Raw genomic sequence first — 144,179 nt, forward strand, 5'->3', positions numbered from 1 at the left:
GATTTGCAAAAGTGCATGATGGTCATTTTGGCCATTTCATCCGTCTTTCATTATCGTTTAAGCTCTATATGGATACCAGATCCAGCCTTTAGCTACACAGACAGGGCGTTATTGCAAAGAGATTCTGCAGTGGATACAACACTGCATGTTTAACATTCAGCACAGCTAGCCTTCTCAGAAAGCTTTGCAACTGTTATACAGGTTTCTTTTTCAAGAAAAGGAGTCTCCCAAAATGAGATCAAATGACCTTTCTCCCAACAAGATCTGAGACAGTAAGCAGAGAGCAGGCAGGGGGAGATCTGTCCTGTAACCCCCCCACCTTTGTGTGACTATGCAATAAGCTGCATATAACAGGTATGGTGGTAGTATAACAGAGATGTGTTTGTTTACGTCCAGATGAGCTGGCAGCTCTTGACCACCTTCCATCCGGACACCAAATATTCAAGTTTTTTCGCTTTTTTTTTCATTTTCGTCATATTGTTTTTTTGCATTTAAATAATCATCTGCACTGAGAAAACAAAAAAACATCAACAGGAACAACAAAAATAATAACAATAGTGATAACCATAAAATAAAAGCACACAAAATTCAGGATGGCCTTTCGCAAAAGTGCTTTTGTTACAATCGCAGAAGCTGAAAAAAAGGCAGTTGGATAGCGGAACACCGGGGGCCTTTTGGACTGTCTGTCTGCGTGTCTGTCTGTCACACAGTAGCGGGATAGTGAGGCTAGACAGACTGACTGAAACAGCCAACTGCAAAATGTTGACTATTTCCTCCTGCCGTCTCCAGCTCACATCCTTAACAACTGCCAAAAACTCCAAAGTGGGAATCACAGTACGAAGCTATGGAATGTATCCTAAATTGGTTAAGGTGACTGAAAACTGAAACTGTCTCTTCCTCCATACCTCATCCTCTCCCCTCTCTCTCTCTCTCTCTCCTGTCGATTCCACTGCTGAGGGTGTGTGATCTTTGATCAAAGGCCAGTCTGCAGCAAAGATGTAGACTGTGAGTCCAGAGAGAGGGGGAGCGATGGGAGAAGAAAGTAGAAGAATACCCCCCCCCCCCCCCCCCCCATGATTTTCTAACCCCATCTCCTTTAAAAAAAAATGTTACTGTCTGACTAATAAGAGTGAATCTCCAGTGGCTTCCTTCCCTCCAACAAACAATTCACCGGATCAATATTAGATGGAGAAACAGGCCAGTCACAGCCACTTTACAATGAGGGAACTGTTCCTGCTTTTATCTTTCTGGGAACTATTATGTTAAATATTGGGATGAACAAGAAAGGCAAAGACAGAGAAGTAACTTGGAGGGTGATTAGACCTACCATAAACATAGCAGACAATGAAACCCAATGCATAGCAGTGTATTTTCCACCTGAGTAGTACTTACATAGAGACAAAAGAGCTCAGCAACATTCTCCTTGTTGCAGTTTCCCAATGTGAAATCTGTGGTGACCTCCTTTGTAATACAATTCTTATCATATCGTGGCCACGCAATTCCTACCAGCTTAGAGGACCGACAATGAACCATTGCTCAGCAAATAAGTCTGTCACCTGGGCTTTCTAACCTCATCCCTGAAAACACCATCCAGCCTTCCCCTACCACCCGTATTTAATCCTCCTCCCTGTAAGCCAACCTTTGCATCCCCAGAGACTGAGAAAGACTCCAAGTGCAAACTGTCCCCACTTGGCTGAGAGCAGCCAACAGACAGCAGCCTGCCTCTCTGAAGGACCCAGGGCTGTCTGTGTAAGTGCCAGAGCCACGCTGCGCATAGTGCCGTACTGCATATGCTGCGCTCAGCTTGCTGTGCATCAAGAGCCTGATGGAAAACACGAAAAAAAAAAATCAGGTGTGCAGGAAAATGACGAAGCAAAGCAAATAGCCCCCCTTCTGCCGCCACGAATCTCAATATTAACAGTCACCCTGTCCTGCTTCGTTTGATTATTTGCAGTTACAATTGTTATCATAGTTGTTGGTCGTCTTTGTTTTATGGCCTTCTCAGATAGATTCACCAAAAATCTTTGATAACAGTATAAGAAAAAAAAAAACATATCAAGGTCAATTTGGAAAAACACTCGCAAGTGTTCTGAGACTGTCTCAGTGTAGCCTGTGTCAGAGTAACCTTGGTCTGGGGCTGAGGCTGGGGACACACCGGTTATGAATCTATACTGTAGAGGCTGACAGAGACACAGCTCTGAAGTAATGGCTAGTACAGAGACATTATAATTAACTCGTTCAAGTAAAGCTTTAACTGCTAAATGATCAATTGCAGTACCAAGCCAACAAGCTTTTGTAATTTGGTTTCAAAATTCAGTGTTTACAGATAAAAAATAAAATAAGAAAGAAGTTGGGAGTTTTGTCAGTCCACATAAGGCACACTGTGGCCCTTGATGTTTGCACTGTCCACCCGGTGGGAGCGAGCCTCAGCCCCACACTGCACAATACCACCGTCTGGAAACATAAAAACAAACTTAGTGCTGCTCAGACAAGGCCACACGGTCCCGATCTGCTTCAACCTTTTCAGAAAAATAAACTGAAATCATCCAATTCACCAATGACCAGAATCACAGCGTTTGACAGTAACAGTATTTTTCATTATCAATTCATATCATTATTCATCAGCCGACTGAATATGAGACAAACGTTGATGAAATCATCCATCTCAGAAATTTGACGAGAATCAGATTCAGTATCTCTGGCACCTGCACACAGTACATCTCAGCTGTCAGATCAGGACAAACTCAAACGATCCAAATGTTTTAGGAGTCTTTTCTAAGTGCCTAAGTGTTCTATATTTGGAATATTTCTTATAATGAAGAGCAAATATCATTTGCTATTATCACACCATTTCTAGTTTCCATTACAAGTTACATCCAGAATCTCTTTTCAAGAGCCTTCAGATTGAACAATAAAACTCTATTGATCCAACATTAGATTGGTAGCTTAAAATGTCCAGTGACTTGAACGCAAGCCATTTTTTTCTCCTTTGGTATTTGTTGATGTTGGACGTCTGTATATGTCTTAATACACTGTACATGATTATTTCTATGGAGGGGTTGGATGGACTCTTAATGAGACCATTGAGTATTAACCACACTGCTCTGTGCTCATGGAAACTCGCAGGCCTTTCTGAGGTCTCCTGCCCTTCTCCCATAAGCAGGACAAGGACATTTAACGTTAGTGCAAACTTTTGCTCTCTCAGCTAAAGCACCATTTCCAGTGCTATCAGGCTTTATATCCATAACCCCACCCAAGCACCCATTTACCCCACCCTCCTGGCACAGCAACCCAAAACCATGACCCCCCCACCCCCTTACACACACACGCACGCATACACACGCACAGCCATGTACGATTGTTAAAAAAAAAAATAGCTGAAGCACAACACGTTATTTTAAGAAAAACAAGGGTAGACAGAAAAAAAAAGAACTATACATCCTTAAACCTCTGATTCTATTGTCCACAAGGATACAAAGAGCGAGAGAAAGCGAACTCAAGTAAATATCTGTATGACTCCACACGCGTTTCTGCATATGTATTCAAGAGGAGGGCATCTGTGTGTGGTTTAGTCAGGGGGACCGGTGTGGATAAATTACAGACATACTTTCAATATCTCTAATCTACAATAGACTTAAGATTGAGGGCAAAAAGCTTTGGTTAATCAACAAACAATGTAAGACTTTTGGAGAAATATTAAGGTCCATATGTTTAACATGGCTCACGGTTTTCACATCTGCCTCATCTAGACAAAACGGGTTCAGGAAGTCCATACCAAGTACCACTACATAAAGACCAGAAAGCAGGTAGACATACTCAGCTTGCATTGGTCTGCCTGTGGGAGTCAAACTGTGCGTTAATAAACCCCATCGTTCTCATAACAGAGGAGCAAAAATAGAAACTAAAACCCTCAAGACCCAGCCAACCCCTGACAATGACCAACAAGGGTAAACAAAGAGTTATGCAAATCTGCACCAAGAGAGCCGTGAAGTAAACAAGCAACTGTCCAATGAGTTGTTTTACAATATGGTATTTTTGCGTCTGTGGTACCGTGGACTTATTATCACTATGGTTCCTCAGAGAACACGTGTAGTTATGAGAGTAGCTGGTGAACAGATGGGGTAGACACGAAGTTTGTTTATCCAAGCTTGTCCTGAGACCCTCCAGCCTGCCAGCCAGCAAAACATGCTTGTGCACATGCACGAAAGAAATGCACGCATACATATACACACACACACACACACACGCGCGCGCGCGTGTGCGCACACTCAGTGCCCTTTCTTCTTTGTCTGCCTCCACCGTCAATCCCCTTCCTTTCCATTAAGACAACTCGCTAGATTTCTTTTAGCAACTAACTTCAAGTGCAATCCGTAACATGGATTAATTTTGTCTCTTTTTTTTAAGGTCACAATAAGAAACCTGTTTGTATCTGTCTGTTTTAGAGAAAGCGTATTACTGTTGTTTTTTTTAATTTGGCAGCTTGTCGTCAAAACCTGAACAAGGAAACTCAACTTCACCACCTTGGACAGACGAAAGGACTGATCTCATTTGCAACTGGTTTGTTTCAAAGTACCCGTTTCGTTGACAAAAGTGCCCTCCTCAGTAACAAAGTGCATTCGTAACCTGCCTCTTTCCAATTAAGGTGCAAAGGACTGATAGTTGAGTTGTAGCACTACTGCAGTAATTATAGGGTGAGGTGGTGATGGGGGGGTGGGGGTCTAAACCACACGCATGTTGTCTTCTTGACTCAAAGGCTCAATGTGTTGGTTTGGAAAATAACATTGGATTTGGAGTACAATAACACAACATGGATATTTTAAGACTAACAAAACCAGATGTAAGGAGTCACTGACAAATTTCAAACAAATATGTCGGCTCTGGTTTTTTCCCCTTCTCTACAGGATACCTGGACCCAATGAGTGTGTGTGTGTGTGTGTGTGTGTGTGTAAGAGAGAGAGAGAGAGAGAGAGAGAGAGAGCATGTGTGTGAGAGACAGAGAAAGTGCATTGGGGCTGGCAGCTCAGGGTGCATGTTTGAACAGGCTGTGGCTGACTCACACAGTGATGATGTGGCCAGAGCGACCCCGGCTGCCACGCACACACATGTACACAAACACACGTACATGTAAACACACTCACACACTAAACTGCCAGCACCAGGCGTCCTACCCACAGTAACACCAGGCCCTAATATAATAATATCCCCTCCAGGCTGGTTCGGGGGCATTAGAGGACTACAGAGGGAGAGAGAGGGAGAGAAAAGGCCTGATTTGATCCCCTCCTGCCTGGAAACGTGGCTGAGCTGGGGGAGATTATTTTTTGGAATGCAACAGACATTGTGAGATCCCCCTCCCCTTCCCTTGTTCCCCTCCCCCATCAACCAGCTGCAGCTGCGCTCCTATTTGGCCTCCCAACTTGGACAGGTATTTATTGCTCTCTTCATCATACAGGTTGCCTCACGGTTGTGTGGTCCCTAGGGCAAAAAGATTGGAATAAGCATGATACATAAACCTCCTCTCACTCCCTTCCCAACACCAGCCCACTTCCTTTAAATATACCTCTCTCTCTCGCTCTGTTGGATATCTTTAGTAAAGCTGTGCAAACATAGAAAAAAAGGTGCTCATCTATCTCTTCTTCGTACTCTTTGTCACTCTCTCACTCAGGCTCCCTGCCATTCCTTTAACCTGCGGTTGGTTAAATGCTACCCGCGCCTTGTCACACAAGGACAGATTCCGAAAAACTGCACAAAGTTAAGCACATTCATTCATTCAACCTCCTCATCCTTTGGGCAGGAACTATACATGTCAAGTGTTAAGTTTAGGACAAATGGGTGTTCGTTTTTTTTTCATCAAACATTCATACAGTTTGTTTCGTTCACCCACAAGCTTCACTCTGTGAGAAATATGACATCAAGCCTAGGAGGAAAAACCCGATAAGTACACCTCAGCATTAAGAGGGGACCAATGTCATCACCACCTGCTGTATATACATGTATACATTTATAAAGTGTCAAGTACCCGAAGCAGTCAACAAAAAGGAACGACAAAAAAATTAAGACAAAATCAAAAGGGAAAACAGAAACGCTGAAATTGCAGGGGTTGTGAGGGAAACGAGGCAACGTAGTCAAGCCAACAGATACATTGATGATGGTAGTGCTTTAAAAACACAGACCCTCCACCCCTCATATTCCCTAGTCCTGCAAATGACGAGCCCCCATTAAAGTGGATTTGACTCAACATCAATTTGTTTCTCAATAAGACAAACCATAGATTCTTAAAATGCATTTTTATAGAGAAAGCAACACTTCAATCAAACCCTCGTCTGATTCTTTCTGGAACATTTTTGAGAGAAAAACTGTTGCATCAAAATTGTGGTGAGTTTTCCTTGCATATGCCATATTGTGGCAATGTTGTTTCTATGGTAACTGTACATTTCAGACCTGCAAAAGAATAGAAAAAGAGTTGTTTTCACTGGGAGGATTTGTCCTCGCTTCACCCGTACAGCAGCCAGAAGGTGCTTGATAGACACCTTGCTTAGAGCTTGAAGGCTGTGAGGACAAAACCAATAAAAATCTAAATCAACTGCATAGTTGCTCAGAATTTCTTTGTATCTATCATACATTTGCCTAAGCACATATGCCAATGTATAAAACCCCTAATATTATAAAGAAAGAAATGGCCCAGAAAGTGGACGTCATGGGTGCATGATTTGAAGCGTTCTTTGCTCTTTAACAGAATAACCGACTCAAGTGCTTGCAAGTCTACTCCATTTCCTAAAGTAAAAGGAAAAAGAAATATAAAGATTAGATTTTTTGTGACACCCTGATTTGGTTTATAGAGGAATAGTTAGTTGTTTTGTTTTTTGTTTTTTTAAGTTTGCCTTTGCATGTTTTTCTCTCCTCTCTGTTCACTGGCCTGTCTCACAGGCGTTGCAGAGTGACTATGGTGTCCAGCAGTGTCCTTGTCGCCCCTGCAGTCTCAGGGCCCTGCCTCCCCTGCCAACTCCTGCAGCTGAGGACTGTGTGCATGGGCTCCAGCAGCCCCCTCCACCTCTGCTGCTGAAGATGCCTCGGAGCGCCGCCGTCCCCTGATGGTGCGAGGCCCAGGGCCTGTGTCGGAGCTGGGGCTCAGCAAGCCCAGGGGGGCATCAAGGAGCCCTGGCTCTCGGACTCGAGGCTTTCTGCCACGACGCGAGGGGATGCCGTTGCAGCCGTCCTTCTTAAGGTGACGGTGCAGGTGATCCGAGCGCACAAAAGTCTTAAAGCAGCTTGAGCACTGATAGGGGCGAAGGCCGGTGTGTACGCGCATGTGGTTCTTCAGGTCGTAGTTGTGAGCAAAGGCAGCTCCACATTGCGTACACAGGTAAGGCTTCTCTCCTGTATGCTTCCGCATATGAACCTTGAGCTTGTCCTGCCTGTGCGTCAGAAAAGAAAAACAAGATCACATCAGAATACACAGACAAGAAATTCAAATGCTCACACCCATTTGAAAATACTCAGTGCACACAGCCAGCTTACTAATCAAGCTTGTAATGTCATGTACAAATACATAATTATCTCAATATATAGTATCAATTCTCACATGTCCAGTGCTCAGCTTAATGCGCTTTGGATGGTTTTATTTCCTCTTAAACAGCCATCTTTTGGATCTCTTCCAATGGGATCATTATGTGACGGCAGCCAGGCCAAATGAGGAGAAGCCATAAACTTTACATCTTTATCTGTGTAATGGTACACAAGAGCAACTGACGAGAAAGCTCAACGTTCATTGTGTCAGTTTGCACTTTTACGATTTCTGTTAACATTTCTTTGATGACACTGTAACAATCACCAGACCACAGATATACATGAAGACTTCAATGTCCTCTGCAGCAGAACAATTCCAAAATCATTTTGAAAACTTGACTTTTATCATCGAGCAGTACTAAATCATAGATGAGTGTAAAATGTCATCAGTTTTGCAGCCTAGTATCCCCACAAGCTGTAATCAAATGATATAGAGGAGGATGTGGAAGACTAACTTTCCAATAATTTGCAAGTTCTACAGCAATCACTCTCAAAACAAGACCAAACTATGACTTGACTTCTCTAACTCTAACGTCATCTTATTACATCCTGGAACATTTTTTACTTTGCGATGATATACCGCCCACTAAACTTTATCAGGCTGCCTTGGCCTTCATCTGACTCATGTCCCTCCCTTCCCCCCTTTAGCCCTTACTATCTCTCTAGCTCTCGAGCTCTTTAATCGTCTAACTCTTCTGCACCCGGGGCAGAGGGCTCCTAAACAAACAAGTGTAGTTAAGACAACTCTATTTGAACACACGTACACACGTACACACACACACACACACACACACACACACACGCACACACACACACACACACACACGCACACACGCACACACGCACACACGCACACACGCACACACACATGCCATGTAAGTGGATTAGCTGTCATACGAGCAAACAAATAAACCCACTGCAACCCTTACAGGCCTGTACAAACTGTGCCCCAAATATAAAAATTAACTAAGAAACATGAACATAGGTGAGGAGAAACACACACATGGGCTCGCACACACGGGCCAAAGCCTCGGAACAAAGTGGCACACTGGCAGAGGTGAATTATTTAAAGGACAGAGTGATTTATTACCGTGCAAGGCACACTCTTAACCCTGATCAAACAGGATTAAGATTACAATACCCCCTTCCCACTGCCGGTCGAATTTAGCTAGAAGGCAAATTCAGATTGGTCTTCCCTACCTGCCATGCCAGCAGAGGTTCTGGGTATTTCTAGCATACTGCATCTATTTCCAGCACAAGTCCACTGATTAATTAATTAAAGGAATGATTTCAAGGAAAAGGCAGGACTCCTAAATACAAGAAAACCATGTGCACTCAAGTCCCTTGCTGTAGAGTCGCCACATTTATCAGAGCAGCACATGGCAGATTTCATTAGAGAGGTAAAGGAGTGACAGAGAGAGAGGAGTGGGGTGGTGTAACTGCCCTGCCGTGGGCAATAATCAACACGATCACAGATCAAAAGTTCAAATTACTGCATTGGAGCGCATAGAGCACCATCGAGGGCCTGTAATCCCCCTCTGTATCAGAACACTTTATAGCAGCCCTCCACTAGATAACACTACCATGGCACAGCCTTCTTTTATAGGACCCCTATGCTAAAATCCCAGGACTTTGCTATGAAGGCTGTCACAATAAAACAGACCTTTATAACCACCTGACCCCCAGGAATATTCTACGTGACATTTTGATTAGCATTTGGCTCCAATATGACAATGGAAAAAAAACCTGGTTAGGGATACTCAGTAAGTCCATGATCAATGTAAACGTTTAGATTCACAAACTGCGCTGCCTCCTTAATGCAAAGCTAAGTTGGTTAGTGCTAATACGCCTGCTCTTGGCTTTGTGGTGTTTCCCACTGCTAGGCGATTTGTGTACAGTGCCAAGTCCAAGACTATTAGTACATGTGACATGGGGTAGTCACTTCATTAATTGGGCTTACCTGGTAAAGCGCACTTTGCAGATGGCGCATTCATAGGGTTTCTCTCCCGTGTGCGTTCGGATGTGGCGGGGTAGCTTGCCTGCTCCTTGAATGACCTTGGAGCATATGGGGCATTTCTGGAAGGCCTTAGAGCGCATCTTCCTCTCCCCTCCACTTCCTCCTCCTCCACCCCCACTGCCTCTCTCTCCAACCCCTCTCTCTCCTCCTCCTCCTGCTGCTCTCTCTTGGCCTGTTCTGCCCCGTGATAGCCAGAGCGGCGGCACTCCCTGTGTCACAGCAGCAGAAGCTGTATCTTCATGCTGCGAGCTGTTAAAATAATTCAAGTAAAATTCCATGTCAGGGTCGTCCCCATCTCCCTGTTCCTCTCCGGTTGTTGCACGCTCCTTCTGCCTCTCGATGGAGTCCATCATCTGCTGCAGGAGGGCACTGGCAGATCCCCTATCCCTCGCCATCACCTCCCTGCCCCCATCCTCCACCTCTGTCTCCTGCCCCAGCCTAGACTCAGGGGGGAGGTAGAAGTGCCCATTTTGGGATGGAGGGTAGAAAGATGACCCCAGGCTTGATCCGTTCCCCTGCACCGCTTCCCCGTCCTCGTCTTCCTCTTCATCCTCATCCTCTTCCTCTGGCTCCTGTGTGGGGGCCTGGGCCAAGGCGATGGCCAGGGGGGAGTAGTACTCACCAGGACCAGCAGGAGCCCCGTTGCTGTGGGCCCCCCCATTCCCGTGGTTAAAGTGCAGGTGTGTGGGCGGGTCCCTGAGCTCTGGCGTGCTGCAGCTGCTGCTCCAGTGCGCCCCTCTCTGGAAGTACTCCAGGTACTCCCGGGCCCGCACCCGGTTCCCCTGCTCCCTGCCTCCTCTGCCCTTCCCCTCCTCATCTTCATCTCCATCTCTTTGCTCACTGCCCGCCTAGTGAAACATGACAGAGAACAGAGAGTGAGTCAAGGGGAAATTTTAAGTCAGTGAAAGTTTGCACAACAAAGAGATAAAGAGGAGTAGAGAAGCAAAGTAGAAAAGAAAAAAACGAAAGAAAAAAAACCACATTTTGAAATACATCAGCTATAGCGTGGGCTGACTAAGATGACCTAAATCTACAACTGTAAGGCCTGTTAGTATGGGCAGATGACTATCTTGGCAAAACAAAAATTGCCAAATTGCTAATTGCTACATTGCTACTGGTGTCGCTATGAACAACAATGAAGCAGCACAACACCCTATAGAGGGCTTGGCATATTCTGCATTTCTTAGAAAGTGTCAGTGTTGAAGTCTTCATGGATTGTGAAGAGACAATATGTGTCTGCCATAAACTGTAGTGTTACAGGTTAGGATCCATTTAAAAGAAACAACCAGCCAGGAGCACATGAAGGTCTCTGACATGCCAGGCATGATGTGATTATCACAGTGAAGCATAGCTGTGATTATCACATGATGTAAAGCATTATGTATTCAGACACAGCATATCACAGCTACACTTGATCGTGCTGAAGAGTAGCTGCGATATGCTGTGTCTGTCCTTCCACACATGCTATTGGCTCAGAATGAGTAAGTGTTGAACTAGCCCAAAGGCTGTGGGCGTGTGCTTGGCATAGTGAGAGAGACTGATAAAGGCCATGATGTAAGCTTGACTGTGCTGACTATTCAATGAAGGGGACAGTATGATGACCAGATACGCTGTCCCCTATGTGGCTGAACCAGGAAAACTAGATTTTGAATGAGCTACTCCAGTTCAAACACATCTCAGGATCAACTCTTCTGCATCTTAGATGGTCTGTGCTTCGCTTTAATTCAATCAACACTTACAATGGGTTATTTATCGTGTCACTAAATTTCATCTCAAAACTTAAATCCAACTTTAACTACTAGTATTTAGACTTTCACTTCTAGCTCTATAATAGTCTTGTACCGGCGGGGAGAGCACTTTGGTGTCCAGCAGGTGTGTACAGACGTCCTGGACGGGTGGGATTTCCAGGAGGCGTGCAGCGGCAAGAATGTCAGCCACACTGCTGTGACTGACTGTCAATGTGGCTGTGTAGGCAAAGTCTAGCAACGCTCCAAGAGCCTCCACCGCCACAAAGTCGATGTTGTAGACGTTCTGTTGGTCAGCAGTGGCCCCTGAAGTGAAGAGCTTGTGGAAGTAGGAGCTGCAGGACGCCAGGACGGAGCGGTGAGCTGGGAACTCCCGGTCCTGTGCAACCAGGAGCACGTCACACAGCAGGCCGCTGAGTCGCTGCTTGTTCAGGCTGCCCAGGATGTCTGCGCTGTGCTCAGGGAAAGGGATCCCCACAGGGCCTTCCTCTGCTTCTCCTGCCCCTCCTCGCCCTCCTCCACCACCGCTGCTTGCTGTCCCCCTGAGCCGCCTTCCGCCCCTCCCACCGGCTCCTGACGACATTTTCCACCAGCCTGCCGCCGAGCCGCCTAGCACAGCCCCCACCCGTGTATCCGTCCTGCCGTCTGTCCGTCTGCCTGTCTGAGGGGAGAAGATTTGGACAGAGGGATGGAATGGAAGGAAAAGACAAAAAGGAAAATAATAGATCAGTTCATGACATTCTTCCTTAAAGAAAGACAGAGCAATATTGATTAGTTGATTCACCATAGTCACAAATACACACCAGAAGGCTTCAAAACACAACCCAGTGCACACAAAATGATCACAGAGGTCATGGTTGAAATTTAAAAGTAAAAGGCATTAGTGCACAATTCATACCATACAGGGGGTAGATAAAATACAGACTCTAAAGTATCTTAGCACAATAGGCAAAATTGAGCATATCAGATAGTCCAACTTTAAAACTGGTTTGGTAATCGGCATTTTGATATATGAGCTGTCAGATCCAGATGTGACCATTCAGCAAAAAAAAAAATAAAAATCAGTCTTAGAAATCATGACAACATCTGACAAAAACAGAAAAACTGCAATGACAACAAGAAATGATTATAACAAGTTGCCATCGCTGTATAAAAGTACACTGTATGTGGGTGGTTGATAAATACTGATAACTACAGATGACTTTTTGAGTCTCTAAACAAAATCTGAAATTATCATCTCTAAGAAGACATCTTTATTCATTAATATCTTGACAATGCAAAACCTTTTTTTCCACCATTTTTCACACCAACACATTGATAGTTTCATGTAAATGTGTGTTTTTATACCCGAGCCATCCATATGAAAGTCCTTCACTGTGATGATCATTACACCCTAAAACGGCTGGGTGCCTTGTATACATGCCTGCATCTACGGGGGTGTGTGTGCGTGCGTGCACTCGTACAAGAAACCAAGTAAGAGGTTGTGGAGGACAGATAGGCAGAGGGCAGTGGGGATCGGAGTGCATGCTGGGAGCTGGGCTGTGCAGCTTGTGCACTCTATGTCAGTCGAGAGCTGGGGAGGAGAGCGAGGGAGGTGGAGGAAAGGGGGCGGGGTGGGAGGGGGGCTGCCAGAGCAGACCCTGTGGAAAAACTCCACAGGAGGAGGAAGAGGACACGCAACAAGCTGCGAGGGAACAGTATTAAAAAGGGAGGTTGTCAATCCGGTCTGAGCTGGTTACCCCACCCTGTACTGTGTGCCAAGTTTCAGGAAAGGCTGTCCCCTCGCTCACGTGTGGGGGGAGATTAAAATGATCGACTGAAGCCTGCGCAGTGGGAGGGGGGTTTCAGCAGAACAAGCCATCCTCGATTTCTCTATTAACACACTCACACACAGTGCAGGCAAATACTGTAACATCAGAGACACATCAATAACGCACAAAACACGCACACACACATAAACACACTTATAGACGTATAGAGCGTGCAACCCCTACAACCCGCCCCTGCCACCCCTCCCTCCCTGTTCTCCATCTGCCAGGGAGACCCAGCAGGGGGTGAGGCCGGAGGGGGGGGGGGGGTGTTTGGAGGATGCGTTGAGAGTGTTGCTCGCTACAAGCGTGAGGCATTCAAATGACATTCCTTCAGATTAGCCCTCCTGGTATGTTTGTTCGCTACACCCCACTACCAAACCTGCCTAACCTGGCTGCCTCTCCTCTTTTTCTACCGGTGTTCAAGTTCTCCCCTGTTAAAAAAAACGACTATCTGTCACCACACCTTGACATGACAGCTCTGCCAACAGGTCAGAGTCGGGTAAAGCCTTTAAAAAAACTCTCTGGAGAGGCACGCAGGAGAGGAGAGCAGATGTTTGCTCATACTTATCAGGATCCTCTAAGTGGGTCAATAATTGTTTTCATTTAGGCAAAACACTATGATTAAGAGAACATTCAAATCAAAATTTGTAAATTCAGATAACACAACACAGCTCAAACTTTAGAGCACTGTTTTGTTTGATTAATGGTAAAATGTCTCATGTATCTCGTGTTCTTGCTTCCTTAAATCAATTTAGTTTTGATAGGCAGCTGACCACAAAGCCCCCTCGAACACTGCCAATGGCTTTCACAAAGCTCTGATGAAAAAAAACGACCATCAGACATGGCATGAGCAAATTTTATTATCCAACCCCTCATCTGAATACGCTGAGTGAGGGGAGGGAGGGCAAAGACAAAGAGAGATGGCACAGGAGGGAGGGAGGAGGAGAGAACAGAGTAAGATGGGGATGCAAGACAGAGCAAGAGAAAGGGCAACCACATGGCTACCGGTCACGTCCTTCACAGGTGGAAATAGATCTCTGTGAGCCCATCCAGACCCCAGACAACCTCCTTTTCTCTAACAAAGACAAACAGCACCTGCACTAGACCAGGCTTTGCTGCAAGCTTGCGTAGTGCGTTATCCCCCGCACATACACTGCTGACCCCGGGTCACGGCTTTGTGGGGTAAAGACGCTGAGCTGAGAGGAGATAAAACACACACACACACACACGCAATGCCAACAAAGCATGAAGAGACTACTCTGCATGCAGGAGCCACCTGTCCCCGAATAACCTGTAAAGAGCACTAAGAAAGAGGAAACACAGTGCAACAAACCTGATCCTGACACCTCCTCATGGCTTGAAACATTCCTTATCACTAATTCATGCCTGTGGGTGACAAGGCCTGCACAAAAGCAGTGCAGCAACTGTCCGTCTCCATAGTGCTCCGCTTCCACGGAAGAGCCTCCTCTCAGTGCCCGCTCTGTGAGCACCTAGTCCTGCTTTGCAAGTCAAACAACCGCTTTAATGCAAGGCCCACCCATTCCATACCCGCCCTCATCATCTCCATCTCATCCGTAACGTCTCATATATCTACACACAGCAAGGGCAGATATCAAAATTAGGCTTCAGGGAGGAAAGAACCAACAACGGCCTCCTGTGAAACAGTTTCCGATTTGCCGTTGCTCCAGCTGACTGTGCTGTGTGTGTTCTTAATATCTATGCCAAGGCAGTCACACCCAATTTGCTTGTCATTCACTGACAAACATGTTGACATCACACTGTGGTTGCATTTGGTAAAAGGGCTTTTATTTTGCCTGATATGTATCATCTAAGGAAGGACCACATAATTTCCACTCTCCAACTATCTCCGTCTTTGGCTGACACATACCAGTCATTCCTAAATACAAAGGAACAAACTGTTAACCCTGTGCAACCTCAGATGTTTCTTCGATAGGCGAGGGAATAAATAGCTAACTGGCCCTTTTCACGGGCAGTACCCAACAACATCTTTAAGATTTTACTGAACTCGAGAAAAGGATAAAGTACAGATCATTTCTATTAGACTATCAAATATATATTGCAGTGGGTACTGCACTTAATATTTTCATTGGGTTTGACTCAATTTTAAAGCCTTGGGCTCTCTTTTATTCAAACTTTCACTTACTACCTAACTAACTAACTAACTAACTAACTAACTAACTTTGGCATGCAAAACGTGATTGGCTCATAAAGATTATGCACAGTTGAAAACTATTGAGCAACCCTATTTTAAGATAGAGCAATCAGAGCAAATATAACTAAATCATTGATCCCTTAAACCATAAATGTTAATGGAGCACAGATGGGCCACCTTTAAGTAGCCAACTGAAATGCAGAGCAGTTGCTGATTTTACAACAAACACCTTGTGAAGTGTTATTAGCGTTTTGCTTTTACAAGAGAACACTTCCATCAGGTTACTCCCAATTTTACTCCGGTGAAGATTTTTTATGGATTCAGTAGCTCACTTGCTGCTATCAGAATAATTCATCGGCTATATTTCAACCACCACAAGTGTTTGTATTAAGATTAGAGAGCAACAGGAATACAACAGCAAGGCCAGGGCTGGGAACAACTGAAAAACCTGAATACTGAACATCAAGTTGAAGAATTTGGTTGGCCCTTTTTCTCTCGTCTATGCTTCCGTGACCTGTTCTTTATCATTTCTCCTTCCTCCCCTGTCCTCATTTCACGGATCTCAGCTGGCCCTTTGTGGCCGCAGCCCTGCCAACCCGCCCTACTGCGAGGGAATCACTTCACTCAGGTCAAGAGGGTTCAAGGTTAGACCAAGATAATCAGAATGGGGAGGGGGTGGCAGTTCCTTGGAAAACTGGATTTTGAGCGAAGGCTGCAGCCAAGTGACTCACTGCTGCCAGTGGTGGAAGGAAACCTGATTGGTCATTTTGGGAGTGAAGCAGGAAGAGGACAAGTGACTGATAAAACTGAAGTTGCAAGGGTTGGTCTAGGTCTTTGCGGTTTTAGCTAGAAACTAACCAGGAAGCGCTGCCCATAGACACAAAGCCAGTGAAAAGGTAGTGGGCGAGGCAGGGCGTTAAACTCACAAGTTCACTCATAACTCCTGAGCGTATGGTTGCCTAGGAATCCAGCTCAGATGTCAATGATAAACTCAGATCTCATTGAGTTACCTGGTATAACCTGCTCCAATAAGAGGAAAGGTAACCACCCACAAGTTGGGCAAAGTTTAATGTGGGGAAGCTAGCCGGGGGGTTTATGGTATCCTCATAAAATGTCTGTGTCTTTTGCTTTCACATAGAAAAGGAACTGAAAAAGTGAAATCTGCAGCTGTTGCTAACTTGCTGTCGCTCTCACACAGTTCTAAATTTATCTGTATTTTGTTTTCTTGCTTGTTTGTATCAGTCAGACCCACGGTATGGCCACAGGCTAGTAAATACAAGAGTGCCCAGAAGCATAAAAAAACCCCCATTGTAATTCAATCCAGGATGACTGTTGTGAATTATTACTTTTACAAAACTTACACTTTTTAAATAGTTACTTTTAACACAATAACAAATAGATGGTGATTATTATTATTATACATTTTGAGTCTGTAGTTTGAGGTGTTGGATTCCATTATGGTTCTACTACTTTCTCACATTTGCTCCTCCATATGTAATGCAGCAGACAAAATAATAGAAACATCATAATTATGATTCACTTCAATGCCACTCTGCTAAAAAGTCCAACATTGAAAACCGCAAAAGAGTTGAGACAACAAACAACCGACTAAGACAGTGGTCTGTGTGCTTTCTATTATCAGTCCATACAGGGAAACACAACGTTGTAGTGACTGTACAGAATTAATTAATTCATGTCTTGGTGTTTTTGAAGATTATAACACCAATATTAACTAAACTATTAACTGCGACACTCTTTGTTTTTATGCCAGTTAAAATATTGCCTTTTGGTGGATATTTAATTGTGAAGTCATGAGTCCTGCAACACACGTCTTGGCACAGTAGCCTTTCACAAGCTGCGCTGAAATAAAACCACATCCACGCTCAGAGTTCCTTTCAGACTGAGTAACATGCTCTGACACTGCCATGCTGCCAACCAGGAAGTGTAACTAAATCTAACACATGGCTTCAGCAAAAGCACTACACCCCAACGCAGTGTTGACCAGCAGAACTCAAGCTGGCCGGTTGGTCTGTCCGCAGGCCCGACGTGCCCTGGCTGCGCCACTTTGTGCATGCGCAGCCTAACAGGGAAAGAGGACTTCCTGTGAGTCTGTGGCAGGCGTGTAACAGAACCCGCTCTGTTATCAGATGACCAGCTCTCTGCTTGCTTGCTCTCTCTGTCCCTACTGTCTGACCCTATCTCTCTCTCTCTCTCTCTCTCTCCCCCTCATCTGTCGCTCTCATCTCATCATTGCTCCATCTCTGTCTCAGACTCTGCACTGCATGTACCCACCACATCACCCACTTCCCCTTTCCACTGCTGAGGAGGCAAAGCAGCGCAGACCCACCCACCATCCTGTCTCTCGCTGTCCTTTAATGCAACCCACCCATCTTCTCTCTTGTTTCATCCCAAACCAATTCACTAAATCAACAAGCAGACAGTGTCGGACTGGTCACATATCCCCTTCCCGATCAGTTGGCCTCTCTGCTTAATTAAAACGAGGTTCTGGTATATCTGTAATGGAATATCTCTGTACTGCAGTGTTTAATATAAATATATCAATGAATTATACTGTGGACAAAAGCCTACCACCTTAAACTAATTTATGTTTTTTACAGCATATTGAAAAAAAACTGTCAAATCACAAAAAGACATCATCCAACTCCAAAAGCGTGAAAATACAAGCTGAGTTTTACCCCCACCCTGAAATACATCCCAGCCTCTTCCTCTCCCACTCTAATTTGATCAGGTTGTGTTGGGCTCTCCATAATAAATGTCCCAGAAGAGAACAGAAGAAGCCCCTTTACTCCCCCTAGACTTCAGCACAACAACAGAAAAACAACAGAGAGGGGTCTGTCTATCTGCCTTGCCAGGCTGGAAGCTGTGGTATACTGAGCAGCTGACCAGGGGAACCAAACATTAGGGGGAAGTGAAGCTACATTCACCAAGGAAGAGGCAGATTAAAGAATAGATAAAAGTAAATGTAGAAAAATGTTTCAACTCACCAAAACAAACACATACAGAGAGAACAGCAGCACAGAGATGATGCTGTTTGCTACAAAAGAACTCAGGTTTTGATGTCATTAAATTGGCCACAATACATCATTTGACCACATAAACAAAACTTTGAACAAACATAATGACTGTTACATGTAGTGCATTGTATACAGCCAGCATTTCACTCTAAAATGAAGCCTCAAACTGCCACGGCGACATCACGCAACCTGTCTTCTCAGTCTGTCTGAACCTGCTAGTTTCAGGCCATAGTGGTGTAGGCACAAACATACAGGAATATCAAACTGTATTCAGCCTCACCGCCAAATTGATGGGTGGTGTCTTGGACCTGCCCACAGCCACTGAAGTCCCCTGCAATTCCCCTGGAGTCTATTGTTGGTAACACAGACGCACACGCTCACACACAAAAACACATATGGCGTCCTAGTTTAACCTCTTGCTGGAATTCTCTTGAACTAACTATACTTCTCCTCTGTGATGGTACCTTGGAAGTGGCAAAGAGAGTTGCATCAGGACAATAACTACTGTAACTAATGTTGTCTGTGACATTGAACTGGATAAAAAAAATGCCATCAACCTTGTCTGCTGCTACCTTCATAGAAGCATTCCAAACACTTTCCCAGCACTGGGCGTCTTCATGTACTGTGCTCTCCTTGTACCCTCTCCGTGCCCACACGTTTAAAAAACGGGTTCAACAAGTATGCAAAGCCAAAAAAATATGCATCTGGTTATCGAGCAAGGCAGTCAGGGTTCCTGTGAAGCCTTTAAGCCACGAGCCACAAGCAAGCAAGACATGACAGGCGAGATTAGAATCTGATTTTAACAAGACGCTGGTGAGGAAGCAGGGTGAGTGGACTGGGAGAAAAAACGAGCATGGTGTGAGTAGCTGAAAAAAACATAAATCAATCAGAAAGTACACATGTTCTCCAGCATAGTGCACAAAGTTACCCAGAGCTTAAGTTTTACTTTAATATTGCATGGACCTAGCTGAGACAGCTTACCCTATCAATGAAATGCAGTTGTCACAAGATGTCTCACATATTTCCCCCCATCAGCAAGAGATGTCACCTACTGAGGTTTCTCAAATAAACTATTACTCAACACCCCACCTGTACCCTGTCATCTATCGTCGTGGTCGCTCTGCCACTGTCTAGCGAACATTTGATGCAGTGGTTTTTGTGGAGTTACGTTATCACCACTAAAGAAGCAGCCTTACAGGAGGTACAACTGTCTTCATCTTTTCACTCTACTAATAATAGCAGCAGTGCCATTCAGTCACAACAGTAGGGAACCTTAAAGGATTTTTGGGCCTTAATAAGACGACAACAACACTGATACACAGTGAGCTTGCATGCCCGTAGTTAAAAAGTTAGCCTGATGTGAATGAAAACTTCATGACAGAAGCTACTTCACTGCAGCACCTTACACTCGGCACTGACCTATTTGCCATTCCCTCCTTTATCTGCAAGTGGGTCAAGAACTCTGAACTCTATCAAGCCCCATCTCTCTCACTCTCCCTCACACACAACACGCTATGGTATTTATTTCCTCTGCTCGCCTCTCCTCTCCTCTCAGTCACAGTCTCACACAGTGTGTGTATGTGTGTGTGTCAGTGTAGATGTCTTTAGAGTGCTTACCAAATTGGCAGAAAATGTTTCCCGGGCCCTATCTGGCTCCCCTGCCTGCCGGCCAGCTCTGCTGCCTCCGTCTCTGGGCAGGGCTAGAGCTTTACCAGACAGGAAACTTGCGAGTGGCCCTAGTCATACAGGCAAGCCCTTGCCTGATCCCACACAAACAGACACCTAACCCCCCCCACCCAACCACCACCACCACTACCACCACCACTACCACCACCCCACCCCCATCTGTTTTCAGCCCACAACTCAGCTCCGCATCCCCTGCTCTCATTGGCTTGACAGCTGCTCACTCACCACACCTCCTTGTCGGGATAGGCTGGCGGCTGTTTCCTTTCCTGGATGGCCGAGGGCAAGGCACTCTGGGATACAGAGTTCTAATACCCCATTCAACCGGCTTTACAGCTCCTGCTGTGGACTACGAGCCCCAGCTATATCTACCCTCACCACCCCCACTATCTCCAAGCCTGCTCTAACGTAAGCACTCAGGGCTGAATTATACACTACAGTATGTTGCTAGCAGGCTGCCAGGTATTAAAGTACAGACCAGCCATCAAACAGGGCCGAGCTTCGTATGAAAAAAAAAATAAAATCATTGGAGCCTCAACTGTCAGAGCAGTAACCAAACATCAGAGGCGGATTCTTTCATCAGCTCGCACTCTAGTGACATTTCAGACACACTTAAAACTCCTGACCTAAATTATGACTTATTCCTGGTTCCACACAGTCTAATGCCACTACAACATGCCCTGCGCACACAGCACACAACTTGCCCCACACTGAGCATTTCAATCGCTACTGTCCTGAAAAGTTGTTGCTATTGCTTATACCTTGACCAATAGAATTATTTTTGGTTCCTCCTTCCCCTCGTTCAGTTACCCCCCACCCTCTCTCAGGAGCCCCCCCCTCCCCTTCTCCTCCTCCACCTCCTCCTCCTCCTTCTCTAAGTGCTTCCACCTGCCTGAAAAGTTAATGCTTTGAACACATCCTATAAACTTTATCTCAAGATTCCCCAGAGGTAAATAGCAGTACAGAGGAAGTACTTTAGGAGGATTAAAAAAAGAGGAACCTTGACTAGGGACTACTGCTGCGACCCACCTCTCCTCTCCGGCCAACCCCCCCACCCTGCTCTCCTTTCTGTCCCCCTCCCTCATTCCTCCCTCTCTCCTCTCCTCCTCTGCCCTGCTCCCCTCTGGTCGACAGGCCCAGGGCAGATAGCGGGGGGATGGCAGGGTGCTTTTAGCTCACCTGCGATGGCCGTGGTGAAGCTTGTTGTGGGTTAGCTCAGCCCTCTCCTCTCCTCTCCTCTCCCTCTCACTGTTGTGCAGCTTAAAGCCCCGTATGCGCTAACCAAGCAGCAGCAGATCAACTCAATTCCCTTCCTGGTTTCTGGAGGGCAAAGAGGTCCCTCCCTTTCTCTCTCTCTCTCTCTCTCTCACTCACTCTCTCTCCCTCTCTCTTAAAGAAACAGCATTCCCCCTCCGTCTCCTCTCCCTCCTCCCTCTGCAAAGCAAAAGTAAAGTGGAAATTTCTTCGCGCTCAAAAGTGGACAGTCGTCAAAGTCATAAACTCAATCAGAAATGACACAAATGATTAACCCATGCTGTCCCACTCTGTGGTTTCACGATGGATGTCAGCCACTGCGTCCCTCTATGGACACTCAAATGTGTGATTTAAGGGTAAATGAGCTGTAACTCTTGACAATTCTCACCCGCCTCATCTCTCAATACTCCTTTCCTTTTCGATGTGAGTAGAGTCGCACCCACCCATCCCATTGCCTGAGGTCATGGTGTCCCACCCCAAAAGCAAGCTATGGCACATTCCAGCACATACAGTAGGGGCTGCCAGCAAACCCCTTGATACACTTTCTGGCTCGGACCAGTCTCTGTACATAATACCTTCCAAGCTCCAACAGGTGAGGCATCAGAGGAGACATTACTAACTTGAAAAGTGTCTCATCCACTGTGGGGAATGGCAAGCTCCCGTGTGTAAATTTACAGCTATTGCAGTTGATGTTGCGCCACTTCCAACCGCCCACCTATACGCCCCCTCAGTGAGTGCAAGCCAGCTATTGTACCACGGAGTGGGATGGAGCACAAGATGTATTGAATATTCTGTTGCACTATAAACCATCCCAACACACCTCTAAAAACACTTCTAAGTCATATATTTCATGCACACACTTGACAGGACGTACTTTTCATAATGTTGCTGCCTGTAAACATTTGCCTTTTGGCTCCAGTCTCACAGGAGCCGCGTCCCACAGTGCAGCAAGACTTGACACCAGCTTGGCACTGCACAGATAACCATGCAGGGAAATGAAGGGGGGTATTTGGCTGGGAGAAGTAGTGACACACCCTCTACCTAGAGGGCACTGTTCAGCACTGTCTCTGCAAAAGCACAGGGGATTTTACAGTTTTCAAACATGAATTGCAGTACTTGAACGTTTGGTGTCATCACTTGCTATAATCCACAATGCTAAGTGAAGAGGATGCAGGTGGATAAGGTGCACCCTAACAGCAGGATATACTCTTTCGCATAACTACATCATACTTACATGAGTTGCCCTCTATTTAGTTGTGCCCTGATTACCCACAGGCAGACTTAGTTGTTCTCAGCACATGGCAGTCTGAGATGATGTCAGACATTTTTATGGCAATGTCGCCTCTCAGTCCAATATAAACTGGTCCACTCAGAGTCCAGACACCCCACATCAAATCTGTGTTTGCCATTACTGCCTGAATGATGGTTTTGATTAAATCTATCCAAAAGAAAAGGAAGCATTTTACATAAATACAGATCGCCGCTTGACCTACTAACAAAATGCGTCTGTGGTTATTGGCCTGTGCTTCAGTCCAGGGGTCAAAAACAGCTAATATTCACCACATCTGTTTGAGTGGTGATTGTAATGTCGAGGTCAAGGTTCAAAGTAACCCCGAAGTTGGACTTGTTTTATTGGCGGGGCACTGAGACTCTTTTCTCATAAACTTATAATAAGCTAACGTAGCTTACAGTACCAATACCGCTGCTCAGTGCTGAACTACGATGGCACTAAAGCAAAAACCAGATGTATTTTTAGAAATTTCAAACATGTAATAAACAAAGAAGTGGTAATAAAACAATACTACTTACCATTTTAAAGTTATAAGTAGTCTGCACCCATCTCTCACACTGTGTATTCAGTTAATTAAGTTAAGCTAACTAATAACAGGAAGCATGGGCAGGTATCGTCGCTACGGTTACCTGCACTTTACGCACTGATGACGTAACACCTGCCAGCCAATCAGAAGCGAGTACCTCCACATCCGAGGAACAACGCGTGGGAAGGTAGTTGGGAAAAATTCAAAGCTGTCCAGTTATGCACGGAAGTGAACCTGAATGCAAAATGTTGGGAAACCGCAACGAGAAACACACACTACAACCAGGCCCGGTAATAGCCCCCAAATACATATACAAGTGAATTTCTGGTAAATGTGTACTTCCATACTTGGTCTGTTAAAGACAAAGACACACAGTAGTTACATGACAGATATCAATAACTGTCATAAATGAGTAAATGCTCACAATACATTCACAAATAAGTTTTATTTTAATCTTTTTATACATTATAACCATATCCAACACAGTTTTATATTATAATAAAATGACTCTTCTCCCTTGTCATTTACATAAATCAAAAATTTGTATATTAAGACTGCAAAATAGTACTCCTGTAATTTTTGTATATAGCTTTGTACACATACAAGTGACAATGCATTCATTTTGCTCTGAACGAATGCACATTTTGAGGGGGATAAGAAAGGGCAGCCATAAGCAGAGAGAATACAAGAGCTCTAGCAAGACGGCAGGCTAGCAAGTAACACCACCTCCACCACCACCACCATGTGACCGACGCTGACCTGGGTTAAAATGTTCAGTCAAACCCTTTTCACTTTACTACAGTTAATTAGTTTGACTCAAAGGGAAATGGTTTTCAAATGTATTTCAACCCAAGTCTTTTCCAAAAGCACACCTCTAGGCTGGTTGTGTCCCAAGAGAACGCTTGGATTGCCACAAGTAGCGGTACAGTGAAAACATAACCAAATACACTTCAGGGGAAAGTACAGACCAACAACGAAGACAAAAAAAAGTTAAGTTAGTCAACGTGATTGAAATTTCATACTGACATTGCAGAGATTCAGGCTTTTGATAAAAACACCAGCTAATCATCCCCATCATGATCTTGGGAAACAAAATACACATACAGTATTAGAAAGATAATAAACCATGCTATATCATCCCATGAATACATTTTGATCATTGTTTTCTCACTGTCAATAAAGACATTCTGGCATATATCAGGCCTCCACAGCATATGCCTCGTCCCATGTCAGAGACACAGTGTGGGATGTGAATTGAAATGTATGCTGAGGAGACAATGTCAACACAATAAGAGTGTAGATCAGTGAATGAATAAATCAAAACATTCAAAGTACACTGATATACTGCTCATGAATGTGCACACAATAAGAAAAAAAAACCAAACTGATCAGGCATCAAAAACCTTTAGTAGTCACGAGTCCCCTCTTTGGTTTGTGACATTGTTCACAAAGTGATCTTTAGAGTGATCGCTCCCAAAAAGTGAAAATGACTCCTTATGCGCCCATTTGTCCTGAACTCTCTACTTCCAAATTTGGTTATTATATTGGAGGTAATTGCAAGGTCTCTCCAGACAGCATTTTAGCACGAAAAAGTTTGTCAAAAGGTTTTTTTTTTTCTTTTTTTTTGGAATCAAAATATCTGCATTCACCTTCAATAAAACCAATTTTGAATTTGTAAGTAAATAATATGTTTGGATCTTTCTCTGGTTGGAAATTTCTACAGCAGGTAATTTTTTCTTTTTTTTTTTCTTTTTTTTTTTTAAATACAGTCCCACAAGCCATCAAGTGGTGTTGCCATAGAAAAGATTAATACAGAATATTCAGCAATACAAAAGAAGTTTGTCAATCAATGCAAATTCAGCTGACACACTGGCAGCCCTTCAGTGCTTTACATCCTCTGTAGCCGTGTGGAAAAATGAGCTGTGGCTAGTCTTGACACGGTCATGGTGAAGCTGTGGTCTTACAGTGCAATGACTCAACGGGCCCTGCTGCTGGTGAAGAAATAAATGAGGGGGAGGCCAAAACCGTTTTACCCAAGAGCAGATGAAAAAAGTGCCAAGGTGTGTGATGGCTTGTGTGTGTGTGTGTGTGTATGTGCAGTATATTTGTGTGTATGCAAGCAAGCCCCAGAGGTGTGTCAGGGCAGTGGGGGCCTGTTCACTCAGTGCTGCGGGTGGGAGTGCTGGGCTGGTTGAGGCCCATGGTTTTGCATAACCAGCCGGCAAAGTCCACCTCCTCCACCTCTGATCGCTTGATGAACGTGTGACTCTGGAAGAAAACAAAAAGGAAACCATTTTTGGTTTGCTAGGTTTTTGGTTTTGGTCTGCTAGCCTCATCAAAACAAACAAATAATAAAAAAAAAAAGATCCTGGTAAGTTAAGTTCAGGTACCCACCATCAGCATCTTCAGATCTGCTCTCTCGGCTGGGTTTTTGATCAAACTGCAGACACAAATTACGACAAAAAGGTTACCTACATGAGCGACTATACAGCTGCTTCTGTCAGTGAAGGATTAAGTAGGATTTTATTTTTCCAAACAACTATCTCAGATCTCACTAAGCTAGTTCTTGCAACGATCTCATACAAAACACAACTTGCGCATTTCAGTCAACGCCAGCTGCCGTCTTCATGCCCCGCAACATTATATACACAATGAGGCAGGTGTGGAAATTCAAGTTGTCAGTACTCAACATTATCTACTTCTCTTGATATGTTTGTGCATTGGACCAGGTAAGCGTAGCACTGTTTTGTTTTGTAGCTCATCGTCTTTGCCAGTGCTCACCATTTTGTCACAAAGTCCTGGAAATCACTGGTGAAGACCCCGAGTGGCAGTTTAGGGGGCGGCTGAGGAGGAACCAAGAATCAAAGATCAAAAACGGAACGTCTGATGCAAACATACACCGTTTTGTGTGTGTGAAGATGGATGGAAATGTGTGCGAGTTTAAGGGTTCGGGGAAATCAGCACTTTCTCTGACCTCATTCACAATGTAGTCCAAAAGTTCAAAGATGGCCATGGCAGGTCTGCTGTCCATCCCATGTCCTGTGGAGACATCAGATATCACGGACACAATTAGAAATCTGAAAGCCCATTTCTTGAAAACATGAATGTAAAACAGCTGTCTAAGCCAAATCTGCATGCATGCATTTGTAAATGTTTTTGCGTACCGCTCACGGGCCTGCCTGGTGGTCTGGGCCTCTGCATGTTGGTGTGAGGCTCTCCCTCAGCCCCGTCCATAACGGCCCGTCCAAAGATGCCTTCCAGCTCTTTGGAGTCTGGTGGGGGGATGGGGTAGCGGCCAATCGCCAGCTCCACCAGGGACAGACCCATGCTCCACACGTCAGACTGCACAGAGTAGTGGGTGCCCTGCAGTCTCTCCGGCTGTTGAGAAACACACGATCTACGTCAGAGGGAGCAGGTAGAGCCAAGACGCCAGGCAGGAGAGAGGGTTGGGCTGGGTGGGTTCGGCACAGGAAGAGGATAATGGGAGGGGAAGAGGAGGAGGGTGTTATGGCAAGGAGAGCTGGGGGTGTGGTGAGCTCAAGAGGACAGAGGATGGGAGGGTTTGGCAGGAAGTGAAGAGTAGCCTTGGACTGTTTTTGTTTAAAGGGTGAGCAAGGACAGGTGTGTGTATGTGTACGTGTGTGTGTGTGAGTGTGTGCGCGCGCGCTGGGACTCTGATGAAAAGGTGTCTGTATAACACCGGTGCTTCGTGGGTACGGATCGGGAATGGGGTGGGACAGACAAGCAGCTTTCGACACTGCACCCACCTGGTGCCTAAGAGTGAGGGGGAAGAAGGACGAGAAAGAGCGAGCACAGTTGCCTCACTCCTTGCCAAAGAGCCCTTTCCTGGGCACAGCCCTCGGTTCTTGGCAGGGGAGTGAGGGAGGGCCAGAGGAAGGGAAGGCGGAGGGCGGGGCCAGTGAACAAGAGCAATGTGAGAAAAGAGGAGAAGGAAAGTGGGGATAGGGCCAGAGGAAAAGGGGTGGGGGCGCAGGCGTGCAGAGCTGACTCACCGACATGTAGGAGCGCGTTCCAACAAAGGAGTTGGCCATGGAATCTATGAGCTGGCCGCTGACACCAAAGTCGCACAGCTTGATCTCCCCGCGAGAGTTGACCAGGATATTAGAGGGCTTGACGTCTATGTGGCAATGGGGGACGTGGACAAACAAACAAATGTACATTATGTTTCAGAGAAATTCATCTTTGTACTGTATATCTCATCTGTCATCCATACACTACACCTTACTATTGAGAAATTTGAGCTATACAACTTTTGTAGACATCAGGGTGAGACGCGACTGCTAACAATATCATGACAAATAGCAAATAGGAACACTGCTACACTAAGGTGTTAATATATATATGGAGATATGTGCAGGGGCATGACTGTGCATGTTTATTAATTACTATGTCCACCATATGTACTGCTTGATTTTCATGGGAGACCAACGGGTGCAGGCCTTGAAAACAAATCTCCCTCCTTGGGACAGTATCTATCTATCTATCAAAGCTTTCTGATGAAAACAAAATATTTTTGCAACACAGACAATTTACCGACAAATAGTCAGTCTGCCTGTAGAGCGGTGGGTGGCACCCACAGCAGCCCCAACTTTGTCTGTGGTGCTGCATTAATTGAGCAAGGGAGAAAATAGCTCCAACTCATACTGAGCCCCTGCTATAAACAAGCCCGGTCCTCCAGGTTTCCCACTCATCACTGACAGCATCCTGCAAAATAATGGGGTAGGATTGAGCCCTACAATCTGTCCTCTGTGGTGTGTGACCCCCTCCCACAAACCAAGGACACTTGAGGAGTCGCTGAGAAAGAGGTGGCACGAAAGAGCGGGAGGATGATGGAGGGAGACACAGAGGGAGGGGTCAACAAGGCGCGGCTGCTGTATAATCACATCTGAGAGACTGTAATTACCGCCTGAGCTCAGACAACTGTCCTACAGTACCACCGACCCTGCAGCACTGTGAGACTGCACTACACTGCAGGTCTGACTGCTGCCTTCACCAGTACTTTTCATAACAACACACCAACGGCTCCTCATTGCCGTGTGCTCTGGAAAACTTGTCTGCGTCAGACTTTTCTTTGGTACGATTTTGCTTGAATTCGAAAGATATTTTCAATTCAAAATAATAGCTTGCTTTGTGGCGAGCATGCTAGAGTGCTTAAAATGTTGATGCAGTGCATATGGAGGGGAAAAAGCATGAACACAATTAATAAAAATGTGAATGAAAAAGTACAGGCACGACTGGAGTCGGTCTACTTAATGTGGTGCATTTAAAGTGGTTTCACTGACAAAAAAAAAAGTTCAGACATTTGGAAATAGTAATCATACCTACATGCTTTTTGTCAGTGTGTCTGAGCCTGTTTCAGAGCAGCAAGGATAATGTCAGTGGAAAATGAAAGGATAATCCTGCATTTTTTTTAATGTGATGTTTAGACTGTAACATTTGCATGGTCTGAATCTCTGCTGTTTGCCTCACAAGCATCAGCAAACTGTAGCCACCACTAATACTGAAGGGATGGGAATCATTATACTACCCACAACAAACATCCATGAAAAAAAGACACTTTTATTTCTAAATGAGGATGACTGTCCTGTAATCTGAAACATGACAGATTTGCCCTAATGGGCCATGCGGTATGTCTATACATTTTAATTGTCAGAAAAAACAACCAAAATACACCTCATATTATTTCTTTAACCACACTGTGGCCAAGAGACTGTAAAATAAATAAGTATTATTGATTATGAGACGTGGTGATATGGTTTAGACTAACACTCTAAATAGGAGTTTAGCCAATAAATAACCTGTATGATGAACACAGAGCTACGACAACATCAATGTTCACACACATACACCCTGATCACCATCATCATTATCATTATTACACAGTAATAATTCTTTTAGTCATCTGTCATTTGATTCTACAAACTCACTTGTGCTGCAGTAATCTGAAAATGTTGCAGGAGGGATTTTGAGCGCACTGTCATTTATTGCGGCTCACCCTTACCTCTGTGCATGATCTGGTGCTTCTCCCGCAGGTAGGCTAATCCCCTCAAAACCTGCAAATAAGAGAGGACAACAATGAACAAACATGTAACATTACACACATATATACAAATTTAAGTCACGAGTCTGTACACATGCATGCATACAAATAAACTACCTGTGTACACATTAATTACAAAATACATTACTTTGGTAATTCCATTATGACACCTTATATCATGAAGTACAACAGGCCCCACTGTTTGTGACTGTGAGTGCATAGGCAAAAACATAGATTAAACAAACTTTGAGAATCTTCTGCCAAATTTAAACCACATTTGATTTTAAAATGACAAATATATCAGATCTGATAAGCTGCTCTCAGGTCAAAAATCACACATGAAAGTCAGTCCTATATTCTAAATGTGAATTGAATGAGTGAACTACTTACAGCTATGCTAACTTTCCCCAGGATTTCTTCTGGGATTCTTCTGGCTTCCTTCAGGACCTGGTCCAAGGATCCACCATCCTATTAGAGACCAAGTTGCACAATTAAAATGACACATCAATTAAAAAAAAAACTGATACTTCATGTGGAGCAAGTACTAATATACTATTATAATACTAATATTTGCAAGAGTAAAATACGCATAAACGTTGACATTTAAAAAGATGACATACTGTGATTCAACAACATGAATCCTATGTTCGTTGGTAGTGCCAACAGTCTTTGTCTCTTACCATGTGCTCCATACAGATGCTGATCTCCCCGTCGCTGTAAAAGGCCCCATAGAAGCCCACAATGTAGGGGGAGTTGCATTCATGCAGCACCTGCAGCTCTCTGATAATCTGGTTTCTGATGGCAGGCTTGATTTCCAGGTGGATCAACTGAGGAGGGAAAGGATGAGACCATTAACAGGTGTAGGCACATCGTTCACTGACCTCCTTTCGTCTCAAGATAACACAACATGTGTTATTTTGTGTTGTGTAGCAATCTCAACATGTACCATATGGGATTACACATTTCAAATAGTTTCAACCACCAACACAAATGTTTACATAGACACCGAAGGTCTTAATAGTTACACCTTGTTTTTAAAATAGTCATGAATCAGAATAACAAAGGCAAGTTTCTATATTTCCAAAGTCTCTCTCATCTCATTTGTAGAACTTTTAGGGGAAATTCAATTGGCGTGTCGACACACACACTTACTTGCTCAACAGCCTGCAAGCTTGTGCTTGCTTGTGTTGCTGCTACAGTGTTTCTATGGAGGGCGGAAAATTGTCGAAAGCATTTAACACTATACAAGGAAAGATTTTAGTGCCAAGCCAATACTGGAATTTTGAGAAAAGATACATTTATCTATATTTCAGAGATGACAAAAAAAGGCACATATTGGTTTACTTCACATACTTGTGATGAGTTTCACAGGTTTTGTTAAAATAATTGTGACAAAGATTTGTGCAGAGTCAGACATATTACAGCAGACATCTGACTGAGGAAGTGCTTGTACAAACTGCCAGTGATTTATCTGTAAGCTAATATTGGACAATATGATTGCGATGATTTAACTAACGGTAATTCTCATTTTCTATTTTGTGTTGGACTCACTGAACCATTTGCAGCTCACATTTTAAAAGGTCTTAATTCTAAAAATTGCAGCCACCCGTCTACAATGAGGACATATTCACATCCAAGTATATATGATGAGGAAAATCACCTTCAAACTTCTTACTTATGTTAAGAATAAGCCTGTGCAAACTTTTGTACACTGATGCTTTTGTTATTGTTGCCTTCAAATCATGGTGCATGATGTGCTTTACAGTCAGTGTGGAGCGCTGCAGACCAAGCCAGCACCACTGCAATGGTGCAATGATAAAATCTAAACTGCATTTGAATTCCTGAAAACACGTCAGGAATGTGTTTTCATTCAGCTCCCTCTGCCTTTCACACTTCACCTGCAACATAATATTAAACAAACGTTAATTCATACCTTCCGGGCCATGACCAAACCCGAGGGTTTGTGGCGGACCTTGTTGACCACTCCTCCGTTTCCAGCGCCCAGCTCACATATGGGGTCAAAATCCTCATCCTTCAGCTCCCCGACCTGAGCTTTCTGGGTAAGAAAGGCTTCCAGCCGTTTCCTCTGTTGCTCATCCAGGTCCAACTCACCCAGTTTCTTTTGTAAGGCCTCGAGGTTGGCTCTGTGAGGAGGAGACAGTGGGTTCAGCAGGGTTTAACACACACAGACAGGGAGAGAAATGGTAACACAGCTACTCAACTTGGCTCATAAAAACAATGTTATACAGAGTCTATAGATGATCACAACTGAGCTACAGGCACAGAGCAATTATACACACACACACACACTGGTACTATTGGTGTTAAGTCATGTTAGGGCTACTCACTCAGATGCAGCATCAATGGTATTGGAGGTGGCCTGTCCCTCCCCAATAGGCGTTATGTTCAGGGGAACGGGTTTTCTTTTGGGACCCATCTCAGTAACTACCGCAAACGACTTTCTCAGATGATCACTAACCTGCAGCGGGCTGGGAGGCTGCTAAACTGGCCTTTAACTTGCTCAAAACTCAGTCTGAAAAAAAAAGCAACAGGATCAGCTCTAGGTGGCTAGTGACTTGGCTAGCTAACGTTAGCTAAGTTAGTACACTCTCCGTAGCATGTCAGTCAGATATTTCGCTCAAATTGTGTCATGCCGGGGTGCTTTTTAAAAGTCAGGTCGTTTTCCTGCACATTTACAGCTTTTGAAGGAAAACCATTTCTATTTTTCGGCTTCTTCTGGGTTAAATCTACCTGCTGCTACTAGCCGCTACTAGCTAGCACCAGCTCCTGGAAAAAACAAATCGTGCCCTGCGTCTCTCGGTCCTAATGTGCAGCCGCTCGCTTCTGTTGTGCCGCCGCGGGTTTACCGGCAGCTACACCGGGACACGGACTCCGCTTCCCTCCTCTGGGGTCCGGGCAACAAAGTCCTCCGTGTTTCAGCTCGGGGCGTGGGGCTGTGAAGCGAGAAGAGGCTCTGGCTCGGGCTGGTGGTGGCGGTGCTGCTTCCTCAATACAGGAAGCAGCAGCTGCAGCATCAGACCTGTGTGACACCCACAGGGAGACAGCCCCGCATAAATAGCGCGAGACCGAGGCCGTCTGACGAGTTGGTGCGAGGAATGCAGAAATGTCACGGGAGATGTACGACATGTGCAGTCAGTGATGAGACCTGCGGTGCGCTGCTTTTAATAAGGTAAAAGTCCGGTTTGGCCGCGTCTTATCCTGCAGCTTTCTGATGTGTTTAATGGCTGCTGGTAAACAAGCTGAGAAGAACATTACTGCCACCCAGCGGGAACAACAGGGAACTGCACACTTACTGTTCATTTTAGTTGATTGTTGTTAAAATGTAATATAAACAAAATGTCCGGTACATTTTCACATTAAAAAAGACACCACACATGATATGGTGTAAAACGTCTGCATATTTATTCATTCTAATCCTGAGAAACTCTGTTGAGATGTGGTAGGCCTGTTGTTTCCCTCCTAAATAATGAGAAATAAATGATAAACACTCACTTTGCATCATTGATGCTTGGTGCTCAAACTCAGTCAAAAATGTTTCACAGAACTTTTAATGTGAAGATGATTACCATATTGACCACTAATTACTATGTTCCTGCTGTTTACATTGCTCCAGGCACAAGCTCAAAAATGCATGAAGATAAATAATGCTAAATAAATAAATAACATGTTACATGGATGTGTAGCCTGTAGTGGCTTTTCAGATTTCAGAGATTGAATGTAAAACTAGCAATAAAAAGAAACAATTCTCTTCACTAATCCTGTTAACGAAGCCAGATAAATATCATAATTACCTGAAAACCTTCAGCAATGCCACTGTTATAATGGCATGTATCATGGCATGTAAGTGTCACCATCTTTATTCACTAGCTCTTTCCTTCCTCTTCTGTGCACACAAGCAATGTGATATATGCAAGAGGTTTCTTTAACCAAACATGTATTAAACTGCTTCACTCTCTTTCTCTGAACTCTTCAGCATTTCCCCACATTTAACTTTGCTACTGACACTGAGGATTTTCAGCGCAGTGTCAACGTCTTACTCGTATTATCGTCTATTTACCAACAGGTCAAATAATAATAAGGAACCTTGGTACAAACTCACACATCATGCTTTTCTAACACAAGCGTGACCCGGTGACCTTTCCTGAAGTCAGCTTCTCCAGCACCAAACACCCCATGCTGTTTGACAAATAAATAAAAGGAATTAATTAAATATAAATGATTCTTCTACTTTTTTAAATCTCCTGTTGCTTGTTAATTGTGGCAGTCGTACAATCTCTTAATCTTCATGACACTCTGATCAAATCATAGATTAGCAAATGTAATAAATAGATAATAAACAGATAATAAGAATACAGTCGACCTGTATAAAAGATTTGTTATTAAGACAAAAGTGAAATCAATAAAACTTTTAAAATATTCTAGAGAAGGTAAAAAGCAGAACTGAGTACTTTGTAAGGATTGTGGGACAGTTAAGGCCAGAGGAGACTGGAGGGTATCTACAGAATATGTTGATGAAGGGACGTTTCAAGGATTTAAGGACACTGGGGGACTTTTTAATATATATATATATATATATATATATATATATATATATATATATATAAGCAAGCTGCATTTTGGTGCTTTTTTATGCACTTTTTTGTGTTCCTCAAAAACTGTTGCTGACTTTTTAGATTAATTAAAAAAAAATATTAGCAGTTGTTATATATGATAATAAGTATTAGTATTGAGTAGAAACAGAATATTTCACAGCTGCATTCATTAAACATTTATTGACTAGTTGTACATTCAGATACAGTTTGGGCCGTGCACTGCAGACTAAGTTTGTCATTCTCATCAGTAGTTGCTAGGCTCCCAGTTTGGAGGAAAAAATTCACATTAAAAGATAGAGGATTTGTTTTTCAAATGATCCAGATTACATCTGAGTAAACAGCTGTTTCTTATTTTATATTTAGTCAAACACTTTGTGTCCAGTTACAGCCACTTACACTAAAAAACTTTTTCTGAGAGCAGGGGCTATTAGTGAAACATCAGGGGCGGTAGCCTCGGACCGAACAACGGCACTGTGTTCATGTTGGGTTAAAGGCCTTATTCATGGAGGATATTTGGACATGTCCTGCTAATAAGAGCACAGCTGCTTCAAGTGCAGGGTCCTGGTGTTGACTCACTGTCATGTCTTACTGGGACACTTAAATATGAGAGTCATTGATAATGTTAATAACACCTGTGCTTCTGTGGCTATGACAAGACGAACTGTCCGCAGTGAAAAAGGCCTGTGTGAAGAGCCACACTCATGTCCTCTAACTTCACTCTTAGCATTTTGCAAACGTGTTGCAACATATGATATAAAAAAAAATACTTTTCCCTACTTAATGTACAAAAAAACAAAAAGCAAAAAATGTAACATTTCCCATCAGAGACAGCTCAGGCTTGACCATAGAAGTCTTGGTTTGGATGATTTCAGTGTCTGGTTTAATTCATTCCCACTTTAAGCTTCAGGCCTTCACTACTACTGTATTCCACAAGACACTAAAATGAAAACTGAGGACCGACACGGTCATTATTTAATGCTACCAAATAACAAATAGGATTGACTTTGAGATAAGACGTGGATTACAACTTGACATGGTTCTTACTACCCTTCTCTAAAACTACATAAATATGGCTATTCCAAGGAAGTTTAAGAGTTGCAGTGACTCAATTTCACAGAAGCATGAATTTCTACAACTCAGACTTGTTTGCTTCACCTGAGGTCGATCCTATGGTTTGTAGGAGCGCCTGCAGACGTCAGTGCTGGACGTCAGACGCGATGCATTAGTCCCTGTGGATCAGTAACGCTGGCTGGCTGGCTAAATAGATGCAGACAGTTTTCAAAATAAAACGACGGCAGACATGTTTTTAAGAACTGATTTTAATTAATTCCACACGTCAATAACAGCTGTTAGAATACGATCATTTTAAATTTTACAGTTTTATCCTCAGCAGGCATCAAATGTGTCCCCAGGTCTGAGCATTTGGTACAGGACATAACAATCTCCACCTTAACCAGTCCTCTGTGGCATCAGCTTCAGGTGCTGCTGCTGCTGCCCTCCACAGCTTCTTATTGTCTGTTTGCCTATAGGAACAACTGGAGGCGATTCAAGGCTTAATAAAATATTATTTAAATTTTATTGTCTTTTAATATGAACATATAAAAAAAACACAACAAAACATTTACATCATGGATTGTAAGCCTCTGCCCATGCTACCTTATGCATTATTATAAGAAGAAGAGATGCCACTAAAAAAAAAAAAAAAAAAAAAAAAAAACCCAGACCAGACCCTCAGCTCTCTCCAGATCCCAAACAACCTGCAAACAAATCTGGCTCAGTTCCACAGAAGCAACCTGCACCACTTCTCATCTTTAACCATAAGGCAAAGAAACGTTTAGGAGATCTGTTCAAATAAATGACTTCTATACCTATCAACAAATGAACTATGTCATTTTTATATGTATAGCAGTTACTTACAAATACAAATTGCCTAGTTCAAGACAGGTATTAGAGTTCTTTACATGGTTTTGCTTCAGAGCACCTTCTATAGAAGATCCGTTTCAGAGACAGTCTCTGATGTTTTACAGGCAAAGTGCCATCAATCAACTTTGTGTGAATCACCAAACATTTTTTCCATCACTAAATTGATTTTGTACGCTATATCCAAGTGTCAAAAGAAGGAGAAAAATGGAAGACCAGATTTGACTCGACCTACTTTTTCCAATCATCAGCCCTACCAGAGGATGCATTGGCAACAGTGAGGCCCTGGATCACTGTCATTTCTCTGTGCATTTGAGCAGGGGAAAAGAAAACCAGGTTCTGTGCTGAGAAAACTGCAACAAAAAGGGATGATGAGAGAGAGAAATGTGCTATGCACAAACTAATCTGAGTCACTGTGTTAGCTGCCCTCTTACAGTGAAGTGGGACCGCCGCTTTTCTAGTTTCACATTTTCTGACTCCCATGCATGAGATGGCTGAAGGGAACTGATCACAACGGTCAGTGCCCCTTGATTAATACTCACTACATGATTGCTTTAAAATAAACAGGCCACAATCTTGGGGTGAAGTGTCAGATGAAAGTGCAAACAGCTCTAGCAACACCTTTTCTCATCTTCAGACGTGACCTTGCAGACAAACCTGCACATGTAGCCTGAGTATCCTTATCTGAGGAGCAGCCGCCACATACCGACAACACTAGTGCAGGTGCAGAGGAATATTAGTTGTAAGCCTACAGCATGTAGCAATTAAAGTCCAATTCTATTCCAGCAAATAGATGTGACCTTATCTACATTGAAAGGAGGCCGAGGGGGATTGTTGGTTGGAGCAGTTCCACTTGTTCCAGACAGGACCATTTGTAATCCAATCAATGACTTTAAGCTTGGCGCGGTTGCACTTATTGACACTTCATTAACTTTCGGTGTGTCAGACATGTTGAACCCAGCGCAGCAAAGTACTCTGAATGGTGCTTTGACCCAGGTTGGATTCACTCAGAGACAAAGAAAAGGAGCGTTCATCAACAGCACAGCCATGAGTCCACACCAATTATAACTCAACACTCAAACCACAGCAGCAGAGCTGTCCCGCTTTCTGCGACTAATAGCTCCCGTCTGTACAGAACTTCAGCCAAATATTATGTCGATTTATTACAAACAACCGTTAAGAGGATGTGAAGACATTAAATAAATATGATCATTTCCGAGGACACCAAAATTTGGGGGGAAAAAAGGTTGACAGCACTTCTGAATCCTGTTCCATAACTGTCCCGTACCACAGATTATCATTTTCTGCTTCTCTGTCCGTGTCTCCTACTGGAAAACATCTAAATCTAAATGAAATAAAACACCTTCTCTCAGACTGGAGTCTCATCCGCTGGCCAGCTCTGCTAGCCTTAAAACATCGGGCTCCAATCTTCACCACTCAACGAAAAAAAAAAAGGCACCAAAATCTTATAACCACTTCCTGTCAGTGAATTCTTAAAATACATCTGCTTTGGCACAGCTGCCGTACAGTAATTTTGATGAGTTACTTCCATATGCAAAGCTGACATATAACCCCTAATAAATCCTGTTACAGCAAGATAACCACCCACAACGTTTTGCGTCACAGACACCTTCAGTTAGCTTTGTTACCCACAAACTAACTCAGCCTTCAACAAAAGGTTTTGTTGCTGCAGAGGGAGCAGAGCTGCATGGAACGATGGAATTTAATAAAATGAAGCAAACAAAAGAAAAACTGTAGGAAAACAAAATCTCCAGTGTAAAATTGGCTTCAGAAAGACTCATCGATTCTTGTGTCCTCCGCTTCTTTCTAAGCTAGTCTCTGGTCAGTCTGCTAAGTTTTTATGACTGAGGTAGGTTCTCTTTATCTAAGGACAAAATAAAAATGGAAAGCATCACACATTGAGGCCAGTATTGTGTTCTGCCCTTTCATAATAAAAATGGATAAATTCCTGAAAAAAAAACCAAAAAAAAAAACAACCTTTCAAGCTTTGAATCCATTCTCTGAACAAAGAAATATTAACACAATGGGAGAGATTTAACTTTGCATCACGCTCCAGATATCTCTGCCTTGTCCTCCCCCAAAATTCACGCTCTTTACATTCCTTGTTTTTGACCTTTTACCAAAAACTACTGAGGAGCCTCCATTTTCAACTTGCCTGTTCATCACGAATGTGACAAAAGTCAGAGACGCAAACATTGAACGCCCATGGCTAAAAGAGCCTGTAATTCCAAGTCAAATACAAAGAGAGATGCGGTGGTAGAGCGGGAACGATCTGGAGAGAGAGGAGCGAGGGGGCGGTGGTGGGGTGCTCGATCCATTCGGTCTCTTTAGTAGAGGTGGGACGGTACAGATATTCACTGCAAGGTTGGCCAAAAAGAGTTAGAGTTGCTTCCAGTGGTGTGCAGTACAAAGAGGAATCCTAATCGCCCTAGATTGAAGATTCATTAACAGTGCATGTTTGAGTGTGTGTCTGTTTTCGTCTGGGTATAAATCAGAGCTGCTAAAAGGCTCTGACGTTTGGGCATAAGGGAGGGTCGTTGCATCTAGTGGATTACCGTGTTCCTGTCCTCGGATTTTAGCCCCCTGCCTCTCTGTCTCTGTGTGTGTGTGTCAGTCTATGAGGGGACAGAGCTGTGGGGTCAGTAGGCAGTGACCAGGTCCTTGTCGTAGTTGTATCGGCCTCTCTTCGGGGCAGGACTGTCGGCGCTGTCCTCAGTGTCCTCACTGTCTCCTCCTGCCCCACCCCCTTCTTCCTCAGAGGAGGAGTCAAGAGTCAGATCTACCACTGCACCTCCTCCCGGTGCCACAGCAGGTCCCCCTGTGACTCCTGCCACCCCCACAGAACTGCTTCCAGATTTGCCCGTCAGGCTGGTGCTGCTGTGGGCTGGTGAGTGGCCGTTTGCCTCAGGAATGCCTGCAGACATTAAGGCCATTTTAAAAGTGATTCTAAAAAAATACTTACAGCACTAATGAACTGAAAAGAAAAAAAAAGTCCAAACATTAGCACAAGAGGTTTGATTTAACAATAGTGTCAGACACTTACATATATCAACAACAGGATACTCCGGTGTGTTGCTTCGTTCTCTTTCCCTGTCCCTCTCCTTGTCATCTCTGATGGGTCGCCATGAGCCGTCGGTTAAGTACTCGATCTCCTCAATGTCCTCACTCGTTTCTTTCAGAATCTCAGATAGCAGCCTGAAATACACGCTGCTAGTTAAAGTCTCCTCACAAAACAGATTTCACACCAGAAAAGGAACAGAATACTAAACTAAGCTGCAGGAGCCTAGCAGAAGTATGCACGGGTTGAAATAGTTTTAGTCCATGTCTGTCATTCTGCACCTTCACACTGCTTTGTGACCGTGTTGACCATTTACATTAAATAGTACAGAGTTAAACTTTAATTAAAACAAAATGAGCTTGCATCCTTGGCTGGTCTTAATTATGTGAATATTGCATTCATTCTGTAAATTTCACTTCCTCAAAACACCATACTATAATCATTTAGTAGTTAGGCTGTTGACACTGAAGCCTAGAGATCAGTTAGCGAAGGGACACATGTTTAATTTGAGGAACGCAAATATACCTCAAAGGCAAACTGACATGTCAAATGTTTTCAGTCTTCAATCAATCAATCAATCAATCTTTATTTATATAGCGCCAATTCACAACAGCGTTATCTCAAGACGCTTTACATGAAGAGCTGGTCTAGGCCAAACTCTTTAATTAGAGAGAGACCCAACGATTCATGAATTCAAAATTAAGGATTCAAGAATTCCCACATGAGCAAGCATTAGATATTATATTATACTGAGCAACAGTGGCAGGAAAAATTCCCCTTTAACGGGAAGAAACCTCGAACAGACCCAGGCTCAATGTGGGCGGCTTCTGTAGGGGTCCGCGTTGGGTGGAGGTTGGACAGAGAGAGAGAGAGAGAGACAGAGAGACAGAGAGAGACAGAGACAGAGAGAGAGAGACAACACAAACAGCAACCAACGTACTAGCAGTGACTATAGCACTAACAATAGGAATGAGTTGAATGTGCAGGAAACTACACACCCAAATGGTTGTAAATTAAAATGTTTTCTTATGAGTTTCTCTGTTAAAATAGACTGCAGGCTCATCTGTGTTTTTCCAACGGCAAAAAGAATTGGCTATTCTGTTGGTGATGAACTACCACATGGAAAATACAAAATGTATAAAAATGCTGTCCTCATAACTAGAAAGACTGCAGACTGAATGTAAATATACTTTTTACACCTACAGCCTAATAGAGCACTTTTTACTACTACTCTTGAGAGTGACTTGTAGCAGTGAGTAAAAAGAAAAAAAAAGAAAAGTGTTGAGCCCTATTGAGTCCAACGATTACATGGTTCACCGAATTACAGGCTTGTTGCATCCAGTAAATGAAGGAGTCAACAAAAAAGCCACTTTGTAGGATCACAAACTTTTGAACAGGTGTAGAATACAAAACACAATGGATAACCCTCTCATACCATGAAAAACATTCAAAGCTTTTACAATGAAAACAAAGTAGGTTTGTGCATGGTTCAACTTGCAGCAAGAGTCCTTAAATTGCCCAAACATCTGTGCTGCTTGAATAATTTCCCCCAAGCTGGTTTCAAAACACAGATGGCTCAAATTACACAAAAGTGTGAATTTTCTGAATGTATTAAAAAGGGAGATGGTGCTGCAAGGGTGGGACAAGTTAGAGCATGCTTCTGCCACCTTACCCATCAATAGTGAGCAGCTCAAAGGGAGCGGGCTTGTCACAGACGGGGCAAGTCCATGTGGGTTTCTTCTCATTCATCTGCAGGAAGAAGACTGCGTCGAAACACTGAAGATGGGCACAAGTTAAAACTCGACATGGCACACCGAGCCGCATCTTCACCAGCTGCGAAGTGGGAGAGGGAGAGGAAGCATGTTTAAGTAATCAAGCTTCATAGAAGGACAAACATGTATGAAACTGACAGTGAAACATATCAGGTATCATCACGAGGGTATACTTACTGGACAGATGAGAGAAACCCGAAGGCCTGTGGTCGCAATTTCACTTTCTGGATCAAAACGTAGTTTGTCTTGGACTGTGGATAAATAGCAGACAAAACATAATTTTGTGTCGTAACAGTTTCAGACAATATATTGAGATGTGAAATGAAACGCACAATCCAGTCCTACCCAAACAGTGTTAACAAAAAGTTCATGTCAATGGCTTCTAGAGGTAAATCTGAAGTGTGTAGTTTTCATTCCATTGTCAGGACTTCAATGTCACTTTTGCAGAAAATATGTGAACAATATAGAGTATATTGGCAACACTTACTGCGTTCACGACAGCGTTCTGCACTCTCGACAGAGCAGAGTTTGAGTTGGCTGAAGAGATCTGCTGCAGTGAAAACCCTCACTAAGTACACTGCTACCGAGTACCGCTGAAAACACAGATTCAGAGGAATTGAGCAATAGAGTAAAAGCTAAATGAATCTCAGAGGCACTCAGAACATACACAAGAGCTATCATGGAAAGAGAAATCAGCTTTGATTCAACATCCTCAGCTTGTGCTAGAAGAATAATTTAAGGTAAATCTACCCTCTGCAACCATCTTGATTATATAACCGTGTCGAATACAAGATATCCTCTTACATTACATGGACCGATTCCAAAATTCACATGTTAGGAAAACCCTACACAGCAGTTTCTTTCTACTAAAGAATATTCACAATCTCCTGGATCTGTGTTATAATCCCCTTAACATTTACATTTGAGCGTTAGAAAAATGTTTTAAGTTTTGGTATATATGTGCTTATATGATTTTGGCAAACTCAGAAATCTATTTCAAGGTTAAAGACTTACATTGATTAATTATGCTGAGTAGTCAGTTTGTTTAAACCTTCTTGCCAGAATAGATCTGAAACGACATCCCTCTCTTTCTCTCTATAGACATTATAATAAACTCTATAAAATATTGTGCAAAATATTATACAAACCAATTAAAGCAAAGTTGTGCCATGTAATCTTAATGCAGATATACTCAACTGTCAAGCAAGTTGAATGCAGGCTTACTGTGAGCTATCATGACTGAGACATCCCAAAAACTCTGGGATAGAAGAAATTCTGCATACAACAACTGGTTCTTAATGTGCTTACTTCAAACTTTCACGTTGCTAATCCCTAATTGGTTTACAGAAGAGCTCTAAAGAGGAGAGGCCAGCAGGACTGAGGCTGTTTTCATCAGCCTTCCAGCTGCTTATCTGGATCTGAATCATGGAGACTATGGTCAAGAAGCTAGCTGGAGTAATTCAGATCTTGGCCCTTGGGAGCTCTTTTTTTCCAGTTATACCATGCACAGCTCTGTGGGAGTCATGAAACACTCAATGAACTACATGTCCCAGCTTGCACTGGTGCACTGTGGAATCTGCCAGGAGGAGCTGGGCTGAGTGAAACACATCTGTGCTGCCACCACACCCCCCTGCTAAGCCAAAACCTGAGACTTAGCATCAGACTCTGACCTTGCCAAAGTTTCCCCAGGTGACGGTGACTCTGTTGGTGACATTGGAGAGATGCAACCACGGAGTGATGTTTACAGGACGACAGGGACGACGGGGTTCGACACCAGGCTTATTAGAGGGGTAATAGCCCTGTAAACACACACAAATGCCAAAGAAATATGTAAATGATCTAACATATCTAAATCAAATTGTTTTTGAGTGATCTGTTGAAATGACATGCATCAGAATTACCTCTGAAGAGCTTAGTTACAGTTTAAAAGACTAATTAGCTGTTGGGCTCCTGATTGTGATAGTGTTTACTTTTTAAACTGTGAGGCACAGAATTAGAGAATTACAACGGGCTGTTTGCAAGCCAAGAGTTAAAATGGAAGAGCTCAGTTTTTATCCTTGAGCACAAGTTAAAGGAAGAACAATGGGCTCAGAGCAAGTTGTGTGTGGATGTTGGATAACAGTCATACCATTTGTGGTCTGTATTCTGCTCTGTATGTGCTTTTGTATATTTATCTATCTTTGACTCTTAGTTTCAGGTTATTATACACTACTGAAAACATAATTATGAATGGTATTTTTAATTTCTGCCAATAGAGCCCCTGAAATCCTACAACCTGCACCTTTAAAGCATAAATAATAACAGCCAGATCCAATATTAACACTTGATTATACACATCTGTTATTGCCTAACAAATTTCATATGTTTGATCAGAGCAGGTGTGGTGGTGTCTATGGTTTTATTCAGCACAGTTACACAGCTAACATATGAAAATGGGGGGAATAAGGTGGTTGTCTTCATAGTTTCATTTCTACAAACAACATATTTGGTCTCTGTGAATTTTCCCACCGTGGAACTAATAAAGGAATATCTCATCTTAACAAATGTAAATCTTAACGTAAAAATACATTTCATGCGGCATTCAATTTTCATTTTCAGACTGGAAATATCTATAACCATGCTTATAATTGGAAAAGAACCTAAAAGGGAGAAGAGCAAGAAAGACAAAGAGGAGGAGAGGTAGGAGAGCCGATGCATTGCCTCCAAATATCTATCCTCCTACTTTATGTTCAAATACATTAACCATTCTGCCCAATATTTAACAAAATTGATCAATAGTTAATTTACTAGGTAATGTGGTTGAACTGTAGTAGTACTCAGCCAGTCAGTTATCACACAATCTTGGACAGCTCTGCTTGAACTCCTTCTACATTTGATTTGAAGCTCAGACATTCAAGACTTCAGTTGGGATGTCAATGGCTGCCTTTTAAATGTATAAGCCATTTATATTTTCACAACACTGATTTTTAACTGTTGTCTTTCCAGTTTGATTTGCTCACTACACACTTTGTGCACACAACAATGCAGCAAACGCACGTCTTGGGTGTTTAAATTTGCCACCAGTTTGTAAGACACCCAGAGACTGCCAGCTGGAGGGTTTCATATTGAAGTCTTGTCAGTGAGTCAACGACTTCAGGCTAGCTAACCAACACTTTACCAGTACCTGAATATCATTTTTTTCTTGACACATGCAACATCCATCTGCATTAGGCTGGCTGATCCATCACTACCAGACATTAATATGCTTGGCTGTGACCAGGCCGTAAGTCTTGGCGTTGACACCCAAACTAATGACAGACTGTATCTGAAAAAAAATGGCTTACAGTAACGACTGGGGAAACTCTGTGACAACAACAGCGAGCAGCCAAATGTTAGTCATGTTTGTACTCTGAAGGTGTGGCTTGTCTCCGAGGTGACTCAACTCACCGGCACATGACAGTAGGACTGGTTGACTTTGACAGCAATGTTGGGGGGATACTGGTCCTCCTGAACACCAATGGAGTCTGTGTAACAGATTCTGAAACACAGAGTGATACAAGAGATAAAGGTTAGCGGCTGTGGCTCAGAAGGCAGAGCAGGTCGTCCACTAATCCGAAGACCAGTGGTTTCATCCCCGGCTCGTCTAGTCCACATGTTGAAGATTCTGGGCAAGATACTGAACCCCAGCTTGCTATAATGACCCGTGTGTAAAGGATCAGCTCCTGCGTTAAGTGGTGAGAGGACTTGAAAAGCACTATTCACGTGCAGTCTATTTAGCATCATTAGCCTGTCAGCATGACAGGATCTGTACCTGCCAAATCGAGTAGCTCAGAACCTGACTGTTCAGATAAATTAACCAGAAACAACTTTAGAATACTATTTTCCCATACATAGTTAAACTATCTTACATATTTTCCCTGTGCATTTGTGAGAGAAACTACATGTGCAGAACCAGCACATTCCAGGCAAAAAGAAAGTGAAATATCAATGAATTTCAATGAAATCCGGGAGAACTTACCTAAGAACCACTTGGATTGATCTCATTCCTGGACGAAGCTCACTAAGAAAGTAAATGTAACAAATATAAAAAAGCGCATTACTGGCAGAGTTCGTAAATTAAGCTAATGTTAACAGAGCATATCTGGAGAGATTATTCTTCAAACTTTCTTACCTTGCATTCCTGATCTGGTCTGCTTGGTTCGGTGTTAACTCAAATATACACTGACTGTCCTGCAGTTTCTCACTGTTCTGAGCAACTGTAAATATGCGTAGACAAAATACATCACACAAACAGCACGGTATGTTGTTGGACTATTTAGTGAAGGACAAAACATTTTCAATTATTTGAATTTGAATTGTTTGAAAAACATCAAACTATATAAACTCACTTAGCTCTGTAGGCGACAACAGAGTCTCCAAGGTTTGGTAGAAGGGCAGTGGCACCAGCTTGACCTCTGCTGCAGGCGTGGGGATCGGTTTGGAAATGCCGTTGAGGTAGTCTGCGCCCTGAGAGGTGGCAGTGGGGGAGGAGCTGAGGGATGAGTAGGCAACTGGGACGCCCTCTGGACGCCTTGCTGCAAGCCAGCCAGATGTTTTGGGGAAGCGCGACTCGTAGAGCTGCCTGACGTTCTTCAGAAGCTCTGGGCTGTATTCGGTCTGCACTAGCCTCAGCGCTCGCCCCACCAGGTCCTGTTTCAGCCCACTTTTGCTGCGACCCATTGAGGCCAGCAGCGTTTGCAGGTCTGAGACCCGGAAACTTTTGACCATGTTCTAGAGGGAGGACAAAACAAAAATATGAGAAGCACAATACAGAGAAAATAATGTCTGTAAAAACAGGGAACGTTTGAGTAACAACAACATGGCTTTAATTTAAGTCCAGGCTCCCAATACAATGGGTTCTGATAATTGATTGAAATGCAAATACCTCAGTGACTTTTTCAAGCAATTGACCACTTAGAACATATTATTCTTTCCTAAATTGATGAAACTTTTTTCTGTTTAATAGGTATTCACAGTCTGATTTTCTAAGGCATCTGGCAGGTGAGCAAAAACACACAACCTGTGTGACATAAGGGAAAAATACACTCCATTATTTGTTTATATTCAGTGAATTTCTCCAATGAATGTGCCAAGCTCTTAAACATGCTCTGTCTGAAAAAAAAAGAAACCAATAATTCAATTCTTGCCAAGACACACCTGCTGAATATGCTAGGCTCAACCCAATTATTTACAATAACGTTATATGCAGCATTTAATAAGACAGTGCCTCAAACTGTTTGATTCCTGCTAAAATTAGCCGCTGGCTTTGGTCACTTTAATCCCACAGAGGCTTGAACCTGTCTCGTAATTAGCTGGATATAGTAAGAAGTTACACCACTCCTTATTCTGACTACTTGCATTGTAGTCCAGCCATTTTCATCAGCCCACTCTGGCAGGATTAAATACATTTTAGAGCCGTGAATCTGAAATGGCAGTTTAAAATGTATGACAGCACCTCTGCATTTCACTGTTACTATACACTGTTATTACATACACACTACAAAGTCAAGTAAATTGATGAAGCCCAACATCTCAAATAACACGTTTACCGCAAGGGGCTTTACAATCTGTACAGCATACAACACCCTGTATCCTTAAATGCTTGGCAAGAAATAAAGAGGAATGACAAAGAAATTTAAACACAACTAAAAAACAGTGTGAACCTTCACTTAAAAGGAGACTGGTATAGTTTTACTTTTGCATTGTTTACATGTACAACACAATCTATTTATGGTACCATGTGGTAGACTACACCTGAAATGTAAAACTCACCAACTTTATTGGTGTGAATGCTGAAAGCATTCATTTACTTTTATTACACTATGCCCCATTACTGATGGGCAGCATTTCTATTAATCAGTTCCCGAGGATTCAAAGCTAAGTGTAACATCGACTGCTGATGGTTTATGGGTGAACATATTTGTCCAGCAGTCTCAACCATATTTTTAGCTGAAGACAAACAATAATAACAAACACAGATGTTTACATTTTTGAAGGCATCCAATAATGTCAATACCATTTGATGTCACAGGGGACTTAATAATTCGCCACGATAGGTTTATATTTTGATGTATTTCACTAAAACTTGTGTACAGTATTTCCATAAAACTGCAAGTGGACTCGGTTATGTCAGGACAGGCCACCTAAATATGAGCCCGCATGAGGATGTTTATTTAACAGGCAGCAGCAGCAGCAGCACAGTGAGGATGTGACTGTGGGGTACAGCACGGATTGATGTTGTTGTTGGAAAAGCCTGAGCTGTCGAACATCAATGGTACAGCTGCTCTGTCTTCAATTTCCACAATAATGGGTGTCCATGGGGCATCTGGTGGAGGTGCCGTGCAGAAATGCAGTCATTTCAACGGTAACGTCGCTGTTCCTTCAGCCTCACTTAAACATTACCCATGTAGCCTGGGCTAATCGGCTCGCTAGCTTTTCTACAGACTGGGCTGATGGTATTCAATCATGGCAACTGGAAATTTTGACAGGTGCACAGCGTCACAAACTAACCGGCTAACTACACATAGGCATTACTATAAGACAAATAATGTCAAATGGTAAGTCGTCTGGAAGCACGCTAGCAACAAACCCCCCTGTGTTTTATGGTCACATCATTCATTTCGATGTCTTCCTTTAGAGCCAGCGTGATGCTAGCTAAACCAACGCACTTGCCTGGTTAACATTAACGTTACCAGTAGCAGGCTAGCTACGCTAGCATTACAGGCTAGTTGGTTTCGCCGTGAATGTAATACGCTACATTTGTAAGAGTACAAACTCTTAAGAATAATCACAAAAGGTCCCCAGTTTCCCCAAGACAGGGCTGAGTTTAAACCCACACTCCCGCGCCCGTCTCCCATCAAACCAAAGCTAGCCAGCTCTACTTGCCATCGCTTCCACCAGTTCGGCCGCCATCTTCGTGCAGCAGTACCGCGAGAGTCAGAGACGAAGGCTAGTCTTTCACCAATGAAACGCAGAGGCTATTTTGATTGACGGGCGCTTTTAGCCAATCACAGCGCGGGCTCTACCAGCGCCCGGAGCACTACATTCGAAATGGGCGGGACCACGATGTTTTAAAGTTACAGTGCAACTTTTTAAAAACCACTAAGAGACAGGTCTCATTTCCAAAACAGGCCTCAGTGTCCCCCAGTGATACCACATGCCAAAGTATTTTGATACCCGTGATGTTTCGGCTTAATAGTATTGAGGTACCGTGAACGTGTGTGGTAAAAAGTGTTTAAATTCAACGTGGATGTAAAGCATGGGGTGTCAAGTGGACCAGGTCGCATGTTCCATTCAAATCCCGTCCGAGCAGTGTGCTCCGTTTCGGGTTGCGCGCTCAGCCGTGAGATGTGGAGTTTGTGCTTTGTCTGAGAGACATTCATAATTGAATTAAAAATTAGTAATTAACCAAAGACGCATATAAGTCAAAGTATAGACCAGCCATAGCCCGGCTAAAACACCAATACAATGTTGTGTCACACTTTTAGATAACTGGAAATAAGTATAGTTTAGACACAATTATACTCCCTCTGGTGATCCAGTCCTGCTTTTCCAAAAGCTCCTCGTATGTGGCAAAGAATAGCCTGATGGAAACACAGAAATCAATTGAAGGAATTGCAGTATCATGTAATAACGTGGTGTGTTTTGTTGTGGCTTTACTTGGAATATGAAATGTCGATAAAAACGACGCAATGAATTCAAAAGGACAGCTGGCTTTGCCACCGTGTTGCTTGATGGAACAGTTTATCTGTGATGATGATGTATATATAAAATATGTAGGATGCAGGGAATATAGGGTTGAGTTATTTTCAGACACCTGTTTTAATCTAATTTCACAAATACAGATTCCAATTACAGCTTAGTGTGTTTTCTACTACACAGGTTACTATATTTAGAATTCTAATATTGGTTCATTTTTTTAATCATTAGGACAAATGACTACATATAAATTAATATATCATGACAATTCAACAGTTTGTCCATATTAAGGCAGCATAGAGCTCTCTGCTGTGTATGCATTACATGTTCTGTTATTTAAACAGAAGAGGGCAATATGGTCCATGATTTGACCTGACTGTCATTTAATTCACTCCCTCATTAAAACTGACAGAACAAAGCAGATATGTCCAGATACCGTCCCATTGCTGTTATCTGGATTAATGTGATGATGGCTAAGGTAAAACAGGTTTTCAGGCTTCTTTCTACAACTTGACAGGCCATTAAAAGTATAAACTGAAGCACACAGACACTGTTAGAACTGGACCTTTATTTGTTTCCGATTCCACAGATTTTGAGGATATAAAACATGTAAATGATGGACATTGATAATTTCACATTTGATGCAACACTAACTTAAATATTTAATACACTGAAAGTGTGACAAAGCTTTACTGAAACACTAGAAGAAACAGATACAGAACATTTATGGAATGTGAGGTTGAATTTATTTCAAATGTTTTATATGACTTTGAACTTACTTGAAATAATGATAATGATTTAGTAAACCGCAAAAATTTTCTTTTTGTGATTGTAAAAATTTAGTTCATGGTGCAAATTTTAACAAATCAAGTGAGTGTAAAGATAAAATCCACAATGTATATCAACATTCAAAAGTGTAATTTATAAGAGTCTGATGTGTAGATTTTGGATCCACATTTAAAAATATAAACAACATAAATGAGTCTATAGTATTACAGCTAAAATAAAAACAACAATTCATTGTTCACATTAAAACATCATTATCACAATCGAACTACTATTTGTAAAATTTAACAACCGGTTGAGTGAAACACAGAGATAAAGTCAGTAGTAGAGTCCTAACACATCAGCAGAGATCATTGTGCAATAACTGTTCCCTCAAACTGAGGGACAAACAACAAACCATAATTATCCAGTAAAATATTCATTTCACAATATTTCAATACTATACAATATAGTGGTGCAGAGGCATTTCAGTTTTGATCGCTGCGGTGGTTCTTAAAATATATCTAAGGTTATAATTGTTGAACTCACTCAGAAGCAGAAAAACCCCCACCAAAAACAGATCACATGAGAAAGCAATAACAAACAAGTCTCTTTTATAATAACAGCTGCTAGGATTTGAAATAAATGTCAGAGGAGACACAAATTAAAAAGGAGTCAACAACAGAGAATGAATTTTTTCAGTCAAACGTTTTCCTGACCTGTTACTCTGTGACCATCAGTGTCTGCACAGTACATTCATGCTCTTTCCAAAAGAGGGAGATTCGACTGAATGCGTTTTGTCTCCACAACATTGAACTTTATTGTTTATTTCACCCATTAATTACTGCTCCGTGGTAATTGAAGTAATTCTTTGGACAGCGTCCCCATGGACAAAACAACTTTAAAAGGATAACACTGGCATCTTAAAGGCCTTTGATTCTACAGCATCCATCCTCCGCACACCATGTCTTACTAAATCTTGAGTGTTTAATCTCCCGTAATTACAAAGATTTGCTTAGGTTAATAAAAATAATCCGCCTCAATTGAGACCCCCTACATGGACCTCCCCTGTGCCTTCTTTGCCCCTTTCTGTGAGGGATAAATTCACACTCGTATAAATAGAGTCACCTTCACAGCCGAGAGACACAGTTCTTCGAATCAGGAGCAAAAGACTGCTGGATATTGAGGCAGGTTTATCAGAGAGGCGAAAACATTTAATCAAAATTTGTTGCTAAACAACGGAGCCGTATTTAGTCTTATAGACTGACGTCATTTCCACAGGTTGAGATTGGGTCGCTCGTGAGCGCATCAAGGTTAACAACAGTTGAGAGGCTCATCTTTATCTGTGATCTTGTCAACAGTAAGACTTCGGCGCAAGAGGCGAGGGGCATTGACGCGTTCAGTTTATGAAGGGTCCTGCGCTTTAAAAGAAAATAGCCATGCTGTGAAACTCAACCACAACATTTCTGAGGAGACTATTTTCTTTTATCACCTGGTACTTACTCAACTTATTCCGTTTGGAACCAATAAAATCTCTGTGATGAGTCTAAGATATCTTAATTCAGAGATGACAATGGAGAACAGAAGCAGCCGCACCGGCGGCAGAGAGAGGCTGGGACTGAGCTTCACTATTGACTACCTTCTGTTCAATAAAGGAGTCAAAGGTTCTAAAGAAGAAACAACAGGAAGTCGTACCGCAGAGCAGACAGCGAACAACATGCTAAATCATCAGAATCCTAACGCCAAAGAGGTGGGGATTCGCTCTGAGACACAGGAGAAGCGGCTACAGGGGTCAGAGGCAGAGACTGGAGTGAGGAAAGTCAAAGAAGAGGAGGGGGATGAAGTGCAACAAGAGGAGGGGGAGGAGGAAGTGACCACCACCACTTCTACCAGCAGCAATGCAGAGAAGTGTGCGGACAAACCCAACCAGTCGTACATCGCACTCATCTCCAAGGCAATCCTGGCGTCGGAGCAGAAGAAACTGCTGCTTTGTGACATCTACCAGTGGATCATGGACCATTACGCTTACTTCAAGAGTAAGGTGTGTTCACGCCCGTTTTTATGGGTTCTTCTTTTTACCTGGCAGGCAGAAATCAAAATATGTGACCCTGTGAGACAACAATGGTTGTAGCTGTAAAGGAATTCAGAATTCTGTCAGATTGGGAGCTAATGCGAAGTAAAAACTACGATACGGGGGATCTTTGTCTGTGGGGTTACTTTTAAATGAATTATGCTGCATTTGTTGACTTGTCACAGCTACTGGTAAGGCAATCGTGAGGCAGGTAGCGAGAAAGCGTGTTAGCCCAAAGTCTTCGCCGTGTTTCGTTCAGTTGCTGTATAATAATGTGGCAGCCATTTTCGCAAGTGAAGCAACCTACTTGGCACTCGTAATCTGTCTGAGTGGTTAGGCAATTAGGTGCTTGCAGGGACACTAGATGATCTTGTTGTTGGCGAATTCACAAATAAAGTAATCCTGTTGCTAGGTTGCAAACCTCCTCGTCCGTTACCAGGTGCAACAACAGATTGGACGTAGCCTAGTGGATTAAAGTTGATCACTGGTTTGACGTGCTAAAAAGGTAACCGAGGGTGTTGTGTCTTACTGTGATCATATAAAGTCTTGACACGCTATCGTGCATCCTGCCAACAACAGGACAAGGTGACATCCTGAGGAGGATCAGTGATACTTAACAGCCACTTGTGCTCCTTTTCAATTTGGGACAGCCATTATTGAACTCGTAGCTTCCAGGTTTTAACAATATTTCTTTTCTTGCTCCATCAGGATAAAAACTGGAGGAACAGCGTGCGTCACAACCTGTCTCTGAATGATTGCTTCATCAAAGCGGGCCGCAGCGACAACGGTAAAGGCCACTTCTGGGCCATTCACCCATCAAACTACCAGGACTTTTCAAACGGGGACTACCACTGCAGAAGGGCACGGCGGAGGGTACGCAGGGTGGCAGGACAGCTCCCCCTCTCCTCCATGCGCTCCCCCTACCACCCTGCCCTCGCCCGGCCCCACAGAACGACCTTTTGGTGCTGCCCTCAAGCCCAAACTCTCCCTCTGTCCTGCCTGGCACCCAGACTTTACTGGCCATGGTCCAGCGTGCAGCCTCAAGTGGGGCTCCACCTTGGCCTGCGTACGTCTGTACCCTGAGAGTGAATAGTTTGTATTACTGAGGTATACTGTACTCTCACTTGGACACCGAGCTACGATTGATTAAAAGAGAAATTTTAGAGTCTTATTTACTACCAAATATGTCATTAGGTGATGTTAAAATTGAAGTGGACTTCATTATATCCTGCAATCTAAAGGCTAAAGTGATTTTAGGGAATTCAACGATTAAATAAAATGTTTGAATCTTATGAATCTAATGCACTTCTTTCATTTGTATTCTGAATGTTTTTAGAATAATTACAGCACAACGTTTTGTCATAATCTCATTAAATCATATTGAATTCAGCACCTTGTGGGGTTTTTAATAAGCTGCTTCAGTTGTGTTTTATGTGTGTGTGTGTGTGTGTGTGTGCACTTGCCTGTGCGTGCAGATAGTACTAAAAGTGAGCCCAATGCTAAAATACCACCCAGTGTTAGATGCTAATTAGTCAAAGCTGTCGGGATGCAAAATCTTCTAAAATCGGGCTCTCCAAAGCCGACTCCCAAGGATATGAGGCCAGATAATCTGAGCAATTCCAAATAGTTTCAAGAAATGGGAAGCTTATCACACAGTGTAATCCCCAATCGCTGCTGCAGAAAGAGGGTGGCCACGGGAGGTCAGGGATGAAGGGAGCAGAGGAAAGGGAAGGAGGCACGGAGAGAGGGAGGGGAGGGGACTCTGATTTATTGGAGAGAGGTGGGAGGGCTTTTTTACCGACTCTGTCTTTGTGAGGAGGAGGAGGAGGAAGAAGAAAAAGAAGCAGTTAGTGCAGAGACATACAGCAAATGAAATAGTGAAAGATATATGAAAGTTTATGTTTAACACAAAGTCACAATCAAAATGAGTCCAGCACACATCTTTCTGTTAAATATACAGTATGTGTGTTTTAAATTACTAAAGCCGTGTATGATAAAGACACACCCTGAAAATAATAACTACCTCTAAAGCACAGTCCAGTTATAAGATGACACCAAAATACCATAATAGGAATCAAGTCAATTTTTTACCTGTCCGGCTCTCACATCAATAGTGAAATTCCTCTCTGACTTGCAAAGGTTGGCATTTACATCCACAGTGCTCCAGCCTGAGAGGATTAGGTCATACATTGACTTTTCTGAAGTTTGTTTGTCTCAGCTCATGTGGGCTTCTTATTTGCAAATTATTGAATATTTGAATAAGGCAATATTTGACATGAAATTAGATTCTAAACAGACAGTAATATGTCAGAGGGGTAAAGCATATGAGAGAGCGAGTGTTCTTCACAGCAGTTTTTGCTTAGAAAAACTCATTTGAACGATGGCAAATCCACCTAATTAATTTTTGTTCACCAAATCTTCCTATTCAATGTCAGCAGCTAATTGGAGGCCTAATTTGCTTAATTCCCATGAATTGCTCTCTGCATCAAATCCTCTTCAATTCACCAGCTTTAAGGCTTTAATTTGGTTGCATATGTTTGCTGCGCACACACACACACACACACACACACACACACACACACACACACATACAAACACATCCACCTGCAGAGTTAAACATTCACGCACATGGAACTCTTAAAACTCTTGCAGAGACACACATTGTACACATGCAATTGTCCACATAACATTAGTTTGAGGTACGAAGCCTGTTGACCAATGGGGCATTTATGCTTTTCCTGTACAAATTTGAAATAATACATTAGCAGCTGAAACGCACCAATTTATTTGTCATTATGTTCCTGTCATACACATGAAAAAAAAACAGAATAAAATAATGTAAAGAACTCCCCTTATGTTCAACAAACTCACACAAAATTACAATAACTCTAATTAACTACCTTTCTAGGAGAATGGGATTGAGGTCAAGAGCTCTGTGTGTGCGGTTTGTTGTGTGTTCATACGTGCATGTCATTTGGCTAATCTAATGGGATGGGCGGAGGGGTGCAGGGGGCCGTAGATTAAGGCACAAAGATTTGTTCCTGATTAGCAGAGAGTGAGCTAAGAAGATCAGTCCTGCTGAGATGGTGATGAAACATTATGGCCGTGTTTTAATACAATACATTTACAGCAGCATTCCAAAGCTGATTCCTGTTAGCTTACATGTATCTCATTGATTTGACTATAGACTCAACATACAACAGGACACACAGCACGGGATGAGGCCTGAACTTGTACGTGCACATACGTCACAGAGATGCACAGGAAAAGGGAAGAGGCTGTCTTGGCTTTCAGCTAGTAGTTCACAGTAGATTGTGAGGATCCAATTTCAGAAGCAGCGTTCACCAGAAATGATGTAACTCAACAGCCTTTTTTAAACAAATCAACTGAATAACTTGCTGTAATCACAGAATTTATAGTGTCTCTGCCTTTGTCTTAATACTTATTTACAGCATGAGGCACTCACTCTGTGACACTAGTTATAGCTGCAAATTACAGTTATACAAATAACTTGAACTAAAGCTCCTATAAATTAAAGTTTGCATTTTAATTTGCAGCCTTGAATTGATGAAAAATAGCCTGAACTCTTTAAGAAATGCATTTTGAAATAATTTAGAGGAACATATAATTGTCATTGTTTGCATGTCTCTAAGCACACTTTAACCTTGTGAACCACATGTTCGTAATTAGCTGATGTGGTTTAGTCTCTGGCTGACATCCAGACCTGCCTTTAGACCAGTGGATGGTTTGAGCTGCAGAGCTCTGAAATGCCTAAATCATCTTTGAGTCGTGTCATTTTTAGGGGCTTTCTTGCTGCTGTGCAACTGTTTTTCTTTTTAAACTCAGAAACTGTAACCAGTTGAAATCCTGATAGAATTTGTAGTTTTGCAGCACAAACTTGTGTCATTTTCATTTGCACCATATTTTAGGTATAAATTGTAAAAAGATAAAACATTATTGTGAATCCTATTATTTAAAACAATAAAAGATTTATATTACTACTATGACAACTACAACCACTACTAATATTAACACTACTGCTACTACTAATAATATTAATATGTAGACCCAGAGGATGAAGAAAGAAGGTAAATGAGAGCTTTTATTATGTCCACTCCTCAAAAAGCAGACGTCTTAAGAACTTAATGGACAACCACATGAATTTGTGCATAAAATATTTACTGTTTCTGACTTTATTCTCTTAATTGTTTGCTTTTTTCCCCTCCCAAAAATGTAGGTTTCATCGCAGTGCGTCTGGAACTGAATATACCCCATGAATAACTCTCAATAGGCACAAAACGTGGAGGAGTCCAAATTGCAAGTCTATTAGAAAGCATGATTGCATACAAGTAAGTAGTATTTAAGGCTTAGGAAGCGCTATAGTTGAACCAAAACCAGCTGCTATTTTCTGGTTGTGTCCCACCATGAACAATAGCCTGGCGTTACATCGGCTTCAAAGGCTCCATAATAGTCAATCGATCAGAATGCGAGGCGCTATTCTGCAGATTACTGTTAACAATAATTTGCCTCCTAGTGCACCGTTGCAATCTTTGAAGCAATGTTTTATTGCCTTTTTTTTTCTATCTGCATCTGTCATCCCCGAGGTCCACTGTTTGATCTCTCCCCACCAGTGTCTGCCTCCCCGGGGTCGCGTTGACCTGTTGATTGGCAGCTGTGATCAGACATATGGTGGGACGAGGCATCGACCGGAGCTCCCCGGAGACAAAAGCAGACTAGTGGGGTTTTTTCCCCCTCTTTCGCCGCGCCGAGGAGCCGAGCAGCAGCACGGAGAGGAGGCCTGATCCGACCACTAGATGACGCAAGGTGCAAGCGAATATTTCCAGCGCTGTTTCGACCATTTAATGTAAGTGGATGTGGCAAAGTTTTTCCTTTTTTTAATTTTATTTTATTTAACCCATCGTCCTTTTCAGTTATCCAGCTACTCCTGGGTGATACCCTGTGCATACGGTGGCCTGCTAATTAATTAAGCATGATATTATTTGTCTTTATTGTACGTTAGTCTAGTCATTTGAAATATCAGTGTTTTTGTTTTTTTTATTATGACATATTATTCAAGAATCTTCAAGAAAGGATTTCTTCTTCTCAGAAACCTCCCTTTCCAGCGACATTTTAACCCCTATAATGGAGCAGATTGGCAGGGTTGTGCAGCCATCTTAGAAGATAACATATGGCCTCAGTAAAAGGCCAAATTATTAATGTGGTTGTAGCAAACCAGCTCGGTGTTCATGCCAGGCTCCTCTGGATTTTTACCCAGCTGTGTGTTGGGGGTAGCTCGACTCCCACAGGCACAGATGTGATCCTCATCCCAGTGCTTGTGTGTGAATGTATGCGTTTGCCTGTGCATGATTTTAGCAGGCATAAACGCTAAACACCCCCACTTCTCCTCCTATAGGGAGCAGAGGGTTGCCATGGTGATGCATCCCCGGCCAGGGTCTTGCAGTGATCTGCACTGACCCTGATTGGTGACCTTTGACATTTAGGCCATGGCCAGGGTCAAAAGGTCAGCGATGGCCGGAGGGCAACAAGAGCACTTCCATGATTGGCACATGCTCGCTGCCCCCCTTTATCTGCAGCGCTCGCCTCCCTCCCAGTTCACACCTCTCATTTGCATTTGTTACAGAGCGATGACCATCAGCTGCAGGAGGTTCATCACCCCGTTATACATTACACCTTCGCAGGTAGCCTGTCGTAGGCCCACGGCAAAGCAAGCCTCAGTACTGTACAATTTGCATTCAATGCTCCTGCACGATTTCTCTGCTTCAGTTCTGTGTAAATAGAGATGATAAAATAAGATCTCCAGCAGGCTACCATCCTGTATTATGACGGTTATGATAGCAGTAATGATCATCAGCGCTCCCACAGCCCCTGCAATCCTCTGTATCAGAAGATATTTATAGTTCTTCATGTGATGGTGCATTTGTGTTTGTGCATGTTTGTGCATTTCCATTTGGGGGGAGGGGGCAATGCACCACATCGTGGTTCCTCTCATGGGGAATAATTACAGAATGGTGGGTACTAAAAGTCATGTGACCCTGGCCTACTGCTCCCAAATAATTTATCCCCCCGGCTGATAGCTCGTCAATATCAATTTATTAATTTAACAGTTCTGGACTGATAAAAGGTAGTGTGTACAGTTAGCTTGCAGAAATGGGGAATAAGGATGAATTTTACAGTGCGATGGTGTTGAGGGGAAAGGAAGAGGGAGAGACTGGAGGACAAAGCGAGGGGGAGAAACAGTACAGGAGTGATCAATGTGCTGCCCAGAGGAGAGAGATGCATATTTGCCGTGCAAAAAATGGGCCACCATCGCTCATATTCCAAAGCTATTGAATTAAATTTATGAAAATTAATACACTTATTATCACCATATTAAAAATTAAGATTGAAGACAGTGCGCTCGTTGTATTGATATTCAAATGTCTCCAATATATTGATCAGCACAACCCAATTTTTCGCTGAGCTCCTCGGGTGAGCTTTTGCGACAATCCAAGAGGAAAAGACATTTTGCAAGAACGGATTCTAAAGATTTTAATCAGTAAAGCAAAGAAAGCCCTTTTCTCTTCGCATACAGACTGAGAGCCCTTGAAGGTGTTGTATAAGATGATGCTTCTCTATAAGATGCACTGTCAAAAACAAAGATGCGACCTCTTACGTGTGACCCCTCTTGACCTCCCAGCACTTCCTTTGCATTCTGATTTTTTAAAAAGGATAATGAATATACATCTGGCATAAACACATATATCATCCGGTCTCCACCACAAAACAGTCAAACTGGAGGCTGACCTATTCCCAGAGCCATTACATAATATCCCTGAAGGAGGCTAAAAGGTATTTTAACAAGACCCACTGCTCTACAACCTTTGACCTCTCCTGAGTTGACCCCAGGCTCCTGACCCCACTTACACTAGCCAGTGACAGTGGTGGACACAGATCCTGTACACTTCCTGGTGTGAGAATACAAAGAGGGAGAGATTAATTTACAAATTGATGCATGTGAGGATTCAGCATTTTCTGTCAGGGGCTGACAGATTTGTTCAGTTTGTTGATCTATCGTTCCGTCTCCGAGGTTTTTTTTTCCCTTTCAACCATCCAGGAACATCAGGGAAAAAAAACCAAACAACCTCTAAATCCGATCCCATCTTGTTCTGTATGTCGGCGCATTATATAATCCTTTCTTCTCTGCAGGCTCCGGGGCTCCCCTCACACGGACAATCACTGTAGTGGATTCTCCTCGGGTCTTTGGAGAGCTGCGGGGTAGCGAGTGTCAATAGAAGTGGAGTGTGTAAGCGTGAGAGATGATAGACTGAGGTTAAGAGGTGTCAACACAGAAAGAGAGAGGGCTTGAGGACTCTTCACCAGAGCCAGCCTGACACTCTGACACTCTCCTCAACCTCTCCTCTGATTAACCACTCTAAAGACGCCATTGAGACACAGATGCTTCACACGGCAACAGGCAGAGACACACACATATACATGCACATACACGCCACGCGGATTCGTCCACACGGTCTTTACGAATCCCACTCCCTCTCCTCAAAGTCACCCACGTCTCCGTGAGGTTGCATTTCATCTATGTGTGTCAGACACACATCAGCTCTGAGGTGTGGAAACCTGAAGATGTGTTGTTCACAGGCAAAGAAACTCTCTGAAAGGTTCTGGCAGTCAGAAATGGATTTGTTACACCTCTGATGTGCTGTATATGTTCAGCCAAGTGTAAGAAACAACAGTGCCATCCCACAGGGCTTTGCACCTGTCAGGTGATGTAGTGCAACATACAAACGGCAGAACACACACGGACATACATTGTCACTCGCGTGCACAAGCACACACAGTATAACGCTGCATCCATCGGGCTTGTCCATCTGTGTGACCCTCGGCCTGGACACAACACTCATGTACATATTGGGAACAGTTTAGCAGTTTCTACCACTTGCTAGTTTTCTCCATCTTAAGAGGGCTTAAGAAGACAGAACGCACACAATATATGTCTTTGTCACTCAAACTTCTCTGTAGTTGTTCGTCATGTTTTTATCTCCTACAACAACATGAGATCGACACATGAGCTCCACTAGCTCAAAAAGTCATTCTCTTGTTGCATTTCACCGATGCACACCGGTGGTTTTGGTTCGCTATAGTTTTCTTTTCTCTACAGGGGATTTCCTATTTTTACTTTTTTCAAGGTTCCTCATGACGACTACCCACAATTTATTCAAATTTTTGCCTCCATTTCATTTGTGCATTGCATTGTGGGAGAATATCATCCACTGACAGCACAATAAAATAAAAATCAACCCTATTTAGTATGCATATTGTCTTGTTTGAGTTTACGAGAGTTAATTTTGCCACTTTTCCAATATTAACACACTACATGCTCGAAACCTGTGTAGGAATAGTGTATATTGTAGAAGTAGTATGTTGTAGCAATTTGGGACACAGACGTGCTCTAGTTTTGAAAACTCTTCTATTTGGCATTTGACTCTTTTACTGCACAAAGACACGTGCCACTTCATTTGGTGCAGATGGACTCAGGCCTCCTTTTCTTTGCTTCTTAGTGTTCAGCATTACGCTAAACAGCTGAAGAGATCCCTGTGACATGGCATCCCTCTCCATCATGCTTTAGCACAAACCAAATGGCATTTCTGAAGTGACCAGACAAAACTGTACAGAAATAGAGATATAATACACACACTGTGTGGGCTATGGATCGCAGAATGTGAGAACACTGCATGAGTCAATACCTAAATGAAGAAAGATGCTGATGTGAACATAGATATATGACTCATATCTGTAAGAGTTGACATGCAGGCGGGCAGGTTCATGAATCTTAATAATCAGAGATGAGAAGCAAGTAGGTTGAATGGTGTTACCAAGATATGTCAGCGTAATGACATGTGAGCATTTAAAACAAATAGTCACGTTGACAGCGATGCATATGAGACCCTGGCCAACTGGTTCCAAAGCACCGCTTCCCTCTCCCATCCCCTCCCTTTCCTCCTCAAAACCTGTGAGGTAGAAAATAGGGAGATATGAAGTGGTGGGGATGGAAGGAGATAAGCTGAGGTGGAGATAGAGACAGTTGAAAGAGGTTAGGGTCATAGCACATGCTCCTCTTGGCCTTCTCTCGCCAGTGTTGTTTTATTAGCCCTGTCAGATTGTAATTTGCCCAACGGTAAACATACAGAACGGGCTTAATTAAGAATTTTTGAACGGGGATACGGTCAAGTCCGGAAACATTAGAGAGATGCAACCGGGTGTCGTAAAGATTGATTGAGACGGAGGATGGAAGGACATGGTTAGAAACAGAGGGTGGAGGGAGGAGGGGCAGGAGTGGTGTGTGTGTGTGTTATAACGGAGAGGTATTCTTGTGTTGCTCGGGGCAGTAGGGTGAGATAAGTTTGGAAAGATAGGGACGAACGATTTTTAATGCATTAACAACCCGGCTGTGTGGGGCAATAACAAGGACAAGATCGGCGTTAAAATGTTTGACATCCTGCTGCGAGATCAATGCGTCCCGGACAGGGCACACAGACGTAGGCTGCATGTACACCTCAACTACCGGCACAGATAACACACACACACATTCGCATATATACACACACCAACCATAACAGGGCACAGAGCATGTGGGTGGGTGCATGAGTTAACAGCCTTCAAACCTCGGGGCAGAGTGTAGAAAATAAAAAACAATACCTATATCCATAACAATATCCGCAGGTAAAAGCATCTTTAAATCAAAACAGAGAGGGGAGCATCTGGAGTTGATTGTTGAGAGCTGTGCAGACTACGTAAAAGGCCAGCAAACTAAAAGAGTAATGAGCCTATCCATATCTCCCTGTGGACCTTAAGTTTGCATTCAATACATTATTTACAGCTGAATTTTTACTGAGGTATAGGTTCCTCTCAGGGGTGTTTACAGACTGGTGCTCTAACTGCTTTCCATTGCCTGCAGTTGAGTTGAGCAGCCTCTAGAAGTAATGCTTCCAGCTTGTTTCCCCATGTTAACAAGCCTGTGTGAGTACGTTCAACATGAGGCTCAGAGTCATTTAAATAGAGCTGTTGGACATCCTGGCGAGTGCATTTGGAAAACAGCAATATAATCACAAATGCGCTTTGTTTTTTGTTTGCCAGATGGATGTTAAAAGTTCTCTCTTTCCGTGCACGAGCCAAAAAGTGACCTTTCCCCTGCTGGTGAACCCATTTCATTACTATCAATAAGCAAGACATATTCCAAATGGTAGTGACACAGATTTAAAGAGGCACAGACTTTGTCAAATGTAGTGTTTTTTTTTTCTGGTGCTTTTTCTTTTGCTGTTCTGACTTGAGTGCAAATTTTTAAGTGAACATTTTGGTCACGGTTGAATGAGGATTCACCCTCATGCCATCCCAACAAAGGCGATACACTCCCGTTCCCAGACTGTATTCAGGCTGCTGCTTAGCATATGTAGAAATTTAAATGTATAGACTTGGCCTATGTCTATACTGTCTTGTAAAAGACACCTACTTCTGCATTTTAACTCCCACGCTGTAGTTTAAATGATAGATATATATTTTATGAAGAGAAAAAGTATAATGAAAATGCATATTTTGTGGGAAAAAATGTGATGTGATTCTGCTACCTGCCATAGCAACACTTATCTAAATGCACCAAGTGGGATTTTTAGGGTTTAGAGATTTACACACTGTAGATAGCAAACACCTTTTACCCTCTTTATTGTCTAAAGTGTGGGATAAAGTGCTGGTATTGCCCTGTTGTGGGTTGCAGGGCCTTGTCACCGCCCAGTTTACTCTCCAGCTTGAGGGTATATTCATGTTCCAGGTTTATTAGGTCTCATTTGTGCTCATTTCAGACGATGATTTGGCTGCACTTACAGGTTAGATTTACATCTGAGGTTTATGTGGGTGAATTTGAGTGTAAACTCAGGATTTGGACACGGCTTGCTTTTTAAAATTAATGTAAGGACATGGCTAAAGAAATTGGATATTGGCAAGAATTCAGAAGTGAAGACCTGTGTTGTAAAATTCAGAATATACGATTTGCTTAAATGTAGATTGAGCGTAGATGTGACGAGGTTAAATGTAATGTCAGATGCAGGATTCTGGTGTAAATTATTTGTCTGTGTGCTGCTTGTGAAGCACTGTCTTCTAGATCTGAAGGATTTTTTTATAATAGGCCCCCCCCCTCCTCCTCTTCCAGCGAGAATACACACAAGCTACTGTAGCCTGAGAAGTCCCTGCTCCCTTTGTCTTTGTAGTTCAGCAGCTCTCGTCCTAAATACTGTAACTTCTGGGAAACAGGGAGGTCTCAGCTCTCTGCTCAGAGAGCACAACAAGCTGAGACTCATTCTCCATCTCTTTATGACGCTCTCTCTCCCTCGGTCTTTGTCTCTCTCTTTTCAAATAGACTATTTGTCATCTCTGAAATAGAGCATTTTAAAAATTCAACCTGGAGCCAACCCCCACCCTAACTCCCCTCTATTCTCACTCTCAATTCCCCAGACTCTGGCCAGCTACGATCAATAGCCTATTGATCAACTCTCTCCATTCCCATTACACACCAGTGCCAAAAGAGCCAACCATTTTCCCTGAAAAGCTGATCTGGAACATATTTGCAATGGTAAGGTTTCTCTAATTTCAGCGGGTTATTATTAAATGCGTGCAGTGTGTGAGTGCTTTGGTGCTCTGTGAGGCTGAGTGGTGAAAGCAGCTGAGAAAGGAAGTCAGTAAATACAGTTACCTTTTAATTGAAAGGTATCGCACTGACGTAAAGTGGAGTATGGTTTTCCACTTAAGTAAAACAGGAAAGGTGAGAGCATTACCACATACGTAGAAAGCAATTCTTTTTCCAGTTGTTTCTACTTCATTTCTCTCCCCCGCCCTCTGTCTTTCTCCTCCATCTCTCTCTTTCTCTCTCTCTCTCTCTCTCTCCATAGACAATGCTACAGGCAAAATCAATACTGGAAAGAAAAAAAAAAGAAGGCATATTTTTAGCCTGTTATTATATGAGCTGTATGAGGAAAACAGCATTTGTGGGAAAGACAGAAATGCCAAGGTGCTGATAAGAGAAAGATTGGGTGGGAGAGCTACAGAAGAAGTGAAAGAGTGAGAATGATGGTGGCGGTGGGCTGTATAAGGGAGAGTCTAATGGAGATGGATCAAACGAAGGTGGAGATAAGATGGGGTAACTGTGAGAAAATGGCTGATGTCTTGACCAGAGATGGAGCTCTGTGTAGCTGGCGGGAAGATGGCTGCAAAAACATATACTGAGGATGTTGAGTCTGTAAAATCAGATACAGATTTATGTTAACTGAAATCTCATTTGGATGTTTTGTTGTTGCACATTTCTTTTAGATTTTAGTGGAGTTTTATTGGTCTTTGTCTCCTTCCTATCCCCTTTCAGTCCTTGCAAGGGTCTAAATCACACTTCCTGCACGATACAGTGACGCTATTAAAACTGTATTCTAATGCACCTTTGCTCCGCCTCTGTGTATGTTTACGAGCTCCGTAGACTGCTGTACAATGTGACTACACCACAGCCCTCACTTTCACTCCTGCTGCCAATGGCTTTCTGATGGACTCCCTCGCTCTAACCTCTTTCCGGGCTCACCTCTGTGCTGCTGTCAGTCAACCTCCAGCCCTCCTCTTATTGGCTGGAGATGCTCTGTTGATCAAATGGCGGGGCCCTCCAATTGGCCAGAGAGCGCAGGGGGGAAGGAAGGAATTGATTTATCTGTGGTATTAGGGGATCAATTAATCCCCATTGTGTGTGCCAGCACAGATAGTCCGATGTGTCTTATTTGGTATGGCTTGTTTCTGCTCGGCCAAGATAAGAGTCTCTCCCATCACTTCCCGCTATGAGCAACAAATCAAATCAAATCGAAAGGGATGACGGCACGCAGAGGGTTCCTCCCCAGGCTGTGGCTGGCTGATCACAATAAGGAAAGGCCATCAATATGAAAAGTAGTCTGTGCAGAATGAATGCCGCTCATTTGAGGGCTGAGATGTCTGTCCTGTTGCCATGGCAATCCAGCGTGAGGATATAAACATAACTTGAGTTGTCTCACGACCCCATTTACGATTGATCAATGACATTTAATTCAAAGAGAAATACAGTGTGCATACAGCTAGAGCAGCAACGATTAAAGGACGTGTTTAAGTCTTAACCGCACGCCCAGATTGAAAGAATTCTTCTGTACACTTTGATCTAACGACAACTCTGACTGAGATGGCCTTGAAAAAAGGTGAATCTATCCTTCAATCGTCATTTTTCAGGTAAAATGGCTGCTCCCAGCCTCTCAAACATCAGATTTCCTGCTTTCCTGTGTCTTATATGATCGCAAATTGAGCATAATTTGGTTTTTAGACCACTGGTCGTACAAAACTGTTTGAAGACATCACCGTCAGCTTGCGATGGGCATTATTCACTAATTTGTGACATTCTAAAGACCACATTTTTAATTGATGGATTGATGAGGTATTCAAAGGATTAATCAGTAATAGAAATAATTGTTACCCTACGTACAGTATATTAATTGTATACTATGCGCATAAAGAAACGGCACCAAACGCTGAGAAACTAGGAGGATTGCAAGTAACATTCTGTACTGCACCTTCCTGAGAGGGAGAGCAATCATAGCTGGGGGAGGAAGGGAGAGGAGTCAATGGACCGATATTTGCCGATAGTCACTCCGAGATGACAGAGAAAAGAAAAGGTAAGAGAGACTAGCATAGAAGTGGGTGCTAATTCCTACTTTTCAGTTTAAATAAAGATTGGAGCTGGATAAAAGCCATTAAGGGAGAAATCAGACAGGGCATGCTATGTAGGACAAGAGCTGACTGCAGGGAGGTGAGTGGTGGGATCGATACTCAGTCGATGCGCTCAACACCCAGCTCTGCGCACACACACACACACACACACACACACACACACACACACACACACACACACACACACACACAGACAGAGAGGGGCATGTGGTATTGCCGGGCATCTGCATGTTTGTGTGTGTGTGTGTGTGTGTGTAGCAGTGACTAATGGAGAAAGAGAGGGAGCCGGGAGAGAAAGAGTGCATGCAATATACAATTAACTCTCTTTTGAGTGAGGGAATATTAAACACAGGCCGCTTGTGTGGACCGTAATTTGTAGTGATAAAAGTATTAAAGTAAAGCACTTGGACAAAGATGGAAGGGTGGACAGCTGCACAGATGGATTTATTTTCGGAGGCACGATACAGTTAACAAAGATAGATGTTTCAGAAGAGCGTCTCCAGCCCGAACTGGAGCCTCAATACAACTGCAATCACTCTGCATTCTCCTCTCCTCTCCTCTCCTCTCCTCTCCTCTCCTCTCCTCTCCTCTCCTCTCCTCTCCTCTCCTCTCCTCTCCTCTCCTCTCCTCTCCAGTTTACCTTCTCCCTCTCTCCCCTCTCTCTCTCCCTCCCTCCCTCCTCTCTCTCTCTCCCCCCTGCCTCCCTTGCTCTCTCCCTCTCTCTCTCTGAAGAATTGATCGACTATGTCTCCTCAATCCATCTCTCCCTCTGTCGCTTAGCAACGGGTGCTCTATCGGGTGTGGAGGGTGGGAGTTTCACTAGGAGAGGGGTGGGTGGGTGAGAGCAAGAGGGGTTGGGGGGGCACGTATGGGTGTGTGGGTGGTGGTGGGGGGGTTAAGCAAAAAGCCAATTGTACTTGATTCCACATTTATTCTGACTGATACATGTTTCCCTTTCATACTCCGTGTGTGAGGTTTTACTACTTGGAGGATGAATATAAAAAAAGATTTACAAGATAACAAAACGATACTAGCAGGGAGTTTTTTTCACCATTTATTCCATCTTATAGGAAAAAAAGAAAGTGTGCTGCAGTTGTAGCACAGCAAAAGATGTTTGATATCAGAGCCAGGATGAGTAGTAGTAGGTCACTGGTTCTGTTTTGTGTATCTGAATGTTACAAATCCGACTGAGCAGTCCATCACTTTCCCTGAAGCTGTGTCACCGTTTCATATAGTGAGGCGCTTCTGTGAAAACACAAAAGCACACTGGTGTGAGCCTGCACCTTAAAATGTATCTATGCCTCCATTTTTTTGTCCGTCTCCACAACACAGAGAAATAAACAGGAGACAGTAAGACAAAACTTCCAGGGTATTTAGGCTCATAAACACAAATTTGTACCTTTTTTCTTTTCTTTTTTTAAATCAATCCTCCGATCTGCGTCTAATCACAACACTGTGACTTTGTAAAGATGCAGAATTATAATAAACAGCTTTTTTTGTCTTGTACCAAATTAAAACAAGTCCATTATTTTGGTGCAAAATTAATATAATGAAATGTGGGGGCATATAATAAACCCCTGTGGCCATGAGAATTATTGTTGTGTACAAAAGCGTGAATATAATGTGAAAAAAAAAAGAAGCTGTTTAAAGTGGTCTATGTACAATCCCTGAATTAACACGCCGAGGGGAATAAGAATAAGCGCTGTGCAAGAAGCATTGTTCTGTTTTTAAGACCTTATCCTTTTGATCTACACTTAATGTCTGATCCCCTTTGAGGAAGATGTGTAGGCTATTCTTTAAGCCTAATAAATCCAGCGTTAGTAGTGCTTAAGAAGGGTAAAATCTGTGTGGTTTAAAACCAGGAGAGCAGGAGGGGAAGAACAATGAATAATGCTCTTAACTACCTTGTGAGATAATACATACGCATTACAATCTTTAATCATTCTAATCTACAATCCATGAAGAAGAGTAAATGTATAGATATCAGGACCTCGGCTCAAAGCGAGGATCATATGCATCCACGTTACTCTGTGATTACCTTAATCCACAGTCTAAAAGCACAAACCTGTGTGTGTGTGTGTGTGTGTGTGTTTGAAGAATATGTATATGTACATAACTATACATTTGGACCACGTGTACTGTGAATTATTTTGATGTGTGATAGCTGTCACTTCATACACACTCACTCATACACACACACACACTCCAGCGTGTACATGAGTGCATATAGCTCACTATACTGCGCTGATGTCGTCACTCAAACACAGACATTTGGTGGGTTGTAAACACGAGATAAAACATTAAAAATGAGTCCAGAGGAGTTTCGGTTCGCTAGCATCTGTACAGCTCTTCGGCCTCAATCAATTGACCTTAAAATCTATTTAAAAATAGAAGTAACATTATCTATCTATCTATCCATCTTCATGAAACTCCTTGCAAATCTGTACTGATGTTTATGACTAGCAAAACAGCACACAGATGACAGCAAAAGATAATCCTGTGATAACTATAGTTTACAATGGAAAATCACACACACACACACACACACACACAGAGCCTAGTATAATTTACACTGCAGAGTCACAAAACACACACACACACACACACACAAAGTAATATCAAGTCCTCTTAAGCTTTTTTCTCTGTTGGCAGATTGATAGTTTAGAACTTTTACTCTTCTTCTCACTTATTTTTAAGTTTAAAAAAGTGCTTACATTTCTCATAATAAACATAAAATAAATACATTCAAATAAAACAGGTTTACCACTGGTTCTCCTGTTTCAACGTGGGCATTTTATTTTAGGTGCAAACATTGTGGCCCCTAATTAAAACAAATAAGGGCGGACTTAATATTCTCAGGCGTTATCTTCTCTCGTTTGTAATTTTTCTTGTTAATTTCTGCACTTTGAGGCCTCTTCATCTGAAGTTTGAGGTGTCCGAAAGAAACCGAAAAAGCGAGTTAATCCGTATAACATTTGGTAATCCAGTCCAATCGGATCGATAGTCTATTGAATGTGTTTGTGATTAGTAGCTCTATTGATCGCAGTGACATCATGTGAACACACCTGAGTGATGGTTATTTCGCTAACAGCTTGTCTGAATCTAAATAAATCTGCGGGGGCTTCAGTGACCCCTTTGTGTCAAAAGATACACAAATATGTTTCCCCCCAAATTGTTATTATTTCAAATCGCGTTTTTTTTTCGATAAAATGGACGACACGCCTTTAATTTGAACACATTTATCCTCCTATTTGACAGAATAGTGAAGCAAAATAGATTTATGACCGACACGGAAATAAACAATAACCTAACAAAATAAAAGCTGCTCAATTGTTTTCATTTTTCCACTCCTATCTTTTTCTTTAAATGACAAACTCAATTTTTTATACATTCTCCTCCTTTATAATACAACACTAAATTTCTAATATAATAATTATTAACGATAGAAACTTAGAAAGACAAATCTTACCGTGTTGATTATTGATCACAGTCTTCTGGAGGGAAAGCCGGGCTCATCCGGCACCTGTTGTCCTAAATATTTTTAGAGGCCTTCTGTATTAAAACGCGTCTATTTCTTCACAAGTTGACTTTAATTTGGAGCGAGACCGAGAGCTGAGAAGAGATGTGCGTCCAATTCTTTGTGCCAATCGATCAGACTGCGGATAGATCGATATGGCACCAGGGCTATTGATCACTACAGTGGGCGCTTTCAAATGCAAATGTACCTAAATAATAATCTGTGGCTACACACTAATTCCTTAACAAACTGTAGGCAAACGCTTTAGAAACACAGCGATTCACTGAGCCAGTGAGTCTTCTTCTTTTTGTGTTTTTATTGTTTTGTTATTGGGGGCGGTGGGAGGGGAGTTAGGGGGCATTTAGGCCTTTTGGATTTGAGGTCTGACTGTGAAACGCACAGGTTTAACAGTGGGCTGCCGTTTAAAGATTTAACAGGACAAACAGGTAACATTCAAACTACAGGGTGACATCGATTCGGCCTGTAGCCTGGTGAAACTTTGTGCAAAATGTTTGAGGGCAAAGCGATAAGTTTAAGGTCTAGTAACAGGGGGAATAAAATAAGTAGACAATATTTAACCACCACCCCCCTCCTCCTGAAAAACAGCACAACAAACACTCCCTGCTTACCAAAATAATAATTTCATGTGGCAACTAGATGCAATTTATATTAGAAATATGAGCATATTTCCACTGTATTTGGGGGTCTAAGATATTAAGGTCAGTCATGTAAATCTCACTCACACACACACACACACACACACACACACACACACACACACACACACACACACACACACACACACACACACACACACACACACACACACACACACACACAGTTACTTAAGGTAGAGCCATAGGCAAACAAGGCAGATGTTGTGAGTATTTTCTTCCAACAAGGCCATATCAGTGTGTGTGTGTGTGTGTGTGTGTGTGTGTGTGTGTGTGTGTATTGGGATGAGAGCAGCAGCGCCCCGTCCCGCTGACTTGCTCTGAGGGCTGATCAATGCGACATTACTAAACACTGCTACTTAACTTTTGCCAATAGCCAGATTCAAGTAAATATACTTTAGAATACATTAAGCGTGATGCATCAGCCACGGAGTCATTCAAGAAGTCATGAAAAGATTAGTCTGTCTCTATCGAGTGATTCCTGGGAAAATAGACAAGCTTATACGGGAGAGTCGACCCACTAGAAACACCTCTGGTTGGCACACAGTGTTTCATATGAATCAAATGGAATAAAAAGGCAGTTCTCAGGGAGGTAAAAATTAAAGTTAGAGCGTCTGGCGCATAAAACTATGTTCCTGTGTAAAATCATGAAGGATAATTTAATATATTTATTATTATGACTTTTTAAAACCTACACATCACATCCAGCGACAACAATAATAACTAGGAATCCTGTTCAAATTTACAATAAGGAAATATAAATGTAATGTGCCTTTTACACTGAGAGTGTGTGTAGCACTCAGCCAAATGAAAAGCTCAGCTTAAACTTTTCAGCTGAGTGCTATGTGGTCATTTCCTGTAATGAAGCTGCCTGTTGAGACACATAACAGGATAGACCTTAACTTAAGCCATTTTAGCAGAATGCATTTTTGGCACTATCGATCCTTCAGCAATGCATTGAGCGAAGCTCCGGGTCCAGCATCGATTAGTTGATCAGCAAACGACAGCAGTGCTTAAAGATAAAAACAAAATGCTTTGGGCCTCATAAAAGGCTTTAATGGCGAATCTTAGCGACCTTAAAACAACTTGTGCTCAACCAAAGTCCTATATAAAATAGTGTAACTTTTTGGAATAGGATCTTAGATAATTAACACATAAATTAAAAGGCAGAAAAAAGAAGGGACTGCTGCACAGACACTGCAGTGCGTGCGTGCGTGTGTGTGTGTGTGTGTGTGTGTGTGTGTGCGTGTGTGTGTGTGTGTGTGTGTGTGTGTGTGTGTGTGTAAATTCGATGCCAACATGGTGCTGTTATTAATATGAAATAAATCACCGGGTCTCTGCGGCATCGCCCCAGTCACACCGCAGATATCGACACAGTTAATATTTCATATTGTATTTGCCATAGGATATGCTTATTTAAGTATTCGAAAACAGTACATTAAAATACAAATTAAAACTGAGCTTTGGGCGGACACATGGATTTTATTTATTTATTTTTTTGGAGGGGAAAAATAACTGGGTTTATTTTGGCTTATTGAGTGAACGATTTGACCAATATGCATAAGACAGAAGAAAGCAGCATTGATTGAAAATGAGAAAGGTGCACTGATCGTCCTGTTGACCCTGCTGGTTTCATCTGTGTGGAGTGAACATGGCCTCGCCTGGTGGAGCGGAGCCCATACAACATATAAAAAGAAATGAGAGAGACATGTGGGAGGTGAGGTGGGTGGGTGTACAGATATGAAGTTTACACGTTCTTGGTGAAAGTATAAAACTTTTCACCGAGTTGTTTTGGGTTGTAAACCCTGGTGAATTAGGAGCACGGAGCCAGCAATGAAAGTTAACATCCATCACCACCGCGACCAATAAGCTGCTCTGGCCGGCTGGCTGAGCACAGATGACGGATTCGCTGCTGTGCGGGCTTCGGTAATTCATTTTCGATAGCAGTGGTTGCTGGGATCAATACAGGGACATTAACCCAAGCGGACACTGCTGTTCTCCTGATGGCACAAGCCAAAAGCCACCATCCCCCGTTGGCAATCAGCAAAGACAGTTTTTAGGGCCATTATTTGGGGGAGAAGAGCAGTGTGCCAAGGCCACTGATATCACAATCCATCAGGGAAGATATGGATGGCCTTGACCTCACTGTTGGTAAACACTGGTCAGGGAAATTATTTTATGCAATTTGCAAATGATTAGTGGTGCCACTTCCTGGATTGTTAGACTGTTTTTTTGCATCTCCGGGTCGAAACCCTAATGGCCTCATTTTCCATAACATCGGTGTAAATGCCAAGGCTTCTCACTTGGTAACAGTGTTCACATAGTTTACAGAGCAACTGGAGGCCCACTGAAGGCTGCTGTGGTTATGCTGGTCACACACACACACACACACACACACACACACACACACACACACACACACACACACACACACACACACATCACACTTAGGGAGACACACTCCACGGTGTGTTCAAGCATGTCTGAAATATGTGACAGAGGCGTTGATGTTGTGATTTTGACTGTTTTCCACCACTCTCATGTGTCACTTGTATCAACACATCTCACCCTATAGACAGCTGCACACACACACACACATACACACACACACACGTCCTGGAATCACCAATTACACATAATAATAACAAAAACAAAGCTGTGATAAATATATTTAAACGTGTACTGCACCTCAGGTAGCTGTTAATTAAAATATGTGGCATTTTGAAGCCATATAGGCACAAAATGGCTCGAGGCACCTACACCACATTATAGCACATTATAGAGAAAATTAATAACGAAATCACCACGAAGTGCTGCACTAAATTATTGGCTGATTGTTGTAACCTTATCACTCTTAGTAAATTGAATACTGGAGTATTGGCCATGGCCACAGCCCATCACAGGAAGCAATCCCTGGAATAAATAACGCTGTATTTATGTGCGTTTATGGCAGAAATGAGAAACTCATTTTGACAACTTCAGTGCAGGTTTATACTCTCAGTTCCCGCACAAAACGCGCGACTTATTCGTCCGCCCCAAACACAATCCAATCCCTCGATCTCAACATGCTGCTATATCGCATCCATATTGCGGGCTCCTGCAACAGGGACCGACTTATCGATACATCTCCTGATCCATACATACTTTGACACTGATGGATTGCTGACCTGGATTGACGTCAGCCAGCACCAAGTTTCACACAGAAGTTTGTGAGGCACGAAATACTGTGTGAGAGTTTGTCTGAGGGAGTTTGATTTTTGTGGCCTTAATCCGAGGAGCAAAGATGCGAAAGGGGTCAAAGCCTAGAGGCTATGATGATATGAAACTCGGCAGATTTATTCAGTAGCATTTGCTGAAGGAAAATAAAATAAAAATTAGAGAAAAAACACTTGTGAGAGAAAGTTGGGCCTATATATAAAGCTTAGAGTCCAGACACTGTAGACAGACTGTAAGAATAGAGACGCAAATATAATTTCAGTGGAAGGCTGCTTATTATTTAAAGTGCCAAAGGTCCTCCGCAGTCTGAATCTCATGCTTAAATATCTCACAGAGTGGGTTATTTGCATCTACACATACAGCAATTCGTTCAGCAGCAGAGGCATCTTAAATTTATGAATAAAAAGTAAGAATGTGCGCTATGACCTCCTCTTCATGAAAAGCTGAGCTCCTCTCATTACGCTCGTGGCCTGTGACACATGTTAATTAATATTTAACCTTCAGGGGAGGCATCACATGCGCCGCTGGCGCCGTGTCAAACGGTTTATCAGAGAAAACAGGGAGCGAGTCCGTCTTATCCATCTGAGTGTAAATGTTGCACACACTGCAGAGGGTCGCGGGTCTGTGTGTTATCTTCACAAGTGTCTAATGCAATCTTTTTCAGGAATTTGAGCCTCAGTGTGCAACATGAACAACTCATGACATAGGGGCCAGTGACGTCAGATTGGCCCCAGACAGGGTGCGCGAGTGCGAGGATGCACCGGCGGGGGCGCGCACATGCGCACAGGCTCGGTCGCGTCTTAACGTGAGCGCGGGCGCGTCAATATACACAGAGCGAGCAGAGCGGCGGTTTGGGTAATAGTAGAAGGTGCTCTACAGCGAGAGAAATCCAGGCAGGCGCACCTTCACACACCGAGCAGAGGTTTGCGGCTGCAGTTTCTGTGGCGGCCGGGACCCGATCTTTTAAAACCATGCTGGATTGACTGCAGAGAGGCAACTACAATCAATGGCTTGGCTTTGAAATCGTTCAAAATTTATTGGAAAGGAGTGTGAGATAGAGTGACAGCGAGAGAGGGAGAGAAGCGAGGGAGAGAGCGAGAGAGAGGCGAGAGGGGAGGAAATAAAGATCCTTTTCAGCGATGGAGCTTACAATGGAAAACATTGGAAATCTGCACGGTGTGTCTCACTCCCACCAAACAAGCGACTTAATGAACTCCCCACACGCGCGCCAGTCGTCGGCGTCGCATCGGAACTTGGTGTCGCACGGACGGTCAGCCATGGTGTCCAGCATGGCCTCGATACTGGAGGGAGCAGGGGACTACCGCACAGACCACGCTTTGTCTGGCCCCCTGCATCCGGCGATGACCATGTCGTGCGACTCCGGGATGAGTCTGAGCAGCACCTACACCACGCTGACGCCGCTGCAGCACCTGCCCCCCATATCCACCGTCTCGGAGAAATTTCACCACCCACACCCACATGCTCACCATCATCCGGCGCACCAACGACTCACGGCCGGGAACGTCAGCGGCAGCTTCACCCTGATGAGGGATGACCGAAGCCTCGCCTCCATGGGTAACCTCTACGGCCACTACCCCAAAGACATGTCCGGCATGGGGCAGCCTCTATCCCCTCTGTCCAACGGACTGGGCTCTTTGCACAGCTCCCAGCAGACTCTCAGCGCCTACGGTCCTGGAGCTCACCTCACCAACGACAAGATGATCTCCTCGGGGGGCTTCGAGTCCCATGCAGCCATGCTGTCCCGGGGCGAGGAGCACCTGGCCCGGGGTCTCGGCGGCCACGGGGCCGGGCTCATGACATCCTTGAACGGCATCCACCATCACAGCCATCCGCACTCTCAGGCAAACGGGCAAATGCTGTCAGACCGGGACAGGCAGACGGTGGTGGGAGGCGGGCAGGGAGCTGGGTCGGGGCAGGTGGAGGAGATAAACACCAAGGAGGTGGCACAGCGAATAACGGCAGAGCTCAAGCGCTACAGCATCCCACAGGCCATCTTTGCTCAGAGGATCTTGTGCCGGTCCCAGGGAACCCTGTCTGACCTGCTGCGGAATCCTAAACCGTGGAGTAAACTCAAGTCTGGCCGGGAGACGTTCAGGCGGATGTGGAAGTGGCTCCAGGAGCCCGAGTTCCAGCGGATGTCGGCGCTCAGGCTTGCAGGTGAGTGAGGAGACAGCTCCCAACCTGAGTGATGTGGAGGGATCAATTAGAAGTCAATGTGGCGAGACTGTCAATAGCTGCTCAAACAGACATTACTAGAAGTTATTAGTCGATTGTATCGAGTAAAACTTCATCATGACAGTTGGGGTGTTAAATGTTGGGGGGAAATCTATATTTTGATTGATGCAGCAATCCACGATAGTATAAACACACGCTGGGCAACACTGGGGTTGTTATAAACAAAAGGGAGGAAGCTTCATTTCAAAAGCAGACGAGCTGCAAACGCGGTCTGCACAGATGTGTTTTTGGTCTTACGTACATATAGAGGGCTTTTACGCACGGGCAGAGCATGGATACACATATCCCTCTCCCTCTGACTCACTCACTCACAGGCACATACAGCAAACACTCAAACAGAAAGAGGCCAAACAAAGGAAATCAAAGCAGGATGCGGCTTAAATTGATTGCATCTTGCAGCTGTTGCTCTAAAACAAACCTACACTTTGAGATTACTGCAACTTAAATACACAGTTTTACTTTGGACTCTTTTGAATCAAACTAACTTGATGTAATACTCTGGCACTCCCTCCTGTCACATAAGCGCCTCGTCGCAAACAAGGATCGTCTGAGGCCTGGCCAAAGAGTCAGGGGGAGCATGACCTCCTATGGATCAATATTTCAGGTCCAGGCGTCCCCTTTCAGAGCAGCACACTGATAAATGATCGATTTAGATCTGAAAGGCAGAGACACAAACAGATGCGTCTTTCTCTGGTCCGTGTTGTCTCCCCTGCTCTCTCTCTCTCTCTCTCTCTCTCTCTCTCTCAGGTAGCCCATCTCCCCTCCAAAGTTGGTTTAGGGCCTGTTCAGCCTGAGAAGTTGTTTATGGTGGTTGTCTGTGTGGGCTCGGTGGGACTGGACACCCCCTTTTGTTCAGTGGGAGGCAAAGTGGCGAATGGTTCAACTCTGTCATCCATCGTTTTGGATTTTATTGCGCAAAGATCATCACGTTTATACGTTGTGATTTGAACCCACACTCCCGCCCCCTTTAAACCCACTAACACTTCCCACCTGATTAACGGGACGTAAATGAAAGCGAGAGACGTCGCAGTGGGGTTAAAGCGGAGCTGAGAGTGAGAGGTCCCCTCTCATTGATGTTTGTGTAAAGGCTCTGTTTAGACGTGCTGCGCTTCCAAACGTCAATCAGCTCTTCTGTGTCGTATTTCAGCGAACAGTTCAATTAAGCAGATATAGTGGCATATTTTAGTTCCAGTCAATGCCCTATTGAAAAGCACTTAATGGCATGTAAATTGTTCCTTTGCGCATTTAGTGGGGTTCTGGTAAATAAAGATTTAAACACTCCACAATTGTCTCTTTAAGTGCCACTGCTGTTAAAGCTAATTGGGCTGTGGGGTTTTATATCTTCCACACCCGGCACCAGGATAAAACCCCCCAATCCAATTGACATGTTGGAGTGGCACAGTCCTGTGTGTAGAGCACACCTACTGCATATTTTAATGTGGTCAGGCCCAGGCCAGCCTAGGTGTAAGGGCGCGCGTGTGTGTGTACGTGGGCGTGCGCATTTGGTTGTAGGATGCAAATTAGAGCTGCACTCTTATCTTAATTTGATCCAGTAGCGATGGTTGTTATCAATGATTTCATTCTAAAACGCATTTATTATACATATCCACCAAAAAATGTTTATTTTTCTTCCTTGAATCAGCAGATTTCATGTTGTGCATTAACTTGCTGTCACAATGGGGCTCAGAGAAAAAAAAAAAATCCAGTTGGGCAAAATGACAAATGACTTGTATGTAAATGCACGGAGCAACATTTTACTTATTGCATTTAAAATCACCATTATCCTTGGTGCGCATGTGGGCTGGGAGTGGGAGTTAGGGGGGTTTGTGATGCTGAAAGTGAGGCTGGGCCATACTCGCTCGGCCACATCAATCAATAAATTCAAATTACTATTCCAAATTCATCACAGTCACACAAATCAATGCAGCTGCCCTGCTTAGCTAATGTGAAAATGCCAGTGTCTGCACACACACACACACACACACACACACACACACACACACACACATGAGAATCCACCCCTGAAAGGAAAAACAGAGCAGAGACAGGCCCGTTTAGGGGGGAATGTGTGTGCCCTTCACGCTTAACATCTCCGTGCAACGAGGGCAAAGACCCACAGGCTCTCCCACCTATTGTCTTCCTCCATAACGCCCAGGCCCCGGAAAAAGCTCTAACTTTGTGTGTCTTTCTTTTTTTTTTTTTAAATACATTCTCTGAGCATCACAGCACACGTAGTGGTCGACTGTATAAATAAATAGGCGGCTCCATTGTGAAGCTGCACAAGTAAGAGAGACGCGGGTAAAGTGAGGTTTGGGAGGCATTTAAAGATCGCATTAACGATGAAAACAATTCGTCTTTGCATCTGTGTTGAATTCCACACTCCATCTCAATGTATTTGGTCGGGTCAATACAGCCCTGATCGATAAGGATAGCCAGTGCATCTATCAATTATCCCGCCTCAGCACTCTCTCCCATTGGTCTCCCCCCCGGAGCAGAGAGGGGGGGAGGCGGGAGCCGGAAAAGGGGGGAAATAGGACAGCTGTTATTAATAAAAGCGCTATTGCACCCTTTTCTTCGCTGTAATCATGTTATTGTGTGTGATGCGCTCTCACTCATTTGTCCTGCAGGGTCATTCGTGTAATATTCACGTCTCTCCAGACGGATGCTGGACAAATATTATCACCAAATGTCCGGTAACCCCCCTCCTCCTCCCTCCCTCTCTCTCTCTCTCTCTCTCCCTCCCTCCCTCGCAAACGGCGCCTTGTTTTTCTAGGCAACATGGAGCTCACATTCCTATTTCCCGTTGTGGCACCAGATATCCTCTCCTACGCCTCCATTCTTTCATGATGAGGTGCCATTGCATCCCTAAAAAAACCCCAAAAAAGCGCAGTTGGTTTATTACCATTTGAATGGCCGGAGCACGTGCCAGGGTGCGCGGGTCAAGACCCACAGGACAGGGAGGAAAAACATTGTTCAGAATGAGGGTGAGAGGCCTCTATTCATGTTTCAATGGACTACACGCCGTTTACACAGGCCTAATCCTGGAGCAACACCCCCGAATAGTGTTACAACCAGCCTTCTATTCTTTTCTATTCCCCCTCTAAAAAGCCTTTAGTGTGAGGAAGCACAGGTCAGTCTGCAGGCGCTGTCCATAGTGCTGAAATGTGCGTCGATCCACTCTGAGCTGCAGGACCGTCTCTCTTATTTTGAGGGCAGTTCAAGGTGGTGATCCGGAGTTTTACCAATACATAGTTAATAGCATTCTTGTAGGCCCTAAACACCATTATTTCATCCAACAGCTTCCACCCATCGATCAATATTACAATCCACAATGGCGTCAATCACACCATCCTGCACCCTACTTTCCACCCCAGCAGCCAACCGGGGTTTCCATTTAAAATACATCTCTACTTGTCTTTCTTTCTATTCTTTTTTTTTTTTTTTGGAGCTGCAGAACACAAACTGGTGGTCGTTTTTTATTTTATTTTAGGATGCTCACCAAAATATCCCAGAAGCACCATAAATAGTCAGGAGTGGAGCTTCTTTTTGGGGTCATCTAAACCAGGATAATGGGTTTAATTGGATAGAGCGTTAAGAAGTGATTGATGCTGGTTAATCTGAAACAGGATTTTTTTTTTCACGAAGAGATGGCTTGATGTTAGCCTGCGAAATGATCGATTGGTACTTTAATAATTGATGTATGAGGGGAAGATAGGGGGGTAAACAGTGCAGCTGCGGTTTCAGAGCCTCGTTGTTCGTTAAGCACAGCAACGTGTGCTGTAAGTACTGAGACACGCATGTACAAGCATCGCCTTTGAAATCCTCTGGTGGGAGAGCAACAGTCATTTTCTTGAGGTTATACCTCGAGGCTATTTTGTTTTAATCCGGGGTTCAGATGAAAATGACATCTCACGCCTTCCATCATTATCTGCAGCCCGGCAGTAAGAGGCTGGCTGTATGTGGTGTGTGAGGGCAAAGTGAATTAATCCAACTTTAAATTTGCATAAATCCTCACGTTGTAGGCTGATGTGAATATACACACTGAATGCATCATAAAGGGATTGGGACGTTTAAGAAAAACACCTGAAATACGTGAAATACGCCGTAAAATGTGGCTGAATTTGTTTTATCTAGATGGCTGCAACCACAGCTCTCCTCTACGGTTCTTATTCACCGCTGCGCGACAGCATAACGCAGGATAACATCACGGTATCGGCTACAGCCTGCGTACGTGTCGCCTCCCCGTTTCTTCTCTCCTGTGTGTATGTGATCGGGATGTAGAGTGCGTCTGCGCCACATTGTTAAGGCCGATCTGGCGAGCCCTGAATCTGTATCGATTTCCATTCCCCGGCCCCTGCTTTCCATCTCTGGAGCTGCGCCATGCAGCCATGCAACCCCCTCCATCTCCACCATGCAACACCATTTCTCCCATTAACAGCTCACCCTTCAAAACACACATCAGAATGACTAATAAACGCACGCTCACGCCGGCGTGCTGCACACCTCGCCGCGCGCTCAGGCCCAAACAGCCAAACGCTGACTTTAACATTTTGAGAGGCTCAGTTGCTCTACTGTTGCTCTACTTCTGTGATACAGGCGGATTAGCAGCGTGAGACGACTGAAAGTTCACAGACGGTGAACCTCTTTTCGCTCATTATACATCCCACCCACATTGTTCCGTTCCGCGCACACTGCTCTGACCAAGTCGACCTTATTATTCAAAATAATGTAATTTTTAATAGAAGTCAGATTAGCGACAGAAGCGCCTGTCTCCCACTTCCTCGCCCGTTTCTCTTTTTGGCCACACGCACGCGCGCACCTCGTTCCAATTCACACGGGGAGCGCGCGCAGCAATTATAAATGCAGTAGAGGTCTGGATCCTGTACAGTCTCGAATACCGTCTCTTCTATTTTAGATGATCAATTCCTACGCTACTCCGTCGCCCCCTCGCCAAACCAGATCGATAGGAGAGAATGACCTTTAAATCATATTGCTGGCAGAGTCGACTCAATGCACGCGGCTAGCATCAATGGGTTAATGCCACTGTGCGCGCGCCCCGCGTTTCCAGGCAAAAACACAAAAGGCTCCAAGCCTAATCAGAACAATCATAATTAAATGCCATTATTCGTGGCTGCGCTCGGGAGTCAAATTGCCGCACGCAAGGACTGAAAGTGGTTTGAGGGCTGTGTGGGTCTGAAGATGCCCGATGAAGGAAAAAAAAACCCAAGCCCGTACTGTGGCTCCTGACCCGCCACAGTCTGCGGTGGTTTACATAAGAGCCAGAGCAGGGGACGGCTCCAAAGGGCACGCTGTTGTGCAATTAAAACGTTGACCGGAGCACATGAGCATTGTGTCGATGGAGCTCAGCCCGCTGTTATGTAACTCCGGGATGCCCCCCCCCCCCCAAAAAAAAACTGGGTGTGCTCCGTGCGTCCTGCGCGCCTGCGCTCTCACACAGGCACCACCGTTCACCAGTCCTGCAACGACTCACGGTGTCTTCTGAATCATTTTACAGTTACAAAAGAGTTAGTTTGAAGTCACATTTCTCCATCACTAAAAGTATCTCACCTTCTCGTCTGAGCAAACGGTTTCATGAGACATCAGATGGTTTGATGTGTGATTTTCGCTGATACCATGTGTCAGATGGTGCTGCTCCCACAGAGCGAGCAGCTTGATACTTTGGGAAATAAGTAACGGATTACTTTTTTTTGGGGGGGGGGGGGGGGGGGGGGGGGTTATAAATCTGTGTCCAGCGGCGCTGAGGCAGCAATGGGGCAGCGGTGTGTCCTGCACACTGGCTGCTTATCTGACGCCCTGACAGGCCATCGGTTATTAAAGGCCCGATAATGGCTTGTTTAATGCGCAGCCTAAGAACACAAGGCAAGGACAATGTCCGCGCAATTAAAGACAAGAGAAGGCACGGATCCAATTGAACGAGTCATTTAATCTCCTATTAGGTGTTAAAACATGAAATCTCTTAAATCGAGAGAAAGTTGTATATGGAGGGGGATTATGCCACTTTTTTTCTACGTGTTTAATTAAAAAGTGGGAATGTTTCGGTGCAGAAAAGTAGAAAGTATCCCAGATGAAAAAGCAGGCGGACATGTTTCCCTTACACCAAATAAAACCGTCTCTTGTCGATTTGTCTCCCTCGTTGGAGGAAGGAGATCAAATGAGGTGTTAAAATTGACATTTTTGCAGTGCGGTCTGTAAAGTGTGTGGGCGTTTAGTGTCTTTTTGGATTTAATGATTCATCTGAGTGAATGTAAAAATAAAACAGCAGGTGAGGACAGACATGTGCGCCTCGACCTCGCCGGGCCTTTCTGAAATGAGAGCCTACAGATGGTTTGTACGGAACCTCTGTAAGTCTCTCTGCAGGGTCGATCGCAACAAAACCGCAAATACACACACACACACACACGCACGCACACACACACACACGCACGCACGCACACACACACACACAGCTTATCGTACCCACAGATGCAACCCGAAACTCCGGTTGGGCAACCCCACACAGATCAACAAAGGAACAAAACGACTGTGAAATCAATTGATGAATGAATCGATGTCGGCGCATACAGCCTTTATATTAGACGTTATTAAATATAACGAACAGGCTGCGGGTTATTCTACAATTAATAATTTGTTTCATTTGTTGCTTTACTGAGCTGATGTGAGAACCGCTGACTATTGTTTCTCCAGTCAGTTAATCAGGATTTCTGAATGTTTGGAAAAACACTGCAAGGTGTGTGTGTGTGTGTGTGTGTGTGTGTGTGTGTGTGTGTGTGTGTGTGTGTATGTGTGTGTATGTGTGTGTGAGAGTTGATTTGTCTTTAGATGGGCAAAAAGAACATTTTAATTTTTAAATCAACAGACTGCTGTCTTAGTAATGTGTTTACACCATCAAAAATAAATTCTAAAATTTATTTTATTTACATTTTCCTCTTGTTCTTTTTATTATTATTATTATCATTATTATTATTATACCACAAGTGTTTTTAATAGTGGTCAGATTAATTGCACACATCATCTATTAAAATTATTTGAGACAGGTTTGAAATAAATACATTTTCAAAAACCCTGAGAAAATGTATATTATTATTATTAATGGACCTTTGAGAAAATGGATGCTAGAATAAACCCTAAAAATAGGATTAAAATGATAAACACATATTTTATTTCAATCTAATATACTTTGTTTAGTATTGGGGAAAACGCTGCCATATAACTACCATAAATAAATATACCATGTAAATGCTTTGGGCTGGTTTAGAAATATTTCTCTCTCTTCACATGATCTCAAACTGAATTAAATCTCAAAAATTCCTGCATATTGAAAAATCCCGTCTGCCTCCCCGTGGAGAGCAAACCGCATCATCTGACTGCAGATCAGCTTCTGGTTCTCCAGCGACAAATAAGAAATTAGCAGAGGACTGACAGCTGAGGCATTTGAGGAGAATTAACATATTTTGATCAATCCTGTGATGTAACACTCCTAAATCTGTACAACATCAGTGGCGTCAATACAGAAGAAGACAAACTTTGACCCGAGTGACCTCTGGGTAATTAGCTCAGCTTAATACTTTCTTTTCATTTTCTTCCTCACATCTGTTTGTTTCCCCTGTGTTTCATCATCAATGAGTGTGTTGTGCGTAAACTCTGTTTGAGTTTGAGTCCTGGCACCCGCTTCACATCCGCGTGAGCCCCGGAAGTGCGGGACTATTGAGTGGCCACAGAGCCACCCACACCAAACCCAAAACACCCCCCCCCCCCTCCCCCAGAGGCATATCTATATAAATGGTTATTAATTGTGATTAATTGTTTATGGGGTGAATTTAATTTTAAAGCGGCTAAATAATTATTGAGCGTTTTTTAAAATAATATGTTTGCCCGTCATTATTTTTTTTCACTTTTTAAAAATTTTTTAAATCAATTTTATTTCAGGTTTGAAGATTTCATTACCAGAACAATCAGGTTTCAATTCGTGTAAGTCCCTCAGAGTGAAGACGCTCCTGATGCATTCACAAGTGAGAGAAAAACACGCACAGCGGGCCCACACCTGTTGTTAGCGGGGAACGAAACCGTGGGCCCGCCTGTCTCTGCAAAACAAAGCATCATGATCATTACCACTATCACGCATAACTGGTCAAAGCAATTATGAATGAAATCAATGATAATCGCAGATAAGAGTATCACTCGAACAATGGAGCCACTCACACAAAATAAGTGGCACATGCAGACCAAGGCTGCTGTTTAAATAATAATAATGATAACAATAATGATGATAATAACGCAGGTTAAAATTCAGTCATACGGTTCTCTCAATGGCTCAGTGCGTTTAATTATCTAAAACCTCATAAGGAGCGTGATCATCACAGGCGGCAGCCTTTACTGATTATTGATTTCTTTTTTTTTTTTAGCACTATGCAATTTCTTATGTTTACCACTGGGTTGTTAATAACACGTTGGCGTGAAAACAGAGCTGAATAAAATGATATTTCTCGGGTGCATTTTGCGCCCCTCAAACTGACCGACAGGACATCGGATGGCCTGGCTTTCATGTGTCCTTTAAATTCAAATGCACGTGGCAGTGCGCGCGTGGCTGCGATAGACGGTGGAGGTGCGGTGTTGCAGCCGAGGTGGGCGAAGGTGTGACTGGGTTCAGACTGAGCGGCACTGAGGTGCTGGAGAAGAAATGCCTCGCAGCCAAGTCGCGGGAGAAGGCAAACAAACAAATGCGTGTCGCTTTATCAGTATATTAACACCAATTCTCACTCATTACATTAAGGGGTATTGAGCTGGAAGTGTTTTGGCCCAGAGAGAGAGAGGATGAGGGGGGGGGGGCTTGGCATTGCCCTGCAGCCAGGATGAAATAAATGCCACAGTATATACAGGGCCGCGTGCGTGCGTGCATGTGGCTATCAATCTTTTGGGCAACAGCCCATGCGAAACAGCAGAGAGGTTGCTTAATAAATAGACTGAAACCTAAACTCCAAATTACCCAATCATGCTTCTTACAATCTGCAGAACTACAAGCAAACTGGCCCTGCATAGATTATTAGCGAGGACAGGATTGCAACAATAAACTGGCTGCACTGTGTGTGCGCGCGTGCGCGTGTGTGTGTGTGTGTGCGCATAAAGGCGCTGAGCCGTGACCGGTAAACATGTTTATTGGTAAATTAATTCAATGAGCAGACGTTGACCCGGTCTGCTTTACAAACAGGGCTCCGGGAGCGGATTTCAAAGCGGGAGGAGAGTTTGGAATCAGTTCACATGCAGATGTGCAATCATGGTTTCATAAAACACTACAGGCACAATATTAGGCCGTTTGACTTTCTCATCATGAGCAGGAAGGGCAGCGGTGATCAATACATGATTAATGCTCGAGATGGACTCACATGTGCGGGAACAGGGGAGGCCTTTACAGCTGCGGTGTAAACACACGCACAAACAGGTGATGATCATTTACTTATTTCCCCCCTCTCCGGCCCTCTCTGGTGCACAAAGAAAGCCGGCTCATCACGCTTCCTTCCTGGTGTGTTTTACGCGTCTCCTCCCCTTCATGAATCTCCTCTCCAGGCCCACTCCCCCCTCCGAGGCATAATTAATTGGACGAACTGAATTTCACACACGAATTATTCAGAATCTATCGATCGATATTGAACACCCAGGGCCTTTCTCTTAACCTCGCTTGGTCTGTCGTGAAGCAAAGAATATTAATGTCATCAGCGGAAGAGAAATAGGGCCCGAGTTATCCCGTTTTCATCCGAGCAGGATGGGAAAGTTGAAGGATGGCTCATGAAGGAATTTGATAGTTTAAAAGAAAAGGCTGCGCGGCCATTGAAGTCATCCAGGAGGCCCCTGAGTTGACATTTCATGGAGATCAGCTGGGCTTCTGCTTTGCATTCATGGGAAATAACATTTATAATAATATCAAATTAACTGCAGCATTTAAACAGTGAAGTGAGCACTCAGTAACAGTGAAACCTAAGATGAAAGCGTCTTTGTTAATCAGTCTTTGTACGTTAGTGAGGGGATCCATTCAAAGTGGGTCAGCTCCTGTTCACAGCTCCACACACAGTGAGTAATAGAAATCACATCTCTCCGTGTCCGTGTAGCAGCAGCGGGGTGCAAACCTCAGAAAACACTCAACGCCAAACCAGGATCTCTGCTCTTGTCCGGCTGCTCTTTGTGCATGAGTTTATGTCCGTCTCTCTGCGCGGTGCCTACTGTAGCTCTAAAAGCTGCAATGATCGATTTTTTTTTCTTTTCAACGCTGAGCTTGGTTCAGTAATCAGGGCCCCCTTCCTCACCGATCGATCGATATTGATTACTAAATCCAGCGCCTGTAGCAAAGGCAGCGCACTATGGCGCCCCGTGCGGACAGGCCACGGCGAGAGCGACACCTGCCGACCGAAACGCCACAAAGCAGGCGGTCGATGAGGTGGCAGGACGTGACTCGGCGGTGGAGAGAGGTGGAGGGAGAGGCCGGGGCTGTCTGTTGTGCAGGCACATTAAGAGAGAAACGCTCATCCTCAGGCACGCTTATTTATGCGCTTTGTGCACAAAAGAAGACAGCACTTATGGCTAAAAATTAATTCCTCTCCTACTTAATCTAAAGAGGAAGAAAGTAATTAAAAATACCGACCAGCTGTTAGTTTCTCAAGCATTTATCCCACAGATTTGTTGGCTTCTTAAAACCAAATCCATTCATAGATTTTGGAACATTCCCCTTTCTGTAACTAGATAGATCCAGGTTGATTTTACTGTCTGTAAATACACTCAGTGACAGTAAGAATATCCATGAAAAGGAAAATGTTCTCTACTTGGACGAAAGCTGATAAAACAGCAGATAAAACAAGTGGAGTAATCCAAAATGTTGCTGCATATATAGATCCTTTTATTTACATGACAAGAGAAAATGCCCGCGTGTGTATATATGTGTGTGTGTGATCAGATGCATACCTGGTGCAAGGTCACACATCTGGACGAATCACAGAAGAAAAAGGTCGTGCACTGGAGGGAGGTGAAGGTATTCTGGCCATCCGGAAGCTGCATGAAATAAATGGAAACTCAGTGTGGAATATTGAGATGATGATAAATCTATATTGACAATAATATAAACTGCACGGCTCCAGCAAGGAAAAACAGAGGAAGTTATTCCAAAAGTGAGGTCCAATGAAAAAGCTCTGCTGCATCAGTTACTGTATAATAATATGCATTTGTAATCAAGTTCTATTCAATATGACATAATAATTATACAAGTCAAAGTGTAAGAAAAGAAATGATATCTGTAGACAACAAAAATAGTTTTGTATTTTCAGTATTTTTACACCAATCACAGAGAACTCACATTCGGCCTGTATGGGTTTTACATTTTGTTCCCATGGATGTTCGGTGAGGTCTGGTGACCGTGGAGACAAAGCAGTGCGTGTCAGCACTACTCGCTGCTCGTCCTCGGTCTTCAAACAGGCCTTCACCGAATGTTTAGGCTCACCGTCCTGCTGGGAAACGAATCCTCTTCCACACAAGTCAAAGCTGGAGGGGATGGGACGTCTTTGCTGTGCAGAAGTGGTAGCTTCTTCTTAATCAGCAGGGAGCTGATGCAGTGCAAGTTCCCAAACGTGGAGTACGCAGAGCAAAGCTTTGTGTTTGCAACTGTGACATTAAATCTGTAAATTTGGAAAAGAGGGTTCTGACATTTTGGTTTTCATTTGGTTAATGATAAACGTCAGACTTGCTTCGTTGCTGCAGAAATGGTTTGAAAACTGCCATCACCAGTTTTACTAACTAAGCTATGTATTATTTGGTAGGCTGGTTTTGTAGCGTGGATGCAGATGTTGCTCTTGTTTCTTACAATGTCAGCTTTATATATTGTTTCCCACTTATAGTCGCTTTCGGTGACCATATTACTTTTGCTTTGGACCAGATCATTATAAACGGTCAATTTAACTAAACAGTTTGGTGCTGGGATTGATTTTGAACAATCTGACCTCAGATGGTTTAATTTCTGATTTAACTGAATCTCTTCTGACGCTCTGAGTTAACTAGAAAACGTTAGTACACTCAAATCAATGATAAAACACAATGATGCATCAATGAGTGCATATATATAGGAGTATATAATTTAGTAGTTAAATGATCAAAACAATTCACACTATATATTTAAGGAGCATATGTTTGGTGTCAACAATTTGAGAAAACTACCAAATGATGGCTGGAAAAAGTCAAACTCTTATACAAGTTTTTCTCACACGTTAGATGATTTACGTAAACTGATTTCTTCCTTGGTAGTGGACTCAGACCAGAGTGTGTTTTCAAATATGTTGCTGTCATATTGAATAAAGACAAATTAATCTATTTCTTTTAACAAATCCATCACGTGAGTCGGCCTGCAAGCGTTCGACCCTGGAAATGCTGGATGTTACCCTCACTTACTGTCCATCGAAGACACACGCGAGTGCTTGTTATGTCACTATATATAGAGCAACTATTGTGCAACAATAGATGATCATTTTATTGAACGTAGGCCTCAGTAGTGTCAAAACGTCCAAAAGATGAAATGACATTATCATCATCCTCCTAATCTCCATGACTACCTTTAATCCAATAATAAATCAAAGCATTATATATGATGATATACATACTGTACATACGAGCAGTTAGACAATTTTGTATGTGGCATATTAGCATGTGTGTTTGTGTGATGTACGTCCAGCTGCAGTGTTGATGTGAAATATGAATATGATGGATGGGCCTGTGTGCAGGTTAGACATCTGTAGTAAACAGATTGGACTGCAATGGCTGATCAATGGGCTCTGTTCCACTGTAATTAGACACACAGCGCCACTGCTTGGCTCCAGCCACTTCAGCATAATCACAACCTCCCCTCCAAACACACACACACACACACACACACACACACACTCAAGTAGAACATGAGAAAAAAAAAATCTGTCCTTAAATGCATCAAGACACGCACACACACAGCGTGGGAGTGAGACATTATTGAAGGCGAGTATGAAAGTATCAGACAATACCAACGGCAGCAGGTGGAGACCCCACAGGGATGGCATCTTTCTCTCTCGTTCTGTCTCCAATTTGCTCTCATTTTATTGAGACCGTAGGGAAGCTGAGAGGGACACACAGTCCGTTCTGGCAGGATTCGATCCTCAGCCAGCAGGGGAACGTGTGGCTGCAGAGGTGGTGCCTTAACCTTCAACATACAACTTCCACACACACACACACACACACACACACACACACACACACACACACACACACACACACACACACACACACACACACACACACACACACACACACACACACACACACACACACCTACATCAACTCTTGGCGCCATTTCTGCCTTTAACGCTGCTCCTGTCTGCTGCTTTCCAACCGTCTCCCACAAATACTTTGAGCTACAACACACTTACCCACAATTCAACATTCTATTAACTATTAATTTCTGTGTTCACTGGCTACAACCCCACCACCCCCTCGGACCCCTTCCCAAACGTAAAAGAGTACACTTGGTGTGTTTTCTTTTGAAAATTGCTCTGTGTATGGGAAGGGGCCCGTAGCAGCCGGTGCATGCACCTCTCGAGTGTTTGTGTTTGGGGAGGGAGGGGGGGGGGCAGTGGGTTATAAATATCCTCTCAGAGCTCAATAGAGTGGGCTCCAGTGGGCTCTGTTTGAAGTAGCAGACTGTAGACCTGCTGGGGGGGATTCTGACCTCAGTCCCTACAGAGAACCCCCCAATTCCTACAGCAAAGTCGGTCAATATCTCTCTTTCTCCTTCACTCGCCACCCCTCCCTCCTCTTCTCAGCTCCTCTCTTTGGCTCTTATACACTCACGCACACAAATGCACACACTTTGTCTTACTCCTCCACCATTTCTGTTCTTTTCTCTCCAACCTTTTCTTTCCCTGCATCTGCCCCTCCTCTGTCTCTCATTTCCACACACACACACACTCACACAAAATGCTTACTTTTGTGCAATAGTCACTCAGTCCCCCATTGCGACTCCAACTGCATTAATATTGAATCAAACAGCAGTGTCTCCAGCTAGCAGGCAACAGCCAGTCCCACCCCTCAACCCCCCCCCCTCACCCCATCTTTCTCTCACCGCAGGCTGGCTCCCTGTCTGCACTCTGCAGGATGGAAGGAATATTCCCACTGGGCAGGAGGCATGGATTAGCTTTAAATCAACTTTAATATGGCAATAGAGATGGAGCTGTAGAATCTCTGCTGGTGTATAAACTCGTTTTTATGTGTTTGAGTATTGGCTAATGATACGTTTAGTTACTTTACTTCCCTCCACCTTGTCTTTGGTATCTAATCATGAAAATAATAACTTTTGTATATTTACCTTGCTTTGTGTTTTCTTTCCCCTCTTTGCCTCCCACTCTCATCCCCATCCCTCCCACCGCTGCCATCCACACCAAGCCTGCAAGCGCAAAGAACAGGAGCAACACAAGGACCGCAACGCGGCGCCCAAGAAACAGCGTCTGGTCTTCACTGACCTGCAGCGCCGCACACTCATCGCCATCTTCAAGGAGAACAAGCGTCCATCCAAGGAAATGCAGATCACCATCTCCCAGCAGCTCGGCCTGGAGCTCAGCACCGTCAGCAACTTCTTTATGAATGCGCGCCGCCGCTGCGTCGACCGCTGGCATGATGACCATGGCACCAGCCCCGGGCAGCCGGGCACATCCGCCACCACCTTCTCTAAGGCCTGAGAGGAGGAGAGGACCTTCAGAGGGCCCGGAAACCAGGTTGGATCAGCAGGCAACATAGAAAATTGGCTGTGAAACCTGTTCATAACAACCCTACCTGGCATGGGGCATCTGAATGTGTCCTCTACCCGAAAAATCCTTTGTGCCATGCAATCATCTTTTTTGTCAGTCAGAATTTCAAGCTCTCACCTGGAACAAGCATAATCTGAAGGTGAATAGAAAAGTCAGGTCCATTCTGCATTACTCACACAAGGACAATCATTGATTCTGTCTTTTTTGAAAGAAAATCATTTTTATGGCATCTGACAAAGTAAAGAGACACCAAAGATTTGATGTTTTTGTTGGACGGTACCAGACATATGCCGGCCTCCTTCACCACCCAAGTAGCCACTGATTCTGCTTTTTCTCCCAACTTACCTCCTTTGTGTCTGCCTCTTTGGTCTCTCTCTCTCTCTCTCTCTCCTCTCTCTCTCTCTCTCTCTCTCTCTCACTTCCCCTCTATGCCGGCACACGGAGGCATCAAGGGCGAAAGAACGGCAATAAATCTGACAACAGAACAGCACATAGCCTTATTATCTAAGCCCCATCCTGCACACACAAGGCCGTCATAAAGAAAACAACGCAGCCTATGAAAAAAACAACAAGGCTTTCCAATTCTCCGCCTCTACCTCCCCCTCCTCCTGTAGTCTCCTTCATTCCTCGGCCAAAGGTATTCCCTGTTGGCCAGCCATTTCAGAGAGCAGCTCAGCCTGATCATACAGCAAACTAATGAATTGAAAAATGAATCGATGCAGACAGAGAGAGCGGGGCCTTGACCCCTCCTGAAGGTGAAACTCAAGACGCTCGGCAGCAGATACTCAGGTCTTCCAGGCCCAGGTCTATATTTTTTGCACAGATGTTGGAGGCCTGTAGAGAGACATGTCATTGTTACTCTTAGCCTGAGCCTAGAGTCTGTGTTTCTCTGACCAACAGGAGAGGCGGGCGAGATGTCTGGACATGCTCTTTGTTCTGCTGGGAGCTTTTTCTCTGATCAATAACCAAGAACCGAGCGACAACAACACGCTCGGGCATCCAGCCAACTACATTACAGCTGCATAAGAAAAGCAGAATGTAAGAGGAGCACATGGAACCCACTGGAGATGGGGACACAAAGGCCTCATAACAGCAGCAGCAGCAGCAGCAGCAGCAGCAGCACACCTCTCCCTCCCCAGTCCTGCCTGCGCTGGCAGAGCAACAGTGCCACCTGCTGTCGACAGCAGAGACCTGTATCCAGCAGAGCAAGGAGGCCGCGAGTGGAGGAGAGGGAGGGAAGAGCCACTAGATGCTGAGGAGAAGTCATGGCACAACACATTCAGGCCCTCACAGCTCTTTGAAGGCAGATCAATAGCTAACCATTATCCTATTGTTGTTCCTCATCCAACCAGCACTGGTGAAGCCGGAGGAGGGGGATGGTTAGACTGAATGCTGAAAACGCAGGGATTTAGCAAAGGCAGGGATTTATTTAGCCACTCCAAATCTTAAAGAATCCACAAAATACAAGTACAGAAATTTCACAAAGAGGGGAAAGACAAGTACAACAGAGTAAAAAGTAACAGAATGGCTTACTGAGACAGACACATTTGAGGTGCAGCGGAGGTTTCATTTACATTACTTTGGGAGGCTTCATATTTTGTCAAACCATTCTTCCATTCTTTGTTTGCAAAAAAAAAAAAAAAAAAGGCTAACAACAGATGCGATTCAAACCAAATCTCCTGGTTATTCCCACACAAGGGTTATCGGTAGCTAACCCACAGCTAACCACCACACTCAGCCGTCAAAATGCTACAATAATTAGTGCCAATGCTTACTGCCTTAATGCGAATCAAAGAATATGGTACTAGGGTTCACACACGACTACAGTACGCCCCACTGATGATGGGCGGTGTGTGCCATAGCAACCAACAATCAGCTTTTAACTGAATTAAAATATACTTTTTTAGTAAAAAAATGAAAAAAAGAATCAGATTTTAAGGCATACAATAACCAAACCTCAAATGTTGTCATACCATACATACAGTATGTGTTACAAATACAAAAGAAATGTCTCCAACACATAACGGGACACATTTTGAAGCAGAAGAAAAATCTCTCATTCTCTCTTTGGTTCTCTACCTCCTCTGTCCCTCTAACCCCATTGCCCCCCTCTCTTTCTCTCTTCCTCTCTATATTGATGCGGGTATTTAATTAGTACCATAGACACAAAGTTTCTATTTCTTGTTACTATTGTGCTCTGTTGTGCATAAGTAAGGCACCTTGTTGATAAATCAAAAACAAAAAAGGAAGGACTTTTTAAAAGGAAAAAAAAGAGGGATGCAAGGACCGAGGCCAATGAAGGATGTATTTTTTTTTGCATTCTATGTGAATATAGACTCGGACGAGACATTTACCATGAGAAAGAGGAAAAAAAAAAGAAAAACAGGGAACTGCTGAAGAGAAGAATAAATGACGGACGCTCTCTCTCTCTTTTGGCATTTCATGTCAGAACTGTGGTACTCTCAGCCCCCTTTAAGCTGAGCCCCAAGAATGGGGTAAAATGGAGGGGGACGAAACATGACCTCCAAATGTCCTGGCTGATTCAGTGTGTTTTATTGGAGGGTGGGTTGGGGAAAAGCCTGGGACTCAGTAGTTATCTGTATGGTCTTAAGATGCAACTGTAGCATTTCCAACAATGTAGTCAGATTAGCGGTGCAGATTAGATAAGAGATGGTCATTGTAGAGGAGTTGATTGAGAGGTACTGACTAACTTCACGTTGCTGTAAGCAGTGAGTTAAGGTCGCCAAAGAATGATGAGCTAAACTTGATTTGTGGTATACAGTTCAGTGAGCATAGGTAAATAGCTAGATTCAGCTCTAGGTATTAGGCTGACAAAATGACATTTGTTTGTAGTGAGAACCAATGTGGCTACCTCACTAAGCTGAGTGGTTTGTGAAACCGCCACTAATACCAAAGATACTGCAGCCTACCAGTCCCAAACTGCCTAGGGGGACACACACAAACCAAAAAAAAAGGGAAAAAAAAGAAAAAAAGACCCCCCCCTCTTTGCCCAAAACCGTTACAGACACACTGACGATATTACACACACACACACACACACACACACACACGTTCATACTAACAGCGCAGTCGGACTGCATTGTGCCACAGAGGAGGAGGTGGCTGCCTTGCAGACAGAGTTGAGTGCCTTTTTCCTTCAACCACGGGTGGGACTGCACTGGACACAAAAACACACACACTAGCGCACACACACACAGCCATGCATATAGGTGGACACCCATTTACAAACATGCACTCACATTCAGACAATGCACCCATAATTGGATGGACAGAAAGGGGGGCCAAAGAGAGGGACACAGAGTGGGGGCTGTGTCAGCATTTTCTCCCATATTGACTTTCCATCTTGATACACTAGAATACAAGCACTTTATCATGTAGAAAGTCTATAAAACATTTTCTATACACTATTTATTTGAAACAAAATTATATGTTACTCCTTAATCTGTCAGTCTTTGTTACCGTATCGTTGATCTTCTAGTAGCTCACAGCCTTTGTGCTTTTTGTTTTTTCTTTCTCTGCCCGGTATGCTTAGACTCTTAGCCACTTTACCTCTCTCACATCAGAGATATTTTTGTGTAACAGAGAAAGAGGGGGGTAGAAAGGCCGAGGCTCTAAGCGCTCAGCGGGCTGTAGTTGTGAAATTTTACCACTAAATGTCTCTCTCTCTCTCTCTCCACTATGTGCAAGCACAGAGGCTGCACTAGAAAAGTGTTGAAGACTCATTGACAGTTTATAGACACAAACTCTCTCCTCCCTCCACCTTGTCTGTCCAGTCGACCTCTCCCCCTGGCTAGTGCTAAGACTCGGTAGGCGTGTGTTGACAATTAATTCTGAAATACCTCAAAAACCTTTCATGTAAACTTTATGTAATTTAGACTGAAAATAATACTGCTAATGATAACAATGATTATGAAACTATGATACTATGATAGTTAGTTTTGGAACTTGTGACTTGAAGCTTTATACTGTTAAATTCCTTTTATTTGTTTGCTCATTTTTCTCGTACGTTCTCTCGTTTGTTTTTGCTACGGCATGTACTTACTGTTTTCATAAAGGAAAAGACATTGTGAATGTTTCTGTGGAGGGTTACATGAGAAAAGAAGAGACAGAAGAGAAGGCTAGAATAGAGAGAGAGGGGCAAGAGCTACTCACTTCAGATGTTTAGTTCAAAGCTCTCTCCAAGGCGGGTACATTTAAAGGGGAAAAAAAGAGACAAAAACATGATTTGGGCTGAATTCTAAACCAAAAATTAATGTTAAACCAAAGGAGGAATAACCTTTTACTCATTGTTAGCTTTCTTCTGCCTTTAAGTTGTCTTTTCTCAGAAAAAAAATACAATTTCACAATTACTTTTGAAGGTTCCTGGGTGTGTTCAAGTGCTCCTGATGTTCTTAGAATATTAAAGACCAGCACCTCCTATTGAAAAGAAGGTGCGCTTTTTTCTTTTGTGCATGGATATTGTATAACTGTATAGAAACCAACAGGAATGACCTGTGATTTTGTGGGGAGAGGAGGAGGATGGAAAGACTTGGGAGTGGGTGGAGAAGGGGTGGGGGATATTTTGGTTATCACAACAAAAAAAAGGGTGGGAGGATTTGGGTTTTAGGCGTTGGAGGGGTCCTTGTTTTTAGAATTTCCGTCACTGTTGGATTCACTGGTTGTGTGCATGTGTTGTTGCAACCCTTCCCTTTTCCCCATGTTTCTTTGATGTATATAAATCCAGACAGTAGGGGGCAGTGTGTGCTGGGGGAGGTCAAACTCCTCTCGTCCCAATCAATAGCATTCAATCTTCATTCCTCAGCTTGTGGTCCTCACTCGGGTCCTGAAATGTGTGTCTTGCTTTTCCAAAGACGGGCTGTTTACTTGGAGTTAATCAGAGGGACACACACAGGGTCGAGCGGCCTTGAATATACCTGTATGTCTGTCTACATGCTTTTCTTCAATCTGTGTATGTGTGTTCATTTGTACCTATGTGGAAGACGACGTGTTTCTTTTTTATGTTCCTTTACTATGGGTTGCAATATTTGTCATGCGAAAATTTGAAACCATTTCTTACTGACTGACCGACCAACCAACTGCAGGACCATTTGGCAACTGATAATCCGACTCGAAATGTCGTCAGCATTTACTGTCAAACAGCATATGTGTGTGCCATTTCATCGTGGGATCGAAGGTTGCCAATGGGACTGATGTAGACACCCCCAGTCACACTGTGCTCTCCCTCTTCTGTTACCTGTTAATCAATCAGAACCAAGTGTCTTTGTGATGGTAGAAGACAATCAGTTTCAAAACAAGAAAAAAGGTAGAGAGAGGGCAGGCCAGTGGGGAGGAGGAAGGGGAGGATGGAAGAACAAATCAAGGGAAAAGAGGCTCTCTGAATTGTGACGAGCTGTAGTGCCCGACTGCCAAACGACTGCCCCACCACCCCTCCGCTCTCCAAAACATCCACCTTCCATCCCACCACAGCCAAATCTGACTGCGATGTTGCAGCTTCACATGACTTGGTTACATGATGCTCCACACCTAAACTCATTAGACATTTTAAATTCACTCCCTTCTCACACCCTGTCACTTCTCACCCTCCTGCACTCCCACTGCCACAATTGTAGTGCACTGCAGGAGTAGAAAACAAGACCTGTGGCGCAAAGACCATGTTTCCCATCACCTACCACAATTTCCTGCTAATCTAATGATGATGTAACCAGCCGCGAGGAATAAAAATGGCTCCGGTTGGTGGCTTTTGCACAGAGAACTATGCAAACACCTGACCCCCCCAATCTTAATCGTTGCTGCTGGGTCAGAGTGTACAACCCTCAACCCCCCCTCCCCCTCCCCCTCCTCTCCGACCTCTCTCCCCTTCACATTTAGACACTCCCGCTCACATGTCCATGACTCCCATTCCCCTCCCTCCTCATCCCAAGCCCGGAGCGGGCAGAGACACCCCCAGTCGCTCAGGGTACAGTAGAGAGTGGCTGGGGAGAGAAGAGCACTACAGTGCCCCATGTTTCACCAGACTGATGTCGTACAGTTTTACATGAATGCCCCAAACTGCCATTGACATCAAAATGGAGTCCATGTTGATGTTTGCAAGCTGATCCTCCCCACTCATGGCTCCATTGTACTACAATGTTTGCCTGTCTTTGTCCCTAGCGCCAAGGAAGGGCCACAATCAATGCAAAGACACTTACATTGTATTTACTTAAGTTTACAAAGTTGTCTGGAGATGGTGGCTTATATTGCACTCGGACAGACAGACAGACACACAAACAGACACATGCACATGCTGGAGAGGGTGAGTCTGCCTTTTGAGAGTGTTTGCTGAAACCAAAGATGAAATCAGAGGTATGACAATCTGGCTACCAAACCTAGAAGACAATGTTCAGCTCTCTGGGCTGCTCTACGGGTCCTGTGATTTACCGGCCATGTGGACATTCCACCTATTGCACTTAAACACACACATACATACATACACACACACAGACACGTATATATATATATATAGACACACACACCCTAGTGTAAACTCCCACACACACTCCACCAACACGAAAACAAGGGATAAACCCACTCACGACGTCTGGTCAGAAAGCCTCTTTTCCCTCCTCCCACTGCAGAAGCCGGAGAGCCTGTGGAGGACTTTTAGTTTCACTCTAGTTGAGACTTCTGAGAAGGAAAAAAATCTGAGTAATAACTGTTACAGAAAAATAAAAACTTAAAAGGATAATATGGGTAAAATTGCGTGTTTTGAAATAAATTAACAAATAAAACAATTGTAAAACAAAGTGGTGGTGTCAGTTTATTGTGTTTGGTTTGATCTTCAAAGGAAATCCCCCGTGACCCCAGCAGATGGAAACAGTCTCAGAGAACAAAGATCATATATAGTCATACAGAGGCAAAGTGTCTATGTTAAGACAATAAACAAGATTTGTAGTGCGGAATGTATTTTCTATATTATATAATCTGCTTTATTGGAAAATGGAAGCAATACAAAAGATGGGTGCAGGCTCTGCTAATAATTGCCCACAAAAACATGTCTGACGTACAGATATATAAAGAGTAATCTTTTTAATTCTATGTTGCAGTAACAACCTATGAGATCACATATTTGTTTTATTATTATTCATGTCCCATTTGATGCATCACTGTTGTCCTGTGAGTTAGTGGGCTTATTACTTGCAGTCACCTTTCTCATGCCCTGGTGGAGCTGTGCTGCGCATGCATGTCCCTAAAGTGATGAGGCTTCCAGGCCCGGCTCCCTGAGAGAGGGCATAGGAGGAACGTCGAACAGACGAACAGCTCCTTCTCAGCTTTGATCTCAGCTCCACCGGCGGACGGGATTCGCTGTGGACCTACATCATAGCCAGGTGAGAATGACATCAGTGGCCGTTTACCACAGCAACCAAATCCAGCGTCATACTGAGTGATAGATACATACTGAGGTGGTCAAACATTTATGCTTTTTAAGTGGTCAACAACAGCAAGCATACTTCCCTGTCAGAACCCAGTAAGATTCACACAACTGGAGAATCATCACTGAGGAAAACAGTATTAGGAGGAAGTATTACGTAACTGATGAACTCTTTCTCCAAAACAATTGAGAGAGGCTGCTGCAGGTTGTTTCATAGAACTGAAAACATCTTCAAAAGTTTGGAAAAATACTGAGATAGCTGTACTATGCAGGAGCTAACTTACTGTGTGCTCAGTTGGTCTAACCATTTCAATGGCAAATGCAAATGCAATAGATGCAAAATGTTTTCATTTTCAGTTTAGTTTACTTTGTAAATACTCAGATATGCAAATGTCTCACCTTGTGCTTGTCATGGATGGTGAGGATGATGTTGAGAGCACGCAAGGTAAGTGAGGGCAAAATGGCCGTCCAGGTAGTGAGCAGAGCTGTGAGCCACACAACTGGTTCCACAAAGGCTTTATCAGACACACCTGGTCAAAAGCAAAGACAGAGCAATCAATCACCCCTGCTCACAGGGATGATGACAGAGCAGATAAACAGAAAAAAACATAATTACAAAGGACATTTTTCATGCATGATTGATTGTATGTCTTTGTTTACAGTTGTTTTTGATATAATTTGCCTCCATGTGAGTGAAATCCATGAGTAATGGATGCTGAAATGGCCACAGCCAGGAGCAACATCACTCAAGTGGCAGAAATGAAATGAGTGGGCGTGCACGGAGAAGAGTAGAGGTGTACCGATAAAGAAATAGTCCCTAGGTGATCTCTGAAAAAAGCGGGTGTTGTGGGTGATCCTGGTACAGATGAAGAAAAAAACTGAGGAGACACAGACAGCTGCTATATTGAATTTCGTCCAGTATCTGGTCACCAGTATAATCTGAAAGAGAAAAGAGACACAACCAGAGGAGAATGATACACCTGGAGATACAGTACAGTGGCCATCAGTGAGGAGACTTGTTTTATAAATAATATGCAACTGAACAATGTTTATTTGTTTAAGTAAGACTTTGTGTAAAATTAGAGAGAATGTGACAGCACAATTCATGTGCACTTGGTATGGTAATGGTGAATCACACTAAAGCCTTTTAACAGTTTCCCGACCCACTGTAACATCCAACAAGATAATTATTGATTAATTATTAATTAAGATAACTTGTCCTAGAATAGAATAAAAGTCAGTCAAAAAGAACAGACGAAGCAGAGCTGTACAGAATAGAATGGAAAAATAGGATAGGATAAAATATAATAGTACACAATAGAATAGAATAGAACAGAACAGAGCAGAACCTGATGAATAAAATATAATAGAATAGCATAGCATAGAATAGGAAAAACAGGATAGAACAGAAGTGAAGAGAAGTAAGTAGAACAGAACAGATTAGAACAGCCAATAAAATAATATCGCAGAATAGCACAGGACGACACTGATGGTATGAAGAGTCTAACAATGAAACATAATACACACTATTTAAGAGACCACCTTAAAAATGCTCTTTGTTACCAGAGGTATATTGTAAGCTTTCAAAATTAAAGTACCCTCCGTTCCCAAAGAGTCTCCATCTGGCCTTCTGGTGAGTTCTCTGGTCACCATATGAACCAGCTTGTTCCTGTATTTCTGTTCAAGATACCAAACCAAATGCTGTGGTATTTGTATGGCAGAAGCCTTTTGTTGCTTAATGCCTCTTAAATACTAATACATTTCTCATGAGTTCAACCAAAGAACTGAGCAGTTTAATCAGTCATTATAGTTTGCCTGATTCTTGGCTACTGTAACTGTTGAGTTACCAGAAAATGTTTTATTTGTGTGTCTATAATTATACATGATCGTGTGTTTTCCTACATATTGATGTAACATGGAGTGACTGGTTTCCTCTTCTGTTTTCACATTAAATATATTTGACTTGTGATCACAAGTTTCTGTAGTTTTGTAGTTTGCATCTATGAAAAGAGTGAACTTGACCTCAATGGTGGCAATGAATGTGGCTGCCATGGCGACAGTGACTGCCATGGTCTGGTAGTCAAACGCTGTGTCGTAGAAGACTCCAAGCGGGACAAAGAAAAGAACAAGTGATGTGTAGACAGCATACAGGAGCGACAAAGAGAGCATGAGAGGGCTGGAGAGCTCCTGTCTCTGTCCAGACTTGTACAGCTCCGGCCATCTCAGGCTGCCTTCTGCACTCGTGTCCTACAACACAAAGAGGCAGGATGAAGCATAACAACTCAAAACCTGTGTGCTGATGATCAAATATCAAAGAATGACTGTTGAGTTCATGAAACATCCATCTCTGAAACTGTCTGACCTGTTCAAAGAAGGCCACGCACAAAATAGGGAACGCTGTATACAAGACAGTGTAGAAAGCGATGAACCAATGCTCATATAGAGACTGCAAGGAAAAAAACAGACAGCGGAATCAGTGTTGTATATTTTTTCCTGGAAAACTGAAGTTAAACAGAAAAAAATGTGTTTCACTTTCAAGCCTCACTGAATTTCATATATATCTAACCTGAGCACTGAAGCCATTGAAGAAACCAAACCATATGTGCACGAGAGCAAAGCCACAGGTCTTAAACAGGAAGTAGCGTAAGAAGATGGAAATGCGCCTGTAGGACCAGCGCCCATGGACCAGTAGCAGCCTCTGCAGGAATCTGAACTGGGACAATGCAAAGTCTGCGCTCTGCACTGCTTGGCCTCCCTCCACTCCGGCGAGTCCCACACCAACGTGAGCCGCTGATGTTGGGGAAGGATAAGAGTAAGAAAAGACAGGGAAAGAGTGGAAGACATTGTGAACACAGGAAAACAGGAAGCAGAGTGCACTGATAGGAAGAGGTACAGACACACATTTTCTACAAACACCTGACTTACTCTTGATCATGTTCACGTCATTGGCACCGTCCCCGATGGACAAGGTGATGGAGCTGGTGTGTTTCCTGATCAAAGTGACGATGTCTGCCTTCTGTCCAGGCGTTACACGACAGCACAGCACCGACTGGCACTGTTCTGCCAGGTTCATGAACGTGGCCCCCCATTCTGGCCTCTGGTCAAACTCTGCCTGTGGCAAAACACCATCAAACAGCTCAGCTGAGGTTATATTTCTATAAACTGTCCCTCCCCTCTGATAGACCTTTAGCGGAGTCTTTGCCTTTGCTTTTGGATTTTGGATAGTCTCTCTTGACAGAGTATACCCGTAAATGGGGTGGTTTGTTGAGAGTTTCAGCTCATTGATCTGGTTTTACGGCCTGCTACTTTGCTGTTTGGTTCAGTCTCATCACTGTCAACGGCAAGGAGCTGTTTTCAGCATGTAAGCTCTAAAAAGCCACTCTATACCAAACAGCAGACATACACAGTTAGCAACTAGCTGGAGAACACAGTGGAGCACTTAGCAGCTAAAGATATTGCAGATCTTGCAGATATTTATCCCAGGAGCTGGTGGAGACCAAAAACAGAGCTATAAGGAGGGTAACAAATGGGCTTACAATCATTAGGTGGATACAAACATGACTCCGAATGAATGCTAATCTTGCTCCTGATCTACTACATGTGGAGATGTGGAACTGTTTACTGACAAGTTGGTCATATTAACTAATATCAGTGTTGTGTTTACACCTTGTTTCCGCTGCCCAAAGTGGCCAAAAAAAATCAGTTATTGCAGATTTATGGAAAAAGTGATTCATATCTAAACATTATACTTGTTGACCAATACCTAATTACAATGTAAACAATAGCAGAGCCTTGCATTTCCACCTTTTCTGTCCAATTCTCGGACATAAACAGCACAGTGTTTTAAATGATGCAGAGCCATTTGTAAACTACATGACATGACGATAGCTTCCCGACCATTTGAAAACTATATGAGTAACCTATTTCCTGTATGTCCACGGTTTACCAGCTGAGATCCAGTGAGGACCATAGCAGTCTTTGCTCCAGCCGTCTCTTTGTCTACAGCCCACACCTCTGTCTGTCTGGCCTTGAAGAAACTGACCCCTGGGTCGGAGGACTGGAGTATCTGTCTGCAGGGGCAAAACCCACAAAGATCAATGGGATGGTGTGAGTGTGTGCATGTGTGTGCATGTGTGTGTTTATGTATTTTTATCATTGCTAACCTCAGCTCCTGCCATTCCAGTAATCTGGTATCAGGATCCAGTAGTTTGCAAGAATATCCAATATTCACTGCAGTCTCTACAAGGACGACGAAAGAGGTCGCAGGAAGGAGAGAGGAAAGACAGCCACCACAGTGAGACTTTGTTTTCATGTAGTTACAACATAGAATTAAAAATGGTGCCATCCTGCTACTGTATGTCACGATACCTTTTTTGTCCCCGGTCAATACCCATACTTTAAGCCCAGCCTGTTGAAGCAAAGCAATAGTCTCAGGAACGCCCTCCTGAAGCCGGTCCTCTATTGCCGTCACTCCTAGAAGCTACAAAACATAAAAGTTAAAATTAGTTTTTGCATACTCACAGGATATCGGCTTCATTAGATGGCAACATGGCTGTAACAAGGAGACAATGAGATGCTGTGAGTTCAGTGATGTTCAATCTCATAACACTTGAAGTCACTTGAAAGCATGGAATCCTTTTGCTTTTTCTGTGATCAAACTTTTATTGACAGTCAAGATATGCATTGATAGATAACAAATAATCAATCATATTCTATTGACATGAAGAAAAAAAACAGAGTGAGAAAGGGCTACTGGCGGATTCTTTTTTCTTGAAGGACTACTTTGTGCTGCACATGTGACACTTTATTTATGGAAAAGTGATGTGCAGAAACTGTTGAGCACAAGCTTTAAATGGAAGACTGAAAATAAATGTGGAAAAGTTACACTGAAGGAAAAACCCACCTGCAGTTCACTCTCCATCTGATCATATAGCTTTTCCAGAAGTGCGTTGCGGTCACAGGTCGCCATGGTAGCAGACTGGTCCAGAGTTTTACTCCACTGCGCCCATGAAGCCTCAGGAACAGATCGAACCGCAACACACAAAGTTCTCAGACAGGCCTGGGCAAACAACTGACACAAGATAGGTTAACACACTATTTGATAGGGGCAACTTTATTTACCGAGCGGCCTTCCAGGCAGAATTGAAGAATTGACAAAAAAAAGAAACATGAGATCAACATTTCAGTTCGCTGGCCTGATTCTTCTGTGAAAACTTTGCTGCTGGTCTTTAACTATTCTGAGACGCTCAATACAGTGTGTTTAGGTTTAAATGGTCATACAAGTCATAAAGTACACATATTAAACAATTTTAAGCATTCTAGTGGCATGGCAGACAGAAATATCTCCCCTAATACTGGATGGATAGCCATTACGTTTTGTTCAGACATTCCTGGTTCCTAAGGATGAATCTGACTCTGGTGGCCATTACTTTACCTCTAGAACCCCCATGAGGTTGACATGTTGGGCTTTTAGTGAAATTACTTTTGGATGGATTGCTATTAAATTTGGTACAGATAATCATGGTACACAGAGGGTGAATCCAAACTTTGGTGATTCCCTGACTTTTCATCTAGATGAGCTGGATGAGTGGAATAAATCAGTGAAATGTCTTGATGAATTCCTACACAATTTTGATTTCCTGACTAGTCATCTAGTCCCACCACCAGGTCAAAATTTCCTGAATGTTTCGATTTATGCTTAAATACACACAAAATGACTGATAAGTTTGGTTTTAATTAGTTACTTGATGCTGTAAAAAGGGGATTTGACATCATTACTGACAGTTAATCCTGACCCACGATTCCCAGGAAGGCAAAGGAAAGTCTCACCCATCAAAACACTTGTTGGTTAGGTTTAGTCATGGAGAACTGTGAATTGTTCTTTTTAGGCATAAACAGTCAGTTAAGACTATCAGGTTAAGACTATCAGGGTCAGGTCAATCAGAGACAGACTTGGGATCTAACTTGCCTTTCCCATCTTAGGAAAAGAAGTGGAAGGAAGTGGACATGCGTCATCCATCTGAATATGCGGTCTATGCTTGTGAGACCAGACAAAACGGGTAAGTAAAACACTAAGTTGCGTTAAAAACTGCAAAGGTATAATTTAAAAGATATAGCAGCTCACCTCCAAGGCTGTTTCAATCCTTTCCTGATATGGTGAGTCCTTTTGCAGTCTCTCCAGGATCACTATGTCTGCCCCTTTACAGTACAGCTTTAATCCGCCCTCCGGATCCCGCACTGAAAGAGGTTGGCATGTGCGCACTTAGCACAAGTGCAATCATAAATTAACACAAGGGGTTGTAAGACTGAAGATGTGTTGTTAATGTGTACTTAGAGGGCTACTCTCACCCAGTACAGACATGCGTCTTCTCTTGCTGGTAAAATCCAGCAGTGCCAGCAGCTGATATTGGCGGGTGACACCCATCTCAGAGACAACGATAAAGTCTCTTGTCCTGGAGAGAAAGACCCAGCCCAGCTCCCTGGCTGCACCAACCAGAGCCTCCTCATCTGGGGACGCAGCCTGGTAAACTGGAGCCTCTGGAGGAATGCCGTCAACACACAAGGTGGAAGTAAACATGTTGTCCTCCAGGAACTGCCCTTTGTGGCAGTCAGTAACTTCATACAACTTAACCAGTGAGTTAAAATAAAACTTCACTATCCATGCATGGTTACTATATCAGACTTACACCATGATTTTTGGGTTGGAAAATAACTGACAAAGATGCATCATCCTTTCAAGTTTTCCTAAGATTAGACTATAAGTGTCTGAAATTTCATAGACAGGTTATTTGACCTTTAAATGTAGCATCCCATAATACAAAAACATAGTGGAAATGTGAATCACGCACTGACCTTTCATTAAAAAACAAACCATTGTTGTCTGAGATTTTACAGTTTTATCAGATGGAGGAAGAGAATTGAACTATTTTGACATAAATCACAAAAAATATTTTATGATACAAACACACGCACAAATGCACACAAAGACCCAACCTTCCTTCCACTCGGCCATGACAGTGTGGCATAAAGACAGTGCTGTGAAGAACTGTCGGCTGAGTGGACACTGCTGTCCCCTGAGCTTCTCTACCAGGTTGGGAGCCGACATGAACAGACCACCACAGGAGAACGGATTCCAGCTTAAGTCCATGGGCTGCACATGTAGAGAGAAAAGATGGTACACCAAATGCTACTGTGCATTGACATTATACTAAGTTACCAATGTGGCATGAATAGAGACTAATGCTGGTGGCACATGAAAAACAAAACATTTAATCCGAAATAAGGTTAGAAAATAGCTTTGAATGAGGTTGGAAATATACAAGAAAGATCGAACCAAATGTAGATGCAGATTTGAATGTAATTATGTGGTACCTTTATGTCCTCTGCCCTGACTGAAACATCACCTGTGAAAGTAGAGAAATTAAAAAAAACACATTTAAAACACATTTGAAATTGAGTTTAGGTACATGATTAGAATATGCACACCTAAAATTTAGAAAGAAAGAAAGACAAAGAACAGACATATGGGCTCAGGAAGTGGCTCAGACACACAACATATGGTTGATGTGATTTTGACAAGGTTTCAGTTACAGTTTGTCTTCAGTGGGCAGAACCGCCGTTAAATATTTAGTAGAAGGACTGGTGGCTGTCGGATGTCAGCATGTTAAGTGTCTCCCGTTGTCTCACTCTCTTGAGGGATGATCTTTATCCAAGGTTTGTGTGAAGTCACCTCTCCAGAGGGATCTTTGCTCTACTGTAAGCTGGCAAGGAATCTGGTCATTATCACACTATATTACAACAATGAATCAATAATTGATACATTCTACTAAAACGTAAGGAAGACACTACTTTTTAAATCATTTACATGGTGTCTCATTGCCAACACTATTGTCCATCCATCCATCCAGCTGATATTAATGATTTCACTTCTTCACAGTTTCTACTTAATTGTGCAACGTCGTCTGATTAATAATAGCATGTTAATGAGTTTCTCTTTTTTATTTTTTTATTTCAAGACTTATAGTATTTGTTTTAACTTTGAGTCCACAGACTACTTCCTGACATGTCTGAAGCCCTCCACAAGAAGGGCCAGAGGCGTCTCTATTTTCTGAGGAGACTGAGGTCCTTCAAAAACGTGACCCACAAGGCCAATGACACTGTGGGTGTGGGGCTGGACTCTCTGGTGGCGGTGTCAGAGAGGAGGATGCTGTCCAAGTTACATGTCATCCTGGACAATGTCTCCCACTCACTCAGTGATGTGCTAGTCAAGCACAGGAGTAACATTCAGTGCAAGACTTCATTTCACCAAGACGCTTCACAGAGCAACACAGGAAGTCTTGCCTGTGGCCATCAAACTTTCAGACACTACGAGTCAATTGACTGGCCCTGGACTTCTTTCACCCCTGTTAGCAGCTTTAACCCCATAATTCATTTAGAAATTATATTTTCAACTGTGAATTACTGACTTAACACTACAAAAAATGTGTGCAACAGTCCAACTAGGCAAAACTCTGTTATTACTGCAATAATACTGTATTTATAATGTTATTAATGGAGCCCATTTCTTAGCCTTATCATCACACTGTTGTTATATATTGTAGTATGATGCACTTTTTCTATATATAGTGTGTTAATATATATTGTAGTATAATGCACATTCATATTTTTACATACTGAATTTCTCTGTGCTTGCATATATATATATATATATATATATATATATATATATACACTTCTATTCTAGGAGCAACTGTAATGTGACACAATTTGCACTCCGGGATCAATAAAGTATTTTGGATTCTGTCCCCACAGATGACCGTTAAAGTTGCTTAAAGGCCTGAAAAGTGGCATTTTGAGAGCATGTTGTTTTTATAATTTTATGAACATCCTTTGAAAGTGGATGTTGGGGTAAATACAAAACAGAAAACGGTAATGTTATTTGTTGGACTGGGCAGAGGCTAAGATTGCTGACTGTGTTGGAATTTGGAATAAAGAAACTTTGCTTTCCAGTAAGTAGAAGTGTTGGCACTAGGTCATTGCTTTCCACTAAGAAGGATAGTTAAAATATCACATTGAAATTTACACTTTTGACAGATAAAATTAGTTCACCAGCTGGGAAATTGTTAAATGATTTCAGTTCATTGTTACCATAGATCTCTCCAGCTATGCAGCATTGTCTGAAGAGCAGAAGATTCTGGGTGAGTGTCCCAGTTTTGTCACTCAGGAGGTATCCCACTTGGCCAAGCTCCTCATTCAGCGAGGTATTCCTGGCCTGGGCTGGTCTGTCTGCCTGCTGCCAATACATCTCCATATCCCAGCCAATAAACAGGCTGTGGACCGTATGGATCATCTCAAACCTGTGCACACACAGACATGGAGGACACATGCAAAGTCAGACAGTGTGCACACAAACACAGGTGTAGTTCCACCTTCCTCATGAGTGCAGTATGGTTGATGGAGCTAACGTGATGTAGAGCGCTATGGGCATGGCCGGGCTGAGAAGGATGATGTAGCTCCAAAAGATGAGAAAGCCTGTGTAGACAGGATTGCCGTTAACCACCAGAGCAGACAAAAGTCCTGTCTGGCTCATGATCCGACTCGAAAACACGGCACTGCCGATGGCGAGAAGCAGAGCTGCCAGCAGCACTGACAGGATTATCTAAAGATCCAGAAAATAGATATACACAGTTTATAATAACTGCACAAGATGCCTCATGCTTGTCATACCCCTGCCCTTTACCCACTCACCCCGATCACTACTCTGTTGAAAACTTTTTCCGTTTGAGTCGTCTTCACTCTCAGTTTCCCGCAGTTCCTCAGGATCTTAGAGTCCGCGCCTGGTACAGAACAAGACAACTATTAAATGCTATCACGTCGGCGGCCCAGTGAGTTTGGAGTCCATCCTGCAGCCAGAGGGTGAAAGTTCAAGCCCTTGTGTCAGTATGTATCTGCTGACGCGCCCTTGAGCAAGATGCTGAATTCCTACCAGTTCCGGGGGTGTCTGACCTCGGTGCCGAGAGGTCAGCGGGAAGACAGAATTTCCCTTGCAGGGATCAATAAAATATCACATTATGTTTTCCAGTGATGTTGTCTCAATCTCACATAGACTGCTGAAGGTCGTTGAGCTCCATGTGTAAAAAATGACAAATACTGAGAATGTGCGCTATGTCTTTAAACAGTTTGAGAACAGAAACTGATTTCAACTTAGTCCAACTGCAGCAACAATATGTCAACCTTGATCATTCAAAGTGGGCTGTGTCAAGTGTGTGTCAGGCGGGTTAGAGTTATTATCAGGCTGAACTGGGGTCACACCAATAGACAGTCTCTGATGAATGGTATAAAACCCATCTCTGGAAAAATTTGATCTATTGATCTGCTTTACCAGAACTGAAAGGGTCACAGCAGTGAGATCCATGACACCTCTGCCTGGTCCAATAATATCCGATCAATGATCACTTAGAAGACAGGAGGAGCCTGTAATTTGCCAGACGTTAACAGACCCACCTTTAAGACACAGCAGCAAGAGTTAAGTACTATCCATAATTAGCAGTATAATGTATTCCACATAATATAATTTGTCATTGAAACAAGAAGAGGCCACAGTAGAAGGTGAAATGAGGATAGGTGGCCAGGACACAAACACATTTTGCAACAGTTTTATCTCTATTACATTGTGCCATATATCAGGACCTCGCTTCATCCTGTTCGCCTCAATGTCATCTTAAGACTTAACACGCCAGTTTGATGGTGGCTAGCACCCACTACTACACAAAAAGGTATCATCCTGCACCTCACTAACATTTCTTAGGTATAGTAATTCCACAGAAATCCACCCTGATGTCCTCTTTTCTAGACTGAATAAATTATTTTACGTGTACCTGTATATATGGCCAAGCCGTAGGCAAACTCTGTATTGCGCAGGACTGTTCCCCTCAGGAGGATGTGCTCGTTGTCCAGCAGAAGTCGCTCTCCTCGCCAGTGGAGCTGGCCTCTGAAGGTGTACAGGCGGTTGTTGGGCTCCTCACAGAGCACGACACCTGGATTCGCCATTACTCAGTATGCAATTGCAATTGTGATTTTTGCTCTGCTATAAAATCGGCACATCTGAATTTGCATTCTTAAGAGAAAACATTTATTCACCATCAAAGGCAGAGAGTGCTTCCTCTGAGGGGTTAGAGGTCAGCTCACTGTGTGTAGCACTGAGCGCCTGCCGGTACTTGAGGTTCGTCTCTCTGTATGAAGAAAACACCACTCTTACAGTTGATCCATTCATCAGTAATATTAATTAGAAGTTAAGGCTGTATGCAGATGGTATGTATATAGACTGGTTGGTCACTGTTTGTAACATTTAGACTCATCAAAAAAGTTCCAACTCGTTTTAAACTGGTAACAAAAAGACAAACTCACATTGTACAGACTGATACCACTCTTTCACTGATCCCATTTGTTCACGAAGGCACAGCTATAACGTATCTGACCAAAATGTATCGTGCACCTTTTTACCCCTCTATGAGCTGCCACAAACACTCAGATGTGCAGGCAGGGCTCCTCTGGCTGTTCCAGAGTGTGTGTATGATTTTAGACCTTTAAAAAGGTGACCAAGTGTGGCTACAGACCGCCAGAAGAGCTCGGGCCTCTACAATCAATATTACGTCTTAAAACTTCTTATGAACTACCTATTAGGGTCATTATTTTTACTATTACAATATTTACACTAAGTTCATATTTTGTGTATTGTAGTAATTGTTTTACATGTTTTAAAATATTGCATAAAAATTTACCGCTACTACTACTACTATTATTATTGGTATAATCATCATAAAGTTACAAACATGTATATCATGATTATGTGTTGAATTGCCATTATTCAACTGAATGAAGAATGAGAGAACAGATTAATATTGCTGACCGTATTTCTTACCCATCGATATCCGCTGTCTCCACATAACACAGACTGTGAGGCTCTGAGCTACACAGGAGAAGAAGGTCAGTCTAGAAAAAAAGAGAAAGTAAATACAAAAATAAAATAGATAGGGCCAAATGGAAGTTACTGGAAATACTAATAGGACTATGAAGCATTTAAGTATTTCAAACTTCAGCTGCTGTATGCTGAAATCTTCTGCTGAATGAAAATACACTGTTGCCCATAAAGTTGGAATAATTGTTCAATACCCCGAATTTTGGTAAAGCCTGAATACACAGTTTGCAAATGTTAATTGTGGTTTAAGTTTCACTGTGATATGTTTGGAAGAGTTTGATTAACAAAGTTGAGAAGATATACACTTTATTTATCAAAAATAAATCACATTGTCACAATCATTTCATGAGAAGAGGTAAAAAACATTTTATTCCAACTTTATGGGCAACAGTGTATATATAAATGTGCTAATTTATTACATCTGTCTATAGGGGAAATTAACAAATTATAAATGCAATCTTATTCTACATGTGCAACAAGGCTTAATTGGACACTGTTTTCTATATTGCTGTTAACTTCTGTATTTTATGAATTAAAAATCTCACAGGGATGACTTGGTCTTTATGGATCTGCAGCACATCTCCCACACACAGATCTCTCCACCGTACTGGGCTGAACCTGAGAACAAGAACAGATGAACAGACATGGAATGAACATATGGAAGAAAAATAAAAAAATGATATACAGTACAGGCCAAAAGTTTGGACTCACCTTCTCATTCAATGCGTTTTCTTTATTTTCATGACTATTTACATTGTAGATTCTCACTGAAGGCATCAAAACTATGAATGAACACATGTGGAATTATGTACTTAACAAAAAAGTGTGAAATAACTGAAAACATGTCTTATATTCTAGTTTCTTCAAAGTAGCCACCCTTTGCTCTGATTACTGCTTTGCACACTCTTGGCATTCTCTTGATGAGCTTCAAGAGGTAGTCACCTGAAATGGTTTTCCAACAGTCTTGAAGGAGTTCCCAGAGATGCTTAGCACTTGTTGGCCCTTTTGCCTTCACTCTGCGGTCCAGCTCACCCCAAACCATCTCGATTGGGTTCAGGTCTGGTGACTGTGGAGGCCAGTTCATCTGGCGCAGCACTCCATCACTCTCCTTCTTGATCAAATAGCTCTTACACAGCCTGGAGGTGTGTCTGGGGTCATTGTCCTGTTGAAAAATAAATGATGGTCCAACTAAGCGCAAACCGGATGGGATGGCATGTCGCTGCAGGATGCTATGGTAGCCATGCTGGTTCAGTATGCCTTCAATTTTGAATAAATACCCAACAGTGTCACCAGCAAAGCACCCCCACACCATCACACCTCCTCCCCCATGCTTCACGGTGGGAACCAGGCATGTAGAATCCATCCGTTCACCTTTTCTGCGTCGCACAAAGACACGGTGGTTGGAACCAAAGATCTCAAATTTGGACTCATCAGACCAAAGCACAGATTTCCACTGGTCTAATGTCCATTCCTTGTGTTTCTTGGCCCAAACAAATCTCTTCTGCTTGTTGCCTCTCCTTAGCAGTGGTTACCTAGCAGCTATTTGACCATGAAGGTCTGATTCACGCAGTCTCCTCTTAACAGTTGTTCTAGATGAACTTATCCTCAGCAGCAGAGGTGACTCTTGGTCTTCCTTTCCTGGGGCGGTCCTCATGTGAGCCAGTTTCGTTGTAGCGCTTGATGGTTTTTGCGACTGCACTTGGGGACACATTCAAAGTTTTTGCAATTTTCCGGACTGACTGACCTTCATTTCTTAAAGTAATGATGGCCACTCGTTTCTCTTTACTTAGCTGATTGGTTCTTGCCATAATATGAATTCTAACAGTTGTCCAATAGGGCTGTCGGCTGTGTATCAACCTGACTTCTGCACAACACAACTGATGGTCCCAACGCCATTAATAAGGCAAGAAATTCCACTAAGTAACCCTGACAAGGCACACCTGTGAAGTGAAAACCATTTCAGGTGACTACCTCTTGAAGCTCATCAAGAGAATGCCAAGAGTGTGCAAAGCAGTAATCAGAGCAAAGGGTGGCTACTTTGAAGAAACTAGAATTTAAGACATGTTTTCAGTTATTTCACACTTTTTTGTTAAGTACATAATTCCACGTGTTCATTCATAGTTTTGATGCCTTCAGTGAGAATCTACAATGTAAATAGTCATGAAAATAAAGAAAACGCATTGAATGAGGTGTGTCCAAACTTTTGGCCTGTACTGTATGTATGTATGTATGTATATATATATATGTGTGTGTGTGTGTGTGTATATATATATATATATATATATACACACACACACACACACACACACACACACACACACACACACACACACACACACACACACACACACAGGGGAAAGCATATCATGAGGTAGGTTTGAAGACAGGAGAAGATGTCATCAAGAGGTTGGTAATAGTTCTTGTCTTCTGATAGGTGTGGAAAATGCCCTGTGTTGTGTGTGACCATCTAGGGATTCACTCATTCACACTTCATTAGAGCTTCATTAGAGGACTGTTTCAAACTGGAACTGTGCTGAGTCCTGAGAGAATAACCCACTGTCTTTGTCCTCACCTCTGGGAAATGAGCACGTCACAGGGTCGGGAGTTAATCTCAGAGTCACTGCGTCTCCTTGCCTAGACCAAAGATGGAGGTGGAGAGAGAGAGAGAGGGAGGGAGGGAGAGAGAGAGAGAGAGGCCGACCGAACGAAAGAGAATGTGAGACGAGAAAGATAGATTGAGGAGTGTGACAAGGATGATGAAAAAGAGTGATGGACAGGGAGCGTGTGAGAGGGAGTGAGGGTGGCCATGAAAGGTTGAACAGGAGAAAGGAGAGAGGAGAAACACCATTAGGGGGCTCTACAGTGACACCAGCTGGGAGATTTACACCCTCCACTAAATGATTAGTCAATAGAGAGGGGTCAAGCAAGCGTTTCACCCAGATCTGTTAACGACCGTAACTCAGTGATGCACTTAACCAGAGAATTCTCCATGCAAAACATCACGCCTGCATTTAAAAGGAAAAGCTTTAATGATAGGAGAGAAAATTAATGCTACTGGGATGACTGGTTTTGTCAGTTAGGAGAGGACAAGGAGTCAATGAGGACAATGAAGGAGAGAAAAGAGCGCGTGCATGCTTGAGTGCCAGGTGCATAAATGCATGCTTGAGGCCGGTCGTATATTTGTGTTTAAGCCAATGAATTTGTGTGTGAGTGTGTGCATTCATCGCTGAGGGATATTCCTCCTCCGAGACTGCCCCAGAAAGAGGGGGTGTGGTGGTCTCACCATATCATTGGCAAGGTCTTTCAGCCCTCTCACTGAGAGTACGGTAAGCAGTGGGATGATGGTGATGTACCAGGGTATGGATGAGATGACAGGGACACACTGGGAACCACATGCAAGCATGAATAAACACACAAGGAAACATATACTGTATTAACCACACACGCACACAAAGTGCTTCAGCAAGTACTAATAACTATGCTAAAATAGACTAAACATTCAAAAACTCTGGATACAAGAAGGTAGTTAAAAAGATTCCCCAAGGTGGCAACTGAGCTTATGTATGTTGTGTCACCAACTTTTCCTTTGAATACAGTCATTAAAGCGACAGACTGTCACCAATAGCCCTTGACACACCACAATGTTTGGTGCATTTAATCTGAAAGAACTGGATATGTAGATGTATGACAATGTAAGGAACATATTTGTATAATTCCCATGATTACAGACTATCTGCAAGAAAATCATATTTTGTCCCACAATCCAGGTCAAGTATTCATTTGTTTGGTTCTTTTCAGAGAGATATGCCTCTTTGGATATTGTAAACATGATAATGACTAAAACTAAGCCCTTTAAAATAAATCTAAATCAGGTCAGATTCAGAGTCAAAGCATGAGAGACAGAGTGAGAAAGGACAGCAGAGCCTTCCGCTGACCTGCAATATCACCATGAGGAGGAAGTAGAGATTGGCCACTCGCTGGAACTGCTCAAACAGTGTTATTGGCAGGAAAGTCAGGGGAGAGTACCTGTGGCTGCGCACCACATTGTCCTGGCGACCGGCATGAGGAGCAACACAGGGAGAGGGAGGGAGACGCATATCAACACATTAACCCGTTCCTTAGTGCATTAGCATGAAAACAGGTGTTAGGTTTCCATGTGGAGGGCAGGAAGGAAATGCGTGACTGACTCACCGCGTATCGCCCCCAGTGGAAGAACAGAAAGGATTTCTTCTGTTTGTGTTTGTGGTAGTGGCGGCTGTTTGCCCTCACCTCCCATGTGAGGCCTGTGAGACACACATTAGGCTCACTCTTAGCTCTCAGAGACCAGTGATTTAATGTATCATTTACATCAGCAGACAACAGATGGATGTGTGTGTGTGTGCTTCTGTGAATGTGTATTTATTTGCAATATGCGGTGACGGGCTGTCAACCATGTCTCGAAGGGATTATTGCATCGCTCATTCAGAGCCTCAAGAAGACAAAAATGACTAATAGCGTCTGCTGAAGAAACATGATCTCCTATAGGAGACAATTTCAATCTAGATAAAAGATCACAAGCAGACTGTTACTAAAATATGACACTGATAGTTTGTGTTAATGGATACGAATGCTAAAGTCAGTTTCATTTCAAATGAAAGACTTCACTTGCCTCTGAATGCATCTCAGTAAACACAGTGAGAAAAAGAGACAGTGAACAGCAGGTGAAGGAGGAGGAAAATGAAAGGATGATCAAAAGAGACGTACCAGATTCAACACTTTCCTGGGCCATGATGCTGTGGAGACTCAGATGTTTGTAGACTGAGGTCTTGCTATACGAAGGAGATAACGGAGTGAAATGGCTGCTCATGTCCCCCTCTAACATACATTCATCGGCCTTGCGACTCATTACACTGCGTTACCATGCTTACCTGTACCATAGCACAACAGACGAAAGGTTGTAAATCACTGCTGCTGATTTAAACTCACACCCCTGCCAGCTGTAGCTTTGCAAACCTCACCCATCCTCCGTTAACCACGTGATTACATAAACAAAATGCAACTAATGTGAATGTCAGGCAGCTCTAGGCTTGTTTTCCATATGATGAAACACTGAGAAACGTACCAAGTCTGAATCTCTGCTGGAAGCGGCATGAGCAGTCCCGGTGAGAGAGAACCAAGGCTGCTCCCATCCAACCATCTGCAAGAATAAATGTGCACATTCATCAGCACAAGAACCGTAATTAATGACTGTCACACTATATTTGACCTGTTGCTAAGTAATTAGTACCTGAATCACATTTGCCAACACAGTAAACACAAACACAGAGAAAAAACCTGAGAGGACTCAAAAATAGTTTGCTTTGACTACCAATAAATCCTGTTTGTAAAGCTGTTATTACTAACTTTGTTGTTGAAATTAAAGTAAGAAGCAGCATATAAAAAACACAATTCAAAAAGAACTGAAAGAGTAAAGATTTACCTGCATTGCTTGCTAGTACTGTCTTTGGGAATTATCTAGTATTTGCAGCCGGGTGACACAGCTGAGCCATCAATCACGAAACTCTACCGACCGCAGCTAAAGACTAACACAGTTGTTTTCATAACCATTCTTCAGCTGATTTTCATAACACACTGCACCTGTTCCGTCCATCCCCTCCCTTCTCTTTCTCCTCATCCTTGTGCAACACGTTCCCAGCCCCACCTTCCTCTTGCTCCCAGGTGAAGGCTCCAGTTTCACAGACTGTTCTCCCCCTGTGCCTTACCTGAGGAGAGAAAGAGGGATGGGGGAGGGGCACCAAGGCCACAGGAGTGCAAGCATATCAAATCACTGCTTTGTTTATCTCATCCTCTGCAGCTATTAACGGCAAAACCAAAAGCACTTTGGGGGTGAACTAGAACAAACTAAGATTGCAGATATACTGGAATCTTAGTTTGAGCCTTCTTTCTTTCTTTTTTTTTTTTTTTTTTAAACGAACCTAAATAAACTTCAGTGTCCCAGAAAGTCTTTGTAACAGTCTGGTAATGCTGCTTTTGAACCAGGCAACAGTGGGCGTATCGGTTTACAGGGGACATGAAAGCAGTAAAATGCTGCATTCAGACTTAACAAGCATGGCCAACACCAAACTCAAGGTCTCATTTCATGGTTTCTTTTTTTATTACCGTTATCATAGAGAAAACTAATCTGACAAAAAAAAGTTTAGAAACTTATACAATATAAACTAAACAAGCCTTGCCTCTCGTCTAGTTTACAGTGGCTGGATGGTTGTTTGAATGAGCAGTGTGCTAATTAGCAGTGTGCTTACAAAATCACACAACAAAGTATTTTATACATTACTTAGGTCATATTCACAGGTTCATTTGTACTGTATTTAAAGAGAAAACTCTAACAAGAAAGTGTGACTTGAACTCTAGTATAGTAGTGAATCAGTCATATTATTTCAGATAAAAATTAAACATTGAACCAAGTTTTAAAAATTACATCAATCATAAATGTTTTCAAAATAAAGAGGGATTTTTTAAAGTACTCAGAGTGTATGCAGTCACTCAGTTAAGAAAACAGTCATGTAATTAAGTATTTTTCCCATGGCTAATTTAATTCAAACTAATTCATTTTTAGGCAAAAGTCAACCCATGGATCATGTTTCTAAAAGCTGTAATTGACCATTCTGCCTTCTTCAGGAATCTAATGCCACCTGGTGGAGGGAAGCACCCACTGCAAGTTTAACCATGAAGGTCGAAAAGGTACATTCAACAACAATGGCACCTCTGAACAAAAGGCAGCTCACTAAATGTATGTGTGCACTCATTGTCAGTTAAATGTACTATTTGTGGTTTAATCTCTCATCGTCTCATTTCTCTTCCCCATGTAAGTGCGGCTGTCCCCACAAATGCCACATATCAACACCTGAAGGTGTGTGCATCTTACGTCTTACATGTGTGTGTATGTGAGTGCTTGAGCATATCTAGGGCAATCTTCCCTATCTATTTTTACAGCTGGGCTGCACAGAAGTACAGTGGTTAGGGTGATGTGTCGGTGGTGTGGCATTTCTTGGCCTCCACGAACAGAGACAGTCAACAGGCCAGGCTTTTCCACCACAGTTTAACCGTCTGTCAAGACTTCACAACCATAAACACACAGTAGAGTGATCTCAAAGAGCATGTGGGTCCTTGCCAAATCTACACAGCAAACTTGCAGAGATGCTCAAGCTATATCAAAGACATTCCAAATTGTAGTCATTAATTCAAAATAAAAAACAAATACCAAATGGTAATAAATCCAATGGTAACAAAAACTTTCTTCAAAATAGTGATGAAATGTTTAATTATACCTGGATGTTACAAGCAGAAATATGAGCAACATGAGAAATTAGCAATGAAATCTTTAATCAAAAAGTTGTCAGATAATTAACACACTTAAAGAATAGGTTCATAACTCATAACAATACTCACGTGCCCAAGCGCCCATTGAGACAGATGTCGCACTAATTGTTCCTCATATCCATACTGGCCACAGTCCTGGTTCCTGCTGCTCTTCAGAGATCTCTGTCAGCAAAACCAAGTGGGTACCTTCCAACAGAAAAGGGGATTTCTTCTGAAAAGATAGTAACCTTGGACAGCACCTACTGTATTTGATTAACTTGCTGCTGAAGCTTCATATTAACCTCAGCTTTTCTATAGAGAGCATTTTTGCACTATGATTTCTAATGATTAATATTAATGTGTATATGGTCATGTAAATAATGTTTTGAGAAAATGAATAAACAATGGAAATATTGTGTTCATTTCAGTTTTACTTTCAACAGCCTTGATGGTTTTAATGGAAATCTGCATTTGTATTTAAATATCCATTATTACAAGCTTGAGTCTCAAGTAAAAATTTTAAATGTTTTTAATCAAATAACAGGCCAAAAATAAATGTTTGTTATATCTACGACCTTTATAGTTGAAAAATAAAATCAAATGCATGTTAGCTATGTCTTAGGCAGTGCAAATTTTGGTAGAATAATCTAAACCTTTGAACTCTCTCGTTTGTCCCTGCTAGAGGTAGTAAAATGAGAAAACAAGGCAATTACGATAATCTTACATTACTCGTGCAAGTTTATGGTCCAGCTGCTAACACAAACCAATCGCTGCAAACATCAGTAAAACTTCTCATTTATGTCGATATCACCTAAATTCTTGGAACTAACTAGTTTATTATACGTAACTAAAACCTTTCCGCATCATAAGCAGCAAGTGAGAAAAACACATGCTTTGTTCTGTACAAATAAACAAACTGCTAAACCTGAAACAGCTTTTAAAAAAGCCCCAACGTCCTTTCACAAAAGCACAGTAACTTATAACTTGAAATCTTTCTTGAAAATCTTGTTAGTAATATACGGGAGGTCACTATGCTGTACTCCAGATTTTGTTTATATATGATTTAACTCCTTTCTTTCACTTGAATGATATATAACCTGACAAACAACAAAACATTACTGAGTATACCAAGATGTTATAATCAGGAAACGTTTATTTTAACTGCATCATAATAATCACTTTATGCAAACCTTACACCTGACAATGAAAACCAAAACTGACATCAACCACCAAAAAATAGACACTTTCATTATCTCTGTGCAATTTATCACAGTCAAAAACACAGGCCAAGTTTCCACAACATGCTTAATGTGAGCGTGTTTGTTCTCATTTTATTCTGTATCTCACAGGATCTCGGCAGGGCCGGACTCTCAGACCACCCCCTTCAGCACAGATGGTGTGAGAAAGCTTTGGGCTGTGGGAAGCTTCTCAATGCACTTGTTTCTCAGCGACCTATATCACTACTTTAAGGTCTTTATGTGGCGCTGAAAAAAAAAAAAAAAGAAGAAAGACAATCACACTATGAAGAGACAATACCCTCCGTGCTTGCTGAGACTAAACTTCCTGTAAAAAGTGGTGAGCCACGACTTCAGGGGCAAGAATCAGACCAGCATGTCATCCCCAATCACACAAATTACCTGAAGAAGAGTTGTAAAATAAATTGTGTTTGACATACAAACAGATGTTAAATAAGTTAAGATGAGTCCAATGCAAAGCTGCAGTATTTCCCCTGAAATAAACTTTCAATGTATAGCAGCTTGTTGAAAGTAGAACATGATGGGGTTTGGGTGGGGGTGTTTGTGTGTGTGTGTGTGTGTGTGTGTGTGTGTGTGTGTGTGTGTGTGTGTGTGTGAGTGTGAGGAGTGGGCGTGACATAACAAATTCAAACCTTACGGGAAGAAACCGATTAGACCAACCCCCAATGATGAGTCACCTCATCACTGGTGACTTTCACATGAAATGTGTGGGTGTAATCGTGTCAGTAATGACAAAACAGTGGTTAAAAACACAGGGAATTGGTAAGACTGTGTGGTCACATCTGGAAGACAAATCATGTTATGACACGTTATTTTAACTTTATTATAACTGGTACCATTGGCTGCAAAGCCAATCAAATCAACTGCACTGCAACTGGACTTTGCCAAGCCTAAAGAATATGACATAGATTTCTGGAGGAACAGCCAGCAGTGGTCTGTCTGCATAACAGCTTAGATATTAGCATTTTTGACACATCGTTCAGTCATAAAACATGTCATAAAGTTTGTAGTGCTGATACCAAATATATTCTAAAAATGGTGAGATAGTTACACAGTGCAACCTGTTCAAACATAACAAAGATGAAAACAACAAAGAACTAAACAGCTATCTTTGATGAACTATGGGAAAGTAAACTCATACCAGCTTAAGGTACCATCACGCGAACACAGCTCTGTGGACATGCATTCCTTTTCAGTCACATACAACAACTTCCTTAAATAGGCCCTCCAGTCTGCTGAAGAACCAGCTGAGGCAGGACCATGTTTCCCACAGGCTTGTCTCAGTCTGACGCATCTAAAACAGGCAAATGACTATTTACTTGCATCAATAAGCACAGTCAGTATAAACAAGACTTCGGCATTCCTTTCCATTTTCACAAAAAAAACTATACAGCCTTCACAAAAAAATATCACAAATACTTATCAACATAACACAATATAATATTTAACACAGTGAGTTCCACTTGGTACAACACAGCATATTAATGACACCCACACAAGCATAAAAAGCAGGTTTTGTTGGCACGGCCTTTAAATCCTAGAAAGCATGGTACGCACAAGTAAGTAAGAACAAAGAAACTAAATACTAAGAAAGTGAAGACTAAATCACCAAAAAAATAAATGAACTTCAAGGACACTTGTCTGTGTTTTGAATAAACCAGGAAATGATTTTGATTCTTCTACTGAAAATAATGCAAAGCATAATAAAAAAAAAAAACAACCCAACAATAATAATATTTATTATTTTTGCAAGTGCCTGCAATCATACAGACCACGATGAATTGCTGACTGAATAACCACATGAAATGCATGGTTAGAAATACATAAAAGGGTGGTGTCCTATCCATTATGTCAAAAACACCAAATGTGTATTAATTCAAAGCTGGGAGATGTCCCAGACAAATACACTCATTCCTGTTTACGTAGTGTTTGCTAAAGTTGCAGTGCCCGGCTGCAAATTATGTTTCTGTTAAACAAATTATGTTTCTTTTCAGAAAATTTAAATTGAAATCTGTGTTCCATTTTAAAGATGTGCATCTGCAGTAAGGTCACATTAGATTAGTACTGAATGCCACAGGCATGCTGGTAAGGTAAGAATTTAAACTGATGAGAAAGTATAATACTCAAATATTGTTGATTTTGGCCTTTTCATGGGATTTGCTGACAATAAGAAAAATATAATTAAAACACAAGCTGTATCCTTTAACAAAGGCTCATGCAGCAGGCCCACTGTATCCATACTTTGGGCAACGCTGCAAAGAGCAAGGTATTAGTCAGACAATCATTCATAAGAGAGAAATATGAGCAAGATGGGTCAGACTGTAATCATCCATATGCAGAGAAATCACATGCACCCTGCAGTCAGGATGTGGGTGCTGCCACACAATAAGAAAGTGTCAGTGGTAAAAGATTATGCAGGCTCATGATATACCTGAAAGCTTTGAGCATTTTCATTTTAACAGTGACAATGAGCCGGGTTTCTGTTTACTTGTCAAAGCCATCAGACTACTCAGCAGCGATCAATACTATCTGATATGCTACTACCTCTTTAAAAATCTGGAGATAAAGTTCTGCTGAAAGCTTAACCTTACTGTTGGAACATGGCTGCTTGTGGCTGCTGTGGTTACGGTGAATCAGACAGAAAAATCTGTTGGTAATTTAACAAACAGACCTGATAGCGTGAAGAACATCCCCGTCCTGATCTGGACAGCCCCCACACTCAGCACACAATGAAATCTGCAGAAGAGTGATCTTGTACAATGTAGTGTGGTTTTTCTTTTTGGTGCCATCGTTTTGTGTGGTTATGCTGTTCAGATGACGAACCCTCACCCGTTGGGGTGAGAGGCTGTTTTCAAATCTTTCTAAATGAGCAAGCTTGACGAAAGAGGAGAGGGCCGGGATGGGAGAGGTGGATCATGATCTGCTTGTAGTGACCTGAACTTAGTTGCAAACACACAAGCGATGGCATGTTAATGATCATGATCACACATTAACATGAGCACATGTAATATGATGAATGATTTAGCATAACATGTTGGTCATGTTAGAAGTCCACATGGATCAAGCAAACGGACGGACAATGTGGCGTAACCATAGTACATCCATGTCAGCAGGTTTCCATTCGCAAACATGGCAATGCACCCCCAAACGGAAAAAGTCAGTTTTAAATTAATAACAAAATAAAGTGGTGTGCATTGTGCTTGCTTAAGTAATTTGCCTAATTTAAGAAAAGCAAGAATGCAGCACACCATGGAAGCATCATGTCTAAACTGACTTACAGATGGACTCATTCATCACTTCTCCTTGAATTTCATTGTGGGCACATTTGCAGAGTTACAGGTGCAAACTTCGTCAGGGCATGTGGATTGGGGGAGAATCATTTTGGCATCAATCTGAAATCAAACAAACATCTCTACAAAGAGAAATGCCTTCAATGTTTTGCATGATTTCTGCTTTGATTTTTAAACGAGTCATTAAATTTTACAAGCTACTAAGTTTAGCATTTTAACAATCGACCATTAATAAACGGGATCATTCTCTGTGTTAAGTCTGCTATGGCTATAAATAAATTTAAAAAAAACATGGTGGATACGGCTGCGTCGGTGCGCTGGTCTGCAGGAAATGTGCATATTATCATGCATCAACAAGAAGAGTAAGTAGGACAGTTGATCCAAAGTGACTCATTTCAGTATCACCTGTTGGTTTGATCGTGACCACACTGTTGTCTCGGACTTCCGCTCTCCAAGTCAAGTTGCCTGATCAGTTTCCACAGCATTAGACAGACAGCGCGAGGACACAACCGGATTGGCTGCGTGCATTCAGTATAAGTGTGCGCCGCCAAGCAGCTCTGCTCTCTTCAGCACCGCTGATTGTGATTGACAGGTAAGCGCAGCGAACTGCTCACGTCCACAGACTTGTAAATAGTTCGGTTCTGTAGAGTGCTGTGTCAAACCGCTGTGTGTTGCAGAAATACAACAAGATCTCTCAAAGTTGATCCTGCCCTCCAAATCAGGTGTCACCTTTCCACTCAGGTCAGTTTAACACGGCTTAATCATAAGGTTTGACTTGGTTCATGCAAGACAAGACATTGATGCTTTTCATCAATCTGCTCACATGTTTAAGATTACCTGAGATTGATTTGAATAATGTCCTTCATTTTAATTTGCTGTTAACCGAATGAGTGATGTGTTTATTACTACTCGGATCCTTTATGCTACATACTCCACTTGGCCTACATCTTAAAACTCTGCATTCAAAACTTTTCTCAGAGTAAAATGTACTTCAGAAGTAACACAGCAAAATACACCTTTGTGGTAAAAGTATATGTGCTTGTTATGCAGAACGGCTCCTTTCGTGGCTGATAGTTACTTACCATTACCGTTACCATTACTGAACTATTATTATATGCAACGTTTGCAGTGTTGTGGAGGTGGCTGCACTGTTGGCCCTTCAATCCATTATTAATTCTTGCAGCAACTTAAAAGTAGCATTCAGTTAACAATTTAGTTTATATAATCAACTGCACAGGGTACGGGGATATTTTTTAAATATATTCATTAAATAACAGTCACAGTGGTGGCTGTTATCTAAGAATGGTTGATAGATATTATAAAATAAGTTGAGTAAAACTTCATATTTCCCTCAGTCTAGTGCCATGTCCAGCTCGGGGAGCCCTGACGGTCCTGGGGCCGCTGCTCCGTGCCAGCCCTCCTCCTCCGGCTGCATGGAGCTGCTCCTCCCGGTGGCTCAGTCCTCTCTGCTGGCTCGAGGTCTCCTGAGTTTACGGGCCTGCAGCAGCCGCGCGAGCCCCGTTACGCGCCGCAAGAGGGAGATGATCCCCGCCAACAGGAAAGATGCCACCTACTGGGATAAGCGAGTGAAGAACAACGAGGCAGCCCGGCGGTCCAGGGAGAAGAGGAGGCTGAGCGACCTGATGATGCAGGGCCAGCTGCTGGCTCTGAACGAGGAGAACGCGGAGCTGCGGGCCCGAGTGCTCAGCCTGCAGTATCACAGCGGCCCGGGAGCACAGAGGAGCCACGCCGGTCCAGCACCCATAGCAGCCTCTACTTTGCCCTCATCACCTGGACCGGCTCACGCCCCTGCCCTCTTCCAGACAGGACTCTGGAGCAGCCCGGCCTCTGTCCTGAGTGTGAGCCATCCATTTGAGGCCAACATCCCCTGTTTAAGCTCAACTAGGGGCGTTGGTGGTTTAAACGCACAAAGTTCTTATAATTGTTGCACGCAGCGAGGCATACCCCCCCTCCTCGGGCCCCGTGTCCGCTCTCCCCGGGCAGTTCTGGAGGGCGGGGGGTCAGCGGAGGCAGAGCTGGATGCTCAGCTGCAGGTCTCCTCCAGCGACGACATCCGCAGCTCCGCGTCTCCCCATCCCACTTCTCCCATCCGAGTGTTTCTGCCAACACCCGACACACACCCCCATGCCTCCATCCTGTCGTATCCAGCTCAGAATTGGCGGCTGCCCTATGTGGGGAGTAACTTTCTGCTGCCATGGCGGTCTCCCCCGGCCGTCTACCGCGGCCTGCCGCTCTACATCGAGGGGAGACAAGGCCAGGCTCTCGGCGAGGAGGCAGACCCTCGACCGGGACTCAAGAGCCGGTTCAGCAGTGCACATGCAGGGCTGCACCTCAGTCCGTATGGACGCTAAGGGGAGGACAGTCTAGCTGTCAGAGAGGAGGGGGAAACAACTGCGTCTTATACTGCATTCATGTCTTTTGGGGTTGTTTCTTTCGCAATTGAATACATATGGGGGTTTATAATTCCCATAACAAACACGAATCCAAAGCTTAGATCTTTCCATGAGTTATTTGGTCACGGTGAATGGATGTGGACATTATTGAACGATTAAAGCCCACATCTGCCGAAATACACAAGGCAGAGAGAAACATTTACATGCAGCCAATTCAGTCACTGTGTGACTTTCTGTGGTTTCACATGTTTTTCTACCAGAATGAAACGTTGCACGCAAGGACCTGCTGTCAGAGATACTGTAAATCTTTATAACAGGAGTAATTATGCAGACTATTTCAACAATTTAGTTTGATTCTTATCTCTATTATATAAAGTAGTATACGGGCCTACATAAATGTAGTAGCTGGAGAGCTTAAAAAGTGATTCTAGCCTCTTTTTTTTAAATCATGTTTTGGAATATTAAAGACATACATTTCTAGGCTGGTTTGATTGTAGCAGGGTTAGGATATAATGCCTGTGCATTTATGCCGTTTTTCTGCGGTGAAAAACACCCAAGCCAGCGAAACTGGGTGCGCGTTGAACTTGGTATTTCCCTTTATCCCCACTGCGTGATTTCCCAGCAGACTCCGAGTGAATGGAAAACCAAACGTTGAACCCTGTATGTAGGCCTGCAGCTTTGTATGAGGCATGCGCCTCTCTCTTGTGCATAGCTTATGTTTAAGTCTGTAATATAGAAACAGCAGCTAAATACTTGCATCCAGATGCTTCCATAAAGCTGTTGCACTGGCATGGCATGTTATCTACTTTTAGCATAAACATCAATCCTGTGCATCTCTGCAACATTTGGATCATCATTGTATTGCTTCCCTAATCCTTGCTTCTTCTCGCAAAACCATCTCCAACCTATTTATTGGTTATTGTTGCAGTGTGTGTTAATTTAGGACTGTTGCTGCATCCAGCAACACTGCTGTAAATAACTGTTAAATTATCCACTAACTTTCATTCTTCTGCATGCACTGCAGGAACGTCCATCCTGACAGTCTCTTCACTGGCGCTGTCACTATTCAATGATCTAAAAAAAAGAAAAGGTAGTTCTTACTTATTTCATTAGACTTCCTCCTCCTGGTTATTGTGTATCGGCATTTTAACAGGTGGGGCTCCTCCTGAGTCTGCCAGCACGTGTTCCGAAGACCACCAGCAGAGGGCGCCACAACACAACGCACAATTCAAACCAGCAGCTGTAATTTTTCTAGTGGGGAAACAAGCAACTACCAACCAGTAAATGAAGGATTTCTATTCATGTTACACATTTACACTGATTTTAAATAAAAATAAATCATGTGTTAGGACATTTGTTTTCAATGTCATCTGGCAACCCTGTTACAAAGGAGGTCATCCTTTCTCAAAAAGCTACTGAAGTCTTCTGAATAAAGCTTCACATTTCACATAACTTGTGAATGTTTTGAATGATTTGTAACAACAACAGACATTAAAGGTGCTTTCACAGATTAAAATATGAAAATAAAATGTACTACATGTTTTGTTGCTATTGTAGCAACTTTGCAATAAGACATAAGGACTGTCAGGAAGATTTAGTCTGAAATCATCATAATGTGGACACCAATATCATCACAAAATCCATCCATCCAGCCATCGTCTATACCGCTTATCCGTCAGGGTCGCGGGGGAGCTGGAGCCAAACCCAGCTGACTTTAGCCGAGAGGCGGGGTACACCCTGGACTGGTCGCCAGCCAACTCAACACAAAATAATTGTTTAATTTAGCTGGTTGCAAAATGTTAGTGCACTTAATCATCAACTCTGTATATCAATATTTTGCAATTTATTTATCATGCAAAATTGTAATGTTAATGTAATACATTCTCCGCTTTCGACAAGGGCACTGTATCACAGTTGTATCCATCCGACAGACACAACTAAGTCTAAACCTACACAGATGTCTTGGCCAAACGCTTAACCTTGAAAATGTCTTTGATAAAAGTACAGGTTAGACCGCGTCTTCTTGGCCATATGACAACAACAGAGCATTTTCGTGTCCCCATCGACCTCTGGTCCTTATTTTTTAACATTAGCGGCTTAAGCGCATCACAACAGGAAGCAAAAATCGTGCTTGTGTACATGTGACAGTGACCTTGATATATGAGTGTTTGAAATTGACAGCAGCATCAGACAGACAGACAGGACTCCTAGCGTGGGCGAGCCACAAACACCACAACCCCATCAAGTACAGGGACAGTCTGACACTTTTCATGTGAAAATACAGAGGTGGACAGTCCGAGTTAAAGATAGGAAAACAACACATAAAGAGCGAGAATGCAAAGGAGGAGGAAGGTGGAAGGGTAGGACTGAAAGCAACAAGACATTATCAGCCCCCCTCTGATTATCTGTGCATCCATCTCACGACGCAGCTGCTCTGAGTTGTATATTAGTACAGAGCGAAAGGAAGACGTCCCTGAATTAGGTCGTTGGCACCTCTGTGGCAGTGGACTTTCTGCACACAGCAGTTGAAGGTAAGGCCTCAAGCTCGTTTTAACATCTTTAGGGGTTTAGACCTCGTACGTAAACAGCCGATGGAGGAAATGGTTCCAAGTGTTGGTGATCGAGGGACAGAATATATTACTATTCTCACATCCAAACCACACAATGCCGTATGATCTGAAAACTCCATAAACTTTGGAATAATTCTCTTTCATATGCTGCCAAAATGCAGAAATAGGACTGTGCTTTTTAGTTTTATATATATACACACACACACGTACAAAAAAAAAAAAATCTGTTCATTTACAGTGCATTACCTGAAAATGTTACTCCATTATCTGTCAAGAATTGTTTGAGGAAGAGGAAGTGTTGCCATCTTCAAAATATCTGCAAGATAATTTAGGAGGCAAGTTTAGTGCATGGCGTGTTGTAAATTTACATTTAGTAAGTCTTGTAAAAAAAAATAATTAAAAACACAATTCAATTGTTTTATAATTTGACCAAACAGGGGGGGTTACTTAACAGAACTAATGATCAAAATAATATAATATTCATTCAGGATATGGAAGCTCAAAATGTTATTTTGTTATCTAGTAAGAGAGCAGGGATGTTTTACTAAAGCTAGAAAGACATTAAATCAATTAGGACAATAGTGAGAGACAATGTGATTCTATGGCTCTCACATTATCTGAATCCTATGAAAGTAACCGTGTATCTTGACGATTCCAAAAGAAGCTCCCAAATGGATATTTTTTTGTGACCTAAACACAAAACTGGTGTGCAATTTAAACTGTATAATTGGCATTTAAATGTATTCAGTATTTCACTGAATGACCAAAAAAGCAGAAACATGTCTGTGCTGTAACGTTACCTTGTAGAACAGTGCAGCAGTAAATCCTTTATAAAGCTGACAATGTTCAGTTTTTGATGACACTCTTATCAGAGATGTGTGGATTCAAACATTCGGTCAGTTTGTGGTGTAGATTTAGATTGCACTGTATTGTAAGATGTTTCTAAAACATCTATCCTGCATATATTTTTATGCGGTGGAACACACACACACACACACACACACACACACACACACACACACACACACACACACACACACACACACACACACACACACACACACACACACACACACACACACACACACACACACACACACACACACACACACACACAGAGAGAGTACAAGTCCAACACAACACCACAGAATGAAGTCCACATCCAACAGCTAAAGCAAAATCTCACCAAAAAATGAAAATTTGAAGGTGGTATTTGGAGTATATCTGTGCTGTTGTATTGTACTGCATCTGAAAGGTGTTTCTATTCTTTTGGTCACTCAGTATGAATTATGAAAGGGAAGCTTTTTTTGTGTGTGCAAGATATATTTGGTCCTGGTTGCACAACACACATGTATGCGATGGGCTGCAAACACCACATGACAAACTGTATTTCTCTTAGTCTTTTTTTTTTTAATATTGTGTGGGCTGCAGCCACATGTATTCAGACAGAGAGACGCATAAGTTCTTGCTCTATTCTTTATGAAAGCTAGAATTATTTTACTATTTCAAGGAGTCCGGCCTACTTTAGACAAACCTTCTCACACGTCTGACAGATAAGTTCGTATCAAGAGAAATACATCACATCTAACCTTAAGAACAATTCCAGAGGATAGTATAAAACTATGTATAAATCACACTCCTACAGTATATAACTTTATAGATTGGGTAAAAGGATGAATCTTGTACGTGAGAATTCAAAAAAAAAAAAAAAAAAAAAAAGATACAGCCCGTCCATCCATCCACCATTTTATTATAACTCTGTTTAGACGGTGAGAATATTTCCTGTGTTGTTATAATGCCGTAAATACTTTGATTACAGTTTAAAGTCTGAGTATATTCAGCTGATTGAAAGAGTGGATGCGTTGTCTTAATGGTGCTTTCCATTTATTACATATAAAGAGCACAGGGAGAGATGGTGCCTTGACCTATCAGCACTGCCCTTCAAGGAATTTATGCGTTAACAGACAATTTGAGCAAAAGAACTGTGGCTAATTCTTTGTTCCCCCAAGAGATAATTCATTCACTCTTATTTCCTCAGTGGCAGTTTACTATAGACGTAAACAGAGTACATTGAGGTGAGGAGCCACAAAATAAGGACTGACCAAGTTTTCCTCTAATGGGTAGTTATTTTAACAATGGCTGGCAGGGTGCACAGCAACACAACAGCAGATGGTTGAGTATGAGAAAACGGACGGACACAAAAAGAAGAAGTTTGAGAGTTCCTTACTAAAAAGCAGGCTGGCTATAATTAGTCAATAAGACACAGGTGCAAATGTGCAGCAGAGTAGTGAGCAGGCTCAGCCTCAAGAGAGATTTCACTCAGGAACTCTCGTTTTTTATTTTCTCTGTCTCCCTGTATGATTATTGTTTTCTCTCTTCCTGCTGTGTCTTTTTTGGGCTTGCTAGCAGAGAGTACATACGACGCTTTGTCTTTGTGTCACACACAAGTATGCAGGTGTGCGTGTCCTCACACAGGCGAGCAAACACATTCAGGCTTCTGGTCGTTCGTTTTGGCTGGGCACAGGCTTGAATATTTTTAACCTGGTGTGCATTCTCTCCACCACACAGGGTGCATGGTTTCTTTGAAACTTTGTTTTGATGCTTCTGGCTCAGTATGACTAGTACATCAAAGTACAACCATATGATCGGCGAATATGCTAAAAAGTTGTTCTGTCTGGATAACAGAAAAAAAATGAGAAGTTACAACTAAACCGGACACTACGTGATCCTTTTTAAGGTGACATGCAATGAAGTCATGGTTTGTGCTCAAGCGAGTGCTTCAGCTCCTCAAGTGTGAAATCCTGAATGACAGTTTTTTTTTGTTTTTGCAGGTCTTTTATGAGGTGTCACATGTAACCACTAGTATTAAGCAAATAATCTTATCAGCTATAGTGTTGCTTGCAAGATTTAAGTGTGAAGAAAACATCAATGACTTAAAGTCAGTGTGTGTAAGCTCTATAAGTGAGTTTCTGTGTAGGACGTATGGGCTGGCTGTGGTTTCAACACAATGTTCATCCTTCTTGCACAGCTTCCCATGAAACCACCCACAAATCCATGCGAATGAACGAGACTATAATAAAAGCTGCCAGCATTCCTCTCAAACTGGTTATTCAAAATATTTCATTAATCTTCTGCCTTATGCAATGGAATGGACAAACCCTTACTGATTGCTCTTTAATTTTGAAGCAAGTATAAAAATAAAAAAAAAAGATACAGTGAGAAACACAAAGCAGCGCCAGAATCAAACTCAACTAAAGCACTGGCTCTTAAAATCTGAACTGAATCCACGTTGATGGTCAAAAGCTGAAAACAGTAAATCATTTTTATGTGATAAGCTCAATCACCTCTCCAACTTAAGTGCTGGCTGCAGTAAAACAAAGCAATTCAAGATTCAATTCTGCAATAAAGACATTTTTGATTTACTTTGCAAAAACAATGCTAGAGCAGTTTCTACATTGTTTAAAGTTTTAGTTTAAGTGTAAATATGTGCAAACTCTCCAACAGCATATTGATCATCAAACACTGTTTCTTTGTCTGCTTAATTTACTTCCTTTATTTTATAACTTCATTTTCTCATGTCGTACAGACGAGTAGAAGGTGAGATGAAGTAGGAGGGAGGTTTGAGTGCTGGGGGTGCTAGATGTGTTGCAGTACCCTCTGCAGCTTTCAGGAAAAAGAAAAAAAACACTTCTTACTTACCCACTACTGTTTTTGTGCTAGACTGGCAAGATATTCCTTTGGAGAAGGAGAAGGTTTGCAGAAGGTAGAAGTGGACACAGATCAAGGTAAACATAAATATTTTACTTATATTACTTGACAGTATTTATCATCTCAGCATAATCCATTTTTACAATACGTTCAACACAGACTCTTGTTCTTGGAGTTTTACTATTCTTAAGTAAGGAATACTTTCATGATTTGACAGTGATCTTTATACCAACTTTTCTTTACTTTCTTCAGCCCCATAGGAGACAGCCGTGGACTTTGGATATCTGTGCGCACACTTGCACATGTAAAAAAGACTTTCGGCAGCAAAGTCTCACAGTCAGAAATAGTACGGTGCTTTCAGCAAAGGCAAACCGAGATAACGTGAGGTCAGAAGCAAATCAGATAAGGTTACCATTATACAAGAAAGTACCTGTATTACTCAACCTCAAACACACAACTAAAAGCTCTCCTTCATTGTGTTCAAGTGTCTATTGATTGTTACTTTTTCACCTTCCATGGAGTCCCCGTTGTTACCTTTTCACGGAGGCCAAAACAGAGACATTTTACATGTGGAAAATGAGCTGGTACGTAAAGGAGCCCGTCGCAAGAGGGAGTTCATACCTGATGAGAAGAAGGATGACACCTACTGGGAGAAACGTCGCAAGAACAACGAGGCAGCCAAAAGGTCACGGGAGAAGAGGAGGATGAATGACTTTGTGCAGGAGAGTCATCTTACGGCCCTGAAAGAAGAAAATGCCAGGCTTAGTGCCGAATTACTGGCCATTAAGCTGCGGTTTGGCCTGGTCCACCCTGCAGCCTACACTGCTCAACAGAATAACCAACTGCAGCACCCCATCCAAAGCAGCGCCCACCCTATCACTGCCACACACCACCAATACTCGCAGAGGGACTACCACTGGAGCAGCACAGACTCCTCTGTTACGCCAAGCCAAAAACCAGCTCACCCCATTTTCATCCCTGCATATGCCCTCCATACCATGACAGGCTATTCATATTTGAACACATTTGGTGCTACTGGCTCTGGCCTCCTCGCTCCCCTTGTCCTCCCTCGAAATCTCCTGCCAGCCCATTCGTCTCGTCCTGGAGCTCCCCTTCTAAAGCCCGTTCCTACAAGAGCCACCTCAGATGAGGAAGAAGAGCAGCAGGTCCCAGGGGTGTTGTCCCTGTCCTGCTCTGCTCCACCTCGCAAAATCACATTGAGAGGAGAGAGAAACTACTCTCCAAAAAGGCAATACATGTCCAACTGACAAAGAGTGTATCTACTGTACAGCTGTTAGACTGAATGAAAACTAATTCTTCATTTCTCTTTATTTACTGTCAAATACTTCATCTGACACTGAAGCTTCAAGAGCTCTGTTTTTGTGAATTAATGGCACATGGTGCATTTTGCGTTTTTAAGAAGCACTGTTTAAGTGCACAAGGCGCAGAAACCTTTACTCTCTCCACACTGACTGTTCTGGATGATGATCATTCACACTGCAGCCACATGAAGAACGGCATTTGAACAGATTCTATTCATGTACAAGTTCACAGCACACCCTGCTGTCACAAAAATAGAGCTCTGAAGCTACTTCACTTCGTATCTGTGTGTACTTTCTTGACAATGTCAAACTTCAGTGGATGAGTATGGTATGAGTAAGGTAGCAGTACTCACAGATCTCAGCTCACCATTCTTGCTTTAAGGGACTGCTAACTATCCAACCACTCAAAGTAGCAAAAACATGACTTTTGTCTTTTTCTTTTTTAGCATGTAACGACATTGACCAGACCTATGACAGAACTAGCTGTAAGTCCAATGCCAGTCAATCAATTTTGAATTGTAAAAGATAAACATTAGGATTCTAAAAAAGACACCATTAGGTTTCACCCTGGACTGAGATCACTTAAACTCTTATCTACAGTGGAAACAGTCAAGTAGGATGATGCATTTCTTTGGTTTTTCTGTGTAGGCAGGAGTCATTTCTTCCATCATGTGGCTACAGTGTGTGTGAATTTTCCAATATTTTTTTTAATATTGTTTTGAATATATTTCATGTTAAACAAAATGAAACAATTAAAATAATTAAACGTATAAACTGTCTTGAGTTTATTACCATGCATGGCTCGCAAAGCGGAGGAGATAAAAGCTGTGTTCAAATACAGAAGTCTACTCCTACAATACAGTAGCCCTGGGTACAGCGAAGGCTTATGGGCTTCAGGGCTAAAAAAAAAAAAAAGGAGTTTACAAAAAGTAAAACTATTGCATTATGTTACAGAGACAGTAGCTAACTACTCTCTTGTTGCTCCAGGTTATTTGTGAGTCAGCAGGACCTCAGGCTACAGCAGGTTGCTGGCTCTTTGCCTGACAGGGCTGATGGCACCATTGCTGCCGTCAGTCCGGCCGACTCAAAGAGCCAACATGGGAACAAGGCAGCAGCTGACTACTGAGGAAAGTCTTTTTCTTTTTTTTTTAAATGTTAAATGTAACACTACTGTTTATGTCCAGAAATACAAGATCTAATCAGCTGCTGTGGTTATGAAAGCTAAAGTCGGTTAATGAAGCCATTAAGAGCAGTGAGCGCCCGTAAGAGAGTCCATGCCATATTGAAGATGGAGCCAACTTGAGAAATAATTTAATTTTCATGACATATGGCACATTTTCTTATAAATGAGTTGTCAGTAAAACATTCCCATTTATTCCTGTTCCTAAAAAGTTTATCCATCTAGTCTAATCCCGCAGGTTTGACTCATCAATTTAAAAATCTGAAAACAATTTAACTACTGACAATAAGAAAACTGTGTTAATTGAGCCCATAAACTGATAATTGGTCCTTAGAAATAACACATTGTGCCTTTAAATGGCAGTATGTAATTATTTCCTCTTACATCAGGCTCATATATTTGTGCTGTCTCACCAGCAGAAACTGAAGTCCCATGTTGTTTACGTTAGTCTGAGTGGATAACTAACATTACAGGAACATTGTGAGAGCTAACAGGTGGCTAGCAGTTAGCTTGTGTCTCCACAACAGGTGTCCTCAAACTACAGGTAACTCTTTCAAATTATTTCTGTGACCTTCAGTGTATTTGTCCTTTCCCCGTAACCCTCTTTCTCGCTCAGTTGTTTGTAGGCTTCACAGCTAGCTAGCATCAGGTGCTTCACAGTGCTCACTGTTAGCTTGTTAGCTTGCTAACAGTGACGCAGGTCATTAAACAGCGTGTGAAATAAATGTGATTAATCATGTCGGAATGAGATACCGTGGTACTCACAGGTGAGGAGACAAGGAAGGAGACAAAATGGCGCGAACGCTTGAACCCATTTTGGAGGAAGTGGCTGCCTGTGAGGAAGGAGGGAGGGAGGAGAGGCCGCCATCTTTGACTCACCTTCGAACTAAGAGCTTCACCGGAAGAGGAGGAGGAGGAAGAAGAAGAGGAGTAGGAGGGCGGTCAGCTTAGTAAAGATATCAATGTGTACATCACCGACTTTAACTATTTCATAGTAGTTTGTGAATTTCCTCTTGGGGAAATATTTTATTTTAATCTATAGCGATACATCACAGTTTATATTATATTATTATTATTATTATTATATTATATTATATTTTGTAGTAATCAGATAAATAGTAATCAGGAGTAGTAATCAGAATTTGTGAAGTAACTTAAATTATCAGATAAATGTAGTGAATTAAAATGTGCCATAATTCCTCCTGAAATGTATTGGAGTAAAAGCATAAAGTATCATAAGATGGAAAAGTTAAGTAGCCTACAAGTACTTCAAAATTGTCCTTACATGCAGTTCTTGTGTAGGCTATATCTTTCTTTTGACCACTGGTACCTGTAAAGTAACATGCCATGTCCATATCCCTGCCCTCCTGCGTCTTGAATCTCATCTTATTCTGTTTTCATATTAAAACTAAACCAGAGTCAGTGCGTGTGAGTTTGACTCCACTTTGTCTTATTTTGGTGGTACATTACAGTCAACTCAAAGTTTATTTAAACACAGTTAAAATCCCTCTTACCAAATTCTGGATACCTCAGTTCAGACAGACTCCCAGAGGCCTACATTTCCCAGAACAATGAGGCCTTAACTTTATGTTCCTTATGAAACAGTTATATTTGACATGAATATCATAAATCTAAATGGTTATAATGAATGTGGTTATAAGTTACAGGCTGCAACTCAACCAAAATGCAGAATTTTTGGGCTCTGTTCATAAAAATAATTTTCTATAGGCCTACTTATAACCAGCACTAACACTACGTTGGCTTTTCGCTCTAACACTCACTTCCTATGTGTTATTAGAGCATATGTATGGTTTAATGCATCTTGGTATCTGAATCCAGTCTTCGTGCTACATTATGATTTTTTCTCTACTTACTCTACATATACACTTGGTGTTACATTTTGTTTACAGCCTCACTTTCAAAGTTGAAACCAATGACTCACAAAGTTACTCACTATAACTAACCCCTGGTTTATGGCTTTAACTTGCAAATTTAAGTGATGAATGACATCACATTCAAGTCATTTTGATCCTGGCAAACTTAAGTGATGAAGACATTACATATAATCTTAAAATGAAAAGGTCGCGCCAGAGCAAGGAGGTTTAAACAAATAATATAAAAAAAGGTATATGTTCCCTCACAAGTGACTGAGGAAACATTTTCTTTGTAAATGATTGTTTGCAGTGAATCAGCTCATCTGCAAGTAGACCTGATGATAAGAGGTGCACGTTTTTTGCTGGATGGTTGTTTGTTCAGTAAGTGTGAACCACTACAGTCTTGTTTAGATCACCATGTTTCAACAGCATGGTAACACAAAATGTGTGATTGCTAGCCACACAGTAGAGTATCAATAGAGTGTCGATGTGTTAAAATGCAGTCAGAGGTCATTTGATCTCTTAACCAGATGAAAGAGATGCTTTAGAAGGTTTTCAGACCAATGTGCACTTAACCATTACTGTATCTCAGCAAGTAAATGTATATTATTAAAGAAATAAAATGCAGGACAGAAGCATTTGAATGCTTAATGATGTAATTTCACTGTTCGATGTTGGTGTCAAAAGCTTGTTTGATGACACATCTTTCAGTGGCTCATCTGAAATGTTGGTGACACATGTCAGTTCTTCTTAAGAGAGACCACCTACCTACAGGCACAGTCACCTCTTAACTGAGTAGGAGGGGGTTTCAGATGTATTACTTTGAAGTCTACTTACAAACTAGACTAAATCACTCACATGGATTTCTAGCTAAAAAGAAATGTAATAATTTCCCAAGTTTTATTTAAGGTCTAACGTGCATGCAAGTGGAAGAACCTGGTGTCACAGGGAAGTAACATTTAAGAGGAGTGATGGTGTAATGCACATTACTGTACAATATGCAAAGCAATTATTTTCTGCTCACAAAATTGCATTAATATTTGCAACAATAAAGGAGACGCCTGAATAAATGAATGGAGAATCACAACAAATGCTTCCACACAGGTGTAGTGCATGATACAGTTAAGCAACTCAAGTCTTATCTTGCTCCCTAACATGTCTAAAAATGCTGAACAGGACCAGGTGACTTTGATTTTGATTCAATTTGACAAGAAGGTAAAGATCTAAGCTGCGTATTACAAAGTCAGATGCATATTTGTGAGATCATAGATTTAAAAAACTATAGACACTGGTCTTTTTAAGTGTGAAAAAAGGTGCTATTGTCACACATGTCAGTCTTGACCATATGCTTGACAAGTGGGTGGAGTGTGAGTATGACTAACATCAGGTGTGAATGCGTGAACCCCACAGTTGAGGAGGTGTGGTTATGGTTTGGGGAAACATTTTCCTGGCATGGTTCAGATCGAAAGAGTCAGTGTAAATCAATATAAAGTTACTCTGAGAGATCACCTTTGTCCTTTGATGAAATGTTTGGTCTATTCTAAGACGTCAGGGCCACCATTCGGGGCGGGACGAGCAGTCACTAAATGGCTTGACGAGCACGATGAATGAATGCCTCAACCTTCACAGTGACTAACAGATTAGAGAGCAAGTTTAACTCCGCTTTGTGTAAAAGAAAGTCATTTAAAGATCCTGTTGCTCTCTGCTTCTTCCTTGAGGTGTTTCTCAATTGCATACACCTGACTCATAATTCACCTGACTAATAATACATTAGTTCAGTTATATAAATGATGCTAATTACAATAAACAGTCAGGAAAACCTACGACAAACATCAATGTGTGAATGCAAAGCTATTTTTGACAGCACGCAAAATTTATTTTGCATTTTAATGAGTTCATAGAAAATGAACAATAATAACTCTTCTCATACAGGATATGCAGTACCTGTACATTAACTAGAGTGAATTGTGATGGTAACATTTTGTTCCATGCAGTATATCTTTATGTGTGGACAGGACATCAATCCATCTGATTCAACTGATGTTTAAAGATGAAAATATATCAAGAGGAGATAACTCCTGGACACTTTCCTTTTGGTGGCAATATTGCATGTACATTTATTGCAAGTAATGCAATAAAATGTATAAAGCCTTTAAATTGTAATAAATTGCAAGTAAAAGAGCTGTGCATGAGTTCTCTCTTCCCTTGTCTATGGATATTTATCTTTGAAGGTGTGCGTGAGCCTTTACAGTCACATGTTTAACTATAACAATCCCCTGGAAAACTAGATCCAAATAAAATTTGCAACACAAACTTTCACAGTGACAGGGTCACAGGTTTATTGTAGACTCTAAATCAATATCTCAGACTCCCACCATGAGGGTTGAGTGACCAGATGATGGCTATAAAAAATGGGTCAGGGGACAAGACATCATCATGTGGATAATATAGCATGCTTTATAAACAGTGTGCTTCATTTTTAGAAAACAATACAATACAAAACAGTCTAGCACAATTTCCAGACACAGAGGTATTCATATTTACAGGATGAATTCAGTAAAGGACTATGAAAAATACCGCCAGTTGATTACATTTCTAAAATGCAGAGTGGAAGCTTAACTGGTGTCAGATCAGTCCAGTCACATGTTCACAGTTCATTATTACTATTTCTATATTATGACTTATAAATGGAGTCAGTAAAACGTGTTATGCAATGTATATGTGGATGAGATGATCACACTCTAAATGAAACCTTACATGAGGTAACATGGGGCTTCACTTTTTTTCTCTCTGCATATCTTCCTGTTCTAACCTGCAGAGGAGGGCAGGGCTTTGCTGTATGAGTAAGGTCAAGTTAGAGCCATGTCAGCTGTAGCACAACATTGATTTTCACCCACAGTACTGCTGGATCAGGGTCCAGCCTTTTGGGGAAATGGAACAAACTGCTTACTGGGAAGTTAAAAGGTGGGGAGAACAAATTCTGTCTTGCTCAAGTAATAGTGTTGAATTCAGTACCGTTTGTTGCCAACAGACAGCAGCAGAGTAGCACAGTTAGAGCTGCAGCAGTCAAAGCTTTTAGTGGCTAAACCATCAGCTTGAAGTACTACAAGGGCAGCGGTTCGCCTGTTTTCTTACTTTTGCCATATTCTGTCTGAAATCATGAGGGGGAAAAAGGACCAAATCCCCCAGTTTCTGGTTTTTATATAGCACTGAAACTAATACAGATGTTGCACAAGGCCCAAAACAGACACATTTGCATTTATGTTGTTGTTCCGGTGTGCAAAGTCTTTATCGCATTAGCATTTCTCCCTGCGTGTCTCAAACACATCCAGGTCCTGATGAGAACCTACTTAACTCCTTCCCCAGCTGGTCGGCCAAAGCTCCCCACTGTCACCAATATCCAAAAATAGGCGTGAATGCCCCTCATGATTTGTTGTGTGAGCTCGGGGAGCGAGCAGGCATATGTCTGTTGGGGTGTGACTGTAAAAAAACCTTGACATCACCGGCTTGGAAAAAAAAGAGACTGTGACAGTAGAATTACAGTAGAACAGAATAAACTCACTCAACAGTACTACAAAACCCACCATGATTTCAATGTGGATGATCACAAAATGTATAATACACCTTATACAGTATATATCCTACCTATACCGTATGATCCATTCAACATTGGGATTAATACACCCCAACAATAGTTTAATTTACAAATAATACACATTATTCAAAGTAAGAAGCCAACTCTGTACATGCGTTCATCTATTACATTATTGTTCTTTTCATATCAAGAGGGTAAGAGTTTTGTATAGTGTGTACTGAACAGAAAACAGTGGAAAACATGACTAGCAAGTGTGCATCTGCATGATTTGTCACCACACGAATGTACATTGGGTCCTTTAATTCTAGCTTAACCTGTAGAGTCCCATTTTGTTGGCTTTGACCAACTTCTAGTGGTATCAAATAGAGAAGTAACTTCACTCTACCACAGCATTGAATTGACATTGACATTACATGGTGCTTTATGGTCAAATTGGCAGTGTTGCAGAGAGTCGTCTCTTGGTGTCTAATGTGTTCTGTACAAATCTATTATCAGCAAAAAAAATGCAGAGCCTCTATATTTATGTCATAATGGGGCTCTAAAGTCCTGACTGTAAATGAGTCTAAATATGCAGTATATAGCTGGAATTATTCAAATACATATTGGCAAGTCCTTGGCATTCATTGAGCACCACCCTGTTATATATAATGTATTCATGAGTTTGGAGAAAGAGAGCTTGAATCACCTTGGCCGGAGCAGACAGGTGAAGTCCTTTAGAGATGAAGAGGACAGAGTTCCTTGTAGGGAAGAGGGATGGAGCTGGAAAGAGCTTTGTAGAGGTTAAAGACTTAAGGGGGGGGGGCTCTGAGTACTTTTGCTGCTTGGTGTTTTAACATTTTGAGACATTTTTACCTATAATCCAGCTTTCCTCTGCACAACAATAGGAACACACAACAAAACAATAGAAATATATTAAATCCATACAGACTTCCCTTTTCTGGTATATACAGTAGTTTCAATAGCAAAACCATGTCTCAATAAAATATCCTATAAATAATTGGATTTAATATTTTGAGAGAACAAAGGACCAATTTAGTGTCTTGTCCCTTTACGTCCTCGTTTGAGACTGCTTGTAAACAGCATCAGGGAAAGAATGCTAATGAGAGAAACAGATCCGAATAATCAAATCATTTTCATGTTGAACTTGCGTGCTCCACCCTGTCCTCCACTGGCAGCGGGTCCATCCACCTTTCTGAAGGAGTATTCCACTGAGAAATTGTTCTTGTGCTGCCCTCTCCCTCGACTCCACACAAACAGCAGGATGAAACAGAAGAGAACCACCCCCAGGAACATGATACAGCCCATAGCTGTGGATATGAGGATGGTCTTGAGGTCCAGAGTAAACTTCAGGAAGACTCTGGTGTCATTCAGATTTGTGTCATTAAGGTCCCCAGCATAGTAAGTGCGGTTGGCCATAAGGGCTGCGTCTAGTGGCAGCCCACTAACTGTAAGTGTGGCAAAATAGGTGTCATTTCCACCGGCATTGCTGGCTATGCAGATGTAGGTTCCACTGTCGGTTACCTGGGCGTAACGTATCTCTAATGTGCCTTCCGGTAACACAGTTAGGCGGCCGCTGCTCTTTGTGGTGATGCGACGGCGTTGGGGAGAGATCCAGAATATCACAGGTGTTGGCTCACCTTCTGCTCTGCAAATGAACGACACAACCTGCCCCTCCCTGGCAGATATCTGCTGCAGTTTCCTGTTGCGGATTTTGGGCTTCTGGCAAGTAAAGTGATCAAAGAGAGCCGAGTCAGAGAAAGCATTAAGAGCGCGTCCCTGCACCTCGACGGGCGTCATACACACTGGAGAGGCGCCATCGAAATTGAGGGTCTTTCTGCGCTGAAGGATCCATAGCAAGCGGCAGTCGCAGGCCAGAGGGTTCCCATCCAGACGCAGCGTCTCCAGAGTGTTGACGGACTGAAAGGCTCCCTCTTCCAGGGTCACCAGGCTGTTAGTTGAGAGGTTAAGGAGGCGGATTTGCCGCAGACCACCCAGCGCATATGGCTGCACAGCTACCAAGTTTGTGTTGACCAGATGCAGCTCCTTCAGCCTGACAAGGTCCCGAAGCGCCCACGACTCCAACACTGAGATAGGGTTGTAGGAGAGGTTGAGGCTGGTGAGGTGAGCCAGACTGCGTAGAGCAGAGGTGGGCACAGAGGTGATGTTGGTGTGTGTAATAGACAGCCAGGACAAGTTCAGACCCTGCAGGCTGTGGGGGGAAATGTACTCCAAAAAGGGCCAGTGATCGATCTCGAGGCCCCGCAGGTTTCCCAGCTTACGGAAGTTCTGGTCCTCTAAGGTGGAGATACTGAGGAAGCGCAGCCGCAGAGTCACCAGGTTATGCAGGTAAGACAAAGACTGGCTGGACACGGAAGTCAGGTTGCACCTCTCTATGGTCAGCTCCCTCAGCCCCACGAGACCCAGAAAGGCCTTGTTGGAGATATAAACCAAATCATTGTCTCCAACTTCCAGGTTTTTTAGACTTTTCAGGTCTTGGAAAGTAAAGTCCAAAAGAATTACAATCTTATTCCCGCTGAGGTCCAATGAAGTTAGGTTGGAGAGACGCGAGAAAGCCCCCATGGGGACCAGTTTCAATTGGTTACCCCTCAGTGAAAGTGACTGCAGGTTCTGGAGACTAGAAAAGGCATTCGGCTCCAGGACACTAATCATGTTCTCACTCAGATCCAGCTTTTCAAGACGTTGATATGGAAGCAGGTCACCATGCTCTACCCAGCGAAGCTTATTCCCACTTAGGTCCAGGATCTTGGTGTCCAGTGGGATGCCATCGGGCAGTGCAGACAGACGTTTACCATAGCAGGACACAGTCTTGAGTTTTACAATGCACTCACAACGCTGGGGACATCCTTGACCCTGGGTGGGTGACACTGTGATCATCAGCAGCAAGAACAGGAAAGGCAGGGGCCAGCCTACATCCTGGCTCAAACTCAGCCCCATGGCCCTCCTTTCTACCGCTTCCTCCTGCTCTTGTCTGGGTTTGAATCACTGGGCCAGACACCTGAGGAAAAAGAAAGAATGGGAAGAAGAAAAGAAGAGGGGAGGGTGGATGGAGGCCAGAAAGAAGGAGAGGGCGGGACAAAGAGACAGACAGTGAGACAAATTAATTTAACTCTATTCCCCTTCAACAGCAGCAATCAGACACTCTAAATGAGTGGAATTAGAATTAAAAACTCTCTAAATGACCCAGCACAGCAGTGAAATTAAAGCCAGAGCTCAGAGATAATCCTCGAAGGACTGGGTCTGTATTTAGCTGAAACAGTTCAAATTACAATGGTCAACTGTGCCTCACAAGCAGCCAGGTTTTAAAATCATATGCCAATACACACACACACACACACACACAAAATCCCCTAACAGCTATAGTCAATTTTATATCTGAAGGATGCTTTGCTTTGATTTCATGCATTGTAAATGAAAACAGGAAAAACAGGCAAATTGAAAACCCATTGTATTCATAAGACCTCATGTGAGATCTTATGAATACATGAAAAGGGAAAACAATTGCTCTCGAAAGCCTTAAACAGCAAATAGCACTGCAAAATGATTCATTCATACACTGCGAGAATGCAGAACACTAAGAAATAAACTCACTGCTCTCTTAAAGAAAATGCCAACATGTAAACAGACTGAATAAAATATGAAAGAGACACTGAACAATCAGTAGACATACAGCACAGTATATCCAGCCACTAGTGTCTCTGTGCGAATGCCACACAAGGTCACTCATCATAGCAGAAGGCTTCGACTCAGTGCATCACAATAACTCCGTCCATCACATCATCTGCATAAGTCTCTGAGGCATGAGGCTTATCATGAGAGGAGCTTGCCTTGCCTGACCTGCCTATGGGTCTCATATAACACACACGGACATACACACACAAGCACATTCCTCTCCCTGCACCCCTCCATCTGCTGGTGGATGTTGGCAGCGGAGAGGTAATCCCTTTATAAACCCATCATGAAATACCAACTAGTGGGATGGAAAGTAACTCCATAAAACATATTCCATAACATCTTAATAACTGAGTTGTGAGGCTGACGGTGTGATAAAACATATTGAAAAGGCACGACTGTGACGCTAAATGATTCACACATCAGGAGGTCCTCACGAAGCATTTCCATTCCAAAAATAAATGTGGTCATAGCCTAGCCACAACCCATGCTAATGTGTGATAGAGTTAGAGTTAGAGAAGCATTTTGTCATACCAAAGCTAAGACGTGGCATAGAATAAGACGCGCACACACAGTTATGCACCAAACCACTACAATCAAAAGGAAGTCACCAGACAGGAAGCGCTTTGGCATTTGGAGGAGAACTAATAGTCTAACAGGGTTTTATATTCCCCCCTGCTACTGTTACAGATGATTTAATAAGCCATTTAATGTCCTTCACCTTTACACTTCTCATTTACAATTTACCCTGGCTCAGACATGAATATTCCCATTAGCCAACCTGCCACTGAATGAAATTGACTGTCTGAAAATGCGAGCGAAACTGTCTGATAGCAGACGCACTTAAAATGAGCAGAGCTTTTTGTTAATAATCACAGATGAAAATTTCAGACTCTTACAGACCCATTAGTGGTAACGAAAAAGATGCTGCGTTAGACAGAAATACACACTGACAACACCCCCCACGCACATGTATGTGTCACAGTTAGCAGCCTGACACGTAGCCCCTCACAGTCAGCATGCATTTTACGTCATTCACTGTGGTCATGAGACCCACTTACAAAAGCAAGAGCTCTTCCTGCCCCCGAAAGCAGTCCTTACGTTTTGCTTCAGGCTTTTTGAATGTAAAAACATGGCAGCTGAGGCACTGCCAAATTTCAACTTAAAAGAGTACACCACCGATTTATCATTGCACTTCCATAAAAAACTAAATTTAATATCAAAATCACATCACTTGAGGCAATTTATCCGACTTCCCCCTGGGGCCACAGAAGGCCTTCTTCACTATGTGCTGCAGTACTCCCCAAGACCTGGAAGGCAAGACAAGGCAAGGCAAGTTTGTTTATATAGCATCATTCAGACGCAAGGGAATTCTAAGTGCTTTACAGGGACATAAAAACACATTCAAAATAAGACGTAGAAAAACATTAAAATTGCATGAAAAAGACAATAAAAACACGAGGCAAAACCAAGCAAATGAATAGTTTGAAAGAAAATATAATTAAAAGACAATAAAAGCACAAAAGCAAGCAGATAAATAGTTATGGATTAAAAGGAACTTATGTATCTAATTTATATTTATATTATATATATGTTTAGTGTCCAAGTAAATTTGGGCCAAAGACCATTTAGTGCTTTATAAAGAAGATATAGGATTTCAAAATCTATCCTTTGACACACCAGAAGCCAGATCTGTAAACAGACTCTGATGTATAGAATTAGCGGAGGTCCCCTTTAACTATCACTGAAATTAGTATCTGAGTAAATCAGCGGAGAGAAATTATGGTATTTGAATTCATGTTCAACTTGATTAAAGCGCTGTAGATGATCAGTAGGTTCAGGAAGTGAGAGTTCCCACATTCCCCTCACACCCACCCTGCACCCCCCAGATCATCCCATACCCACACACAACCCTCGCAACTTCAAAGGAAAATTACAGCAACACAACAACAACAACCATAGTAATAACTCTAACAATACACGGAGAATTAAAATATAAACTAAAATAGAATGAAACAAAACTCTGTTTCCAACAGGAAGAAAAGCACAGACTAAACAAAACGAGACAAGATCCCTGGAAAGGTTCACACCAAGACAAGACCTAAAGACGTACGGTCATACACCAAACGACAGCTGACTCATTCGTAAGGAAATGAAAACAATATCTTTACTTTTCTTAAAAGAATCAAATTTCCTTGGTGTTTTTAAAACAATTTCCCACAGAGTGGTAGCTCCGGACACAAGTATCATTAATAAAAATGATATTTCAATTGAAGTACTAACTTCATCCTGGATTAGGAGAAATTAGATTAAGTAAAAACCACAGAAGGACCAGTGGATTTAATTTTGAATGATTTCAAGGACCTCAGTCATCCTTGACATACCCTTTTGTTTAACCCCTCAGTTGGTTTGATATTTTCTACACATCAGCAGGTCTCAGCCTTCCTTAGAAAACTGGAGCTGCAAAAAACACTTCATCAAAAATTTGTAAAGTTTTTGATTTTCCATAAACAGCAGGAGGGCAGCGACTGAAACAGCAATAACTTCTCCGACCCCCACCCACTACCCTCTCCAATCATATAACAATGTCAGTCACATGGCCGGCTTTCCGAACCCATATCTGGTAGCTATCACTCACTAACAAGCCCAGCACCGCAGGTCGACAGCAGGCAGACAGAGCTGTGTGCACTTTACTGTATGCAGCATGATCCCCCCTGTGGGCACAGGCAGCGACGCACAGAGCCGTTGTCCAAGAGGCTACTGTTACCTGGTAGTAAGCTGCAGTCAAAAATAACTGTTGTAGTCTGTGATTGCACAGTGGGAGTACAACCACGCTCTTCTCTGCTGACCTTCAGCTGATGCAGGTGACGAAGGGCAGAGCGGAGGCACAGCTGAAGGGAAGGAGCTGTGTGTCCTGACAGAGGAGAGACTGGCCAACACTTCGCTCAGTCCTCATTCTTCATCTGCCCTTGTTTTTTAAAAGGATAAATCCTCATGTTTTTACACAGGATGTACTCTACTGAAAGCTTAAAGGTCCCATATTGTGCTCTTTTTCAAGTTTTCATACTTCTATTTGGAGGTCCTACTAGAAAAGGGTTGTGTGTTTTGAAAAAAAATATTTAAAAAATTGCCAGAAATGGCAGCTGTTTTCAGCCTCATTCTTCACGCTCTGTT

The 144,179-nt window shown here is 42.7% G+C and overlaps 8 protein-coding genes across 9 annotated transcripts; 3 read left to right on the forward strand and 5 right to left on the reverse strand.

Annotated features, from left to right (window-relative positions):
• Positions 1 to 3,327: 3,327 nt before the first annotated feature.
• Positions 3,328 to 21,299, reverse strand: zbtb7a (zinc finger and BTB domain containing 7a). 2 transcript variants are annotated; one of them, XM_070832836.1, is made up of 4 exons: positions 21,207 to 21,299; positions 11,423 to 11,982; positions 9,524 to 10,428; positions 3,328 to 7,412 (listed from the first exon to the last, which is right to left on the reverse strand). In XM_070832836.1, the coding sequence occupies exons 2-4, from the start codon at positions 11,906 to 11,908 to the stop codon at positions 6,977 to 6,979; spliced, it is 1,827 nt and encodes a 608-aa protein (XP_070688937.1). In that variant the 5' UTR covers positions 11,909 to 11,982; positions 21,207 to 21,299; the 3' UTR covers positions 3,328 to 6,976. The 2 variants fall into 2 exon arrangements, with proteins under 2 accessions (XP_070688937.1, XP_070688936.1); XM_070832835.1 differs by having other exon boundaries at positions 11,423 to 11,986.
• Positions 21,300 to 23,546: 2,247 nt separating this feature from the next.
• map2k2a (mitogen-activated protein kinase kinase 2a) lies at positions 23,547 to 32,320 on the reverse strand. Its single transcript, XM_070831990.1, has 12 exons — positions 31,911 to 32,320; positions 31,508 to 31,692; positions 31,093 to 31,303; positions 29,840 to 29,986; positions 29,550 to 29,627; positions 29,121 to 29,172; positions 27,112 to 27,236; positions 26,263 to 26,476; positions 26,073 to 26,137; positions 25,880 to 25,941; positions 25,493 to 25,538; positions 23,547 to 25,366 (listed from the first exon to the last, which is right to left on the reverse strand). The coding sequence occupies exons 2-12, from the start codon at positions 31,594 to 31,596 to the stop codon at positions 25,256 to 25,258; spliced, it is 1,200 nt and encodes a 399-aa protein (XP_070688091.1). The 5' UTR covers positions 31,597 to 31,692; positions 31,911 to 32,320; the 3' UTR covers positions 23,547 to 25,255.
• A 2,753-nt stretch (positions 32,321 to 35,073) lies between these two features.
• Positions 35,074 to 47,479, reverse strand: pias4a (protein inhibitor of activated STAT, 4a). Its single transcript, XM_070832594.1, has 11 exons — positions 47,447 to 47,479; positions 44,911 to 45,292; positions 44,694 to 44,778; positions 44,541 to 44,582; positions 43,970 to 44,060; positions 42,214 to 42,342; positions 41,031 to 41,136; positions 40,721 to 40,794; positions 40,444 to 40,604; positions 38,757 to 38,908; positions 35,074 to 38,627 (listed from the first exon to the last, which is right to left on the reverse strand). The coding sequence occupies exons 1-11, from the start codon at positions 47,471 to 47,473 to the stop codon at positions 38,353 to 38,355; spliced, it is 1,524 nt and encodes a 507-aa protein (XP_070688695.1). The 5' UTR covers positions 47,474 to 47,479; the 3' UTR covers positions 35,074 to 38,352.
• A 3,085-nt stretch (positions 47,480 to 50,564) lies between these two features.
• On the forward strand, positions 50,565 to 52,178 carry foxq2 (forkhead box Q2). The gene is made up of 2 exons (XM_070832986.1): positions 50,565 to 51,065; positions 51,804 to 52,178. Exons 1-2 carry the CDS (start codon positions 50,565 to 50,567, stop codon positions 52,176 to 52,178), a joined length of 876 nt encoding a protein of 291 aa, XP_070689087.1.
• Positions 52,179 to 73,426: 21,248 nt separating this feature from the next.
• onecut3a (one cut homeobox 3a) lies at positions 73,427 to 89,293 on the forward strand. The gene is made up of 2 exons (XM_070832664.1): positions 73,427 to 74,465; positions 89,001 to 89,293. The coding sequence occupies exons 1-2, from the start codon at positions 73,427 to 73,429 to the stop codon at positions 89,291 to 89,293; spliced, it is 1,332 nt and encodes a 443-aa protein (XP_070688765.1).
• Positions 89,294 to 96,503: 7,210 nt separating this feature from the next.
• On the reverse strand, positions 96,504 to 113,569 carry atp8b3 (ATPase phospholipid transporting 8B3). Its single transcript, XM_070832171.1, is given in 28 exon segments — positions 96,504 to 96,569; positions 96,571 to 96,732; positions 97,191 to 97,321; positions 97,592 to 97,730; positions 98,814 to 99,038; positions 99,154 to 99,237; positions 99,358 to 99,581; positions 99,717 to 99,903; positions 100,738 to 100,861; positions 100,955 to 101,030; positions 101,160 to 101,271; positions 101,695 to 101,862; positions 102,916 to 103,028; positions 103,140 to 103,328; positions 103,785 to 103,941; positions 104,163 to 104,194; positions 105,939 to 106,147; positions 106,256 to 106,449; positions 106,539 to 106,627; positions 107,669 to 107,827; positions 107,931 to 108,022; positions 108,712 to 108,782; positions 109,314 to 109,386; positions 111,341 to 111,402; positions 112,052 to 112,150; positions 112,704 to 112,817; positions 112,960 to 113,051; positions 113,512 to 113,569. Coding segments are annotated over 28 exon segments (3,468 nt in total). The 5' UTR covers positions 113,537 to 113,569.
• Positions 113,570 to 122,016: 8,447 nt separating this feature from the next.
• LOC139202633 (NFIL3 like protein) lies at positions 122,017 to 123,024 on the forward strand. The gene has a single exon (XM_070832173.1). The coding sequence runs from the start codon at positions 122,017 to 122,019 to the stop codon at positions 123,022 to 123,024; it is 1,008 nt and encodes a 335-aa protein (XP_070688274.1).
• A 15,413-nt stretch (positions 123,025 to 138,437) lies between these two features.
• lingo3a (leucine rich repeat and Ig domain containing 3a) lies at positions 138,438 to 140,270 on the reverse strand. The gene has a single exon (XM_070832654.1). The coding sequence runs from the start codon at positions 140,268 to 140,270 to the stop codon at positions 138,438 to 138,440; it is 1,833 nt and encodes a 610-aa protein (XP_070688755.1).
• Between the last annotated feature and the right edge of the window lie 3,909 nt (positions 140,271 to 144,179).

This window comes from Pempheris klunzingeri, chromosome 6 (genome assembly GCF_042242105.1).
Source record: "Pempheris klunzingeri isolate RE-2024b chromosome 6, fPemKlu1.hap1, whole genome shotgun sequence".
Taxonomy (NCBI): Eukaryota; Metazoa; Chordata; class Actinopteri; order Acropomatiformes; family Pempheridae; genus Pempheris; species Pempheris klunzingeri.

What these genes read in the sequence shown, in the direction of transcription:
- map2k2a (XM_070831990.1), bottom strand. Translation starts at nt 31,596, where the DNA reads ATGGGTCCCAAAAGAAAACCCGTTCCCCTGAACATAACGCCTATTGGG. An exon ending in GCACCAGATCATGCACAGAG is followed by an intron (nt 27,237 to 29,120) that starts GTAAGGGTGAGC and finishes ATTGCCACATAG; the next exon opens with ACGTCAAGCCCTCTAATATC. An exon ending in ACCAGGCAGGCCCGTGAGCG is followed by an intron (nt 26,138 to 26,262) that starts GTACGCAAAAAC and finishes ATGTCTCCACAG; the next exon opens with GACATGGGATGGACAGCAGA.
- onecut3a (XM_070832664.1), top strand. Translation starts at nt 73,427, where the DNA reads ATGGAGCTTACAATGGAAAACATTGGAAATCTGCACGGTGTGTCTCAC. An exon ending in GTCGGCGCTCAGGCTTGCAG is followed by an intron (nt 74,466 to 89,000) that starts GTGAGTGAGGAG and finishes ATCCACACCAAG; the next exon opens with CCTGCAAGCGCAAAGAACAG.
- zbtb7a (XM_070832836.1), bottom strand. Translation starts at nt 11,908, where the DNA reads ATGTCGTCAGGAGCCGGTGGGAGGGGCGGAAGGCGGCTCAGGGGGACA. An exon ending in CCAAAGTGCTCTCCCCGCCG is followed by an intron (nt 10,429 to 11,422) that starts GTACAAGACTAT and finishes ATGTTTCACTAG; the next exon opens with GCGGGCAGTGAGCAAAGAGA. An exon ending in TGCAAAGTGCGCTTTACCAG is followed by an intron (nt 7,413 to 9,523) that starts GTAAGCCCAATT and finishes TCTGACGCACAG; the next exon opens with GCAGGACAAGCTCAAGGTTC.
- foxq2 (XM_070832986.1), top strand. Translation starts at nt 50,565, where the DNA reads ATGAGTCTAAGATATCTTAATTCAGAGATGACAATGGAGAACAGAAGC. An exon ending in ACGCTTACTTCAAGAGTAAG is followed by an intron (nt 51,066 to 51,803) that starts GTGTGTTCACGC and finishes TTGCTCCATCAG; the next exon opens with GATAAAAACTGGAGGAACAG.
- LOC139202633 (XM_070832173.1), top strand. Translation starts at nt 122,017, where the DNA reads ATGTCCAGCTCGGGGAGCCCTGACGGTCCTGGGGCCGCTGCTCCGTGC.
- pias4a (XM_070832594.1), bottom strand. Translation starts at nt 47,473, where the DNA reads ATGGCGGCCGAACTGGTGGAAGCGATG. An exon ending in GTTGTCGCCTACAGAGCTAA is followed by an intron (nt 44,779 to 44,910) that starts GTGAGTTTATAT and finishes GCATATTTACAG; the next exon opens with TTGCTCAGAACAGTGAGAAA. An exon ending in GACCAGATCAGGAATGCAAG is followed by an intron (nt 44,583 to 44,693) that starts GTAAGAAAGTTT and finishes TTACTTTCTTAG; the next exon opens with TGAGCTTCGTCCAGGAATGA.
- lingo3a (XM_070832654.1), bottom strand. Translation starts at nt 140,270, where the DNA reads ATGGGGCTGAGTTTGAGCCAGGATGTAGGCTGGCCCCTGCCTTTCCTG.